The following is a 144179-nucleotide window of genomic DNA, read 5'->3' as shown; positions in this document are numbered from 1 at the left end:
GCGCTCGCCCAAAACAATGTTTAGGTTTTAATTTTGTAAATAACTTAAGAATCTTTGTTCAAACAGCTGCAAAACCCATTTCCCCAGCACGGGGTTGCTGAATTCTATACGGCAAAGCCATAATTACGTGTGTCTGAGTCTTCTATCAAAAGTTAGAGCTATCTTTATGAAGTTGTAGCAAAACGCTTTATTTCACCAAGTTATTGCGTTTCTCGCTATTACATGCATTTGAATGGAGTGCTCGCCCAAAACAATGTTTAGGTTTTAATTTTGTAAATAACTTAAGAATCTTTGTTCAAACAGCTGCAAAACCTATTTCCCCAGCACGGGGATGCTGAATTCGAGAAGGCAAAGCCATAATTACGTGTGTCTGAGTCTTCTATCAAAAGTTAGAGCTATCTTTATGAAGTTGTAGCAGAACGCTTTATTTCACCAAGTTATTGCGTTTCTCGCTATTACATGCATTTGAATGGAGCTCTCGCCCAAAACAAAGTATAGGTTTTCATTTTGTGAATAACTTGAAAATCATTGCTCAAACAGCTGCAAAACCTATTTCCCCAGCACGGGGTTGCTGAATTCTATAAGGCAAAGCCATAATTACGTGTGTCTGAGTCTTCTATCAAAAGTTAGAGCTATCTTTATGAAGTTGTAGCAAAACGCTTTATTTCACCAAGTTATTGCGTTTCTCGCTATTACATGCATTTGAATGGAGCGCTCGCCGAAAACAATGTTTAGGTTTTAATTTTGTAAATAACTTAAGAATCTTTGTTCAAACAGCTGCAAAACCTATTTCCCCAGCACGGGGATGCTGAATTCGAGAAGGCAAAGCCATAATTACGTGTGTCTGAGTCTTCTATCAAAAGTTAGAGCTATCTTTATGAAGTTGTAGCAGAACGCTTTATTTCACCAAGTTATTGCGTTTCTCGCTATTACATGCATTTGAATGGAGCTCTCGCCCAAAACAAAGTATAGGTTTTCATTTTGTGAATAACTTGAAAATCATTGCTCAAACAGCTGCAAAACCTATTTCCCCAGCACGGGGTTGCTGAATTCTATAAGGCAAAGCCATAATTACGTGTGTCTGAGTCTTCTATCAAAAGTTAGAGCTATCTTTATGAAGTTGTAGCAAAACGCTTTATTTCACCAAGTTATTGCGTTTCTCGCTATTACATGCATTTGAATGGAGCGCTCGCCGAAAACAATGTTTAGGTTTTAATTTTGTAAATAACTTAAGAATCTTTGTTCAAACAGCTGCAAAACCTATTTCCCCAGCACGGGGTTGCTGAATTCTATAAGGCAAAGACACAAATAAGTGTATCTGAGTCTTCTATCAAACGTTAGAGCTATCTTTATGAAGTTGTAGCAAAACGCTTTATTTCACCAAGTTATTGTGTTTCTCGCTATTACATGCATTTGAATGGAGCGCTCGCCCAATACTATGTTTAGGTTTTAATTTTGTAAATAACTTAAGAATCTTTGTTCAAACAGCTGCAAAACCTATTTCCCTAGCACGGGGATGCTGAATTCGAGAAGGCAAAGCCATAATTACGTGTGTCTGAGTCTTCTATCAAACGTTAGAGCTATCTTTATGAAGTTGTAGCAAAACGCTTTATTTCACCAAGTTATTGTGTTTCTCGCTATTACATGCATTTGAATGGAGCTCTCGCCCAAAACAATGTTTAGGTTTTCATTTTGTAAATAACTTGAAAATCATTGCTCAAACAGCTGCAAAACCTATTTCCCCAGCACGGGGTTGCTGAATTCTATAAGGGAAAGCCATAATTACGTGTGTCTGAGTCTTCTATCAAAAGTTAGAGCTATCTTTATGAAGTTGTAGCAAAACGCTTTATTTCACCAAGTTATTCTGTTTCTCGCTATTACATGCATTTGAATGGAGCGCTCGCCCAAAACAATGTTTAGGTTTTAATTTTGTAAATAACTTAAGAATCTTTGTTCAAACAGCTGCAAAACCTATTTCCCCAGCACGGGGATGCTGAATTCTATAAGGCAAAGCCATAATTACGTGTGTCTGAGTCTTCTATCAAAAGTTAGAGCTATCTTCATGAAGTTGTAGCAAAACGCTTTATTTCACCAAGTTATTGTGTTTCTCGCTATTACATGCATTTGAATGGAGCGCTCGCCCAAAACAATGTTTAGGTTTTAATTTTGTAAATAACTTAAGAATCTTTGTTCAAACAGCTGCAAAACCCATTTCCCCAGCACGGGGTTGCTGAATTCTATACGGCAAAGCCATAATTACGTGTGTCTGAGTCTTCTATCAAAAGTTAGAGCTATCTTTATGAAGTTGTAGCAAAACGCTTTATTTCACCAAGTTATTGCGTTTCTCGCTATTACATGCATTTGAATGGAGTGCTCGCCCAAAACAATGTTTAGGTTTTAATTTTGTAAATAACTTAAGAATCTTTGTTCAAACAGCTGCAAAACCTATTTCCCCAGCACGGGGATGCTGAATTCGAGAAGGCAAAGCCATAATTACGTGTGTCTGAGTCTTCTATCAAAAGTTAGAGCTATCTTTATGAAGTTGTAGCAAAACGCTTTATTTCACCAAGTTATTGCGTTTCTCGCTATTACATGCATTTGAATGGAGCGCTCGCCGAAAACAATGTTTAGGTTTTAATTTTGTAAATAACTTAAGAATCTTTGTTCAAACAGCTGCAAAACCTATTTCCCCAGCACGGGGATGCTGAATTCGAGAAGGCAAAGCCATAATTACGTGTGTCTGAGTCTTCTATCAAAAGTTAGAGCTATCTTTATGAAGTTGTAGCAGAACGCTTTATTTCACCAAGTTATTGCGTTTCTCGCTATTACATGCATTTGAATGGAGCTCTCGCCCAAAACAAAGTATAGGTTTTCATTTTGTGAATAACTTGAAAATCATTGCTCAAACAGCTGCAAAACCTATTTCCCCAGCACGGGGTTGCTGAATTCTATAAGGCAAAGCCATAATTACGTGTGTCTGAGTCTTCTATCAAAAGTTAGAGCTATCTTTATGAAGTTGTAGCAAAACGCTTTATTTCACCAAGTTATTGCGTTTCTCGCTATTACATGCATTTGAATGGAGCGCTCGCCGAAAACAATGTTTAGGTTTTAATTTTGTAAATAACTTAAGAATCTTTGTTCAAACAGCTGCAAAACCTATTTCCCCAGCACGGGGTTGCTGAATTCTATAAGGCAAAGACACAAATAAGTGTATCTGAGTCTTCTATCAAACGTTAGAGCTATCTTTATGAAGTTGTAGCAAAACGCTTTATTTCACCAAGTTATTGTGTTTCTCGCTATTACATGCATTTGAATGGAGCGCTCGCCCAATACTATGTTTAGGTTTTAATTTTGTAAATAACTTAAGAATCTTTGTTCAAACAGCTGCAAAACCTATTTCCCTAGCACGGGGATGCTGAATTCGAGAAGGCAAAGCCATAATTACGTGTGTCTGAGTCTTCTATCAAACGTTAGAGCTATCTTTATGAAGTTGTAGCAAAACGCTTTATTTCACCAAGTTATTGTGTTTCTCGCTATTACATGCATTTGAATGGAGCTCTCGCCCAAAACAATGTTTAGGTTTTAATTTTGTAAATAACTTAAGAATCTTTGTTCAAACAGCTGCAAAACCTATTTCCCCAGCACGGGGATGCTGAATTCTATAAGGCAAAGACAGAAATAAGTGTATCTGAGTCTTCTATCAAACGTTAGAGCTATCTTTATGAAGTTGTAGCAAAACGCTTTATTTCACCAAGTTATTGTGTTTCTCGCTATTACATGCATTTGAATGGAGCGCTCGCCCAAAACAATGTTTAGGTTTTAATTTTGTAAATAACTTAAGAATCTTTGTTCAAACAGCTGCAAAACCTATTTCCCCAGCACGGGGATGCTGAATTCGAGAAGGCAAAGCCATAATTACGTGTGTCTGAGTCTTCTATCAAAAGTTAGAGCTATCTTTATGAAGTTGTAGCAGAACGCTTTATTTCACCAAGTTATTGCATTTCTCGCTATTACATGCATTTGAATGGAGCTCTCGCCCAAAACAAAGTATAGGTTTTCATTTTGTGAATAACTTGAAAATCATTGCTCAAACAGCTGCAAAACCTATTTCCTCAGCACGGGGTTGCTGAATTCTATAAGGGAAAGCCATAATTACGTGTGTCTGAGTCTTCTATCAAAAGTTAGAGCTATCTTCATGAAGTTGTAGCAAAACGCTTTATTTCACCAAGTTATTCTGTTTCTCGCTATTACATGCATTTGAATGGAGCGCTCGCCCAAAACAATGTTTAGGTTTTAATTTTGTAAATAACTTAAGAATCTTTGTTCAAACAGCTGCAAAACCTATTTCCCCAGCACGGGGATGCTGAATTCTATAAGGCAAAGCCATAATTACGTGTGTCTGAGTCTTCTATCAAAAGTTAGAGCTATCTTTATGAAGTTGTAGCAAAACGCTTTATTTCACCAAGTTATTGTGTTTCTCGCTATTACATGCATTTGAATGGAGCTCTCGCCGAAAACAATGTTTAGGTTTTAATTTTGTAAATAACTTAAGAATCTTTGTTCAAACAGCTGCAAAACCTATTTCCCCAGCACGGGGATGCTGAATTCGAGAAGGCAAAGCCATAATTACGTGTGTCTGAGTCTTCTATCAAAAGTTAGAGCTATCTTTATGAAGTTGTAGCAAAACGCTTTATTTCACCAAGTTATTGTGTTTCTCGCTATTACATGCATTTGAATGGAGCGCTCGCCGAAAACAATGTTTAGGTTTTAATTTTGTAAATAACTTAAGAATCTTTGTTCAAACAGCTGCAAAACCTATTTCCCCAGCACGGGGTTGCTGAATTCTATACGGCAAAGCCATAATTACGTGTGTCTGAGTCTTCTATCAAAAGTTAGAGCTATCTTTATGAAGTTGTAGCAAAACGCTTTATTTCACCAAGTTATTGCGTTTTTTTCGCTATTACATGCATTTGAATGGAGCGCTCGCCCAAAACAATGTTTAGGTTTTAATTTTGTAAATAACTTAAGAATCTTTGTTCAAACAGCTGCAAAACCTATTTCCCCAGCACGGGGATGCTGAATTCTATAAGGCAAAGACACAAATAAGTGTATCTGAGTCTTCTATCAAACGTTAGAGCTATCTTTATGAAGTTGTAGCAAAACGCTTTATTTCACCAAGTTATTGTGTTTCTCGCTATTACATGCATTTGAATGGAGCGCTCGCCCAAAACAATGTTTAGGTTTTAATTTTGTAAATATCTTAAGAATCTTTGTTCAAACAGCTGCAAAACCTATTTCCCTAGCACGGGGATGCTGAATTCGAGAAGGCAAAGCCATAATTACGTGTGTCTGAGTCTTCTATCAAACGTTAGAGCTATCTTTATGAAGTTGTAGCAAAACGCTTTATTTCACCAAGTTATTGTGTTTCTCGCTATTACATGCATTTGAATGGAGCTCTCGCCCAAAACAATGTTTAGGTTTTAATTTTGTAAATAACTTAAGAATCTTTGTTCAAACAGCTGCAAAACCTATTTCCCCAGCACGGGGTTGCTGAATTCTATACGGCAAAGCCATAATTACGTGTGTCTGAGTCTTCTATCAAAAGTTAGAGCTATCTTTATGAAGTTGTAGCAAAACGCTTTATTTCACCAAGTTATTGCGTTTTTTTCGCTATTACATGCATTTGAATGGAGCGCTCGCCCAAAACAATGTTTAGGTTTTAATTTTGTAAATAACTTAAGAATCTTTGTTCAAACAGCTGCAAAACCTATTTCCCCAGCACGGGGATGCTGAATTCTATAAGGCAAAGACACAAATAAGTGTATCTGAGTCTTCTATCAAACGTTAGAGCTATCTTTATGAAGTTGTAGCAAAACGCTTTATTTCACCAAGTTATTGTGTTTCTCGCTATTACATGCATTTGAATGGAGCGCTCGCCCAAAACAATGTTTAGGTTTTAATTTTGTAAATATCTTAAGAATCTTTGTTCAAACAGCTGCAAAACCTATTTCCCTAGCACGGGGATGCTGAATTCGAGAAGGCAAAGCCATAATTACGTGTGTCTGAGTCTTCTATCAAACGTTAGAGCTATCTTTATGAAGTTGTAGCAAAACGCTTTATTTCACCAAGTTATTGTGTTTCTCGCTATTACATGCATTTGAATGGAGCTCTCGCCCAAAACAATGTTTAGGTTTTAATTTTGTAAATAACTTAAGAATCTTTGTTCAAACAGCTGCAAAACCTATTTCCCCAGCACGGGGATGCTGAATTCTATAAGGCAAAGACAGAAATAAGTGTATCTGAGTCTTCTATCAAACGTTAGAGCTATCTTTATGAAGTTGTAGCAAAACGCTTTATTTCACCAAGTTATTGTGTTTCTCGCTATTACATGCATTTGAATGGAGCGCTCGCCCAAAACAATGTTTAGGTTTTAATTTTGTAAATAACTTAAGAATCTTTGTTCAAACAGCTGCAAAACCTATTTCCCCAGCACGGGGATGCTGAATTCGAGAAGGCAAAGCCATAATTACGTGTGTCTGAGTCTTCTATCAAAAGTTAGAGCTATCTTTATGAAGTTGTAGCAGAACGCTTTATTTCACCAAGTTATTGCGTTTCTCGCTATTACATGCATTTGAATGGAGCTCTCGCCCAAAACAAAGTATAGGTTTTCATTTTGTGAATAACTTGAAAATCATTGCTCAAACAGCTGCAAAACCTATTTCCCCAGCACGGGGTTGCTGAATTCTATAAGGGAAAGCCATAATTACGTGTGTCTGAGTCTTCTATCAAAAGTTAGAGCTATCTTTATGAAGTTGTAGCAGAACGCTTTATTTCACCAAGTTATTGCGTTTCTCGCTATTACATGCATTTGAATGGAGCTCTCGCCCAAAACAAAGTATAGGTTTTCATTTTGTGAATAACTTGAAAATCATTGCTCAAACAGCTGCAAAACCTATTTCCCCAGCACGGGGTTGCTGAATTCTATAAGGGAAAGCCATAATTACGTGTGTCTGAGTCTTCTATCAAAAGTTAGAGCTATCTTCATGAAGTTGTAGCAAAACGCTTTATTTCACCAAGTTATTCTGTTTCTCGCTATTACATGCATTTGAATGGAGCGCTCGCCCAAAACAATGTTTAGGTTTTAATTTTGTAAATAACTTAAGAATCTTTGTTCAAACAGCTGCAAAACCTATTTCCCCAGCACGGGGATGCTGAATTCTATAAGGCAAAGCCATAATTACGTGTGTCTGAGTCTTCTATCAAAAGTTAGAGCTATCTTTATGAAGTTGTAGCAAAACGCTTTATTTCACCAAGTTATTGTGTTTCTCGCTATTACATGCATTTGAATGGAGCGCTCGCCCAAAACAATGTTTAGGTTTTCATTTTGTGAATAACTTAAGAATCTTTGTTCAAACAGCTGCAAAACCTATTTCCCCAGCACGGGGATGCTGAATTCGAGAAGGCAAAGCCATAATTACGTGTGTCTGAGTCTTCTATCAAAAGTTAGAGCTATCTTTATGAAGTTGTAGCAAAACGCTTTATTTCACCAAGTTATTGTGTTTCTCGCTATTACATGCATTTGAATGGAGCGCTCGCCCAAAACAATGTTTAGGTTTTAATTTTGTAAATAACTTAAGAATCTTTGTTCAAACAGCTGCAAAACCCATTTCCCCAGCACGGGGTTGCTGAATTCTATACGGCAAAGCCATAATTACGTGTGTCTGAGTCTTCTATCAAAAGTTAGAGCTATCTTTATGAAGTTGTAGCAAAACGCTTTATTTCACCAAGTTATTGCGTTTCTCGCTATTACATGCATTTGAATGGAGTGCTCGCCCAAAACAATGTTTAGGTTTTAATTTTGTAAATAACTTAAGAATCTTTGTTCAAACAGCTGCAAAACCTATTTCCCCAGCACGGGGATGCTGAATTCGAGAAGGCAAAGCCATAATTACGTGTGTCTGAGTCTTCTATCAAAAGTTAGAGCTATCTTTATGAAGTTGTAGCAGAACGCTTTATTTCACCAAGTTATTGCGTTTCTCGCTATTACATGCATTTGAATGGAGCTCTCGCCCAAAACAAAGTATAGGTTTTCATTTTGTGAATAACTTGAAAATCATTGCTCAAACAGCTGCAAAACCTATTTCCCCAGCACGGGGTTGCTGAATTCTATAAGGCAAAGCCATAATTACGTGTGTCTGAGTCTTCTATCAAAAGTTAGAGCTATCTTTATGAAGTTGTAGCAAAACGCTTTATTTCACCAAGTTATTGCGTTTCTCGCTATTACATGCATTTGAATGGAGCGCTCGCCGAAAACAATGTTTAGGTTTTAATTTTGTAAATAACTTAAGAATCTTTGTTCAAACAGCTGCAAAACCTATTTCCCCAGCACGGGGATGCTGAATTCGAGAAGGCAAAGCCATAATTACGTGTGTCTGAGTCTTCTATCAAAAGTTAGAGCTATCTTTATGAAGTTGTAGCAGAACGCTTTATTTCACCAAGTTATTGCGTTTCTCGCTATTACATGCATTTGAATGGAGCTCTCGCCCAAAACAAAGTATAGGTTTTCATTTTGTGAATAACTTGAAAATCATTGCTCAAACAGCTGCAAAACCTATTTCCCCAGCACGGGGTTGCTGAATTCTATAAGGCAAAGCCATAATTACGTGTGTCTGAGTCTTCTATCAAAAGTTAGAGCTATCTTTATGAAGTTGTAGCAAAACGCTTTATTTCACCAAGTTATTGCGTTTCTCGCTATTACATGCATTTGAATGGAGCGCTCGCCGAAAACAATGTTTAGGTTTTAATTTTGTAAATAACTTAAGAATCTTTGTTCAAACAGCTGCAAAACCTATTTCCCCAGCACGGGGTTGCTGAATTCTATAAGGCAAAGACACAAATAAGTGTATCTGAGTCTTCTATCAAACGTTAGAGCTATCTTTATGAAGTTGTAGCAAAACGCTTTATTTCACCAAGTTATTGTGTTTCTCGCTATTACATGCATTTGAATGGAGCGCTCGCCCAATACTATGTTTAGGTTTTAATTTTGTAAATAACTTAAGAATCTTTGTTCAAACAGCTGCAAAACCTATTTCCCTAGCACGGGGATGCTGAATTCGAGAAGGCAAAGCCATAATTACGTGTGTCTGAGTCTTCTATCAAACGTTAGAGCTATCTTTATGAAGTTGTAGCAAAACGCTTTATTTCACCAAGTTATTGTGTTTCTCGCTATTACATGCATTTGAATGGAGCTCTCGCCCAAAACAATGTTTAGGTTTTCATTTTGTAAATAACTTGAAAATCATTGCTCAAACAGCTGCAAAACCTATTTCCCCAGCACGGGGTTGCTGAATTCTATAAGGGAAAGCCATAATTACGTGTGTCTGAGTCTTCTATCAAAAGTTAGAGCTATCTTTATGAAGTTGTAGCAAAACGCTTTATTTCACCAAGTTATTCTGTTTCTCGCTATTACATGCATTTGAATGGAGCGCTCGCCCAAAACAATGTTTAGGTTTTAATTTTGTAAATAACTTAAGAATCTTTGTTCAAACAGCTGCAAAACCTATTTCCCCAGCACGGGGATGCTGAATTCTATAAGGCAAAGCCATAATTACGTGTGTCTGAGTCTTCTATCAAAAGTTAGAGCTATCTTCATGAAGTTGTAGCAAAACGCTTTATTTCACCAAGTTATTGTGTTTCTCGCTATTACATGCATTTGAATGGAGCGCTCGCCCAAAACAATGTTTAGGTTTTAATTTTGTAAATAACTTAAGAATCTTTGTTCAAACAGCTGCAAAACCCATTTCCCCAGCACGGGGTTGCTGAATTCTATACGGCAAAGCCATAATTACGTGTGTCTGAGTCTTCTATCAAAAGTTAGAGCTATCTTTATGAAGTTGTAGCAAAACGCTTTATTTCACCAAGTTATTGCGTTTCTCGCTATTACATGCATTTGAATGGAGTGCTCGCCCAAAACAATGTTTAGGTTTTAATTTTGTAAATAACTTAAGAATCTTTGTTCAAACAGCTGCAAAACCTATTTCCCCAGCACGGGGATGCTGAATTCGAGAAGGCAAAGCCATAATTACGTGTGTCTGAGTCTTCTATCAAAAGTTAGAGCTATCTTTATGAAGTTGTAGCAAAACGCTTTATTTCACCAAGTTATTGCGTTTCTCGCTATTACATGCATTTGAATGGAGCGCTCGCCGAAAACAATGTTTAGGTTTTAATTTTGTAAATAACTTAAGAATCTTTGTTCAAACAGCTGCAAAACCTATTTCCCCAGCACGGGGATGCTGAATTCGAGAAGGCAAAGCCATAATTACGTGTGTCTGAGTCTTCTATCAAAAGTTAGAGCTATCTTTATGAAGTTGTAGCAGAACGCTTTATTTCACCAAGTTATTGCGTTTCTCGCTATTACATGCATTTGAATGGAGCTCTCGCCCAAAACAAAGTATAGGTTTTCATTTTGTGAATAACTTGAAAATCATTGCTCAAACAGCTGCAAAACCTATTTCCCCAGCACGGGGTTGCTGAATTCTATAAGGCAAAGCCATAATTACGTGTGTCTGAGTCTTCTATCAAAAGTTAGAGCTATCTTTATGAAGTTGTAGCAAAACGCTTTATTTCACCAAGTTATTGCGTTTCTCGCTATTACATGCATTTGAATGGAGCGCTCGCCGAAAACAATGTTTAGGTTTTAATTTTGTAAATAACTTAAGAATCTTTGTTCAAACAGCTGCAAAACCTATTTCCCCAGCACGGGGTTGCTGAATTCTATAAGGCAAAGACACAAATAAGTGTATCTGAGTCTTCTATCAAACGTTAGAGCTATCTTTATGAAGTTGTAGCAAAACGCTTTATTTCACCAAGTTATTGTGTTTCTCGCTATTACATGCATTTGAATGGAGCGCTCGCCCAATACTATGTTTAGGTTTTAATTTTGTAAATAACTTAAGAATCTTTGTTCAAACAGCTGCAAAACCTATTTCCCTAGCACGGGGATGCTGAATTCGAGAAGGCAAAGCCATAATTACGTGTGTCTGAGTCTTCTATCAAACGTTAGAGCTATCTTTATGAAGTTGTAGCAAAACGCTTTATTTCACCAAGTTATTGTGTTTCTCGCTATTACATGCATTTGAATGGAGCTCTCGCCCAAAACAATGTTTAGGTTTTAATTTTGTAAATAACTTAAGAATCTTTGTTCAAACAGCTGCAAAACCTATTTCCCCAGCACGGGGATGCTGAATTCTATAAGGCAAAGACAGAAATAAGTGTATCTGAGTCTTCTATCAAACGTTAGAGCTATCTTTATGAAGTTGTAGCAAAACGCTTTATTTCACCAAGTTATTGTGTTTCTCGCTATTACATGCATTTGAATGGAGCGCTCGCCCAAAACAATGTTTAGGTTTTAATTTTGTAAATAACTTAAGAATCTTTGTTCAAACAGCTGCAAAACCTATTTCCCCAGCACGGGGATGCTGAATTCGAGAAGGCAAAGCCATAATTACGTGTGTCTGAGTCTTCTATCAAAAGTTAGAGCTATCTTTATGAAGTTGTAGCAGAACGCTTTATTTCACCAAGTTATTGCATTTCTCGCTATTACATGCATTTGAATGGAGCTCTCGCCCAAAACAAAGTATAGGTTTTCATTTTGTGAATAACTTGAAAATCATTGCTCAAACAGCTGCAAAACCTATTTCCTCAGCACGGGGTTGCTGAATTCTATAAGGGAAAGCCATAATTACGTGTGTCTGAGTCTTCTATCAAAAGTTAGAGCTATCTTCATGAAGTTGTAGCAAAACGCTTTATTTCACCAAGTTATTCTGTTTCTCGCTATTACATGCATTTGAATGGAGCGCTCGCCCAAAACAATGTTTAGGTTTTAATTTTGTAAATAACTTAAGAATCTTTGTTCAAACAGCTGCAAAACCTATTTCCCCAGCACGGGGATGCTGAATTCTATAAGGCAAAGCCATAATTACGTGTGTCTGAGTCTTCTATCAAAAGTTAGAGCTATCTTTATGAAGTTGTAGCAAAACGCTTTATTTCACCAAGTTATTGTGTTTCTCGCTATTACATGCATTTGAATGGAGCTCTCGCCGAAAACAATGTTTAGGTTTTAATTTTGTAAATAACTTAAGAATCTTTGTTCAAACAGCTGCAAAACCTATTTCCCCAGCACGGGGATGCTGAATTCGAGAAGGCAAAGCCATAATTACGTGTGTCTGAGTCTTCTATCAAAAGTTAGAGCTATCTTTATGAACTTGTAACAAAACGCTTTATTTCACCAAGTTATTGTGTTTCTCGCTATTACATGCATTTGAATGGAGCGCTCGCCCAAAACAATGTTTAGGTTTTAATTTTGTAAATAACTTAAGAATCTTTGTTCAAACAGCTGCAAAACCTATTTCCCCAGCACGGGGTTGCTGAATTCTATACGGCAAAGCCATAATTACGTGTGTCTGAGTCTTCTATCAAAAGTTAGAGCTATCTTTATGAAGTTGTAGCAAAACGCTTTATTTCACCAAGTTATTGCGTTTCTCGCTATTACATGCATTTGAATGGAGTGCTCGCCCAAAACAATGTATAGGTTTTAATTTTGTAAATAACTTAAGAATCTTTGTTCAAACAGCTGCAAAACCTATTTCCCCAGCACGGGGATGCTGAATTCGAGAAGGCAAAGCCATAATTACGTGTGTCTGAGTCTTCTATCAAAAGTTAGAGCTATCTTTATGAAGTTGTAGCAGAACGCTTTATTTCACCAAGTTATTGCATTTCTCGCTATTACATGCATTTGAATGGAGCTCTCGCCCAAAACAAAGTATAGGTTTTCATTTTGTGAATAACTTGAAAATCATTGCTCAAACAGCTGCAAAACCTATTTCCCCAGCACGGGGTTGCTGAATTCTATAAGGGAAAGCCATAATTACGTGTGTCTGAGTCTTCTATCAAAAGTTAGAGCTATCTTTATGAAGTTGTAGCAAAACGCTTTATTTCACCAAGTTATTCTGTTTCTCGCTATTACATGCATTTGAATGGAGCGCTCGCCCAAAACAATGTTTAGGTTTTAATTTTGTAAATAACTTAAGAATCTTTGTTCAAACAGCTGCAAAACCTATTTCCCCAGCACGGGGATGCTGAATTCTATAAGGCAAAGCCATAATTACGTGTGTCTGAGTCTTCTATCAAAAGTTAGAGCTATCTTCATGAAGTTGTAGCAAAACGCTTTATTTCACCAAGTTATTGTGTTTCTCGCTATTACATGCATTTGAATGGAGCGCTCGCCCAAAACAATGTTTAGGTTTTAATTTTGTAAATAACTTAAGAATCTTTGTTCAAACAGCTGCAAAACCCATTTCCCCAGCACGGGGTTGCTGAATTCTATACGGCAAAGCCATAATTACGTGTGTCTGAGTCTTCTATCAAAAGTTAGAGCTATCTTTATGAAGTTGTAGCAAAACGCTTTATTTCACCAAGTTATTGCGTTTCTCGCTATTACATGCATTTGAATGGAGTGCTCGCCCAAAACAATGTTTAGGTTTTAATTTTGTAAATAACTTAAGAATCTTTGTTCAAACAGCTGCAAAACCTATTTCCCCAGCACGGGGATGCTGAATTCGAGAAGGCAAAGCCATAATTACGTGTGTCTGAGTCTTCTATCAAAAGTTAGAGCTATCTTTATGAAGTTGTAGCAGAACGCTTTATTTCACCAAGTTATTGCGTTTCTCGCTATTACATGCATTTGAATGGAGCTCTCGCCCAAAACAAAGTATAGGTTTTCATTTTGTGAATAACTTGAAAATCATTGCTCAAACAGCTGCAAAACCTATTTCCCCAGCACGGGGTTGCTGAATTCTATAAGGCAAAGCCATAATTACGTGTGTCTGAGTCTTCTATCAAAAGTTAGAGCTATCTTTATGAAGTTGTAGCAAAACGCTTTATTTCACCAAGTTATTGCGTTTCTCGCTATTACATGCATTTGAATGGAGCGCTCGCCGAAAACAATGTTTAGGTTTTAATTTTGTAAATAACTTAAGAATCTTTGTTCAAACAGCTGCAAAACCTATTTCCCCAGCACGGGGTTGCTGAATTCTATAAGGCAAAGACACAAATAAGTGTATCTGAGTCTTCTATCAAACGTTAGAGCTATCTTTATGAAGTTGTAGCAAAACGCTTTATTTCACCAAGTTATTGTGTTTCTCGCTATTACATGCATTTGAATGGAGCGCTCGCCCAATACTATGTTTAGGTTTTAATTTTGTAAATAACTTAAGAATCTTTGTTCAAACAGCTGCAAAACCTATTTCCCTAGCACGGGGATGCTGAATTCGAGAAGGCAAAGCCATAATTACGTGTGTCTGAGTCTTCTATCAAACGTTAGAGCTATCTTTATGAAGTTGTAGCAAAACGCTTTATTTCACCAAGTTATTGTGTTTCTCGCTATTACATGCATTTGAATGGAGCTCTCGCCCAAAACAATGTTTAGGTTTTAATTTTGTAAATAACTTAAGAATCTTTGTTCAAACAGCTGCAAAACCTATTTCCCCAGCACGGGGATGCTGAATTCTATAAGGCAAAGACAGAAATAAGTGTATCTGAGTCTTCTATCAAACGTTAGAGCTATCTTTATGAAGTTGTAGCAAAACGCTTTATTTCACCAAGTTATTGTGTTTCTCGCTATTACATGCATTTGAATGGAGCGCTCGCCCAAAACAATGTTTAGGTTTTAATTTTGTAAATAACTTAAGAATCTTTGTTCAAACAGCTGCAAAACCTATTTCCCCAGCACGGGGATGCTGAATTCGAGAAGGCAAAGCCATAATTACGTGTGTCTGAGTCTTCTATCAAAAGTTAGAGCTATCTTTATGAAGTTGTAGCAGAACGCTTTATTTCACCAAGTTATTGCGTTTCTCGCTATTACATGCATTTGAATGGAGCTCTCGCCCAAAACAAAGTATAGGTTTTCATTTTGTGAATAACTTGAAAATCATTGCTCAAACAGCTGCAAAACCTATTTCCTCAGCACGGGGTTGCTGAATTCTATAAGGGAAAGCCATAATTACGTGTGTCTGAGTCTTCTATCAAAAGTTAGAGCTATCTTCATGAAGTTGTAGCAAAACGCTTTATTTCACCAAGTTATTGCGTTTCTCGCTATTACATGCATTTGAATGGAGCTCTCGCCCAAAACAAAGTATAGGTTTTCATTTTGTGAATAACTTGAAAATCTTTGCTCAAACAGCTGCAAAACCTATTTCCCCAGCACGGGGTTGCTGAATTCGAGAAGGCAAAGCCATAATTACGTGTGTCTGAGTCTTCTATCAAAAGTTAGAGCTATCTTTATGAAGTTGTAGCAAAACGCTTTATTTCACCAAGTTATTGCGTTTCTCGCTATTACATGCATTTGAATGGAGCGCTCGCCGAAAACAATGTTTAGGTTTTAATTTTGTAAATAACTTAAGAATCTTTGTTCAAACAGCTGCAAAACCTATTTCCCCAGCACGGGGATGCTGAATTCTATAAGGCAAAGACACAAATAAGTGTATCTGAGTCTTCTATCAAACGTTAGAGCTATCTTTATGAAGTTGTAGCAAAACGCTTTATTTCACCAAGTTATTGTGTTTCTCGCTATTACATGCATTTGAATGGAGCGCTCGCCCAAAACAATGTTTAGGTTTTAATTTTGTAAATAACTTAAGAATCTTTGTTCAAACAGCTGCAAAACCTATTTCCCCAGCACGGGGTTGCTGAATTCTATACGGCAAAGCCATAATTACGTGTGTCTGAGTCTTCTATCAAAAGTTAGAGCTATCTTTATGAAGTTGTAGCAAAACGCTTTATTTCACCAAGTTATTGCGTTTCTCGCTATTACATGCATTTGAATGGAGTGCTCGCCCAAAACAATGTATAGGTTTTAATTTTGTAAATAACTTAAGAATCTTTGTTCAAACAGCTGCAAAACCTATTTCCCCAGCACGGGGATGCTGAATTCGAGAAGGCAAAGCCATAATTACGTGTGTCTGAGTCTTCTATCAAAAGTTAGAGCTATCTTTATGAAGTTGTAGCAGAACGCTTTATTTCACCAAGTTATTGCATTTCTCGCTATTACATGCATTTGAATGGAGCTCTCGCCCAAAACAAAGTATAGGTTTTCATTTTGTGAATAACTTGAAAATCATTGCTCAAACAGCTGCAAAACCTATTTCCCCAGCACGGGGTTGCTGAATTCTATAAGGGAAAGCCATAATTACGTGTGTCTGAGTCTTCTATCAAAAGTTAGAGCTATCTTTATGAAGTTGTAGCAAAACGCTTTATTTCACCAAGTTATTGTGTTTCTCGCTATTACATGCATTTGAATGGAGCGCTCGCCCAAAACAATGTTTAGGTTTTAATTTTGTAAATAACTTAAGAATCTTTGTTCAAACAGCTGCAAAACCTATTTCCCCAGCACGGGGATGCTGAATTCGAGAAGGCAAAGCCATAATTACGTGTGTCTGAGTCTTCTATCAAAAGTTAGAGCTATCTTTATGAAGTTGTAGCAAAACGCTTTATTTCACCAAGTTATTGTGTTTCTCGCTATTACATGCATTTGAATGGAGCGCTCGCCCAAAACAATGTTTAGGTTTTAATTTTGTAAATAACTTAAGAATCTTTGTTCAAACAGCTGCAAAACCTATTTCCCCAGCACGGGGTTGCTGAATTCTATACGGCAAAGCCATAATTACGTGTGTCTGAGTCTTCTATCAAAAGTTAGAGCTATCTTTATGAAGTTGTAGCAAAACGCTTTATTTCACCAAGTTATTGCGTTTCTCGCTATTACATGCATTTGAATGGAGCGCTCGCCCAAAACAATGTTTAGGTTTTAATTTTGTAAATAACTTAAGAATCTTTGTTCAAACAGCTGCAAAACCTATTTCCCCAGCACGGGGATGCTGAATTCTATAAGGCAAAGCCATAATTACGTGTGTCTGAGTCTTCTATCAAAAGTTAGAGCTATCTTTATGAAGTTGTAGCAAAACGCTTTATTTCACCAAGTTATTGCGTTTCTCGCTATTACATGCATTTGAATGGAGCGCTCGCCCAAAACAATGTTTAGGTTTTAATTTTGTAAATAACTTAAGAATCTTTGTTCAAACAGCTGCAAAACCTATTTCCCCAGCACGGGGATGCTGAATTATATAAGGCAAAGACACAAATAAGTGTATCTGAGTCTTCTATCAAACGTTAGAGCTATCTTTATGAAGTTGTAGCAAAACGCTTTATTTCACCAAGTTATTGTGTTTCTCGCTATTACATGCATTTGAATGGAGCGCTCGCCCAAAACAATGTTTAGGTTTTAATTTTGTAAATAACTTAAGAATCTTTGTTCAAACAGCTGCAAAACCTATTTCCCCAGCACGGGGATGCTGAATTCTATAAGGCAAAGCCATAATTACGTGTGTCTGAGTCTTCTATCAAAAGTTAGAGCTATCTTTATGAAGTTGTAGCAAAACGCTTTATTTCACCAAGTTATTGTGTTTCTCGCTATTACATGCATTTGAATGGAGCTCTCGCCGAAAACAATGTTTAGGTTTTAATTTTGTAAATAACTTAAGAATCTTTGTTCAAACAGCTGCAAAACCTATTTCCCCAGCACGGGGATGCTGAATTCGAGAAGGCAAAGCCATAATTACGTGTGTCTGAGTCTTCTATCAAAAGTTAGAGCTATCTTTATGAACTTGTAACAAAACGCTTTATTTCACCAAGTTATTGCGTTTCTCGCTATTACATGCATTTGAATGGAGCTCTCGCCCAAAACAAAGTATAGGTTTTCATTTTGTGAATAACTTGAAAATCTTTGCTCAAACAGCTGCAAAACCTATTTCCCCAGCACGGGGTTGCTGAATTCGAGAAGGCAAAGCCATAATTACGTGTGTCTGAGTCTTCTATCAAAAGTTAGAGCTATCTTTATGAAGTTGTAGCAAAACGCTTTATTTCACCAAGTTATTGCGTTTCTCGCTATTACATGCATTTGAATGGAGCGCTCGCCGAAAACAATGTTTAGGTTTTAATTTTGTAAATAACTTAAGAATCTTTGTTCAAACAGCTGCAAAACCTATTTCCCCAGCACGGGGATGCTGAATTCGAGAAGGCAAAGCCATAATTACGTGTGTCTGAGTCTTCTATCAAAAGTTAGAGCTATCTTTATGAAGTTGTAGCAGAACGCTTTATTTCACCAAGTTATTGCATTTCTCGCTATTACATGCATTTGAATGGAGCTCTCGCCCAAAACAAAGTATAGGTTTTCATTTTGTGAATAACTTGAAAATCTTTGCTCAAACAGCTGCAAAACCTATTTCCCCAGCACGGGGTTGCTGAATTCTATAAGGCAAAGCCATAATTACGTGTGTCTGAGTCTTCTATCAAAAGTTAGAGCTATCTTTATGAAGTTGTAGCAAAACGCTTTATTTCACCAAGTTATTGCGTTTCTCGCTATTACATGCATTTGAATGGAGCGCTCGCCGAAAACAATGTTTAGGTTTTAATTTTGTAAATAACTTAAGAATCTTTGTTCAAACAGCTGCAAAACCTATTTCCCCAGCACGGGGATGCTGAATTCTATAAGGCAAAGACACAAATAAGTGTATCTGAGTCTTCTATCAAACGTTAGAGCTATCTTTATGAAGTTGTAGCAAAACGCTTTATTTCACCAAGTTATTGTGTTTCTCGCTATTACATGCATTTGAATGGAGCGCTCGCCCAAAACAATGTTTAGGTTTTAATTTTGTAAATAACTTAAGAATCTTTGTTCAAACAGCTGCAAAACCTATTTCCCCAGCACGGGGATGCTGAATTCGAGAAGGCAAAGCCATAATTACGTGTGTCTGAGTCTTCTATCAAAAGTTAGAGCTATCTTTATGAAGTTGTAGCAAAACGCTTTATTTCACCAAGTTATTGTGTTTCTCGCTATTACATGCATTTGAATGGAGCGCTCGCCGAAAACAATGTTTAGGTTTTAATTTTGTAAACAACTTAAGAATCTTTGTTCAAACAGCTGCAAAACCTATTTCCCCAGCACGGGGATGCTGAATTCGAGAAGGCAAAGCCATAATTACGTGTGTCTGAGTCTTCTATCAAAAGTTAGAGCTATCTTTATGAACTTGTAGCAAAACGCTTTATTTCACCAAGTTATTGTGTTTCTCGCTATTACATGCATTTGAATGGAGCGCTCGCCGAAAACAATGTTTAGGTTTTAATTTTGTAAATAACTTAAGAATCTTTGTTCAAACAGCTGCAAAACCTATTTCCCCAGCACGGGGATGCTGAATTCGAGAAGGCAAAGCCATAATTACGTGTGTCTGAGTCTTCTATCAAAAGTTAGAGCTATCTTTATGAACTTGTAACAAAACGCTTTATTTCACCAAGTTATTGCGTTTCTCGCTATTACATGCATTTGAATGGAGCTCTCGCCCAAAACAAAGTATAGGTTTTCATTTTGTGAATAACTTGAAAATCATTGCTCAAACAGCTGCAAAACCTATTTCCCCAGCACGGGGTTGCTGAATTCTATAAGGCAAAGCCATAATTACGTGTGTCTGAGTCTTCTATCAAAAGTTAGAGCTATCTTCATGAAGTTGTAGCAAAACGCTTTATTTCACCAAGTTATTGTGTTTCTCGCTATTACATGCATTTGAATGGAGCTCTCGCCCAAAACAAAGTATAGGTTTTCATTTTGTGAATAACTTGAAAATCATTGCTCAAACAGCTGCAAAACCTATTTCCCCAGCACGGGGTTGCTGAATTCTATAAGGCAAAGCCATAATTACGTGTGTCTGAGTCTTCTATCAAAAGTTAGAGCTATCTTTATGAAGTTGTAGCAAAACGCTTTATTTCACCAAGTTATTGTGTTTCTCGCTATTACATGCATTTGAATGGAGCGCTCGCCGAAAACAATGTTTAGGTTTTAATTTTGTAAATAACTAAGAATCTTTGTTCAAACAGCTGCAAAACCTATTTCCCCAGCACGGGGTTGCTGAATTCTATACGGCAAAGCCATAATTACGTGTGTCTGAGTCTTCTATCAAAAGTTAGAGCTATCTTTATGAAGTTGTAGCAAAACGCTTTATTTCACCAAGTTATTGCGTTTTTTTCGCTATTACATGCATTTGAATGGAGCGCTCGCCCAAAACAATGTTTAGGTTTTAATTTTGTAAATAACTTAAGAATCTTTGTTCAAACAGCTGCAAAACCTATTTCCCCAGCACGGGGATGCTGAATTCGAGAAGGCAAAGCCATAATTACGTGTGTCTGAGTCTTCTATCAAAAGTTAGAGCTATCTTTATGAAGTTGTAGCAAAACGCTTTATTTCACCAAGTTATTGCGTTTCTCGCTATTACATGCATTTGAATGGAGCGCTCGCCGAAAACAATGTTTAGGTTTTAATTTTGTAAATAACTTAAGAATCTTTGTTCAAACAGCTGCAAAACCTATTTCCCCAGCACGGGGATGCTGAATTCTATAAGGCAAAGACACAAATAAGTGTATCTGAGTCTTCTATCAAACGTTAGAGCTATCTTTATGAAGTTGTAGCAAAACGCTTTATTTCACCAAGTTATTGTGTTTCTCGCTATTACATGCATTTGAATGGAGCGCTCGCCCAAAACAATGTTTAGGTTTTAATTTTGTAAATAACTTAAGAATCTTTGTTCAAACAGCTGCAAAACCTATTTCCCCAGCACGGGGATGCTGAATTCGAGAAGGCAAAGCCATAATTACGTGTGTCTGAGTCTTCTATCAAAAGTTAGAGCTATCTTTATGAAGTTGTAGCAGAACGCTTTATTTCACCAAGTTATTGCATTTCTCGCTATTACATGCATTTGAATGGAGCTCTCGCCCAAAACAAAGTATAGGTTTTCATTTTGTGAATAACTTGAAAATCTTTGCTCAAACAGCTGCAAAACCTATTTCCCCAGCACGGGGTTGCTGAATTCTATAAGGCAAAGCCATAATTACGTGTGTCTGAGTCTTCTATCAAAAGTTAGAGCTATCTTTATGAAGTTGTAGCAAAACGCTTTATTTCACCAAGTTATTGCGTTTCTCGCTATTACATGCATTTGAATGGAGCGCTCGCCGAAAACAATGTTTAGGTTTTAATTTTGTAAATAACTTAAGAATCTTTGTTCAAACAGCTGCAAAACCTATTTCCCCAGCACGGGGATGCTGAATTCTATAAGGCAAAGACACAAATAAGTGTATCTGAGTCTTCTATCAAACGTTAGAGCTATCTTTATGAAGTTGTAGCAAAACGCTTTATTTCACCAAGTTATTGTGTTTCTCGCTATTACATGCATTTGAATGGAGCGCTCGCCCAAAACAATGTTTAGGTTTTAATTTTGTAAATAACTTAAGAATCTTTGTTCAAACAGCTGCAAAACCTATTTCCCCAGCACGGGGATGCTGAATTCGAGAAGGCAAAGCCATAATTACGTGTGTCTGAGTCTTCTATCAAAAGTTAGAGCTATCTTTATGAAGTTGTAGCAAAACGCTTTATTTCACCAAGTTATTGTGTTTCTCGCTATTACATGCATTTGAATGGAGCGCTCGCCGAAAACAATGTTTAGGTTTTAATTTTGTAAACAACTTAAGAATCTTTGTTCAAACAGCTGCAAAACCTATTTCCCCAGCACGGGGATGCTGAATTCGAGAAGGCAAAGCCATAATTACGTGTGTCTGAGTCTTCTATCAAAAGTTAGAGCTATCTTTATGAACTTGTAGCAAAACGCTTTATTTCACCAAGTTATTGTGTTTCTCGCTATTACATGCATTTGAATGGAGCGCTCGCCCAAAACAATGTTTAGGTTTTAATTTTGTAAATAACTTAAGAATCTTTGTTCAAACAGCTGCAAAACCTATTTCCCCAGCACGGGGATGCTGAATTCGAGAAGGCAAAGCCATAATTACGTGTGTCTGAGTCTTCTATCAAAAGTTAGAGCTATCTTTATGAACTTGTAACAAAACGCTTTATTTCACCAAGTTATTGCGTTTCTCGCTATTACATGCATTTGAATGGAGCTCTCGCCCAAAACAAAGTATAGGTTTTCATTTTGTGAATAACTTGAAAATCATTGCTCAAACAGCTGCAAAACCTATTTCCCCAGCACGGGGTTGCTGAATTCTATAAGGCAAAGCCATAATTACGTGTGTCTGAGTCTTCTATCAAAAGTTAGAGCTATCTTCATGAAGTTGTAGCAAAACGCTTTATTTCACCAAGTTATTGTGTTTCTCGCTATTACATGCATTTGAATGGAGCTCTCGCCCAAAACAAAGTATAGGTTTTCATTTTGTGAATAACTTGAAAATCATTGCTCAAACAGCTGCAAAACCTATTTCCCCAGCACGGGGTTGCTGAATTCTATAAGGCAAAGCCATAATTACGTGTGTCTGAGTCTTCTATCAAAAGTTAGAGCTATCTTTATGAAGTTGTAGCAAAACGCTTTATTTCACCAAGTTATTGTGTTTCTCGCTATTACATGCATTTGAATGGAGCGCTCGCCGAAAACAATGTTTAGGTTTTAATTTTGTAAATAACTAAGAATCTTTGTTCAAACAGCTGCAAAACCTATTTCCCCAGCACGGGGTTGCTGAATTCTATACGGCAAAGCCATAATTACGTGTGTCTGAGTCTTCTATCAAAAGTTAGAGCTATCTTTATGAAGTTGTAGCAAAACGCTTTATTTCACCAAGTTATTGCGTTTTTTTCGCTATTACATGCATTTGAATGGAGCGCTCGCCCAAAACAATGTTTAGGTTTTAATTTTGTAAATAACTTAAGAATCTTTGTTCAAACAGCTGCAAAACCTATTTCCCCAGCACGGGGATGCTGAATTCGAGAAGGCAAAGCCATAATTACGTGTGTCTGAGTCTTCTATCAAAAGTTAGAGCTATCTTTATGAAGTTGTAGCAAAACGCTTTATTTCACCAAGTTATTGCGTTTCTCGCTATTACATGCATTTGAATGGAGCGCTCGCCGAAAACAATGTTTAGGTTTTAATTTTGTAAATAACTTAAGAATCTTTGTTCAAACAGCTGCAAAACCTATTTCCCCAGCACGGGGATGCTGAATTCTATAAGGCAAAGACACAAATAAGTGTATCTGAGTCTTCTATCAAACGTTAGAGCTATCTTTATGAAGTTGTAGCAAAACGCTTTATTTCACCAAGTTATTGTGTTTCTCGCTATTACATGCATTTGAATGGAGCGCTCGCCCAAAACAATGTTTAGGTTTTAATTTTGTAAATAACTTAAGAATCTTTGTTCAAACAGCTGCAAAACCTATTTCCCCAGCACGGGGATGCTGAATTCTATAAGGCAAAGCCATAATTACGTGTGTCTGAGTCTTCTATCAAAAGTTAGAGCTATCTTTATGAAGTTGTAGCAAAACGCTTTATTTCACCAAGTTATTGTGTTTCTCGCTATTACATGCATTTGAATGGAGCGCTCGCCCAAAACAATGTTTAGGTTTTAATTTTGTAAATAACTTAAGAATCTTTGTTCAAACAGCTGCAAAACCTATTTCCCCAGCACGGGGATGCTGAATTCGAGAAGGCAAAGCCATAATTACGTGTGTCTGAGTCTTCTATCAAAAGTTAGAGCTATCTTTATGAACTTGTAGCAAAACGCTTTATTTCACCAAGTTATTGTGTTTCTCGCTATTACATGCATTTGAATGGAGCGCTCGCCCAAAACAATGTTTAGGTTTTAATTTTGTAAATTGTTAGCAGAGCTGCTCTGTGCAGTGTTATGGCATAATACATTTGAGGGAGAATAAAAAGTCAACACACATATCTTATTTCTGACGGAGGACTCTTCCACTACACTTCTCCAGTCCATTCACAAAGTCGTTGCATGGTGAGACATGGATAGGAAGTGGGCGGAGCCTTTTACCGTCATTTTATTGTGACGCAAAGTACAAACACCTGTGGACACACAATCCAACACCCCCACTTGTACACAGGTTGGGGAAAAACAGTCCTCCGAAAAAACATCTTACATTCCAAACACAAATACAGAGAATTTGTCTAACTTAGACTTTGAAACTGGTTTCGTCATCATATCTGCTACCATTGACTCAGTTGGACAGTAATCAATGAGCACTTTCCTTTCATGTACAGCTGACCTTATAAAATGATATTTCACATCAATGTGTTTACATCTTTGTCTGTTCACTGGATTTTTTGACAAAGCGATTGTTCCCTGATTGTCCTCCAATATCATAGGTATTTCATACTCAAACTCATCAAGATCTTGAATCAAATAAGTCAAATACATACATTCCTGAATTGTTGCTGCTAATGCCATGTATTCGGCTTCACAAGTTGATAGTGCTGTAGTTGTCTGCTTTTTGGTTTTCCATGATATCAAAGGACCATTTTCATTTAGGCTTACACAATAACCTGTCATACTGCGTCTATCAGAAACATCGGATGCCCAGTCTGCATCACTGTATGCTTGTAGACCTAGTTTTCCACTTGAACATTTCCTAAAACACAGTTCTTTTCCTTGACTACCTTTTAGATACCTCAGAACATGTTTCACTGCTGTCCAATCATCAACAGTTGGCGCATTGAAGTGTTGTGACAGTTTGCTGACAACATAGCTTAAATCAGGTCGCGTACAATAGCTCAGATAAATAAGACATCCTACCGCTTCACGATATCTCCTCACATCTGGTAATATCTCGAATTTATCAGAATGAGTCCATTTCTGTTCACAGGGTGTTAACCTTGGCTTACAGTTTTGCATGTTAAATCTTTTTAAAATGTTCTCAATATATATTTTCTGTGACATTTTGACACATTCTTTTTCTTGAAGAAAATCTATTCCTAGAAAATGGTTAAGTTTCCCCAGATCTTTCATTTGGAATTTAGAAGAGAGCATTTCTTTCACGCCTGAAAGCACATTTTCATTGTTAGCTGCAATGAGTAAATCATCCACCCACACTATGATGATTACTTTTTCACTTTCAGTTTCTTTTGAATACACACAATGATCAGCAATATTTTGTCTAAAGCCACAACTGCTTAAATAGTCATGTAAGGTTTGGTTCCAGTTACGACCCGATTGCTTCAGCCCATAAAGTGATTTCTTTAGTCTGTACACCAATTTATTAGTCTCACTTGATTCTTTCTCAAAACCTTCTGGTTGTTGTATATATATTTCTTCATTTATTGGTGCGTGTAGATAGGCGGTTTTCACATCCATCTGGTGAACCAACATATCATCCTGAACCACTTTCTGCATCAAAACTCTCACACTCGATAAATTAGCAGTCGGTGAAAAAGTCTCCTCATAATCAACTCCTTTTGTTTGACTAAAACCTTTAGCCACAAATCGAGCTTTATATCTGTCTGATCCGTCTGAGTTCTTTTTAACGGCATAAACCCATTTACCCCCCACTGCTTTCTTACCCTCTGGTAAGGTGGTTAAAGTAAATGTGTCATTCTCCTTAAGGGATTGAATTTCTTCATTCATCGCTTTTTCCCATTCTTTTGACTCACTTGACACAATAGCTTCGCTAAATGATGTGGGTATTTCACACAACAATCTATAGCAATAATCAACACTGGTTTGCATCTGTTCATTTTCACACTCTTTCACATCCGTGATATAATCACTCAAATAATCAGGTCTCTTTCTGATTCTGGATGGATAACGTGTAGCTCCAGCATCTACTTTATCCTCAGTTTTAACCTCGGACTCAGTTTGACTGCTTTCACTACCATCTGGAGTGTCCTCATCCTTCGTCTGTTTGGGTTCATCATCTTTTCTGGATTCATAAACCTCATCTTCATACATCTGATCACTCTGTGTTTGTTGATCCATTGTCGCGGGATTTAGTATTTTTATCAATCTGTGCTTTTCAACCTTCCCGGTTTTTGCGAAATAGATCAAATATGCTGGACTATTTTTGTCATATCCCAAGAAAACACCTTTGTCGCATCTTGGATCCAGCTTTCCCCTATTTTGTTTATAAGCATAGCACAATGATCCGAATTTTTTCATTCTAGAAAGATCAGGTCTTTTTCCAGTTAACATCTTATACGCTGTCTGACCTGTGCGTTTGTTAAAACATCGGTTCCTAATCACTCCCGCGGTTTGTACTGCATATGGCCATAAAGACTTTGGCAATTCGCTCTCAACTAACATGCATCTCGCCATGTCAAAAAGTGTACGCCAGTTCCTCTCTGCTGTTCCGTTTTGATGAGGCGAATATGGCGCCGAAGTTTCCTGCCTAATGCCGTGTCTACTTAATAAATCTCTGAACTGTCTGCTTGTAAATTCAGTTCCATTATCAGAACGAATGCACTTGATTTTCCCATATGACGCCACATCTGCAATAAATCTTTCAGTTGCTTGAGTTGTATCACTTTTGTGTTTCAGATTATATACAAATGTTGCACCTGAATAATCATCAACAAACGACAAAACAAACTTAAACCCTTCTTTAGAGTTTGGCGTAATCGGACCAGCTAAATCTGTATGTACCAACTCTAATGCTGCCCTGGCCTTTTCATCTGGTTCTCGGTTCCTAGTTTGAGTAAACTTCCCTTGTATACAGGCTTCACATTGCATATTTTTGTTGATTTTACCCTTAATTTCCATTCCATCAACGACATTTTGCAGATTTTGAACATCCTCATAATTACAGTGTCCTAGAATTTCATGCCACGTTTGCATATCAAAACATCCATTACATTTATCTTCAAACTCTTGCACAGTGTTTATAAAGAACAGTCTCTCGTGTTCATATATAGGGAATTTTGTTCCATCAACATGTTTAAGAAAACTGTCCCCGTGTTTGAAAACCACAGTGGCTCCGTTACTAGTAGCTGCTTTTACGGACAAAATGTCCTGTGGGAACGCTGGAATGTAGAGTGCTTGTTTCAATGTTACCTTGTGGCTGCGTCCTTTACTGTCGATCATACTTATCTCAGCATCTCCTCGCCGCTTTGCAGCTCCTCTGCTCCGCCTTCCGTCAGCCAACTCCACACAATGAGCCTCGGGTCGAAATGTGTCATCAAAAGTCTTAAAACTCTCGATCTTCGTGAAGATATGTGACGTCGCTCCCGTATCCACCAGTAGCTGGTTATTCAGCATCCCTTGGCCGCCGTCCAGGACCCTCTGGGGTTTGGAGCCCGTCTTGAACGCGTAGTCCTTCTCCACGACCCCTCTCGCTTCATCCCGTCTTAGCTTCCTTCTACAGGTCGCATCTTTGTGTGTACTACTCCGGCAAAAACTGCACCATACTCTGGATCGGCACGTTCTTGCAGTGTGTCCCTTTAGTCCACATTTAAAACACACAATCTCATTATTCTTTGATCTTCGGTCATCTGCTCGCCATGAAGTAGAATCCTGGTCTGATTGCACTTTTGTCCTCATTACGTTGTCATCAGTTACAGCCGCACGCATTCTCTCGGTTTCTTCATAACTTCTGAGTTTTACTTTAAACTCTGAAAATGTGATTTTTGCTTCACTCTGTGTAACGTGCACAATCAGGGGTTTAAACGTCTCTGGTAGACCTTTCATTATCATTAAGATCAGAAGTCCATCAGTTAGTGACTCACCCGCATTTTTTAACGCTGTGATAATTGCTTCTGCTCGGATAATATAGTCCGTCACACTTTCATTCTTTTCATTCGTGAGAGAAGTGAGTTCGGTGTACAGACTTATGATCCTTGGCTTGCCCACTCCTGCATAATGACCTCTCAAATTTTTTAGGGCTTTCCGTCCGTCATCAACTGCATCTCTCATAACTAACGATAAACTTTTGTCATCCAGAAATTGTATCAACTCTGCATATGCTTCTGCATTTTTGTCATCATCTTCACCATCGGCTTCTTCATCACCCTCAGCCTTTAAGATGACATCTTTCAAACCTTGTAGTCTGAGATGACCAAGGAACTTCGTTTCCCATATCTCATATTTCCTTTCATCTCCATCAAATTGCAAACGGGAATATCGACTGCCCGACTCTGCCGTGCGTCTGCTCATGATGCACAAAATCGCTTACTCACTCAATCGTGCCAAACTTTTAACACCTGCCGGTAACTTGCGGTTTCAGGAAACGCTGCCCTTCCTTTGGCAGTTACAGGATCTCTTTGCTGCTGCTCTGGGCCCATAACCTCTTAGCAGAGCTGCTCTGTGCAGTGTTATGGCATAATACATTTGAGGGAGAATAAAAAGTCAACACACATATCTTATTTCTGACGGAGGACTCCTCCACTACACTTCTCCAGTCCATTCACAAAGTCGTTGCATGGTGAGACATGGATAGGAAGTGGGCGGAGCCTTTTACCGTCATTTTATTGTGACGCAAAGTACAAACACCTGTGGACACACAATCCAACTTAAGAATCTTTGTTCAAACAGCTGCAAAACCTATTTCCCCAGCACGGGGATGCTGAATTCTATACGGCAAAGCCATAATTACGTGTGTCTGAGTCTTCTATCAAAAGTTAGAGCTATCTTTATGAAGTTGTAGCAAAACGCTTTATTTCACCAAGTTATTGTGTTTCTCGCTATTACATGCATTTGAATGGAGCGCTCGCCGAAAACAATGTTTAGGTTTTAATTTTGTAAATAACTTAAGAATCTTTGTTCAAACAGCTGCAAAACCTATTTCCCCAGCACGGGGATGCTGAATTCGAGAAGGCAAAGCCATAATTACGTGTGTCTGAGTCTTCTATCAAAAGTTAGAGCTATCTTTATGAACTTGTAGCAAAACGCTTTATTTCACCAAGTTATTGCGTTTCTCGCTATTACATGCATTTGAATGGAGCTCTCGCCCAAAACAAAGTATAGGTTTTCATTTTGTGAATAACTTGAAAATCTTTGCTCAAACAGCTGCAAAACCTATTTCCCCAGCACGGGGTTGCTGAATTCTATAAGGCAAAGCCATAATTACGTGTGTCTGAGTCTTCTATCAAAAGTTAGAGCTATCTTTATGAAGTTGTAGCAAAACGCTTTATTTCACCAAGTTATTGTGTTTCTCGCTATTACATGCATTTGAATGGAGCGCTCGCCCAAAACAATGTTTAGGTTTTAATTTTGTAAATAACTTAAGAATCTTTGTTCAAACAGCTGCAAAACCTATTTCCCCAGCACGGGGTTGCTGAATTCTATACGGCAAAGCCATAATTACGTGTGTCTGAGTCTTCTATCAAAAGTTAGAGCTATCTTTATGAAGTTGTAGCAAAACGCTTTATTTCACCAAGTTATTGCGTTTCTTGCTATTACATGCATTTGAATGGAGTTCTCGCTGAAGCCATCCACCTTACACCAGGGCCTGTGCTTCTGGCTGAAGCCATCCACATCACACTAGTGCCTGTGCATTTGGCGTAGGAAATCTTCACCACACCAGGGCCTGTGCTTCTTTCTGAGGCCATCTACATTACACCAGAGCCTGTGCTGCTCGCTGAGGCCATGCACATTTCAACAGGGCCTATGCTGCTGATTGAGGCCATCCACATTACACCAGAGCCCGTGTTTCCTGTGAGGCCGTCTTCACCACACCAGGGATTGTAGTGCTGGCTGATACCACATTCACCACACCAGGGCTTGTTGTGTTGGCCGATGCCATCCACATTACACCAGGACCTTTCCTTCAGACTGAGGCCATTCGATATTAAGCCAGGGCTAGTGCTTCCTTTGAGGCCATTTTCACCATACCAGGGCCTGTGCTTCTGGCTGAGGCCATCTTCATCACGCCAGGGACTCTGCTGCTGGCTGATATCATCCACTTTACACCATGGCCTCTGTTGCTGGTTGAGGCCATCAACATTATATCCGGGACAGTACTTCCTGTGAGGCAATCTACACCACACCATGCCCTGTGCTGCTGGCTGAGGCCTACTACATTTCACCAAGGCATGAGCTGCTGGCTGAGGCACACCACAATACACCAGGGCCTTTGGCGCTGGTTGAGGCCAAACACATTACACCAGGGCCTGTGTTGCTTGCTGAGGCCATCTTCACCACACCAGGGCCTGTGTAGCTGGCTGAGTTCAACTGTATTTCACCAGGGCCTGTGTTCCTAGCTGATGCCGTCTAAATTACACCAGGGCCTTTTCTTCCGGGTGAGGCCGTCTTCAACACACCACACCAGCCTGTGCAGCTGGCATAAGCCATCCACAATATACCAAGGCCAGTGATTCCTGTGAGGCAATCTTCACCACACCATGTCCTCTGCTGCTGGCTCAGGACAACTACATTTCACCAAGGACTGAACTGCTGGCTGAGGCACACCACATTACACCAGGACTGTGTAGCTGGCTGAAGCCATCCACAACACACCAGGGCCAGTTCTTTCTGTGAGGCCATCTTCACCACACCAGGGCCTGTGCTTCCGGGTGAGGCTATCTTCACCACACCAGGGCTTCTGCTTCTGGCTGAGGCCATCTTCACCACACCAGCGCCTGTGCTTCTGGCTGAGGCTATCTTCACCACACCAGGGCTTCTGCTTCTGGCTGAGGCCATCTTCACCACACCAGCGCCTGTGCTTCTGGCTGAGGCTATCTTCACCACACCAGGGCTTCTGCTTCTGGGTGAGGCCATCTTCAACACACCAGAGCCTGTGTTGCTGGCTGAGGCCATCCACATAACACTAGGTTCTGCTGTGCTGGCTGAGGCCAACTATATTAAAACAGGGCTTCTCGTGCTGGCTGATGCCATTAACATAACACCAGGCCCTGTGCTTCCTGTGAGGCCATGATTACCACACCAGTGCTTGTGCTTCTGGCTGAGGCCATCTTCACCACACCAGGGCCTGTGCTTCTGGGTGAGGCCATCTTCACCACACCAGGGCCTGTGTTGCTGGCTGATGCCATCCACATTTACCCATGGCATGTGTTTCTGGCTTAGGCCAACTACATGTCACCAGGGACTGTGCCAACTAGATTTCACCAGCTCCAGTGTTGCTGGCTAAGGCCATCTACATTACACGAGGGCCTGTGCTGCTAGCTGAGGCCATCCACATTTTACCAGGGCCTATGCTGCTGGCTGATGCCATCCACATTTCACACTGGCATGTGTTGCTGGCTGAGGCCAACCACATTACACCAAGGCCAGTGCTTCCTGTGAGGCAATCTTCAACGCACCATGGCCTGTGCTGCTGGATTAGGCCATCCACATTTCACCATGGCATGTGTTGCTGGCTGATGCCATCCACATTACACCAGGACCTTTCCTTCAGGCTGATGTCATCCGATATTAAGCCAGGGCCAGTGCTTCCTTTGAGGCCATTTTCACCTTACCAGGGCCTCTGCTTCTGGCTGAGGCCATCTTCACCACACCAGGGACTGTGCTTCTGGGTGAGGCCATCTTCACCACATCAGGGCCTGTGCTTCTGGGTGAGGCCAACTACATTTCACCAGGGCCTGTGTTGCTTGCTGAGGCCAACTACATTTCACCAGGGCCTGTGCTGCTGGCTGAAGCCATCTTCACCACATCAGGGCCTGTGCTTCTGGGTGAGGCCAACTACATTACACCAGGACTGTGTAGCTGGCCGAGGCCATCCACATTACACCAGTGCTTGTGGTGCCTGATGAGGCCATATTGACTAAGCGTGGTCTGTGGTGCAGCCTGATTCCATCCACATTTCACCAGGACCTAAGTTGCTTGCTGATTCCATCCACATTTCACCATGGCCTGTGTTGCTTTCTGATGCGAACCACATTACACCAGGGCCAGTGCTTCCTGTTAGGCCATCTACACGATAACAGGGTCAGTGGTTCTGGCTGTGGCCAACCACATTACACCAGGGCTTGTGGTGCTGGCTGAGGCCATATTCACCATACCAGGACCTGTGATGCTGACTGATGCCATCAACATAATTCCAGGGCCTGTGCTGCTGGCTGATATCATCCGCATTTCACCAGGGCCTCTGTTGCGGGCTGATGCCAACCACATTACACCAGGGCTTGTGGTTCTGGCTGAGGCCATATTCACCAAGCGAGGGCCTGTGCTGCTGAGCCAGGCCATCCACATTACGCCGGTGCCTGTGCTGCTGGCTGAAGCCATGCCCAATATACCAAGGGCAGTGATTCCTGTGAGGCAATCTTCACTATATTTCAACAGGGCCTTTGCTGCTGGCTGAGGCACACCACATTACACTAGGAATGTGCTGCTGACTTCAGACATCCACATTACACCAGCGCCTGTTCTTCTGGCTGAGGCTATCTTCACGACGCAGGGGCCTGTGTAGCTGCCTGAGATCAACTGCATTTCACCAGGGCCTGTGTTCTTAGCTGATGCCGTCTACATAACACCATGGCCATAGCTTCCTGTGAGGCCGTATTCACCACACCAGGGCCTGTGCTTCTGTTTTATGCCATCTTTACCACAACAGGGCCTGTGCTGCTGGCTGATTCCATCCACATTAGATTATGAAGTTGTAGGAAACGCTTTATTTCACCAAGTTATTGCGTTTCTCGCTATTACATGCATTTGGAGTTCTCGCCCAAAACAATGTTTAGGATTTAATTTTGTAAATAACTTAAGAATCTTTGTTCAAACAGCTGCAAAACCTATTTCCCCAGCACGGGGATGCTGAATTCTATGAGGCAAAGCCATAATTACGTGTGTCTGAGTCTTCTATCAACAGTTCGAGCTATCTTTATGTTGTAGCAAAACGCTTTATTTCACCAAGTTATTGCGTGTCTTGCTATTACATGCATTTGAATGGAGCTCTCGCCCAAAACAAAGTATAGGTTTTAATTTTGTAAATAACTTAAGAATCTTTGTTCAAACAGCTGCAAAACCTATTTCCCCAGCACGGGGATGCTGAATTCTATAAGGCAAAGCCATAATTACGTGTGTCTGAGTCTTCTATCAAAAGTTAGAGCTATCTTTATGAACTTGTAGCAAAACGCTTTATTTCACCAAGTTATTGCGTTTCTCGCTATTACATGCATTTGAATGGAGCTCTCGCCCAAAACAATGTTTAGGCTTTAATTTTGTAAATAACTTAAGAATCTTTGTTCAAACAGCTGCAAAACCTATTTCCCCAGCACGGGGATGCTGAATTCTATAAGGCAAAGCCATAATTAGGTGTGTCTGAGTCTTCTATCAAAAGTTAGAGCTATCTTTATGAAGTTGTAGCAAAACGCTTTATTTCACCAAGTTAATGCGTTTCTCGCTATTACATGCATTTGAATGGCGTTCTCGCAAAAAAAAAAGTATAGGTTTTCATTTTGTGAATAACTTGATAATCTTTGCTCAAACAGCTGCAAAACCTATTTCCTCAGAACGGGGATGCTGAATTCGAGAAGGCAAAGACAGAAATAAGTGTATCCGAGTCTTCTATCAAAAGTTAGAGCTATCTTTATGAAGTTGTAGCAAAACGCTTTATTTCACCAAGTTATTGCGTTTCTCGCTATTACATGCATTTGAATGGCGTTTTCGCCCAAAACAAAGTATAGGTTTTCATTTTGTGAAGAACTTGATAATCTTTGCTCAAACAGCTGCAAAACCTATTTCCCCAGCACGGGGATGCTGAATTCGAGAAGGCAAAGCCATAATTACGTGTGTCTGAGTCTTCTATCAAAAGTTAGAGCTATCTTTATGAAGTTGTAGCAAAACGCTTTATTTCACCAAGTTATTGCGTTTCTCGCTATTACATGCATTTGAATGGAGCTCTCGCCCAAAACAAAGTATAGGTTTTCATTTTGTGAATAACTTGAAAATCTTTGCTCAAACAGCTGCAAAACCTATTTCCCCAGAACGGGGGTGCTGAATTCGAGAAGGCAAAGACACAAATAAGTGTATCTGAGTCTTCTATCAAACGTTAGAGCGATCTTTATGAAGTTGTAGCAAAACGCTTTATTTCACCAAGTTATTGCGTTTCTCGCTATTACATGCATTTGAATGGAGCTCTCGCCGAAAACAAAGTATAGGTTTTCATTTTGTGAATAACTTGAAAATCTTTGCTCAAACAGCTGCAGAACCTATTTCCCCAGCACGGGGTTGCTGAATTCTATACGGCAAAGCCATAATTACGTGTGTCTGAGTCTTCTATCAAACGTTCGAGCTATCTTAATGAAGTTGTAGCAAAACGCTTTATTTCACCAAGTTATTGCGTTTCTCGCTATTACATGCATTTGAATGGAGCTCTCGCCCAAAACAATGTTTAGGTTTTAATTTTGTAAATAACTTGATAATCTTTGTTCAAACAGCTGCAAAACCTATTTCCCCAGCACGGGGATGCTGAATTCGAGAAGGCACAGCCATAATTACGTGTGTCTGAGTCTTCTATCAAAAGTTAGAGCTATCTTTATGAAGTTGTAGCAAAACGCTTTATTTCACCAAGTTATTGCGTTTCTCGCTATTACATGCATTTGAATGGCGTTCTCGCCCAAAACAAAGTATAGGTTGTCATTTTGTGAATAACTTGAAAATCTTTGCTCAAACAGCTGCAAAACCTATTTCCCCAGCACGGGGTTGCTGAATTCGAGAAGGCAAAGACAGAAATAAGTGTATCTGAGTCTTCTATCAAAAGTTCGAGCTATCTTTATGAAGTTGTAGCAAAACGCTTTATTTCACCAAGTTATTGCGTTTCTCGCTATCAGTGTTGGGAAGATTACTTTTAAAATGTATTCCATTACAGAATACTGAATACATGCCCCAAAATGTATTCTGTAACGTATTCCGTTACGTTACTCAATGAGAGTAACGTATTCTGAATACTTTGGATTACTTAATATATTATCATGCTGTTTACAACTACGTGAATGTACTATTGCTGTGATTTATTACTGTTACTGAAGGTCCGCGGCTCCGAACCGTAGTAAAGGGACCTCTGGCTAATACGGTGGGTTTCGTGTCGGGCTGGTAGCCGAAAAATAGCTTTACTTTGTTGTCTGGGTCAACTTTGCTTGCCAGAGACAGAGAGGCGTTGAAAGGCTGCTCCAACGGAACTTATTTTTTCCGGAGGAAAACACGAACACAGTGTACAGTCGAGTCTTAATAGCGTACTTACAACTGGGCTCGTCAGGCACTCTTCTTGGCTGCAATGGTTATTATTATATTTACATGCTTCCAGCTCCCGTTTTTGCTCCGTGACAGCTCGGACTTTTCCTTTCTCTCCCTCCCTCGCTCACAGACACATAACGTGTATGGCAGTCCATTCTCGCTGCAGCACGGACTACACTGCCCATGAGGCTACATTCTTTAGGGCCATGCCTGTAGCATTCTGCCTTTTAGCTTAGCACAACAACAACAACAAAAAAGCGCTCTCTCACCCAGGAAACACGCAGCGAGAGAGCGTCACCCTGTAACCATGGCAACCGTAACGCTGCCGCCTGGAACAACAGAACGTAGCTGTGAAACAAGCCCAAACAGTCCTGACCCGCGACAATATGAAACAGGAAAGTACCGCCGTGTAATCCATTTATTTCACCAAAGTAACTGTATTCTGAATACCACCTTTTTAAACGGTAACTGTAACGGAAAACAGTTACTCATATTTTGTATTCTAAATACGTAACGGCGGTACATGTATTCCGTTACTCCCCAACACTGCTCGCTATTACATGCATTTGAATGGCGTTCTCGCCCAAAACAAAGTATAGGTTGTCATTTTGTGAATAACTTGAAAATCTTTGCTCAAACAGCTGCAAAACCTATTTCCCCAGAACGGGGTTGCTGAATTCGAGAAGGCAAAGACAGAAATAAGTGTATCTGAGTCTTCTATCAAAAGTTAGAGCTATCTTTATGAAGTTGTAGCAAAACGCTTTATTTCACCAAGTTATTGCGTTTCTCGCTATTACATGCATTTGAATGGAGCGCTCGCCCAAAACAAAGTATAGGTTTTCATTTTGTGAATAACTTGAAAATCTTTGCTCAAACAGCTGCAAAACCTATTTCCCCAGCACGGGGTTGCTGAATTCGAGAAGGCAAAGACACAAATAAGTGTATCTGAGTCGTCTATCAAAAGTTAGAGCTATCTTTATGAAGTTGTAGCAGAACGCTTTATTTCACCAAGTTATTGCGTTTCTCGCTATTACATGCATTTGAATGGCGTTCTCGCCCAAAACAAAGTATAGGTTTTAATTTTGTGAATAACTTGATAATCTTTGCTCAAACAGCTGCAAAACCTATTTCCCCAGAACGGGGTTGCTGAATTCGAGAAGGCAAAGACAGAAATAAGTGTATCTGAGTCTTCTATCAAAAGTTAGAGCTATCTTTATGAAGTTGTAGCAAAACGCTTTATTTCACCAAGTTATTGCGTTTCTCGCTATTACATGCATTTGAATGGAGCTCTCGCCCAAAACAATGTTTAGGTTTTAATTTTGAAAATAACTTAAGAATCGTTGTTCAAACAGCTGCAAAACCTATTTCCCCAGTACGGGGATGCTGAATTCGAGAAGGCAAAGCCATAATTACGTGTGTCTGAGTCTTCTATCAAAAGTTCGAGCTATCTTTATGAAGTTGTAGCAAAACGCTTTATTTCACCAAGTTATTGTGTTTCTCGCTATTACATGCATTTGAATGGAGCGCTCGCCCAAAACAATGTTTAGGTTTTAATTTTGTAAATAACTTAAGAATCTTTGTTCAAACAGCTGCAAAACCTATTTCCCCAGCACGGGGATGCTGAATTCGAGAAGGCAAAGCCATAATTACGTGTGTCTGAGTCTTCTATCAAAAGTTAGAGCTATCTTTATGAACTTGTAGCAAAACGCTTTATTTCACCAAGTTATTGCGTTTCTCGCTATTACATGCATTTGAATGGAGCTCTCGCCCAAAACAAGGTATAGGTTTTCATTTTGTGAATAACTTGAAAATCTTTGCTCAAACAGCTGCAAAACCTATTTCCCCAGAACGGGGTTGCTGAATTCGAGAAGGCAAAGACAGAAATAAGTGTATCTGAGTCTTCTATCAAAAGTTAGAGCTATCTTTATGAAGTTGTAGCAAAACGCTTTATTTCACCAAGTTATTGCGTTTCTCGCTATTACATGCATTTGAATGGAGCTCTCGCCCAAAACAATGTTTAGGTTTTAATTTTGAAAATAACTTAAGAATCGTTGTTCAAACAGCTGCAAAACCTATTTCCCCAGTACGGGGATGCTGAATTCGAGAAGGCAAAGCCATAATTACGTGTGTCTGAGTCTTCTATCAAAAGTTCGAGCTATCTTTATGAAGTTGTAGCAAAACGCTTTATTTCACCAAGTTAATGCGTTTCTCGCTATTACATGCATTTGAATGGAGTTCTCGCTGAACCTATCCACCTTACACCAGGAGCAGTTCTTTCTGTGAGGCCATCTTCACCACACCAGGGCCTGTGCTTCCGGCTGAGGCCATCTTCACCACACCATTGCCTGTGCTGCTGGCTGAGGCCATCCACATTACACCAAGGTCTTTGCTTCTGGTTTAGGCCATCTTCACCACACCAGGGGCTGTGATGCTTCCTGATGCCATCCAAATTTACCCATGGCATGTGATGCTGGCTTAGGCCATCTACATGTCAACAGTGCCTGTGCTGCTGATTGAGGCCAAGTAGATATCACCAGGGTCTGTGTTACTGGCTGAGTCCATCCACATTTCACTAGGGCCTTTTCTTCTGGCTGAAGCCATCCACATCACACTCGTACCTGTGCATTTGGCGTAGGAAATCTTCACCACACCAGGGCCTGTGCTTCTTTCTGAGGCCATCTACATTACACCAGAACCTGTGCTGCTCGCTGAGGCCATGCACATTTCAACAGGGCCTATGCTGCTGATTGAGGCCATCCACATTACACCAGAGCCTGTGTTTCCTGTGAGGCCGTCTTCACCACACCAGGGATTGTAGTGCTGGCTGATACCACATTCACCACACCAGGGCTTGTTGTGCTTGGCTGATGCCATCCACATTACACCAGGACCTTTCCTTCCGACTGAGGCCATTCGATATTAAGCCAGGGCTAGTGCTTCCTTTGAGGCCATTTTCACCATACCAGGGGCTGTGCTTCTGGCTGAGGCCATCTTCATCACGCCAGGGACTCTGCTGCTGGCTGATATCATCCACTTTACACCATGGCCTCTGTTGCTGGTTGAGGCCATCAACATTATATCCGGGACAGTACTTCCTGTGAGGCAATCTACACCACACCATGTCCTCTGCTGCTGGCTGAGGCCTACTATATTTTACCAAGGCCTGAGCTGCTGGCTGAGGCACACCTCATTACACCAGGGCCTTTGGCGCTGGTTGAGGCCAAACACATTACACCAGGGCCTGTGTTGCTTGCTGAGGCCATCTTCACCACACCAGGGCCTGTGTAGCTGGCTGAGTTCAACTGCATTTCACCAGGGCCTTTTCTTCCGGGTGAGGCCGTCTTCAACACACCACACCAGCCTGTGCAGCTGGCCTAAGCCATCCACAATATACCAAGGCCAGTGATTCCTGTGAGGCAATCTTCACCACACCATGTCCTCTGCTGCTGGCTCAGGCCAACTACATTTCACCAGGACCTGTGTTGCTTGCTGAGGCACACCACATTACACCAGGACTGTGTAGCTGGCTGAAGCCATCCACATCACACCAGGGCCAGTTCTTTCTGTGAGGCCATCTTCACCACACCAGCGCCTGTGCTTCTGGGTGAGGCCATCTTCAACACACCAGAGCCTGTGTTGCTGGCTGAGGCCATCCACATAACACTAGGTTCTGCTGTGCTGGCTGAGGCCAACTATATTAAAACAGGGCTTGTCGTGCTGGCTGATGCCATCCACATAACACCAGACCCTGTGCTTCCTGTGAGGCCATCATTACCACACCAGTGCTTGTGCTTCTGGCTGAGGCCATCTTCACCACACCAGGGCCTGTGCTTCTGGGTGAGGCCATCTTCACCACACCAGGGCCTGTGTTGCTGGCTGATGCCATCCACATTTACCCATGGCATGTGTTTCTGGCTCAGGCCAACTACATGTCACCAGGGACTGTGCTGCTCACTGAGGCCAACTAGATTTCACCAGCTCCAGTGTTGCTGGTTGAGGCCAACTGCAAATCACCAGGGCCTATGCTGTTGGTTGAAGCCATCCACATTACACCAGAGCCAGTGATTCCTGTGAGGCCATCTTCACCACAACAGGGCTTGTGGTGCTGTTTGATGCCATATTCACCACAACAGGGCTTGTGGTGCTGGCTGATGCCATATTCACCACAGCAGGGCTTGTTGTGCTTGGCTGACGCCATCCACATTATACCAGGACGTTTCCTTCAGGCTGAGGCCATCCACATATTATGCCAGGGCCAGTGCTTCCTTTGAGGCCATCTTCACCACAACAGGGCTTGTGGTGCTGGTTGATGCCATATTCACCACAACAGGGCTTGTGGTGCTGGCTGATGCCATATTCACCACAGCAGGGCTTGTTGTGCTTGGCTGACGCCATCCACATTATACCAGGACGTTTCCTTCAGGCTGAGGCCATCCACATATTAAGCCAGGGCCAGTGCTTCCTTTGAGGCCATCTTCACCACACCAGGGCCTGTGCTTCTGGGCGAGGCCATCTTCACCACACCAGGGCCTGTGGTGCTGGCTGATGCCATGCACATTTCACCATGGCCTGTGTTGCTGGCTGATGCCAACCACATTACACCAGGGCCAGTGGTTCTTGTTAGGCCTTCTGCATGATACCAGGGCCAGTGCTTCCTTTGAGGCCATTTTCACCATACCTGGGCCTGTGCTTCTGGCTGAGGCCATCCACATTACACCAGTGCTTGTGGTGCCTGATGAGGCCATATTGACCAAGTGTGGTCTGTGGTGCTGGCTGATTCCATCCGCATTTCACCAGGGCCTGAGTTGCTTGTTGATACCATCCACATTACACCAAGGCCTGTGCTTCTTTCTGAGGCCATCCACATTACACCAGGGCCTGTGCTGCTAGCTGAGGCCATCCACATTTCACCAGGGCCTATGCTGCTGGCTGATGCCATCCACATTTCACACTGGCATGTGTTGCTGGCTGAGGCCAACTAGATTACACCAAAGCCTGTGTTGCTGGCTGAGGCCAACCACATTACACCAAGGCCAGTGCTTCCTGTGAGGCAATCTTCAACGCACCATGGCCTGTGCTGCTGGATTAGGCCATCCACATTTCACCATGGCATGTGTTGCTGGCTGATGCCATCCACATTACACCAGGACCTTTCCTTCAGGCTGATGTCATCCGATATTAATCCAGGGCCAGTGCTTCCTTTGAGGCCATTTTCACCTTACCAGGGCCTGTGCTTCTGGCTGAGGCCATCCACATTTCTCCAGGGCCTGAGTTGCTTGCTGAAGCCAAATAGATTACACCAGGGCCCTGTGTTGCTGGCTAAGGCCAACTTCATTTCACCAGGGCCTGTGCTACTGGAAGAAGCCATCCACATTACACCCAGCCAGTACTTCCTATGAGGCCATGTTCACCACACCAGGGACTGTGTTGCTGGCTGATGCCATCCACGTTTACCCATGGCATGTGTTTCTGGCTTAGGCCAACTACATGTCACCAGGGACTGTGCTGCTGACTGAGGCCAACTAGATTTCAACAGCTCCAGTGTTGCTGGCTGAGGCCAACTGCAAATCACCAGGGCCTGTGCTGCTGGCTGAAGCCATCCATATTACACCAAGGCCTGTGCTGCTGGCTAAGGCCATCCACATTTCACCAAGGCCAGTGCTTCCTGTTGGTTGAAGCCATCCACATTTCACCAGAGCCAGTGATTCCTGTGAGGCCATCTTCACCACAACAGGGCTTGTGGTGCTGGTTGATGCCATATTCACCACAACAGGGCTTGTGGTGCTGGCTGATGCTATATTCACCACAGCAGGGCTTGTTGTGCTTGGCTGACGCCATCCACATTATACCAGGACGGTTTCCTTCAGGCTGAGGCCATCCACATATTAAGCCAGGGCCAGTGCTTCCTTTGAGGCCATTTTCACCATACCTGGGCCTGTGCTTCTGGCTGAGGCCATCCACATTACACCAGTGCTTGTGGTGCCTGATGAGGCCATATTGACCAAGTGTGGTCTGTGGTGCTGGCTGATTCCATCCGCATTTCACCAGGGCCTGAGTTGCTTGTTGATACCATCCACATTACACCAAGGCCTGTGCTTCTTTCTGAGGCCATCCACATTACACCAGGGCCTGTGCTGCTAGCTGAGGCCATCCACATTTCACCAGGGCCTATGCTGCTGGCTGATGCCATCCACATTTCACACTGGCATGTGTTGCTGGCTGAGGCCAACTAGATTACACCAAAGCCTGTGTTGCTGGCTGAGGCCAACCACATTACACCAAGGCCAGTGCTTCCTGTGAGGCAATCTTCAACGCACCATGGCCTGTGCTGCTGGATTAGGCCATCCACATTTCACCATGGCATGTGTTGCTGGCTGATGCCATCCACATTACACCAGGACCTTTCCTTCAGGCTGATGTCATCCGATATTAATCCAGGGCCAGTGCTTCCTTTGAGGCCATTTTCACCTTACCAGGGCCTGTGCTTCTGGCTGAGACCATCCACATTTCTCCAGGGCCTGAGTTGCTTGCTGAAGCCAAATAGATTACACCAGGGCCCTGTGTTGCTGGCTAAGGCCAACTTCATTTCACCAGGGCCTGTGCTACTGGATGAAGCCATCCAGATTACACCCAGCCAGTACTTCCTATGAGGCCATGTTCACCACACCAGGGCCTCTGCTCCTGGCTGAAGCCATATTCACCACACCAGGGACTGTGTTGCTTGCTGAGCCCAACTACATTTCACCAGGGCCTGTGCTGCTGGCTGAAGCCATCTTCACCACACCAGGGCCTGTGCTGCTGGCTGAGGCCATCTTCACCACACCAGGGCCTGTGCTTCTGGGCGAGGCCATCTTCACCATACCAGGGCCTGTGGTGCTGGCTGATGCCATGCACATTTCACCATGGCCTGTGTTGCTGGCTGATGCCAACCACATTACACCAGGGACAGTGGTTCTTGTTAGGCCTTCTGCATGATACCAGGGTCAGTGCTTTTGGCTGAGGCCAACCACATTACACCAGGGCTTGTGGTTCCGACTGAGTCCATATTCACCAAGGAAGGGCCTGTGCTGCTTAATCAGGCCATCCACATTACGCCGGTGCCTGTGCTGCTGGCCGAAGCCACCAAGGCTAGTGATTCCTGTGAGGCAATCGTCATCACACCAGGGCTTGTGGTGCTGGTTGATGCCATATTCACCACAACAGTGCTTGTGGTGCCTGCTGATGCCATATTCACCACAGCAGGGATTGTTGTGATTGGCTGACGCCATCCACATTATACCAGGACGTTTCCTTCAGGCTGAGGCCATCCACATATTAAGCCAGGGCCAGTGCTTCCTTTGAGGCCATGTTCACCATACCTGGGCCTGTGCTTCTGGCTGAGGCCATCCACATTACACCAGTGCTTGTGGTGCCTGATGAGGCCATATTGACCAAGTGTGGTCTGTGGTGCTGGCTGATTCCATCCGCATTTCACCAGGGCCTGAGTTGCTTGCTGATACCATCCACATTTCACCAGGACCTATGCTGCTGGCTGATGCCATCCACATTTCACACTGGCATGTGTTGCTGGCTGAGGCCAACTAGATTACACCAGGGCCTGTTTTGCTGGCTGAGGCCAACCACATTACACCAAGGCCAGTGCTTCCTGTGAGGCAATCTTCAACGCACTATGGCCTGTGCTGCTGTATTAGGCCATCCACATTTCACCATGGCATGTGTTGCTGGCTGATGCCATCCACATTACACCAGGACCTTTCCTTCAGGCTGATGTCATCCGATATTAAGCCAGGGCCAGTGCTTCCTTTGAGGCCATTTTCACCTTACCAGGGCCTGTGCTTCTGGCTGAGGCCATCCACATTACACCAGGGCTTCTGGTTCCGACTGAGGACATATTCACAAAGCGAGGGCCTGTGCTGCTTAGTCAGGCCATCCACATTACGCCGGTGCCTGTGCTGCTGGCCGAAGCCACCAAGGCCAGTGATTCCTGTGAGGCAATCTTCACCACACCAGGGCCTTTGGCGCTGGTTGAGGCCAAACACATTACACCAGGGCCTGTGTTGCTTGCTGAGGCCATCTTCACCACACCAGGGCCTGTGTAGCTGGCTGAGTTCAATTGCATTTCACCAGGGCCTGTGTTCCTAGCTGATGCCGTCTACATTACACCAGGGCCTATTTTTCCGGGTGAGGCCGTCTTCAACACACCACACCAGCCTGTGCAGCTGGCCTAAGCCATCCACAATATACCAAGGCCAGTGATTCCTGTGAGGCAATCTTCACCACACCATGTCCTCTGCTGCTGGCTCAGGCCAACTACATTTCACCAAGGACTGAGCTGCTGGCTGAGGCACACCACATTACAACAGGACTGTGTAGCTGGCTGAAGCCATCCACATCACACCAGGGCCAGTTCTTTCTGTGAGGCCATCTTCACCACACCAGGGCCTGTGCTTGCGGGTGAGGCCATATTCACCACACCAGCGCCTGTGCTTCTGGCTGAGGCTATCTTAACCACACCAGGGCTTCTGCTTCTGGCTGAGGCCATTTTCACCACACCAGCGCCTGTGCTTCTGGCTGAGGCTATCTTCACCACACCAGGGCTTCTGCTTCTGGCTGAGGCCATCTTCACCACACCAGCGCCTGTGGTTCTTTCTGAGGCCATCTACACCCCACCAGATCCTGTGCTGCTGGCTGAGGCCAACTACACCACACCAGGGCCTGTGTCTGTGGCTGAGGCCATCTGCTCCCCACCAGAGCCTGTGAAGCTGGTTGAGTCCAACTACACCACACCAGGGCCTGTGGCTCTGGCTGAGGCCATCTACACCCCACCAGGGCCTGTGGCTATGTCTGAGGACATCTACACCACACCAGGCCTGTGTTGCTTGTTGAGGCCATCTACACTACATCAGGGCCAGTGTGCTTTTGACTGAGGCAACTTACACCACACCAGGGCCTGTGGATCTGGCTGAGGCCATCTACACCCCACCAGAGCCTGTGCTGCTGGCTGAGGCCAAATACACCACACCAGGGCCTTTGGCTTTGGCTGAGGCAATCTACACCACACCAGGGCCTGTGGCTCTGGCTGAGGCCATCTACACCACACCTGGGCCTGTGGCTCTGGCTCAGGCCATCTACACCAAATCAGAGCCTGTTATGCTGGCAAAGGCCAACAACACCACGACAGGGCCTGGGGCTCTTGCTGGGGCCATCTACACCCCACCAGTACCTGTGCTGCTGGCTGAGGCCAACTACACCACACCAGGGCCTGTGGCTCTGTCTGAGGCCATCTACATCACACCAGGGACTGTTCTGCTGGGTAAGGCCAGCTACACCACACCAGGGCCTGTGGCTCTGGCTGAGGCCATCTACGCCACACAAGGGCCTGTGGCTTTGGCTGAGGCAATCTACACCACACCAGGGCCTGGGGCTCTGGCTGAAGCAATCTACACCACACCAGGGCCAGTGGCTCTGGCTGAGGTTGACTGCAACACACCAGGGCTTGCGCTTCTGGCTGAGGCCACCTACACCAAACCCGGGCCTGTGCTGGTGGCTAAGGCCATATACACCACGCCAGGGCCTGTGGCTCTGGCTGAGGCCAACTACAGCACACCAGGGCCTGTGGCTCTGGATGAGGCCATCTACACCACACCAGGGCCTGTGTTGCTGGTTGAGGCCATGTTAATCACACCAGGGCCTGTGCTGCTGGCTGAGGCCATCTACACCACATCAGGGACTGTGCTGCTGGTTGAGGCCATGTTAATCACACCTGGGCATGTGCTGCTGGCTGAGTGCTTTTGGCTGAGGCCACCTACACCAAACCAGTGCCTGTAGCTCTGGCTGAGGCCATCTACACCCCACCAGGGCCTGTGTTGCTGGTTGAGGCCATGTTAATCACACCAGGGCCTGTGCTGCTGGCTGAGGCCATCTACACCACATCAGGGCCTGTGCTGCTGGCTGAGGCCATCTACACCACACCAGGGCCTGTGTTGCTGGTTGAGGCCATGTTAATCACACCAGGGCCTGTTCTGCTGGCTGAGGCCATCTACAACACAACACGGCCTGTTTTCCTAGCTTTGGCCACCTACAACACACATGGGCATGTGCTGCTGGCTGAGGCCATCTACACCACATCAGGGCCTGTGTGCTTTTGGATGAGGCCACCTCCACCAAACCAGTGCCTGAGGCTCTGGCTGAGGCCACCTAACCCACACCAGTTCCTTTACTGCTGGTTGAGGATGATTGCAACACACCAGGTCTTATGCTTCTGTCTGAGGCCACCTACACCAAACCAGAGCCTGTGCTGGTGGCTAAGGCCAACTACAGCACACCACACCACAGCCTGTGCTGCTGGCTGAGGCCAACAACACCACACAAGGGCCTGTGGCTCTGGGTGAGGCACTCTACAACATACCAGGGCCTGTGGCTCTGGTTGAGGCCATCTACAGCACACCAGGGCCTGAGTTGCAGGATGAGGCCACCTCCACCTCACCAAGTCCTGTGCTACTAGCTCAGGCCATCTACAACACCCCACCAGGGCCTGTGCTCATGACTTTGGCCAACTACACCACATCAGGGCCTGTGTGCTTTTGACTGAGGAAGCTTACACCACACAAGGGCCTGTGCTGCTGGCTGAGGCCAGGTTAATCACACCAGGGCCTGTGGCTCTGGTTGAGGCCATCTACACCACACCACACGAGGGCCTGTGGCTCTGGCTGAGGCCATTTACACTACACCAGGGCCTGTGGTTCTGGTTATGGCCATCTACACCCCTCCAGGGCCTGTGCTACTGCCTGAGGCCATCTACACCCCTCCAGGGCCCGTGCTGCTGGCTGAGGCCATCTACACCACACCAGTGCCTGTGTTGCTGGTTGAGGCCATGTTAATCACACCAGGGCCTGTGCTGCTGGATGAGGCCACCTACACCACACCAGGGCCTGTGGCTCTGGCTGAGGCCATCTACAACACACCACGGCCTGTTTTACTAGCTTTGGCCACCTACAACACACATGGGCATGTGCTTCTGGCTGAGGCCAGCTACACCACACCAGGTCCTGTGTGCTTTTGGCTGAGGCAACTTACACCACATCAGGGCCTGTGTGCTTTTGGCTGAGGCCACCTCCACCAAACCAGGGCCTGTGGCTCTTTCTGAGGCCATCTACACCACACCAGATCCTGTGCTGCTGGCTGAGGCCAACTGCACCACACCAGGGTCTGTGGCTCTGGCTGAGTCCATCTGCACCCCACCAGAGCCTGTGCTGCTGGTTGAGGCCAACTACACCACACCAGGGCCTGTGGGTATGGCTGAGGCCATCTACATCCCACCAGGGCCTGTGGCTATGTCTGAGGACATCTACACCACACCAGGCCTGTGTTGCTTGTTGAGGCCATCTACACTACATCAGGGCCTGTGTGCTTTTGACTGAGGCAACTTACACCACACCAGGGCCTGTGGCTCTGGCTGAGGCCATCTACACCCCTCTAGGGCCTGTGCTGCTGGCTGAGGCCATCTACACCACACCTGGGCCTGTGTTGCTGGTTGAGGCCATGTTAATCAGACCAGGGCCTGTGCAGGTGGCTAAGGCCATCCACACCACACCAGTTCCTTTACTGATTGCTGAGGGAAACTGCATCACGCCAGAGCTTCCGCTTCTGGGTGAGGCCATCTACACCACACCAGGGCCTGTGGCTCTGGCTGAGGCCATCTACACTACCCCAGGGCCTGTCACTCTGGCTGAGGCAACTTACACCACACCAGGGCCTGTGGCTCTGGCTGAGGCCATCTACACCCCACCAGAGCCTGTGCTGCTGGCTGAGGCCAAATACACCACACCAGGGCCTTTGGCTTTGGCTAAGGCAATCTACACCACACAAGGGCCTGTGGCTGTGGCTGAGGCAATTTACACCACACCAGGGCCTGGGGCTCTGGCTGATGCAATCTACACCACACCAGTGCCAGTGGCTCTGGCTGAGGTTGACTGCAACACACCAGGGCTTGCGCTTCTGGCTGAGGCCACCTACACCAAACCAGGGCCTGTGCTGGTGGCTAAGGCCATATACACCACACCAGTTCCTTTACTGATTGCTGAGGCTGACTGCAACACACCAGAGCTTCCGCTTCTGGCTGAGGCCATCTACACCCCACCAGAGCCTGTATTGCTGGCTGAGGCCACCTCCACCACACCAGGGCCTTTGGCTTTGGCTGAGGCAATCTACACCACACCAGGGCCTGGGGCTCTTGCTGGGGCCATCTACACTCCTCCAGGGCCTGTGCTGCTGGCTGAGGCCATCTACACCACACCAGGGCCTGTGTTGCTGGTTGAGGCCATGTTAATCACACCAGAGCTTCCGCTTCTGGCTGAGGCCATCTACACCACCCCAGGTCCTGTGGCTCTGCCTGAGGCCATCTACAGCAAACCAGGGCCTGTGTGCTTTTGGCTGAGGCCACCTCCACCAAACCAGAGCCTGTGGCTCTGGCTGAGGCCATCTACACCACACCAGGGCCTTTGTTGCTGGTTGAGGCCATGCTAATCACACCAGGGCCTGTGCTGCTGGCTGAGGCCACCTACACCACACCAGGGCCTGTGGCTCTGGCTGAGGCCATCTACAGCACACCAGGGCCTGAGATGCAGGATGAGGCCACCTCCACCTCACCAATTCCTGTGCTGCAATTTGAGGCCATCTACAACACACCACGGCCTGTTTTCCTAGCTTTGGCCACCGACAACACACATGGGCATGTGCTTCTGCCTGAGGCCATCTACAGCACACAAGGGCCTGAGATGCAGGATGAGGCAACCTCCACCTCACCAAGTCCTGTTCTGCAAGTTGAGGCCATCTACAACACACCACGGCCTGTTTTCTTAGCTTTGGCCAAACACCACACCAGGGCCTGTGGCTCTGGCTGAGGCCATCTACACCACACAAGGGCCTGTGGCTTTGGCTGAGGCAATATACACCACACCAGGGCCTGGGGCTCTGGCTGAAGCAATCTACACCACACCAGGGCCAGTGGCTCTGTCTGAGGTTGACTGCAACACACCAGGGCTTGCGCTTCTGGCTGAGGCCACCTACACCAAACCAGGGCCTGTGCTGGTGGCTAAGGCCATATACACCACACCAGTTCCTTTACTGATTGCTGAAGTTGACTGCAAAATGCCAGAGTTTCCGCTTCTGGCTGAGGCCATCTACACCACACCAGGGCCTGTGGCTCTGGCTGAGGCCATCTACACCACATCAGGGCCTGTGTTGCTGGTTGAGGCCATGTTAATCACAACAGGGCCTGTGCTGCTTGCTGAGTGCATTTGGCTGAGGCCACCTACACCAAACCAGTGCCTGTGGCTCTGGCTGAGGCCATCTACACCCCACCAGGGCCTGTGTTGCTGGTTGAGGCCATGTTAATCACACCAGGGTCTGTGCTGCTGGCTGAGGCCATCTACACCACATCAGGGCCTGTGTGCTTTTGGCTGAGGCCACCTCCACCAAACCAGTGCCTGTGGCTCTGGCTAAGGCCATCTACGCCAAATCAGAGCCTGTGGTGGTGGCTGAGGCCATCTACACCACACCACGGCCTGTGCTCCTTGCTTTGGCCACCTCCACCAAACCAGGGCCTGTTATGCTGGCTAAAGCCAACAACACCACGACAGGGCCTGGGGCTCTTGCTGGGGCCATCTACACCCCTCCAGAGCCTGTGCTGCTGGCTGAGGCCACCTCCACCACACCAGGGCCTGTGTGCTTTTGACTGAGGCAACTTACACTACACCAGGGCCTGTGGCTCTGGCTGAGGCCATCTACACCCCACCAGAGCCTGTGCTGCTGGCTGAGGCCACCTCCACCACACCAGGGCCTTTGGCTTTGGCTGAGGCAATCTACACCACACCAGGGCCAGTGGCTCTGGCTGAGGTTGACTGCAACACACCAGGGCTTGCGCTTCTGGCTGAGGCCACCTACACCAAACCAGGGCCTGTGCTGGAGGCTAAGGCCATATACACCACACCAGTTCCTTTACTGATTGCTGAGGTTGACTGCAAAATGCCAGAGTTTCCGCTTCTGGCTGAGGCCATCTACACCACCCCAGGTCCTGTGTCTCTGGCTGAGGCCATCTACATCACACCAGGGCCTGTGTGCTTTTGGCTGAGGCCACCTCCACCAAACCAGTGCCTGTGGCTCTGGCTGAGGCCATCTACACCACACCACGTCCTGTGTTGCTGGTTGAGGCCATGTTAATCACACCAGGGCCTGTGCTGCTGGCTGAGGCCACCTACACCACACCAGGGCCTGTGGCTCTGGCTGAGGCCATCTACAGCACAGCAGGGCCTGTGCTGCAATTTGAGGCCATCTACAACACACCACGGCCTGTTTTACTAGCTTTGGCCACCGACAACACACATGGGCATGTGCTTCTGGCTGAGGCCAGCTACACCACACCAGGTCCTGTGTGCTTTTGGCTGAGGCAACTTACACCACATCAGGGCCTGTGTGCTTTTGGCTGAGGCCACCTCCAGCAAACCAGGGCCTGTGGCTCTTTCTGAGGCCATCTACACCACATCAGGGCCTGTGCTGCTGGCTGAGGCCAACTACACCACACCAGGGCCTGTGGCTCTGGCTGAGGCGATCTGCACCCCACCAGAGCCTGTGCTGCTGGTTGAGCCCAACTACACCACACCAGGGCCTGTGGCTCTGGCTGAGGCCATCTACACCCCACCAGGGCCTGTGGCTATGTCTGAGGACATCTACACCACACCAGGCCTGTGTTGCTTGTTGAGGCCATCTACACTACATCAGGGCCTGTGTGCTTTTGACTGAGGCAACTTACACCACAACAGGGCCTGTGGCTCTGGCTTAGGCCATCTACACCCCACCAGAGCCTGTGCTGCTGGCTGAGGCCAAATACACCACACCAGGGCCTTTGGCTTTGGTTGAGGCAATCTACACCACACCAGGGCCTGTGGCTCTGGCTGAGGCCATCTACACCACACCAGGGCCTGTGGCTCTGGCTGAGGCCGTCTACACCAAATCAGAGCCTGTGCTGCTGGCTGAGGCCATCTACACCACACCACGGCCTGTTATGCTGGCTAAGGCCAACAACACCACGACAGGGCCTGGGGCTCTTGCTGGGGCCATCTACACCCCACCAGTGCCTGTGCTGCTGGCTGAGGCCAACTACACCACACCAGGGCCTGTGGCTCTGTCTGAGGCCATCTACATCACACCAGGGCCTGTTCTGCAGGGTAAGGCCAACTACACCACACCAGGGCCTGTGGCTCTGGCTGAGGCCATCTACAGCACACCAGGACCTGAGTTGCAGGATGAGGCCGCCTCCACCTCACCAACTCCTGTGCTGCAAGTTGAGGCCATCTTTACAACACACCACAGCCTGTTTTCCTAGCTTTGGCCACCTACAACACACATGGGCATGTGCTTCTGGCTGAGGCCAGCTACACCAAACCAGGTCCTGTGTGCTTTTGGCTGAGGCAACTTACACCACACCAGGGCCAGTGGCTCTGGCTGAGGTTGACTGCAACACACCAGGGCTTGCGCTTCTGGCTGAGGCCACCTACACCAAACCAGGGCCTGTGCTGGTGGCTAAGGCCATATACACCACACCAGTTCCTTTACTTATTGCTGAGGTTGACTGCAACACGCCAGAGCTTTCGCTTCTGGCTGAGGCCATCTACACCACCCCACTGCCTGTGGCTCAGGCTGAGGCCAACTACAGCACAACAGGGCCTGTGGCTCTGGATGAGGCCATCTACACCACACCAGGGCCTGTCTTGCTGGTTGAGGCCATCTACACCACACCAGGTCCTGTGTTGCTGGTTGAGGCCATGTTAATCACACCAGGGCCTGTGTTGCTGGATGAGGCCATGTTAATCACACCAGGGCCTGTGCTGCTGGCTGAGTGCTTTTGGCTGAGGCCACGTCCACCAAACCAGTGCCTGTGGCTCTGGCTGAGGCCATCTACACCACACCAGGTCCTGTGTTGCTGGTTGAGGCCATGTTAATCACACCAGGGCCTGTGCTGCTGGCTGAGGCCATCTACTCCACATCAGGGCCTGTGTGTTTTTGGCTGATGCCACCTACACCACACCAGGGCCTGTGGCTCTGGCTGAGGCCATCTACAGCACACCAGGGCCTGAGATGCAGGATGAGGCCACCTCCACCTCACCAAGTCCTGTGCTGCAATTTGATGCCATCTACAATACACCACGGCCTGTTTTACTAGCTTTTGCCATCTACAACACACATGGGCATGTGCTTCTGGCTGAGGCCAGCTACACCACACCAGGTCCTGTGTGCTTTTGGCTGAGGCAACTTACACCACATCAGGGCCTGTGGCTATGGCTGAGGCCACCTCCAGCAAACCAGGGCCTGTGGCTCTTTCTGAGGCCATCTACACCACATCAGGGCCTGTGCTGCTGGCTGAGGCCAACTACACCACACCAGGGCCTGTGGCTCTGGCTGAGGCGATCTGCACCCCACCAGAGCCTGTGCTGCTGGTTGAGGCCAACTACACCACACCAGGGCCTGTGGCTCTGGCTGAGGCCATCTACACCCCACCAGGGCCTGTGGCTATGTCTGAGGACATCTACACCACACCAGGCCTGTGTTGCTTGTTGAGGCCATCTACACTACATCAGGGCCTGTGTGCTTTTGACTGAGGCAACTTACACCACAACAGGGCCTGTGGCTCTGGCTGAGGCCATCTACACCCCACCAGAGCCTGTGCTGCTGGCTGAGACCAAATACACCACACCAGGGCCTTTGGCTTTGGCTGAGGCAATCTACACCACACCAGGGCCTGTGGCTCTGGCTGAGGCCATCTACACCACACCAGGGCCTGGGGCGCTGGCTTAGGCCATCTACACCAAATCAGAGCCTGTGCTGCTGGCTGAGGCCATCTACACCACACCACGGCCTGTTATGCTGGCTAAGGCCAACAACACCACGACAGGGCCTGGGGCTCTTGCTGGGGCCATCTACACCCCACCAGTGCCTGTGCTGCTGGCTGAGGCCAAATACACCACACCAGGGCCTGTGGCTCTGTCTGAGGCCATCTACATCACACCAGGGCCTGTTCTGCAGGGTAAGGCCAACTACACCAAACCAGGGCCTGTGGCTCTGGCTGAGGCCATCTACAGCACACCAGGACCTGAGTTGCAGGATGAGGCCGCCTCCACCTCACCAACTCCTGTGCTGCAAGTTGAGGCCATTTACAACACACCACAGCCTGTTTTCCTAGCATTGGCCACCTACAACACACATGGGCATGTGCTTCTGGCTGAGGCCAGCTACACCAAACCAGGTCCTGTGTTGCTGGCTAAGGCCAACAACACCACGACAGGGCCTGGGGCTCTTGCTGGGGCCATCTACACCCCACCAGTGCCTGTGCTGCTGGCTGAGGCCAACTACACCACACCAGGGGCTGTGGCTCTGTCTGAGGCCATCTACATCACACCAGGGCCTGTTCTGCAGGGTAAGGCCAACTACACCACACCAGGGCCTGTGGCTCTGGCTGAGGCCATCTACAGCACACCAGGACCTGAGTTGCAGGATGATCCCGCCTCCACCTCACCAACTCCTGTGCTGCAAGTTGAGGCCATTTACAACACACCACAGCCTGTTTTCCTAGCTTTGGCCACCTACAACACACATGGGCATGTGCTTCTGGCTGAGGCCAGCTACACCAAACCAGGTCCTGTGTGCTTTTGGCTGAGGCAACTTACACCACACCAGGGCCAGTGGCTCTGGCTGAGGTTGACTGCAACACACCAGGGCTTGCGCTTCTGGCTGAGGCCACCTACACCAAACCAGGGCCTGTGCTGGTGGCTAAGGCCATATACACCACACCAGTTCCTTTACTTATTGCTGAGGTTGACTGCAACACGCCAGAGCTTTCGCTTCTGGCTGAGGCCATCTACACCACCCCACTGCCTGTGGCTCAGGCTGAGGCCAACAACAGCACAACAGGGCCTGTGGCTCTGGATGAGGCCATCTACACCACACCAGGGCCTGTCTTGCTGGTTGAGGCCATCTACACCACACCAGGTCCTGTGTTGCTGGTTGAGGCCATGTTAATCACACCAGGGCCTGTGTTGCTGGCTGAGGCCATGTTAATCACACCAGGGCCTGTGCTGCTGGCTGAGTGCTTTTGGCTGAGGCCACGTCCACCAAACCAGTGCCTGTGGCTCTGGCTGAGGCCATCTACACCACACCAGGGCCTGTGTTGCTGGTTGAGGCCATGTTAATCACACCAGGGCCTGTGCTGCTGGCTGAGGCCATCTACTCCACATCAGGGCCTGTGTGTTTTTGGCTGATGCCACCTACACCACACCAGGGCCTGTGGCTCTGGCTGAGGCCATCTACACCACACCAGGGCCTGAGATGCAGGATGAGGCCACCTCCACCTCACCAGAGCCTGTGCTGCTGGCTGAGACCAAATACACCAAACCAGGGCCTGTGGCTCTTTCTGAGGCCATCTACACCACACCAGGGCCTGTTTTCCTAGCATTGGCCACCTACAACACACATGGGCATGTGCTTCTGGCTGCGGCCAGCTACACCACACCAGGTCCTGTGCTGCTGGCTGAGGTTTACTGCAACACACCAGGGCTTGCGCTTCTGGCTGAGGCCATGTCCACCAAACCAGTGCCTGTGGCTCTGGCTGAGGCCATCTACACCACATCAGGGCCTGTGTTGCTGGTTGAGGACATGTTAATCACACCAGGGCCTGTGCTGCTGGCTGAGGCCATCTACACCACACCAGGGCGTGTGTTGCTGGTTGAGGCCATGTTAATCACACCAGGGCCTGTTCTGCTGGCTGAGGCCATCTACAACACAACACGGCCTGTTTTCCTAGCTTTGGCCACCTACAACACACATGGGCATGTGCTGCTGGCTGAGGCCATCTACACCACATCAGGGCCTGTGTGCTTTTGGCTGAGGCCACCTCCACCAAACCAGTGCCTGTGGCTCTGACTGAGGCCACCTAACCCACACCAGTTCCTTTACTGCTGGTTGAGGATGATTGCAACACACCAGGTCTTATGCTTCTGTCTGAGGCCACCTACACCAAACCAGAGCTTGTGCTGGTGGCTAAGGCCAACTACAGCACACCACACCACAGCCTGTGCTGCTGGCTGAGGCCAACTACACCACACAAGGGCCTGTGGCTCTGGTTGAGGCAATCTACTCCATACCAGGGCCTGTGGCTCTGGTTGAGGCCATCTACAGCACACCAGGGCCTGAGTTGCAGGATGAGGCCACCTCCACCTCACCAAGTCCTGTGCTACTAGCTCAGGCCATCTACAACACCCCACCAGGGCCTGTGCTCATGACTTTGGCCAACTACACCACATCAGGGCCTGTGTGCTTTTGACTGAGGCAACTTACACCACACCAGGGCCTGTGGCTCTGGCTGAGGCCATCTACACCCCACCAGAGCCTGTGCTGCTGGCTGAGGCCAAATACACCACATCAGGGCCTTTGGCTTTGGCTGAGGCAATCTACACCACACCAGGGCCTGTGGCTCTGGCTGAGGCCATCTACACCACACAAGGGCCTGTGGCTTTGGCTGAGGTTGACTGCAACACACCAGGGCTTGCGCTTCTGGCTGAGGCCACCTACACCAAACCAGGGCCTGTGCTGGTGGCTAAGGCCATCTACACCACACCAGTTTCTTTAGTGATTGCTGAGGTTGATTGCAACACGCCAGAGTTTCCGCTTCTGGCTGAGGCAATCTACACCACATCAGGGCCTGTGTTGCTGGTTGAGGCCATGTTAATCACACCAGGGCCTGTGGCTCTGGCTGAGGCCATCTACACCACACCAGGTCCTGTGTTGCTGGTTGAGGCCATGTTAATCACACCAGGGCCTGTGTTGCTGGATGAGGCCATGTTAATCACACCAGGGCCTGTGCTGCTGGCTGAGTGCTGTTGGCTGAGGCCACGTCCACCAAACCAGTGCCTATGGCTCTGTCTGAGGCCATCTACACCACAGCAGGGCCTGTGTTGCTGGTTGAGGCCATCTACAACACACCACGGCCTGTTTTCCTAGCTTTGGCCACCTACAACACACATGGGCATGTGCTGCTGGCTGAGGCCATCTACACCACATCAGGGCCTGCGTGCTTTTGGCTGAGGCCACCTCCACCAAACCAGTGCCTGTGGCTCTAGCTGAGGCCATCTACACCACACCAGGGCCTGTGTTGCTGGTTGAGGCCATGTTAATCACACCAGGGCCTGTGCTGCTGGCTGAGGCCATCTACTCCACATCAGGGCCTGTGTGCTTTTGGCTGATGCCACCTACACCACACCAGGGCCTGTGGCTCTGGCTGAGGCCATCTACAGCACACCAGGACCTGAGTTGCAGGATGAGGCCGCCTCCACCTCACCAACTCCTGTGCTGCAAGTTGAGGCCATCTACAACACACCACAGCCTGTTTTCCTAGCTTTGGCCACCTACAACACACATGGGCATGTGCTTCTGGCTGAGGCCAGCTACACCACACCAGGTCCTGTGCTGCTGGCTGAGGTTTACTGCAACACACCAGGGCTTGCGCTTCTGGCTGAGGCTACCTCCACCAAACCAGGGCCTGTGCTGGTGGCTAAGGCCATCTACACCACACCAGTTCCTTTACTGATTGCTGAGGTTGACTGCAACACGCCAGAGCTTCCGCTTCTGGCTGAGGCCATCTACACCACCCCATGGCCTGTAGCTCTGGCTGAGGCCAACTACAGCACACCAGGGCCTGTGGCTCTGGATGAGGCCATCTACACCACACCAGGGCCTGTGGCTCTGGCTGAGGCCATCTACACCACACCAGGGCCTGTGTTGCTGGTTGAGGCCATGTTAATAACACCAGGGCTTGTGCTGCTGGCTGAGGCCATCTACACCACATCAGGGACTGTGTTGCTGGTTGAGGCCATGTTAATCACACCAGGGCATGTGCTGCTGGCTGAGTGCTTTTGGCTGATGCCACCTACACCAAACCAGTGCCTGTGGCTCTGGCTGAGGCCATCTACACCCCACCAGGGCCTGTGTTGCTGGTTGAGGCCATGTTAATCCTACCAGGGCCTGTGCTGCTGGCTGAGGCCATCTACACCACATCAGGGCCTGTGTTGCTGGTTGAGGACATGTTAATCACACCAGGGCCTGTGCTGCTGGCTGAGGCCATCTACACCACACCAGGGCGTGTGTTGCTGGTTGAGGCCATGTTAATCACACCAGGGCCTGTTCTGCTGGCTGAGGCCATCCACATCACAACACGGCCTGTTTTCCTAGCTTTGGCCACCTACAACACACATGGGCATGTGCTGCTGGTTGAGGCCATCTACACCACATCAGGGCCTGTGTGCTTTTGGCTGAGGCCACCTCCACCAAACCAGTGCCTGTGGCTCTGGCTGAGGCCACCTAACTCACACCAGTTCCTTTACTGCTGGTTGAGGATGATTGCAACACACCAGGTCTTATGCTTCTGTCTGAGGCCACCTACACCAAACCAGAGCCTGTGCTGGTGGCTAAGGCCAACTACAGCACACCACACCACAGCTTGTGCTGCTGGCTGAGGCAATCTACTCCATACCAGGGCCTGTGGCTCTGGTTGAGGCCATCTACAGCACACCAGGGCCTGAGTTGCAGGATGAGGCCACCTCCACCTCACCAAGTCCTGTGCTACTAGCTCAGGCCATCTACAACACCCCACCAGGGCCTGTGCTCATGACTTTGGCCAACTACACCACATCAGGGCCTGTGTGCTTTTGACTGAGGCAACTTACACCACACCAGGGCCTGAGGCTCTGGCTGAGGCCATCTACAAACCACCAGAGCCTGTGCTGCTGGCTGAGGCCAAATACACCACACCAGGGCCTTTGGCTTTGGCTGAGGCAATCTACACCACACCAGGGCCTGTGGCTCTGCCTGAGGCCATCTATACCACACCAGGGCCTGTGGCTCTGGCTTAGGCCATCTACAAAAAATCAGAGCCTGTGCTGCTGGCTGAGGCCAGCTACACCCCTCCAGGGCCTGTGCTGCTGGCTGAGGCCGTCTACACCCCTCCAGGGCCTGTGCTGCTGGCTGAGGCCATCTACACCACACCAGGGCCTGTGTTGCTGGTTGAGGCCATGTTAATCACACCAGGGCCTGTGCTGGTGGCTAAGGCCATCTACACCACACCAGTTCCTTTACTGATTGCTGAGGTTGACTGCATCACGCCAGAGCTTCCGCTTCTGGCTGAGGCCATCTACACCACCCCAGGTCCTGTGGCTCTGGCTAAAGCCATCTACACCACACCAGGCCTGTGTTGCTTGTTGAGGCCATCTACACTACATCAGGGCCTGTGTGCTTTTGACTGAGGCAACTTACACCACAACAGGGCCTGTGGCTCTGGCTGAGGCCATCTACACCCCACCAGAGCCTGTGCTGCTGGCTGAGGCCAAACACACCACACCAGGGCCTTTGGCTTTGGCTGAGGCAATCTACACCACACCAGGGCCTGTGGCTCTGGCTGAGGCCATCTACACCAAATCAGAGCCTGTGCTGGTGGATGAGGACATCTACACCCCTCCAGGGCCTGTGCTGCTGGGTGAGGCCATCTACACACCTCCAGGGCCTGTGTTGCTGGTTGAGGCCATGTTAATCACACCAGGGCCTGTGCTGGTGGCTAAGGCCATCTACACCACACCACGGCCTGTTTTCCTAGCTTTGGCCACCTACAACACACATGGGCATGTGCTTCTGGCTGAGGCCAGCTACACCACACCAGGGCCTGTGTGCTTTTGACTGAGGCAACTTACACCACACCAATGCCTGTGGCTCTGGCTGAGTCCATCTACACCCCACCAGAGCCTGTGCTGCTGGTTGAGGCCATCTACAGCACACCAGGGCCTGAGTTGCAGGATTAGGCCACCTCCACCTCACCAAGTCCTGTGCTGCTAGCTCAGGCCATCTACAACACCCCACCAGGGCCTGTGCTCATGACTTTGGCCAACTACACCACATCAGGGCCTGTGTGCTTTTGACTGAGGAAACTTACACCACACAAGGGCCTGTGCTGCTGGCTGAGGCCATCTACACTACACCAGGGCCTGTGTCGCTGGTTGAGGCCAACTACACCACACCAGGGCCTGTGGCTCTGGCTGAGGCCATCTACACCCCACCAGGGCCTGTGGCTATGTCTAAGGACATCTACACCACACCAGGCCTGTGTTGCTTGTTGAGGCCATCTACACTACATCAGGGCCTGTGTGCTCTTGACTGAGGCAACTTACACCACAACAGGGCCTGTGGCTCTGGCTGAGGCCATCTACACCCCACCAGAGCCTGTGCTGGTGGCTGAGGCCAAATACACCACACCAGGGCCTTTGGCTTTGGCTGAGGCAATCTACACCACACCAGGGCCTGTGGCTCTGGCTTAGGCCATCTACACCAAATCAGAGCCTGTGCTGGTGGATGAGGACATCTACACCCCTCCAGGGTCTGTGCTGCTGGCTGAGGCCATCTACAACACACCACAGCCTGTTTTCCTAGCTTTGGCCACCTACAACACACATGGGCATGTGCTTCTGGCTGAGGCCAGCTACACCACACCAGGGCCTGTGGCTCTGGCTGAGGCCATCTACACCCCACCAGAGCCTGTGCTGCTGGCTGAGGCCAAATACACCACACCAGGGCCTTTGGCTTTGGCTGAGGCAATCTACACCACACCAGGGCCTGTGGCTCTGGCTGAGGCCATCTACACCACACAAGGGCCTGTGGCTTTGGCTGAGGTTGACTGCAACACACCAGGGCTTGCGCTTCTGGCTGAGGCCACCTACACCAAACCAGGGCCTGTGCTGGTGGCTAAGGCCATCTACACCACACCAGTTTCTTTAGTGATTGCTGAGGTTGATTGCAACACGCCAGAGTTTCCGCTTCTGGCTGAGGCCATCTACACCACATCAGGGCCTGTGTTGCTGGTTGAGGCCATGTTAATCACACCAGGGCCTGTGGCTCTGGCTGAGGCCATTTACACCACACCAGGTCCTGTGTTGCTGGTTGAGGCCATGTTAATCACACCAGGGCCTGTGTTGCTGGATGAGGCCATGTTAATCACACCAGGGCCTGTGCTGCTGGCTGAGTGCTGTTGGCTGAGGCCACGTCCACCAAACCAGTGCCTATGGCTCTGTCTGAGGCCATCTACACCACAGCAGGGCCTGTGTTGCTGGTTGAGGCCATCTACAACACACCACGGCCTGTTTTCCTAGCTTTGGCCACCTACAACACACATGGGCATGTGCTGCTGGCTGAGGCCATCTACACCACATCAGGGCCTGTGTGCTTTTGGCTGAGGCCACCTCCACCAAACCAGTGCCTGTGGCTCTAGCTGAGGCCATCTACACCACACCAGGGCCTGTGTTGCTGGTTGAGGCCATGTTAATCACACCAGGGCCTGTGCTGCTGGCTGAGGCCATCTACTCCACATCAGGGCCTGTGTGCTTTTGGCTGATGCCACCTACACCACACCAGGGCCTGTGGCTCTGGCTGAGGCCATCTACAGCACTCCAGGACCTGAGTTGCAGGATGAGGCCGCCTCCACCTCACCAACTCCTGTGCTGCAAGTTGAGGCCATCTACAACACACCACAGCCTGTTTTCCTAGCTTTGGCCACCTACAACACACATGGGCATGTGCTTCTGGCTGAGGCCAGCTACACCACACCAGGTCCTGTGCTGCTGGCTGAGGTTTACTGCAACACACCAGGGCTTGCGCTTCTGGCTGAGGCTACCTCCACCAAACCAGGGCCTGTGCTGGTGGCTAAGGCCATCTACACCACACCAGTTCCTTTACTGATTGCTGAGGTTGACTGCAACACGCCAGAGCTTCCGCTTCTGGCTGAGGCCATCTACACCACCCCATGGCCTGTAGCTCTGGCTGAGGCCAACTACAGCACACCAGGGCCTGTGGCTCTGGATGAGGCCATCTACACCACACCAGGGCCTGTGGCTCTGGCTGAGGCCATCTACACCACACCAGGGCCTGTGTTGCTGGTTGAGGCCATGTTAATAACACCAGGGCTTGTGCTGCTGGCTGAGGCCATCTACACCACATCAGGGACTGTGTTGCTGGTTGAGGCCATGTTAATCACACCAGGGCATGTGCTGCTGGCTGAGTGCTTTTGGCTGATGCCACCTACACCAAACCAGTGCCTGTGGCTCTGGCTGAGGCCATCTACACCCCACCAGGGCCTGTGTTGCTGGTTGAGGCCATGTTAATCACACCAGGGCCTGTGCTGCTGGCTGAGGCCATCTACACCACATCAGGACCTGTGTGCTTTTGGCTGAGGCCATGTCCACCAAACCAGTGCCTGTGGCTCTGGCTGAGGCCATCTACACCACATCAGGGCCTGTGTTGCTGGTTGAGGACATGTTAATCACACCAGGGCCTGTGCTGCTGGCTGAGGCCATCTACACCACACCAGGGCGTGTGTTGCTGGTTGAGGCCATGTTAATCACACCAGGGCCTGTTCTGCTGGCTGAGGCCATCTAAAACACAACACGGCCTGTTTTCCTAGCTTTGGCCACCTACAACACACATGTTCATGTGCTACTGGCTGAGGCCATCTACACCACATCAGGGCCTGTGTGCCTTTGGCTGAGGCCACCTCCACCAAACCAGTGCCTGTGGCTCTGGCTGAGGCCACCTAACCCACACCAGTTCCTTTACTGCTGGTTGAGGATGATTGCAACACACCAGGTCTTATGCTTCTGTCTGAGGCCACCTACACCAAACCAGAGCCTGTGGTGGCTAAGGCCAACTACAGCACACCACACCACAGCCTGTGCTGCTGGCTGAGGCCAACTACACCACACAAGGGCCTGTGGCTCTGGTTTAGGCAATCTACTCCATACCAGGGCCTGTGGCTCTGGTTGAGGCCATCTACAGCACACCCGGGCCTGAGTTGCAGGATGAGGCCACCTCCACCTCACCAAGTCCTGTGCTACTAGCTCAGGCCATCTACAACACCCCACCAGGGCCTGTGTGCTTTTGACTGAGGCAACTTACACCACACCAGGGCCTGTGGCTCTGGCTAAAGCCATCTACACCACACCAGGCCTGTGTTGCTTGTTGAGGCCATCTACACTACATCAGGGCCTGTGTGCTTTTGACTGAGGCAACTTACACCACAACAGGGCCTGTGGCTCTGGCTGAGGCCATCTACACCCCACCAGAGCCTGTGCTGCTGGCTGAGGCCAAATACACCACACCAGGGCCTTTGGCTTTGGCTGAGGCAATCTACACCACACCAGGGCCTGTGGCTCTGGCTTAGGCCATCTACACCAAATCAGAGCCTGTGCTGGTGGATGAGGACATCTACACCCCTCCAGGGCCTGTGCTGCTTGGTTAGGCCGTCTACACACCTCCAGGGCCTGTGTTGCTGGTTGAGGCCATGTTAATCATACCAGGGCCTGTGCTGGTGGCTAAGGCCATCTACACCACACCACGGCCTGTTTTCCTAGCTTTGGCCACCTACAACACACATGGGCATGTGCTTCTGGCTGAGGCCAGCTACACCACACCAGGGCCTGTGTGCTTTTGACTGAGGCAACTTACACCACACCAGGGCCTGTGGCTCTGGCTGAGGCCATCTACACCCCACCAGAGCCTGTGCTGCTGGTTGAGGCCATCTACAGCACACCAGGGCCTGAGTTGCAGGATTAGGCCACCTCCACCTCACCAAGTCCTGTGCTGCTAGCTCAGGCCATCTACAACACCCCCCAGGGCCTGTGCTCATGACTTTGGCCAACTACACCACATCAGGGCCTGTGTGCTTTTGACTGAGGAAACTTACACCACACAAGGGCCTGTGCTGTTGGCTGAGGCCATCTACACTACACCAGGGCCTGTGTCGCTGGTTGAGGCCAACTACACCACACCAGGGCCTGTGGCTCTGGCTGAGGCCATCTACACCCCACCAGGGCCTGTGGCTATGTCTAAGGACATCTACACAATACCAGGCCTGTGTTGCTTGTTGAGGCCATCTACACTACATCAGGGCCTGTGTGCTCTTGACTGAGGCAATTTACACCACAACAGGGCCTGTGGCTCTGGCTGAGGCCATCTACACCCCACCAGAGCCTGTGCTGGTGGCTGAGGCCAAATACACCACACCAGGGCCTTTGGCTTTGGCTGAGGCAATCTACACCACACCAGGGCCTGTGGCTCTGGCTTAGGCCATCTACACCAAATCAGAGCCTGTGCTGGTGGATGAGGACATCTACACCCCTCCAGGGTCTGTGCTGCTGGCTGAGGCCATCTGCACCCCACCAGAGCCTGTGTTGCTGGTTGAGGCCAACTACACCACACCAGGGCCTGTGCTGCTGGCTGAGGCCATCTACACCCCACCAGGGCCTGTGGCTATGTCTGAGGACATCTACACCACACCAGGCCTGTGTTGCTTGTTGAGGCCATCTACACTACATCAGGGCCTGTGTGCTTTTGACTGAGGCAACTTACACTACACCAGGGCCTGTGGCTCTGGCTGAGGCCATCTACACAACACCAGGGCCTGTGGCTCTGGCTTAGGCCATCTACACCAAATCAGAGCCTGTGCTGGTGGATGAGGCCATCTACACCCCTCCAGGTCCTGTGCTGCTGGCTGAGGCCATCTACACCCCTCCAGGGCCTGTGTTGCTGGTTGAGGCCATGTTAATCACACCAGGGCCTGTGCTGGTGGCTAAGGCCATCTACACCACACCAGTTCCTTTACTGATTGCTGAGGTTGACTGCAACACGCCAGAGCATCCGCTTCTGGCTGAGGCCATCTACACCACCCCAGGGCCTGTGGCTCTGGCTGAGGCCATGAAAATCACACCAGGGCCTGTGGCTCTGGTTGAGGACATCTACACCACACCACACCAGGGCCTGTGGCTCTGGCTGAGGCCATCTACACAACACCAGGGCCTGTTGTTCTGGTGAAGGCCATCTACAGCACACCAGGCCCTGTGTGATTTTGGCTGACGCCACCTCCACCAAACCAGTGCCTGTGTCTCTGGCTGAGGCCATCTACACCACACCAGGGCCTGTGTTGCTGGTTGAGGCCATGTTAATCACACCAGGGCCTGTGCTGCTGGCTGAGGCCACCTACACCACACCAGGGCCTGTGGTTCTGGCTGAGGCCATCTACAGCACACCAGGGCCTGAGATGCAGGATGAGGCCACCTCCACCTCACCAAGTCCTGTGCTTCAAGTTGAGGCCATCTACAACACACCACGGCCTGTTTTCCTAGCTTTGGCCACCTACAACACACATGGGCATGTGCTTCTGGCTGAGGCCAGCTACACCACACCAGGGCCTGTGTGCTTTTGACTGAGGCAACTTACACCACATCAGGGCCTGTGTGCTTTTGGCTGAGGCCACCTCCACCAAACCAGGGCCTGTGGCTCTTTCTTAGGCCATCTACACCCCACCAGATCCTGTGCTGCTTGCTGAGGCCAACTACACCACACCAGGGCCTATGGCTCTGGCTGAGGCCATCTGCACCCCACCAGTTCCTGTGCTGCTGGTTGAGGCCAACTACACCACACCAGGGCCTGTGGCTCTGGCTGAGGCCATCTGCACCCCACCAGTTCCTGTGCTGCTGGTTGAGGCCAACTACACCACACCAGGGCCTGTGGCTCTGGCTGAGGCCATCTACACCCCACCAGGGCCTGTGGCTATGTCTGAGGACATCTACACCACACCAGGCCTGTGTTGCTTGTTGAGGCCATCTACGCTACATCAGGGCCTGTGTGCTTTTGACTGAGGCAACTTACACCACACCAGGGCCTGTGGCTCTGGCTGAGGCCATCTACAGCACACCAGGGCCTGAGTTGCAGGATGAGGCCACCTCCACCTCACCAAGTCCTGTGCTGCTAGCTCAGGCCATCTACAACACCCCACCAGGGACTGTGCTCATTACTTTGGCCAACTACACCACATCAGGGCCTGTGTGCTTTTGACTGAGGAAACTTACACCACACAAGGGCCTGTGCTGCTGGCTGAGGCCATCTACACTACACCAGGGCTTGTGTCGCTGGTTGAGGCCAGGTTAATCACACCAGGGCCTGTGGCTCTGGTTTAGGCCAGGTTAATCACACCAGGGCCTGTGGCTATGGCTGAGGCCATCTACACTACACCAGGGCCTGTGGTTCTGGTGAAGGCCATCTGCAGCACACCAGGGCCTGTGTGCTTTTGGCTGAGGCCACCTCCACCAAACCAGTGCCTGTGGCTCTGGCTGAGGCCATCTACACCACACCAGGGCCTGTGTTGCTGGTTGAGGCCATGTTAATCACACCAGGGCCTGTGCTGCTGGCTGAGGCCACCTACACCACACCAGGGCCTGTGGCTCTGGCTGAGGCCATCTACAGCACACCAGGGCCTGAGATGCAGGATGAGGCCACCTCCACCTCACCAAGTCCTGTGCTGCAAGTTGAGGCCATTAACAACACACCACGGCCTGTTTTCCTAGCTTTGGCCACCTACAACACACATGGGCATGTGCTTCTGGCTGAGGCCAGCTACACCACACCAGGGCCTGTGTGCTTTTGACTGAGGCAACTTACACCACATCAGGGCCTGTGTGCTTTTGGCTGAGGCCACCTCCACCAAACCAGGGCCTGTGGCTCTTTCTTAGGCCATCTACACCCCACCAGATCCTGTGCTGCTGGCTGAGGTCAACCACACCACACCAGGGCCTGTGGCTCTGGCTGAGGCCATCTGCACCCCACCAGTTCCTGTGCTGCTGGTTGAGGCCAACTACACCACACCAGGGCCTGTGGCTCTGGCTGAGGCCATCTGCACCCCACCAGTTCCTGTGCTGCTGGTTCAGGCCAACTACACCACACCAGGGCCTGTGGCTCTGGCTGAGGCCATCTACACCCCACCAGGGCCTGTCGCTATGTTTGAGGACATCTACACCACACCAGGCCTGTGTTGCTTGTTGAGGCCATCTACGCTACATCAGGGCCTGTGTGCTTTTGACTGAGGCAACTTACACCACACCAGGGCCTGTGGCTCTGGCTGAGGCCATCTACAGCACATCAGGGCCTGTGTTGCAGGATGAGGCCACCTCCACCTCACCAAGTCCTGTGCTGCTAGCTCAGGCCATCTACAACACCCCACCAGGGCCTGTGCTCATGACTTTGGCCAACTACACCACATCAGTGCCTGTGTGCTTTTGACTGAGGAAACTTACACCACACAAGGGCCTGTGCTGCTGGCTGAGGCCATCTACACTACACCAGGGCCTGTGTCGCTGGTTGAGGCCAGGTTAATCACACCAGGGCCTGTGGCTCTGGTTTAGGCCAGGTTAATCACACCTGGGCCTGTGGCTATGGCTGAGGCCATCTACACTACACCAGGGCCTGTGGTTCTGGTGAAGGCCATCTACAGCACACCAGGGCCTGTGTGCTTTTGGCTGAGGCCACCTCCACCAAACCAGTGCCTGTGGCTCTGGCTGAGGCCATCTACACCACACCAGGGCCTGTGTTGCTGGTTGAGGCCATGTTAATCACACCAGGGCCTGTGCTGCTGGCTGAGGCCACCTACACCACACCAGTGCCTGTGGCTCTGGCTGAGGCCATCTACAGCACACCAGGGCCTGAGATGCAGGATGAGGCCACCTCCACCTCACCAAGTCCTGTGCTGCAAGTTGAGGCCATCTACAACACACCACGGCCTGTTTTCCTTTCTTTGGCCACCTACAACACATGTGCTTCTGGCTGAGGCCAGCTACACCACACCAGGGCCTCTGTGCTTTTGACTGAGGCAACTTACACCACATCAGGGCCTGTGTGCTCTTGGCTGAGGCCACCTCCACCAAAGCAGGGCCTGTGGCTCTTTCTGAGGCCATCTACACCCCACCAGATCCTGTGCTGCTGGCTGAGGCCAACTACACCACACCAGGGCCTGTGGCTCTGGCTGAGGCCATCTACACCCCACCAGGGCCTGTGGCTATGTCTGAGGACATCTACACCACACCAGGCCTGTGTTGCTTGTTGAGGCCATCTACACTACATCAGGGCCTGTGTGCTTTTGACTGAGGCCATCTACACCACACCAGGGCCTGTGGCTCTGGCTGAGGCCATCTACACCCCACCTGAGCCTGTGCTGCTGGCTGAGGCCAAATACACCACACCAGGGCCTTTGGCTTTGGCTGAGGTAATCTACACCACACCAGGGCCTGTGGCTCTGGCTGAGGCCATCTACACCACAACAGGGCCTGTGGCTCTGGCTGAGGCCATCTACACCCCTCCAGGGCCTGTGTTGCTGGTTGAGGACATGTTAATCACACCAGGGCCTGTGCTGGTGGCTAAGGCCAGATACACCACACCAGTTCCTTTACTGATTGCTGAGGTTGACTGCAACACGCCAGAGCTTCCGCTTCTGGCTGAGGCAATCTACACCACACCAGGGACTGGGGCTCTGGCTGATGCAATCTACACCACACCAGGGCCAGTGGCTCTGGCTGAGGTTGACTGCAACACGCCAGAGCTTCCGCTTCTGGCTGAGGCCATCTACAACACACCACGGCCTGTTTTCCTAGCTTTGGCCACCTACAACACACATGGGCATGTGCTGCTGTCTGAGGCCACCTCCACCAAACCAGTGCCTGTGGCTATGGCTGAGGCCACCTAACCCACACCAGTTCCTTTACTGCTGGTTGAGGATGATTGCAACACACCAGGTCTTATGCTTCTGGCTGAGGCCACCTACACCACACCACAGCCTGTGCTGCTGGCTGAGGCCAACTACACCACACAAGGGCCTGTGGCTCTGGTTGAGGCCATCTACAGCACACCAGGGCCTGAGTTGCAGGATGAGGCCAACTCCACCTGACCAAGTCCTGTGCTGCTAGCTCAGGCCATCTACAACACCCCCACAGCGCCTGTGCTCATTAATGTTGCCAACTACACCACATCAGGGCCTGTGTGCTTTTGACTGAGGAAACTTACACCACACAAGGGCCTGTGCTGCTGGCTGAGGCCATCTACACTACACCAGGGCCTGTGTCGCTGGTTGAGGCCAGGTTAATCACACCAGGGCCTGTGGCTCTGGTTGAGGCCATCTACACCACACCACACCAGGGCCTGTGGCTCTGGCTGAGGCCATCTACACCCCTCCAGGGCCTGTGCTGCTGGCTGAGGCCATCTACACCCCTCCAGGGCCCGTGCTGCTGGCTGAGGCCATCTACACCCCTCCAGGGCCTGTGTTGCTGGTTGAGGCCATGTTAATCACACCAGGGCCTGTGCTGGTGGCTAAGGCCATCTACACCACACCAGTTCCTTTACTGATTGCTGAGGTTGACTGCAACACGCCAGAGCTTCCGCTTCTGGCTGAGGCCATCTACACCACCCCAGGGCCTGTGGCTCTGGCTGAGGCCATCTACAGCACACCAGGGCCTGTGTGCTTTTGGCTGAGACCACCTCCACCTAACCAGTGCCTGTGTCTCTGGCTGAGGCCATCTACACCACACCAGGACCATTGTTGCTGGTTGAGGCCATGTTAATCACACCAGGGCCTGTGCTGCTGGCTGAGGCCATCTACACCACATCAGGGCCTGTGTGCTTTTGGCTGAGGCAATGTCCACCCCACCAGTGCCTGTGGCTCTGGCTGATGCCATCTACACCACACCAGGATCATTGTTGCTGGTTGAGGCCATGTTAATCACACCAGGGCCTGTGCTGCTGGCTGAGGCCATCTACACCACACATGGACCTGTGTTGCCGGTTGAGACCATGTTAATCACACCAGGGCCTGTGCTGCTGGCTGAGGCCATCTACAACACACCACGGCCTGTTTTCCTAGCTTTGGCCACCTACAACACACATGGGCATGTGCTGCTGTCTGAGGCCATCTTCACCACATCAGGGCCTGTGTGCTTTTGGCTGAGGCCACCTCCACCAAACCAGTGCCTGTGGCTCTGGCTGAGGCCACCTAACCCACACCAGTTCCTTTACTGCTGGTTGAGGATGATTGCAACACACCAGGTCTTATGCTTCTGGCTGAGACCACCTACACCAAACCAGAGTCTGTGCTGGTGGCTAAGGCCAACTACACCACACCACACCACAGCCTGTGCTGCTGGCTGAGGCCAACTACACCACACAAGGGCCTGTGGCTCTGGGTGAGGCAATCTACACCCCATCAGGGCCTGTGGCTCTGGTTGAGGCCATCTACAGCACACCAGGGCCTGAGTTGCAGGATGAGGACACCTCCACCTCACCAAGTCCTGTGCTGCTAGCTCAGGCCATCTACAACACCCCACCAGGGCCTGTGCTCATGACTTTGGCCACCTCCACCAAACCAGGGCCTGTTATGCTGGCTAAGGCCAACAACACCACGACAGGGCCTGGGGCTCTTGCTGGGGCCATCTACACCCCACCAGTGCCTGTGCTGCTGGCTGAGGCCAACTACACCACACCAGGGCCTGTGGCTCTGTCTGAGGCCATCTACATCACACCAGGGCCTGTTCTGCTGGGTAAGGCCAACTACACCACACCAGGGCCTGTGGCTCTGGCTGAGGCCATCTACACCACACAAGGGGCTGTGGCTTTGGCTGAGGCAATCTACACCATACCAGGGCCTGGGGCTCTGGCTGATGCAATCTACACCACACCAGGGCCAGTGGCTCTGGCTGAGGTTGACTACAACACACCAGGGCTTGCGCTTCTGCCTGAGGCCACCTACACCAAACCAGGGCCTGTGCTAGTGGCTAAGGCCATATACACCACACCAGTTCCTTTACTGATTGCTGAGGTTGACTGCAACATGCCAGAGCTTCCGCTTCTGGCTGAGGCCATCTACACCACCCCAGGGCCTGTGGCTCTGGCTGAGTCTATCTCCACCACACCAGGGCCTGTGTGCTTTTGGCTGAGGCCACCTCCACCTAACCAGTGCCTTTGGCTCTGGCTGAGGCCATCTACACCACCCCAGGGCCTGTGGCTCTGGCTGAGTCCATCTACAGCACACCAGGGCCTGTGTGCTTTTGGCTGAGGCAACTTACACCACACCAGGGCCTGTGGCTCTGGCTGAGGCCACCTACACCCCACCAGGGCCTGTGGCTATGTCTGAGGCCATCTACACTACACTAGGGCCTGTGGTTCTGGTTAAGGCCATCTACACCACTCCAGGGCCTGTGCTGCTGGCTGAGGCCATCTACACCCCTCCAGGGCCTGTGGCTCTGGCTGAGTCCATCTACAGCACACCAGGGCCTGTGTGCTTTTGGCTGAGGCCACCTACACCTAACCTGTGCCTTTGGCTCTGGCTGAGGCCATCTACACCACACCAGGGCCTGTGTTGCTGGTTGAGGCCATGTTAATCACACCAGGGCCTGTGCTGCTGGCTGAGGCCACCTACACCACACCAGGGCCTGTGGCTCTGGCTGAGGCCATCTACAGCACACCAGGACCTGAGATGAAGGATGAGGCCACCTCCACCTCAGCAAGTCCTGTGCTGCAAGTTGAGGCCATCTACAACACACCACGGCCTGTTTTCCTAGCTTTGGCCACCTACAACACACATGGGCATGTGCTGCTGGCTGAGGCCATCTACACCCCACCAGGGCCTGTGGCTATGTCTGAGGACATCTACACCACACCAGGCCTGTGTTGCTTGTTGAGGCCATCTACACTACATCAGGGCCTGTGTGCTTTTGACTGAGGCAACTTACACCACACCAGGGCCTGTGGCTCTGGCTGAGGCCATCTACACCCCACCAGAGCCTGTGCTGCTGGCTGAGGCCAAATACACCACACCAGGGCCTTTGGCTTTGGCTGAGGCAATCTGCACCACACCAGGGCCTGTGGCTCGGGCTGAGGCCATCTACACCACACCTGGGCCTGTGGCTCTGGCTTAGGCCATCTACACCAAATCAGAGCCTGTGCTGGTGGCTGAGGCCATCTACACCACACCACGGCCTCTGCTCCTTGCTTTGGCCACCTCCACCAAACCAGGGCCTGTTATGCTGGCTAAGGCCAACAACACCACGACAGGGCCTGGGGCTCTTGCTGGGGCCATCTGCACCCCACCACTGCCTGTGCTGCTGGCTGAGGCCAACTACACCACACCAGGGCCTGTGGCTCTGTCTGAGGCCATCTACATCACACCAGGGCATGTTCTGCTGGGTAAGGCCAACTACACCACACCAGGGCCTGTGGCTCTGGCTGAGGCCATCTACACCACACAAGGGCCTGTGGCTTTGGCTGAGGCAATCTACACCACACCAGGGCCTGGGGCTCTGGCTGAAGCAATCTACACCACACCAGGGCCAGTGTCTCTGGCTGAGGTTGACTGCAACACACCAGGGCTTGCGCTTCTGGCTGAGGCCACCTACACCAAACCAGGGCCTGTGCTGGTGGCTAAGGCCATATACACCACACCAGTTCCTTTACTGATTGCTGAGGTTGACTGCAACACGCCAGAGCTTCCGCTTCTGGCTGAGGCCATCTACACCACACCAGGGCCTGTGGCTCTGGCTGAGGCCATCTACACCACATCAGGGCCTGTGTTGCTGGTTGAGGCCATGTTAATCACACCAGGGCCTGTGCTGCTGGCTGAGTGCTTTTGGCTGAGGCCACCTCCACCAAACCAGTGCCTGTGGCTCTGGCTGAGGCCATCTACACCCCACCAGGGCCTGTGTTGCTGGTTGAGGCCATGTTAATCACACCAGGGCCTGTGGCTCTGGTTTAGGACATCTACACCACACCACACCAGGGCCTGTGGCTCTGGCTGAGGCCATCTACAGCACACCAGGCCCTGAGATGCAGGATGAGGCCACCTCCACCTCACCAAGTCCTGTGCTGCAAGTTGAGGCCATCTACGCTACATCAGGGCCTGTGTGCTTTTGACTGAGGCAACTTACACCACACCAGGGCCTGTGGCTCTGGCTGAGGCCATCTACACCCCACCAGAGCCTGTGCTGCTGGTTGAGGCCATCTACAGCACACCAGGGCCTGAGTTGCAGGATGAGGCCACCTCCACCTCACCAAGTCCTGTGCTGCTAGCTCAGGCCATCTACAACACCCCAGCAGGGCCTGTGCTCATGACTTTGGCCAACTAGACCACATCAGGGCCTGCGTGCTTTTGACTGAGGAAACTTACACCACACAAGGGCCTGTGCTGCTGGCTGAGGCCATCTACACTACACCAGGGCCTGTGTCGCTGGTTGAGGCCAGGTTAATCACACCAGGGCCTGTGGCTCTGGTTGAGGACATCTACACCACACCACACCAGGGCCTGTGGCTCTGGCTGAGGCCATTTACACTACACCAGGGCCTGTGGTTCTGGTGAAGGCCATCTACAGCACACCAGGGCCTGTGTGCTTTTGGCTGAGGCCACCTCCACCAAACCAGTGCCTGTGGCTCTGGCTGAGGCCACCTACACCACACCAGGGCCTGTGGCTCTGGCTGAGGCCATCTACAGCACACCAGGCCCTGAGATGCAGGATGAGGCCACCTCCACCTCACCAAGTCCTGTGCTGCAAGTTGAGGCCATCTACAACACACCACGGCCTGTTTTCCTAGCTTTGGCCACCTACAACACATGTGCTTCTGGCTGAGGCCAGCTACACTACACCAGGGCCTGTGTTGCTGGTTGAGGCCATGTTAATCACACCAGGGTCTGTGCTGCTGGCTGAGGCCACCTACACCACACCAGGGCCTGTGGCTCTGGCTGAGGCCATCTACAGCACACCAGGCCCTGAGATGCAGGATGAGGCCACCTCCACCTCACCAAGTCCTGTGCTGCAAGTTTAGGCCATCTACAACACACCACGGCCTGTTTTCCTAGCTTTGGCAACCTACAACACACATGGGCATGTGCTTCTGGCTGAGGCCAGCTACACCACACCAGGGCCTGTGTGCTTTTGACTGAGGCAACTTACACCACACCAGTGCCTGTGTGCTTTTGGCTGAGGCCACCTCCACCAAACCAGGGCCTGTGGCTCTTTCTGAGGTCATCTACACCCCACCAGATCCTGTGCTGCTGGCTGAGGCCAACTACACCACACCAGGGCCTGTGGCTCTGGCTGAGGCCATCTGCACCCCACCAGTTCCTGTGCTGCTGGTTGAGGCCAACTACACCACACCAGGGCCTGTGGCTCTGACTGAGGCCATCTACACCCCAACAGGGCCTGTGGCTATGTCTGAGGACATCTACACCACACCAGGCCTGTGTTGCTCGTTGAGGCCATCTACGCTACATCAGAGACTGTGTGCTTTTGACTGAGGCAACTTACACCACACCAGGGCCTGTGGCTCTGGCTGAGGCCATCTACACCCCACCAGAGCCTGTGCTGCTGGTTGAGGCCATCTACAGCACACCAGGGCCTGAGTTGCAGGATGAGGCCACCTCCACCTCACCAAGTCCTGTGCTGCTAGCTCAGACCATCTACAACACCCCACCAGGGACTGTGCTCATGACTTTGGCCAACTACACCACATCAGGGCCTGCGTGCTTTTGACTGAGGACACTTAAAACACACAAGGGCCTGTGCTGCTGGCTGAGGCCATCTACACTACACCAGGGCCTGTGTCGCTGGTTGAGGCCAGGTTAATCACACCAGGGCCTGTGGCTCTGGTTGAGGACATCTACACCACACCACACCAGGGCCTGTGGCTCTGGCTGAGGCCATCTACACTACACTAGGGCCTGTGGTTCTGGTGAAGGCCATCTACAGCACACCAGGGCCTGTGTGATTTTGGCTGAGGCCACCTCCACCAAACCAGTGCCTGTGGCTCTGGCTGAGGCCATCTACACCACACCAGGGCCTGTGTTGCTGGTTGAGGCCATGTTAATCACACCAGGGCCTGTGCTGCTGGCTAAGTCCACCTACACCACACCAGGGCCTGTGGCTCTGGCTGAGGCCATCTACAGCACACCACGGCCTGTTTTCCTAGCTTTGGCCACCTACAACACATGTGCTTCTGGATGAGGCCAGCTACACCACACCAGGGCCTGTGTGCTTTTGACTGAGGCAACTTACACTACACCAGGGCCTGTGTGCTTTTGGCTGAGGCCACCTCCACCAAACCAGGGCCTGTGGCTCTTTCTGAGGCCATCTACACCCCACCAGATCCTGTGCTGCTGGCTGAGGCCAACTACATCACACCAGGGCCTGTGGCTCTGGCTGAGGCCATCTGCACCCCACCAGTTCTTGTGCTGCTGGTTGAGGCCAACTACACCACACCAGGGCCTGTGGCTCTGGCTGAGGCCATCTACACCCCACCAGGGCCTGTGGCTATGTCTGAGGCCATCTACACCCCACCACAGCCTGTGCTGCTGGTTGAGGCCATCTACAGCACACCAGGGCCTGAGTTGCAGGATGAGGCCACCTCCACCTCACCAAGTCCTGTGCTGCTAGCCCCGGCCATCTACAACACCCCACCAGGGGATGTGCTCATGACTTTGGCCAACTACACCACATCAGGGCCTGTGTGCTTTTGACTGAGGAAACGTACACCACATAAGGGCCTGTGCTGCTGGCTGAGGCCATCTACACTACACCAGGGCCTGTGTCGCTGGTTGAGGCCAGGTTAATCACACCAGGGCCTGTGGCTCTGGTTGAGCACATCTACACCACACCACACCAGGGCCTGTGGCTCTGGCTGAGGCCATCTACACTACACCAGGGCCTGTGGTTCTGGTGAAGGCCATCTACAGCACACCAGGGCCTGTGTGCTTTTGGCTGAGGCCACCTCCACCAAACCAGTGCAGGTGGCTCTGGCTGAGGCCATCTACACCACACCAGGGCCTGTGTTGCTGGTTGAGGCCATGTTAATCACACCAGGGCCTGTGCTGCTGGCTGAGGCCACCTACACCACACCAGGGCCTGTGGCTCTGGCTGAGGCCATCTACAGCACACCAGGCCCTGAGATGCAGGATGAGGCCACCTCCACCTCACCAAGTCCTGTGCTGCAAGTTGAGGCCATCTACAACACACCACGGCCTGTTTTCCTAGCTTTGGCCACCTACAACACGCATGTGCTTCTGGATGAGGCCAGCTACACCACACCAGGGCCTGTGTGCTTTTGACTGAGGCAACTTACACCACATCAGGGCCTGTGTGCTTTTGGCTGAGGCCACCTCCACCAAACCAGGGCCTGTGGCTCTTTCTGAGGCCATCTACACCACACCAGATCCTGTGCTGCTGGCTGAGGCCAACTACACCACACCAGGGCCTGTGGCTCTGGCTGAGGCCATCTGCACGCCACCAGAGCCTGTGTTGCTGGTTGAGGCCAACTACACCACACCAGGGCCTGTGTGCTTTTGGCTGAGGCCATCTACACCCCACCAGGGCCTGTGGCTATGTCTGAGGAAATCTACACCACACCAGGCCTGTGTTGCTTGTTGAGGCCGTCTACACTACATCAGGGCCTGTGTGCTTTTGACTGAGGCAACTTACACCACACCAGGGCCTGTGGCTCTGGCTGAGGCCATCTACACCACACCAGGGCCTGTGGCTCTGGCTTAGGCCATCTACACCAAATCAGAGCCTGTGCTGGTGGATGACGCCATCTACACCCCTCCAGGGCCTGTGTTGCTGGTTGAGGCCATGTTAATCACACCAGGGCCTGTGCTGGTGGCTAAGGCCATCTACACCACACCAGTTCCTTTACTGATTGCTGAGGTTGACTGCAACACGCCAGAGCCTCCGCTTCTGGCTGAGGCCATCTACACCACCCCAGGGCCTGTGTGCTTTTGGCTGAGGCCATCTACAGCACACCAGGGCCTGTGTGCTTTTGGCTGAGGCCACCTCCACCAAACCAGTGCCTGTGGCTCTGGCTGAGGCCATCTACACCACACCAGGGCCTGTGTTGCTGGCTGAGGCCATGTAAATCACACCAGGGTCTGTGCTGCTGGCTGAGGCCACCTACACCACACCAGGGCCTGTGGCTCTGGCTGAGGCCATCTACAGCACACCAGGCCCTGAGATGCATAATGAGGCCACCTCCACCTCACCAAGTCCTGTGCTGCAAGTTGAGGCCATCTACAACACACCACGGCCTGTTTTCCTAGCTTTGGCCACCTACAACACACATGGGCATGTGCTTCTGGCTGAGGCCAGCTACACCACACCAGTGCCTGTGTGCTTTTGACTGAGGCAGCTTACACCACACCAGTGCCTGTGTGCTTTTGGCTGAGGCCACCTCCACCAAACCAGGGCCTGTGGCTCTTTCTGAGGCCATCTACACCCCACCAGATCCTGTGCTGCTGGCTGAGGCCAACTACACCACACCAGGGCCTGTGGCTCTGGCTGAGGCCATCTGCACCCCACCAGTTCCTGTGCTGCTGGTTGAGGCCAACTACACCACACCAGGGCCTGTGGCTCTGGCTGAGGCCATCTACACCACAACAGGGCCTGTGGCTATGTCTGAGGACATCTACACCACACCAGGCCTGTGTTGCTTGTTGAGGCCATCTACGCAACATCAGAGACTGTGCTTTTGACTGAGGCAACTTACACCACACCAGGGCCTGTGGCTCTGGCTGACGCCATCTACACCCCACCAGAGCCTGTGCTGCTGGTTGAGGCCATCTACAGCACACCAGGGCCTGAGTTGCAGGATGAGGCCACCTCCACCTCACCAAGTCCTGTGCTGCTAGCTCAGACCATCTACAACACCCCACCAGGGCCTGTGCTCATGACTTTTGCCAACTACACCACATCAGGGCCTGTGTGCTTTTGACTGAGGACACTTACACCACACCAGGGCCTGTGGCTCTGGCTGACGCCATCTACACCCCACCAGAGCCTGTGCTGCTGGTTGAGGCCATCTACAGCACACCAGGCCCTGAGATGCAGGATGAGGCCACCTCCACCTCACCAAGTCCTGTGCTGCAAGTTGAGGCCATCTACAACACACCACGGCCTGTTTTCCTAGCTTTGGCCACCTACAACACGCATGTGCATGTGCTTCTGGCTGAGGCCAGCTACACCACACCAGGGCCTGTGTGCTTTTGACTGAGGCAACTTACACCACATCAGGGCCTGTGTGCTTTTGGCTGAGGCCACCTCCACCAAACCAGGGCCTGTGGCTCTTTCTGAGGCCATCTACACCACACCAGGGCCTGTGTTGCTGGTTGAGGCCATGTTAATCATACCAGGGCCTGTCCTGCTGGCTGAGGCCACCTACACCACACCAGGGCCTGTGGCTCTGGCTGAGGCCATCTACAGCACACCAGGGCCTGAGATGCAGGATGAGGCCACCTCCACCTCACCAAGTCCTGTGCTGCAAGTTGAGGCCATCTACAACACACCACGGCCTGTTTTCCTAGCTTTGGCCACCTACAACACACATGGGCATGTGTTTCTGGCTGAGGCCAGCTACACCACACCAGGGCCTGTGTGCTTTTGATTGAGGCAACTTACACTACACCAGGGCCTGTGTGCTTTTGGCTGAGGCCACCTCCACCAAAGCAGGGCCTGTGGCTATTTCTGAGGCGAACTACACCCCACCAGATCCTGTGCTGCTGGCTGAGGCCAACTACATCACACCAGGGCCTGTGGCTCTGGCTGAGGCCATCTGCACCCCACCAGTTCTTGTGCTGCTGGTTGAGGCCAACTACACCACACCAGGGCCTGTGGCTCTGGCTGAGGCCATCTACACCCCACCAGGGCCTGTGGCTATGTCTGAGGCCATCTACACCCCACCACAGCCTGTGCTGCTGGTTGAGGCCATCTACAGCACACCAGGGCCTGAGTTGCAGGATGAGGCCACCTCCACCTCACCAAGTCCTGTGCTGCTAGCTCAGGCCATCTACAACACCCCACCAGGGCCTGTGCTCATGACTTTTGCCAACTACACCACATCAGGGCCTGTGTGCTTTTGACTGAGGAAACGTACACCACACCAGGGCCTGTGCTGCTGGCTGAGGCCATCTACACTACACCAGGGCCTGTGTCGCTGGTTGAGGCCAGGTTAATCACACCAGGGCCTGTGGCTCTGGTTGAGGACATCTACACCACACCACACCAGGGCCTGTGGCTCTGGCTGAGGCCATCTACACTACACCACGGCCTGTGGTTCTGGTGAAGGCCATCTACAGCACACCAGGGCCTGTGTGCTTTTGACTGAGACAACTTACACCACATCAGGGCCTGTGTGCTTTTGGCTGAGGCCACCTCCACCAAACCAGGGCCATTGGCTCTTTCTGAGGCCATCTACACCACACCAGATCCTGTGCTGCTGGCTGAGGCCAACTACACCACACCAGGGCCTGTGGCTCTGGCTGAGGCCATCTGCACCCCACCAGAGTCTGTGTTGCTGGTTGAGGCCAACTACACCACACCAGGGCCTGTGTGCTTTTGACTGAGGAAACGTACACCACATAAGGGCCTGTGCTGCTGGCTGAGGCCATCTACACTACACCAGGGCCTGTGTCACTGGTTGAGGCCAGGTTAATCACACCAGGGCCTGTGGCTCTGGTTGAGGACATCTACACCACACCACACGAGGGCCTGTGGCTCTGGCTGAGGCCATCTACACTACAACAGGGCCTGTGGTTCTGGTGAAGGCCATCTACAGCACACCAGGGCCTGTGTGCTTTTGACTGAGGCAACTTACACCACATCAGGGCCTGTGTGCTTTTGGCTGAGGCCACCTCCACCAAACCAGGGCCTGTGGCTCTTTCTGAGGCCATCTACACCACACCAGATCCTGTGCTGCTGGCTGAGGCCAACTACACCACACCAGGGCCTGTGGCTCTGGCTGAGGCCATCTGCACCCCACCAGAGCCTGTGTTGCTGGTTGAGGCCAACTACACCACACCAGGGCCTGTGGCCCTCGCTGAGGCCATCTACACCCCACCAGGGCCTGTGGCTATGTCTGAGGACATCTACACCACACCAGGCCTGTGTTGCTTGTTGAGGCCTTCTACACTACATCAGGGCCTGTGTGCTTTTGACTGAGGCAACTTACACCACACCAGGGCCTGTGGCTCTGCTGTGGCCATCTACACCCCACCAGAGCCTGTGCTGCTGGCTGAGGCCAAATACACCACACCAGGGCCTTTGGCTTTGGCTGAGGCAATCTACACCACACAAGGGCCTGTGGCTCTGGCTGAGGCCATCTACACCACACCAGGGCCTGTGGCTCTGGCTTAGGCCATCTACACCAAATCAGAGCCTGTGCTGGTGGATGAGGCCATCTACACCCCTCCAGGGCCTGTGCTGCTGGCTGAGGCCATCTACACCCCTCCAGGGCCTGTGTTGCTGGTGGAGGCCATGTTAATCACACCAGGGCCTGTGCTGGTGTCTAAGGCCATCTACACCACACCAGTTCCTTTACTGATTGCTGAGGTTGACTGCAACACTCCAGAGCTTCCGCTTCTGGCTGAGGCCAGCTACACCACCCCAGGGCCTGTGGCTCTGGCTGAGGCCATCTACAGCACACCAGGGCCTGTGTGCTTTTGGCTGAGGCCACCTCCACCAAACCAGTGCCTGTGGCTCTGGCTGAGGCCATCTACACCACACCAGGGCCTGTGTTGCTGGTTGAGGCCATGTTAATCACACCAGGGCCTGTGCTGCTGGCTGAGGCCACTTACACCACACCAGGGCCTGTGGCTCTGGCTGAGGCCATCTACAGCACACCAGGCCCTGAGATGCAGGATGAGGCCACCTCCACCTCACCAAGTCCTGTGTTGCTGGTTGAGGCCAACTACACCACACCAGGGCCTCTGTGCTTTTGGCTGAGGCCATCTACACCCCACCAGGGCCTGTGGCTATGTCTGAGGACATCTACACCACACCAGGCCTGTGTTGCTTGTTGAGGCCATCTACACTACATCAGGGCCTGTGTGCTTTTGACTGAGGCAACTTACACCACACCAGGGCCTGTGGCTCTGGCTGAGGCCATCTACACCACACCAGGGCCTGTGGCTCTGGCTTAGGCCATCTACACCAAATCAGAGCCTGTGCTGGTGGATGACGCCATCTACACCCCTCCAGAGCTTGTGCTGCTGGCTGAGGCCATCAACACCCCTCCAGGGCCTGTGTTGCTGGTTGAGGCCATGTTAATCACACCAGGGCCTGTGCTGGTGGCTAAGGCCATCTACACCACACCAGTTGCTTTACTGATTGCTGAGGTTGACTGCAACACGCCAGAGCTTCCGCTTCTGGCTGAGGCCATCTACACCACCCCAGGGCCTGTGGCTCTGGCTGAGGCCATCTACAGCACACCAGGGCCTGTGTGCTTTTGGCTGAGGCCACCTCCACCAAACCAGTGCCTGTGGCTCTGGCTGAGGCCATCTACACCACACCAGGGCCTGTGTTGCTGGTTGAGGCCATGTAAATCACACCAGGGTCTGTGCTGCTGGCTGAAGCCACCTACACCACACCAGGGCCTGTGGCTCTGGCTGAGGCCATCTACAGCACACCAGGCCCTGAGATGCAGGATGAGGCCACCTCCACCTCACCAAGTCCTGTGCTGCAAGTTGAGGCCATCTACAACACACCACGGCCTGTTTTCCTAGCTTTGGCCACCTACAACACACATGGGCATGTGCTTTTGGCTGAGGCCAGCTACACCACACCAGGGCCTGTGTGCTTTTGACTGAGGCAACTTACACCACACCAGTGCCTGTGTGCTTTTGGCTGAGGCCACCTCCACCAAACCAGGGCCTGTGGCTCTTTCTGAGGCCATCTACACCCCACCAGATCCTGTGCTGCTGGCTGAGGCCAACTACATCACACCAGGGCCTGTGGCTCTGGCTGAGGCCATCTGCACCCCACGAGTTCTTGTGCTGCTGGTTGAGGCCAACTACACCACACCAGGGCCTGTGGCTCTGGCTGAGGCCATCTACACCCCACCAGGGCCTGTGGCTATGTCTGAGGCCATCTACACCCCACCACAGCCTGTGCTGCTGGTTGAGGCCATCTACAGCACACCAGGGCCTGAGTTGCAGGATGAGGCCACCTCCACCTCACCAAGTCCTGTGCTGCTAGCTCAGGCTATCTACAACACCCCACCAGGGCCTGTGCTCATGACTTTGGCCAACTACACCACATCAGGGCCTGTGTGCTTTTGACTGAGGAAAGGTACACCACATAAGGGCCTGTGCTGCTGGCTGAGGCCATCTACACTACACCAGGGCCTGTGTCGCTGGTTGAGGCCAGGTTAATCACACCAGAGCCTTTGGCTCTGGTTGAGGACATCTACACCACACCACACCAGGGCCTGTGGCTCTGGCTGAGGCCATCTACACTACACCAGGGCCTGTGGTTCTGGTGAAGGCCATCTACAGCACACCAGGGCCTGTGTGCTTTTGACTGAGGCAACTTACACCACATCAGGGCCTGTGTGCTTTTTGCTGAGGCCACCTCCACCAAACCAGGGCCTGTGGCTCTTTCTTAGGCCATCTACACCACACCAGATCCTGTGCTGCTGGCTGAGGCCAACTACACCACACCAGGGCCTGTGGCTCTGGCTGAGGCCATCTGCACCCCACCAGAGCCTGTGTTGCTGGTTGAGGCCAACTACACCACACCAGGGCCTGTGGCCCTCGCTGAGGCCATCTACACCCCACCAGGGCCTGTGGCTATGTCTGAGGACATCTACACCACACCAGGCCTGTGTTGCTTGTTGAGGCCTTCTACACTACATCAGGGCCTGTGTGCTTTTGACTGAGGCAACTTACACCACACCAGGGCCTGTGGCTCTGCTGTGGCCATTTACACCCCACCAGAGCCTGTGCTGCTGGCTGAGGCCAAATACACCACACCAGGGCCTTTGGCTTTGGCTGAGGCAATCTACACCACACAAGGGCCTGTGGCTCTGGCTGAGGCCATCTACACCACACCAGGGCCTGTGGCTCTGGCTTAGGCCATCTACACCAAATCAGAGCCTGTGCTGGTGGATGAGGCCATCTACACCCCTCCAGGGCCTGTGCTGCTGGCTGAGGCCATCTACACCCCTCCAGGGCCTGTGTTGCTGGTTGAGGCCATGTTATTCACACCAGGGCCTGTGCTGGTGGCTAAGGCCATCTACACCACACCAGTTCCTTTACTGATTGCTGAGGTTGACTGCAACACTCCAGAGCTTCCGCTTCTGGCTGAGGCCATCTACACCACCCCAGGGCCTGTGGCTCTGGCTGAGGCCATCTACACCACACCAGGGCCTGTGTTGCTGGTTGAGGCCATGTTAATCACACCAGGGCCTGTGCTGCTGGCTGAGGCCACTTACACCACACCAGGGCCTGTGGCTCTGGCTGAGGCCATCTACAGCACACCAGGCCCTGAGATGCAGGATGAGGCCACCTCCACCTCACCAAGTCCTGTGCTGCAAGTTGAGGCCATCTACAACACACCACGGCCTGTGTGCTTTTGGCTGAGGCCACCTCCACCAAACCAGTGCAGGTGGCTCTGGCTGAGGCCATCTACACCACACCAGGCCCTGTGGCTCTGGCTGAGGCCATCTGCACCCCACCAGTTCCTGTGCTGCTGGTTGAGGCCAACTACACCACACCAGATCCTGTGCTGCTGGCTGAGGCCATCTACACCCCACCAGGGCCTGTGGCTATGTCTGAGGACATCTACGCCACACCAGCCTGTGTTGCTTGTTGAGGCCATCTACACTACATCAGGGCCTGTGTGCTTTTGACTGAGGCAACTTACACCACACCAGGGCCTGTGGCTCTGGCTGAGGCCATCTACACCCCACCAGAGCCTGTGCTGCTGGTTGAGGACATCTACAGCACACCAGGGCCTGAGTTGCAGGATGAGGCCACCTCCACCTCACCAAGTCCTGTGCTGCTAGCTCAGGCCATCTACAACACCCCACCAGGGCTTGTGCTCATGACTTTGGCCAACTACACCACATCAGGGCCTGTGTGCTTTTGAATGAGGAAACTTACACCACACAAGGGCCTGTGCTGCTGGCTGAGGCCATCTACACTACACCAGGGCCTGTGTCGCTGGTTGAGGCCAGGTTAATCACACCAGGGCCTGTGGCTCTGGTTGAGGACATCTACACCACACCACACCAGGGCCTGTGGCTCTGGCTGAGGCCATCTACACTACACCAGGGCCTGTGGTTCTGGTGAAGGTCATCTACAGCACACCAGGGCCTGTGTGCTTTTGGCTTAGGCCACCTCCACCAAACCAGTGCAGGTGGCTCTGGCTGAGGCCATCTACACCACACCAGGGCCTGTGTGGCTGGTTGAGGCCATGTTAATCACACCAGGGCCTGTGCTGCTGGCTGAGGCCACCTACACCACACCAGGCCCTGTGGCTCTGGCTGAGGCCATCTACAGCACACCAGGGTCTGTGGCTCTGGCTGAGGCCATTTACAGCACACCAGGGCCTGTGTGCTTTTGGCTGAGGCCACCTCCACCAAACCAGTGAATGTGGCTCTGGCTGAGGCCACCAACACCACACCAGGGCCTGTGGCTCTGGCTGAGGCCATCTACAGCACACCAGGCCCTGAGATGCAGGATGAGGCCACCTCCACCTCACCAAGTCCTGTGCTGCAAGTTGAGGCCATCTACAACACACCACGGCCTGTTTTCCTAGCTTTGGCCACCTACAACACACATGGGCATGTGCTTCTGGCTGAGGCCAGCTACACCACACCAGGGCCTGTGTGCTTTTGACTGAGGCAACTTACACCACATCAGGGCCTGTGTGCTTTTGGCTGAGGCCACCTCCACCAAACCAGGGCCTGTGGCTCTCTCTGAGGCCATCTACACCCCACCAGATCCTGTGCTGCTGGCTGAGGCCAACTACACCACACCAGATACTGTGCTGCTGGCTGAGGCCATCTACACCCCACCAGGGCCTGTGTCGCTGGTTGAGGCCAGGTTAATCACACCAGGGCCTGTGGCTCTGGTTGAGGACATCTAGAACACACCAGGGCCTGTGGCCCTGGCTGAGGCCATCTACACTACACCAGGGCCTGTGGTTCTGGTGAAGGCCATCTACAGCACACCAGGGCCTGTGTGCTTTTGGCTGAGGTCACCTCCACCAAACCAGTGCAGGTGGCTCTGGCTGAGGCCATCTACACCACACCAGGGCCTGTGTTGCTGGTTGAGGCCATGTTAATCACACCAGGGCCTGTGCTGCTGGCTGAGGCCACCTACACCAAACCAGGGCCTGTAGCTCTTTCTGAGGCCATCTACACCACACCAGATCCTGTGCTGCTGGCTGAGGCCAACTACACCACACCAGGGCCTGTGGCTCTGGCTGAGGCCATCTGCACCCCACCAGTTCCTGTGCTGCTGGTTGAGGCCAACTACACCACACCAGATCCTGTGTTGCTGGTTGAGGCCATGTTAATCACACCAGGGCCTGTGCTGCTGGCTGAGGCCACCTACACCACACCAGGGCCTGTGGCTATGTCTGAGGACATCTACACCACACCAGGCCTGTGTTGCTTGTTGAGGACATCTACACTACATCAGGGCCTGTGTGCTTTTGACTGAGGCAACTTACACCACACCAGGGCCTGTGGCTCTGGCTGAGGCCATCTACACCCCACCAGAGCCTGTGCTGTTGGTTGAGGACATCTACAGCACACCAGGGCCTGAGTTGCAGGATGAGGCCACCTCCACCTCACCAAGTCCTGTGCTGCTAGCTCAGGCCATCTACAACACCCCACCAGGGCTTGTGCTCATGACTTTGGCCAACTACACCACATCAGGGCCTGTGTGCTTTTGACTGAGGAAACTTACACCACACAAGGGCCTGTGCTGCTGGCTGAGGCCATCTACACTACACCAGGGCCTGTGTCGCTGGTTGAGGCCAGGTTAATCACACCAGGGCCTGTGGCTCTGGTTGAGGCCATCTACACCACACCACACCAGGGCCTGTGGCTCTGGCTGAGGCCATCTACACTACACCAGGGCCTGTGGTTCTGGTGAAGGCCATCTACAGCACACCAGGGCCTGTGTGCTTTTGGCTTAGGCCACCTCCACCAAACCAGTGCAGGTGGCTCTGGCTGAGGCCATCTACACCACACCAGGGCCTGTGTTGCTGGTTGAGGCCATTTTAATCACACCAGGGCCTGTGCTGCTATCTGAGGCCACCTACACCACACCAGGGCCTGTGGCTATGGCTGAGGCCATCTACAGCACACCAGGCCCTGAGATGCAGGATGAGGCCACCTCCACCTCACCAAGTCCTGTGCTGCAAGTTGAGGCCATCTACAACACACCACGGCGTGTTGTCCTAGCTTTTGCCACCTACAACACATGTGCTTCTGGCTGAGGCCAGCTACACCACACCAGGGCCTGTGTGCTTTTGACTGAGGCAACTTACACCACATCAGGGCCTGTGTGCTTTTGGCTGAGGCCACCTCCACCAAACCAGGGCCTGTGGCTCTTTCTGAGGCCATCTACACCACACCAGATCCTGTGCTGCTGGCTGAGGCCAACTACACCACACCAGGGCCTGTGGCTCTGGCTGAGGCCATCTGCACGCCACCAGAGCCTGTGTTGCTGGTTGAGGCCAACTACACCACACCAGGGCCTGTGTGCTTTTGGCTGAGGCCATCTACACCCCACCAGGGCCTGTGGCTATGTCTGAGGACATCTACACCACACCAGGCCTGTGTTGCTTGTTGAGGCCATCTACACTACATCAGGGCCTGTGTGCTTTTGACTGAGGCAACTTACACCACACCAGGGCCTGTGGCTCTGGCTGAGGCCATCTACACCCCACCAGAGCCTGTGCTGCTGGCTGAGGCCAAATACACCACACCAGGGCCTTTGGCTTTGGCTGAGGCCAAATACACCACACCAGGGCCTGTGGCTCTGGCTGAGGCCGACTACACCACACCAGGGCCTGTGGCTCTGGCTTAGGCCATCTACACCAAATCTGAGCCTGTGCTGGTGGATGAGGCCATCTACACCCCTCCAGGGCCTGTGCTGCTGGCTGAGGCCATCTACACACCTCCAGGGCCTGTGTTGCTGGTTGAGGCCATGTTAATCACACCAGGGCCTGTGCTGGTGGCTAAGGCCATCTACACCACACCAGTTCCTTTACTGATTGCTGAGGTTGACTGCATCACGCCAGAGCTTCCTCTTCTGGCTGAGGCCATCTACACCACCCCAGGGTCTGTGGCTCTGGCTGAGGCCATCTACACCACACCAGGGCCTGTGTGCTTTTGGCTGAGGCCACCTCCACCAAACCAGTGAATGTGGCTCTGGCTGAGGCCACTTACACCACACCAGGGCCTGTGGCTCTGGCTGAGGCCATCTATAGCACACCAGGGCCTGAGATGCAGGATGAGGCCACCTCCACCTCACCAGGTCCTGTGCTGCAAGTTGAGGCCATCTACAACACACCAGGGCCTGTTTTCCTAGCTTTGGCCACCTACAACACACATGGGCATGTGCTTCTGGCTGAGGCCAGCTACACCACACCAGGGCCTGTGTGCTTTTGACTGAGGCAACTTACACCACATCAGGGCCTGTGTGCTTTTGGCTGAGGCCACCTCCACCAAACCAGGGCCTGTGGCTCTCTCTGAGGCCATCTACACCCCACCAGATCCTGTGATGCTGGCTGAGGCCAACTACACCACACCAGATCCTGTGCTGTTGGCTGAGGCCATCTACACCCCACCAGGGCCTGTGTCGCTGGTTGAGGCCAGGTTAATCACACCAGGGCCTGTGGCTCTGGTTGAGGACATCTACACCACACCAGGGCCTGTGGCCCTGACTGAGGCCATCTACACCACACCAGGGCCTGTGGTTCTGGTGAAGGCCATCTACAGCACACCAGGGCCTGTGTGCTTTTGGCTGAGGTCACCTCCACCAAACCAGTGCCTGTGGCTCTGGCTGAGGCCATCTACACCACACCAGGGCCTGTGTTGCTGGTTGAGGCCATGTTAATCACACCAGGGCCTGTGCTGCTGGCTGAGGCCACCTACACCACACCAGGGCCTGTGGCTCTGGCTGAGGCCATCTATAGCACACCAGGGCCTGAGATGCAGGATGAGGCCACCTCCACCTCACCAGGTCCTGTGCTGCAAGTTGAGGCCATCTACAACACACCACGGCCTGTTTTCCTAGCTTTGGCCACCTACAACACACATGGGCATGTGCTTCTGGCTGAGGCCAGCTACACCACACCAGGGCCTGTGTGCTTTTGACTGAGGCAACTTACACCACATCAGGTCCTGTGTGCATTTGGCTGAGGCCACCTCCACCAAACCAGGGCCTGTGGCTCTTTCTGAGGCCATCTACGCCCCACCAGATCCTGTGCTGCTGGCTGAGGCCAACTACACCACACCAGTTCCTGTGCTGCTGGTTGAGGCCAACTACACCACACCAGGGCCTGTGGCTCTGGCTGAGGCCATCTACACCCCACCAGGGCCTGTGGCAATGTCTGAGGACATCTACACCACACCAGGCCTGTGTTGCTTGTTGAGGCCATCTACGCTACATCAGGGCCTGTGTGCTTTTGACTGAGGCAACTTACACCACACCAGGGCCTGTGGCTCTGGCTGAGGCCATCTACACCCCAACAGAGCCAGGGCCTGAGTTGCAGGTTGAGGCCACCTCCACCCCTCCAGGGCCTGTGCTGCTGGCTGAGGCCATCTACACCCCTCCAGGGCCTGTGTTGCTGGTTGAGGCCATGTTAATCACACCAGGGCCTGTGCTGGTGGCTAAGGCCATCTACACCACACCAGTTCCTTTACTGATTGCTGAGGTTGACTGCAACACTCCAGAGCTTCCGCTTCTGGCTGAGGCCAGCTACACCACACCAGGGCCTGTGGCTCTGGCTGAGGCCATCTACAGCACACCAGGGCCTGTGTGCTTTTGGCTGAGGCCACCTCCACCAAACCAGTGCCTGTGGCTCTGGCTGAGGCCATCTACACCACACCAGGGCCTGTGTTGCTGGTTGAGGCCATGTTAATCACACCAGGGCCTGTGCTGCTGGCTGAGGCCACTTACACCACACCAGGGCCTGTGGCTCTGGCTGAGGCCATCTACAGCACACCAGGCCCTGAGATGCAGGATGAGGCCACTTCCACCTCACCAAGTCCTGTGTTGCTGGTTGAGGCCAACTACACCACACCAGGGCCTTTGTGCTTTTGGCTGAGGCCATCTACACCCCACCAGGGCCTGTGGCTATGTCTGAGGACATCTACACCACACCAGGCCTGTGTTGCTTGTTGAGGCCATCTACACTACATCAGGGCCTGTGTGCTTTTGACTGAGGCAACTTACACCACACCAGGGCCTGTGGCTCTGGCTGAGGCCATCTACACCACACCAGGGCCTGTGGCTCTGGCTTAGGCCATCTACACCAAATCAGAGCCTGTGCTGGTGGATGACGCCATCTACACCCCTCCAGGGCTTGTGCTGCTGGCTGAGGCCATCTACACCCCTCCAGGGCCTGTGTTGCTGGTTGAGGCCATGTTAATTACACCAGGGCCTGTGCTGGGGGCTAAGGCCATCTACACCACACCAGTTCCTTTACTGATTGCTGAGGTTGACTGCAACACGCCAGAGCTTCCGCTTCTGGCTGAGGCCATCTACACCACCCCAGGGCCTGTGGCTCTGGCTGAGGCCATCTACAGCACACCAGGGCCTGTGTGCTTTTGGCTGAGGCCACCTCCACCAAACCAGTGCCTGTGGCTCTTTCTGAGGCCATCTACACCACACCAGATCCTGTGCTGCTGGCTGAGGCCAACTACACCACACCAGGGCCTGTGGCTCTGGCTGAGGCCATCTGCACCCCACCAGAGCCTGTGTTGCTGGTTGAGGCCAACTACACCACACCAGGGCCTGTGGCCCTCGCTGAGGCCATCTACACCCCACCAGGGCCTGTGGCTATGTCTGAGGACATCTACACCACACCAGGCCTGTGTTGCTTGTTGAGGCCTTCTAGACTACATCAGGGCCTGTGTGCTTTTGACTGAGGCAACTTACATCACACCAGGGCCTGTGGCTCTGCTGTGGCCATCTACACCCCACCAGAGCCTGTGCTGCTGGCTGAGGCCAAATACACCACACCAGGGCCTTTGGCTTTGGCTGAGGCAATCTACACCACACAAGGGCCTGTGGCTCTGGCTGAGGCCATCTACACCACACCAGGGCCTGTGGCTCTGGCTTAGGCCATCTACACCAAATCAGAGCCTGTGCTGGTGGATGAGGCCATCTACACCCCTCCAGGGCCTGTGCTGCTGGCTGAGGCCATCTACACCCCTCCAGGGCCTGTGTTGCTGCTTGAGGCCATGTTAATCACACCAGGGCCTGTGCTGGTGGCTAAGGCCATCTACACCACACCAGTTCCTTTACTGATTGCTGAGGTTGACTGCAACACTCCAGAGCTTCCGCTTCTGGCTGAGGCCAGCTACACCACCCCAGGGCTTGTGGCTCTGGCTGAGGCCATCTACAGCACACCAGGGCCTGTGTGCTTTTGGCTGAGGCCACCTCCACCAAACCAGTGCCTGTGGCTCTGGCTGAGGCCATCTACACCACACCAGGGCCTGTGTTGCTGGTTGAGGCCATGTTAATCACACCAGGGCCTGTGCTGCTCGCTGAGGCCACTTACACCACACCAGGGCCTGTGGCTCTGGCTGAGGCCATCTACAGCACACCAGGCCCTGAGATGCAGGATGAGGCCACCTCCACCTCACCAAGTCCTGTGCTGCAAGTTGAGGCCATCTACAACACACCACGGCCTGTTTTCCGAGCTTCGGCCACCTACAACACACATGGGCATGTGCTTCTGGTTGAGGCCAGCTACACCACACCAGGGCCTGTGTGCTTTTGGCTGAGGCAACTTACACCACACCAGGGCCTGTGTGCTTTGGCAGAGGCCACCTCCACCAAACCAGGGCCTGTGGCTCTTTCTGAGGCCATCTACACCCCACCAGATCATGTGCTGCTGGCTGAGGCCAACTACACCACACCAGGGCCTGTGGCTCTGGCTGAGGCCATCTGCACCCCACCAGTTCCTGTGCTGCTGGTTGAGGCCAACTACACCACACCAGGGCCTGTGGCTCTGGCTGAGGCCATCTACACCCCACCAGGGCCTGTGGCTATGTCTGAGGACATCTACACCACACCAGGCCTGTGTTGCTTGTTGAGGCCATCTACGCTACATCAGAGCCTGTGTGCTTTTGACTGAGGCAACTTACACCACACCAGGGCCTGTGGCTCTGGCTGAGGCCATCTACACCACACCAGGGCCTGTGGCTCTGGCTGAGGCCATCTACACTACACCAGGGCCTGTGGTTCTGGTGAAGGCCATCTACAGCACACCAGGGCCTGTGTGCTTTTGGCTGAGGCCACCTCCACCAAACCAGTGCCTGTGGCTCTGGCTGAGGCAATCTACACCACACCAGGGCCTGTGTTGCTGGTTGAGGCCATGTTAATCACACCAGGGCCTGTGCTGCTGGCTGAGGCCTCCTACACCACACCAGGGTCTGTGGATCTGGCTGAGGCCATCTACAGCACACCAGGGCCTCAGATGCAGGATGAGGCCACCTCCACCTTACCAAGTCCTGTGCTGCAAGTTGAGGCCATCTACAACACACCACGGCCTGTTTTCCTAGCTTTGGCCACCTACGACACACATGGGCATGTGCTTCTGGCTGAGGCCAGCTACAGCACACCAGGGCCTGTGTGCTTTTGACTGAGGCAACTTACACCAAATCAGGGCCTGTGTGCTTTTGGCTGAGGCCACCTCCACCACACCAGGGCCTGTGGCTCTTTCTGAGGCCATCTACACCCCACCAGATCCTGTGCTGCTGGCTGAGGCCAACTACACCACACCAGGGCCTGTGGCTCTGGCTGAGGCCATCTGCAGCCCACCAGTTCCTGTGCTGCTGGTTGAGGCCAACTACACAACACCAGGGCCTGTGGCTCTGGCCGAGGACATCTACACCACACCAGGCCTGTGTTGCTTGTTGAGGCCATCTGCGCTACATCAGGGCCAGTGTGCTTTTGACTGAGGCAACTTACACCACACCAGGGCCTGTGGCTCTGGCTGAGGCCAACTACACCCCACCAGAGCCTGTGCTGCTGGTTGAGGCCATCTACAGCACACCAGGGCCTGATTTGCAGGATGAGGCCACCTCCACCTCACCAAGTCCTGTGCTGCTAGCTCAGGCCATCTACAACACCCCACCAGGGCCTGTGCTCATGAGTTTGGCCAACTACACCACATCAGGGCCTGTGTGCTTTTGACTGAGGAAACTTACACCACACAAGGGCCTGTGCTGCTGGCTGAGGCCATCTACACTACACCAGGGCCTGTGTCGCTGGTTGAGGCCAGGTTAATCACACCAGGGCCTGTGGCTCAGGTTGAGGACATCTACACCACACCACACCAGGGCCTGTGGCTCTGGCTGAGGCCATCTACACTACACCAGGGCCTGTGGTTCTGGTGAAGGCCATCTACAGCACACCAGGGCCTGTGTGCTTTTGGCTGAGGCCACCTCCACCAAACCAGTGCAGGTGGCTCTGGCTGAGGCCATCTACACCACACCAGGGCCTGTGGCTCTGGCTGAGGCCATCTGCACCCCACCAGTTCCTGTGCTGCTGGTGAAGGCCATCTACAGCACACCAGGGCCTGTGTGCTTTTGGTGAGGTCACCTCCACCAAACCAGTGCCTGTGGCTCTGGCTGAGGCCATCTACACCACACCAGGGCCTGTGTTGCTGGTTGAGGCCATGTTAATCACACCAGGGCCTGTGCTGCTGGCTGAGGCCACCTACACCACACCAGGGCCTGTGGCTCTGGCTGAGGCCATCTATAGCACACCAGGGCCTGAGATGCAGGATGAGGCCACCTCCACCTCACCAGGTCCTGTGCTGCAAGTTGAGGCCATCTACAACACACCACGGCCTGTTTTCCTAGCTTTGGCCACCTACAACACACATGGGCATGTGCTTCTGGCTGAGGCCAGCTACACCACACCAGGGCCTGTGTGCTTTTGACTGAGGCAACTTACACCACATCAGGTCCTGTGTGCATTTGGCTGAGGCCACCTCCACCAAACCAGGGCCTGTGGCTCTTTCTGAGGCCATCTACACCCCACCAGATCCTGTGCTGCTGGCTGAGGCCAACTACACCACACCAGTTCCTGTGCTGCTGGTTGAGGCCAACTACACCACACCAGGGCCTGTGGCTCTGGCTGAGGCCATCTACACCCCACCAGGGCCTGTGGCAATGTCTGAGGACATCTACACCACACCAGGCCTGTGTTGCTTGTTGGGGCCATCTACGCTACATCAGGGCCTGTGTGCTTTTGACTGAGGCAACTTACACCACACCAGGGCCTGTGGCTCTGGCTGAGGCCATCTACACCCCAACAGAGCCAGGGCCTGAGTTGCAGGTTGAGGCCACCTCCACCTCACCAAGTCCTGTGCTGCTAGCTCAGGCCATCTACAACACCCCACCAGGGCCTGTGCTCATGACTTTGGCCAACTACACCACATCAGGGCCTGTGTGCTATTGACTGAGGAAACTTACACCACACAAGGGCCTGTGCTGCTGGCTGAGGCCATCTACACTACACCAGGGCCTGTGTCGCTGGTTGAGGCCAGGTTAATCACACCAGGGCCTGTGGCTCTGGTTGAGGACATCTACACCACACCACACCAGGGCCTGTGGCTCTGGCTGAGGCCATCTACACTACACCAGGGCCTGTGGTTCTGGTGAAGGCCATCTACAGCACACCAGGGCCTGTGTGCTTTTGGCTGAGGCCACCTCCACCAAACCAGTGCAGGTGGCTCTGGCTGAGGCCATCTACACCACACCAGGGCCTGTGTTGCTGGTTGAGGCCATGTTAATCACACCAGGGCCTGTGCTGCTGGCTGAGGCCACCTACACCACACCAGGGCCTGTGTCTCTGGCTGAGGCCATCTACACCCCACCAGGGCCTGAGATGCAGGATGAGGCCACCTCCACCTCACCAAGTCCTGTGCTGCAAGTTGAGGCCATCTACAACACACCACGGCCTGTTTTCCTAGCTTTGTCCACCTACAACACACATGGGCATGTGCTTCTGGCTGAGGCCAGCTACACCACACCAGGGCCTGTGTGCTTTTGACTGAGGCAACTTACACCACATCAGGGCCTGTGTGCTTTTGGCTGACGCCACCTCCACCGAACCAGGGCCTGTGGCTCTTTCTGAGGCCATCTACACCCCACCAGATCCTGTGCTGCTGGCTGAGGCCAACTACACCACACCAGGGCCTGTGGCTCTGGCTGAGGCCATCTGCACCCCACCAGTTCCTGTGCTGCTGGTTGAGGCCAACTACACCACACCAGATCCTGTGCTGCTAGCTGAGGCCATCTACACCCCACCAGGGCATGTGGCTATGTCTGAGGACATCTACATCACACCAGTGCCTGTGTTGCTTGTTGAGGCCATCTACACTACATCAGGGCCTGTGTGCTTTTGACTGAGGCAACTTACACCACACCAGGGCCTGTGGCTCTGGCTGAGGCCATCTACACCCCACCAGAGCCTGTGCTGCTGGCTGAGGCCAAATACACCACACCAGGGCCTTTGGCTTTGGCTGAGGCAATCTACACCACACCAGGGCCTGTGGCTCTGGCTGAGGCCATCTACACCACACCACGGCCTGTGGCTCTGGCTTAGGCCATCTACACCACACCAGGGCCTGTGTTGCTGGTTGAGGCCATGTAAATCACACCAGGGTCTGTGCTGCTGGCTGAAGCCACCTACACCACACCAGGGCCTGTGGCTCTGGCTGAGGCCATCTACAGCACACCAGGCCCTGAGATGCAGGATGAGGCCACCTCCACCTCACCAAGTCCTGTGCTGCAAGTTGAGGCCATCTACAACACACCACGGCCTGTTTTCCTAGCTTTGGCCACCTACAACACACATGGGCATGTGCTTTTGGCTGAGGCCAGCTACACCACACCAGGGCCTGTGTGCTTTTGACTGAGGCAACTTACACCACACCAGTGCCTGTGTGCTTTTGGCTGAGGCCACCTCCACCAAACCAGGGCCTGTGGCTCTTTCTGAGGCCATCTACACCCCACCAGATCCTGTGCTGCTGGCTGAGGCCAACTACATCACACCAGGGCCTGTGGCTCTGGCTGAGGCCATCTGCACCCCACGAGTTCTTGTGCTGCTGGTTGAGGCCAACTACACCACACCAGGGCCTGTGGCTCTGGCTGAGGCCATCTACACCCCACCAGGGCCTGTGGCTATGTCTGAGGCCATCTACACCCCACCACAGCCTGTGCTGCTGGTTGAGGCCATCTACAGCACACCAGGGCCTGAGTTGCAGGATGAGGCCACCTCCACCTCACCAAGTCCTGTGCTGCTAGCTCAGGCTATCTACAACACCCCACCAGGGCCTGTGCTCATGACTTTGGCCAACTACACCACATCAGGGCCTGTGTGCTTTTGACTGAGGAAAGGTACACCACATAAGGGCCTGTGCTGCTGGCTGAGGCCATCTACACTACACCAGGGCCTGTGTCGCTGGTTGAGGCCAGGTTAATCACACCAGAGCCTTTGGCTCTGGTTGAGGACATCTACACCACACCACACCAGGGCCTGTGGCTCTGGCTGAGGCCATCTACACTACACCAGGGCCTGTGGTTCTGGTGAAGGCCATCTACAGCACACCAGGGCCTGTGTGCTTTTGACTGAGGCAACTTACACCACATCAGGGCCTGTGTGCTTTTTGCTGAGGCCACCTCCACCAAACCAGGGCCTGTGGCTCTTTCTTAGGCCATCTACACCACACCAGATCCTGTGCTGCTGGCTGAGGCCAACTACACCACACCAGGGCCTGTGGCTCTGGCTGAGGCCATCTGCACCCCACCAGAGCCTGTGTTGCTGGTTGAGGCCAACTACACCACACCAGGGCCTGTGGCCCTCGCTGAGGCCATCTACACCCCACCAGGGCCTGTGGCTATGTCTGAGGACATCTACACCACACCAGGCCTGTGTTGCTTGTTGAGGCCTTCTACACTACATCAGGGCCTGTGTGCTTTTGACTGAGGCAACTTACACCACACCAGGGCCTGTGGCTCTGCTGTGGCCATTTACACCCCACCAGAGCCTGTGCTGCTGGCTGAGGCCAAATACACCACACCAGGGCCTTTGGCTTTGGCTGAGGCAATCTACACCACACAAGGGCCTGTGGCTCTGGCTGAGGCCATCTACACCACACCAGGGCCTGTGGCTCTGGCTTAGGCCATCTACACCAAATCAGAGCCTGTGCTGGTGGATGAGGCCATCTACACCCCTCCAGGGCCTGTGCTGCTGGCTGAGGCCATCTACACCCCTCCAGGGCCTGTGTTGCTGGTTGAGGCCATGTTATTCACACCAGGGCCTGTGCTGGTGGCTAAGGCCATCTACACCACACCAGTTCCTTTACTGATTGCTGAGGTTGACTGCAACACTCCAGAGCTTCCGCTTCTGGCTGAGGCCATCTACACCACCCCAGGGCCTGTGGCTCTGGCTGAGGCCATCTACACCACACCAGGGCCTGTGTTGCTGGTTGAGGCCATGTTAATCACACCAGGGCCTGTGCTGCTGGCTGAGGCCACTTACACCACACCAGGGCCTGTGGCTCTGGCTGAGGCCATCTACAGCACACCAGGCCCTGAGATGCAGGATGAGGCCACCTCCACCTCACCAAGTCCTGTGCTGCAAGTTGAGGCCATCTACAACACACCACGGCCTGTGTGCTTTTGGCTGAGGCCACCTCCACCAAACCAGTGCAGGTGGCTCTGGCTGAGGCCATCTACACCACACCAGGCCCTGTGGCTCTGGCTGAGGCCATCTGCACCCCACCAGTTCCTGTGCTGCTGGTTGAGGCCAACTACACCACACCAGATCCTGTGCTGCTGGCTGAGGCCATCTACACCCCACCAGGGCCTGTGGCTATGTCTGAGGACATCTACGCCACACCAGCCTGTGTTGCTTGTTGAGGCCATCTACACTACATCAGGGCCTGTGTGCTTTTGACTGAGGCAACTTACACCACACCAGGGCCTGTGGCTCTGGCTGAGGCCATCTACACCCCACCAGAGCCTGTGCTGCTGGTTGAGGACATCTACAGCACACCAGGGCCTGAGTTGCAGGATGAGGCCACCTCCACCTCACCAAGTCCTGTGCTGCTAGCTCAGGCCATCTACAACACCCCACCAGGGCTTGTGCTCATGACTTTGGCCAACTACACCACATCAGGGCCTGTGTGCTTTTGAATGAGGAAACTTACACCACACAAGGGCCTGTGCTGCTGGCTGAGGCCATCTACACTACACCAGGGCCTGTGTCGCTGGTTGAGGCCAGGTTAATCACACCAGGGCCTGTGGCTCTGGTTGAGGACATCTACACCACACCACACCAGGGCCTGTGGCTCTGGCTGAGGCCATCTACACTACACCAGGGCCTGTGGTTCTGGTGAAGGTCATCTACAGCACACCAGGGCCTGTGTGCTTTTGGCTTAGGCCACCTCCACCAAACCAGTGCAGGTGGCTCTGGCTGAGGCCATCTACACCACACCAGGGCCTGTGTGGCTGGTTGAGGCCATGTTAATCACACCAGGGCCTGTGCTGCTGGCTGAGGCCACCTACACCACACCAGGCCCTGTGGCTCTGGCTGAGGCCATCTACAGCACACCAGGGTCTGTGGCTCTGGCTGAGGCCATTTACAGCACACCAGGGCCTGTGTGCTTTTGGCTGAGGCCACCTCCACCAAACCAGTGAATGTGGCTCTGGCTGAGGCCACCAACACCACACCAGGGCCTGTGGCTCTGGCTGAGGCCATCTACAGCACACCAGGCCCTGAGATGCAGGATGAGGCCACCTCCACCTCACCAAGTCCTGTGCTGCAAGTTGAGGCCATCTACAACACACCACGGCCTGTTTTCCTAGCTTTGGCCACCTACAACACACATGGGCATGTGCTTCTGGCTGAGGCCAGCTACACCACACCAGGGCCTGTGTGCTTTTGACTGAGGCAACTTACACCACATCAGGGCCTGTGTGCTTTTGGCTGAGGCCACCTCCACCAAACCAGGGCCTGTGGCTCTCTCTGAGGCCATCTACACCCCACCAGATCCTGTGCTGCTGGCTGAGGCCAACTACACCACACCAGATACTGTGCTGCTGGCTGAGGCCATCTACACCCCACCAGGGCCTGTGTCGCTGGTTGAGGCCAGGTTAATCACACCAGGGCCTGTGGCTCTGGTTGAGGACATCTAGAACACACCAGGGCCTGTGGCCCTGGCTGAGGCCATCTACACTACACCAGGGCCTGTGGTTCTGGTGAAGGCCATCTACAGCACACCAGGGCCTGTGTGCTTTTGGCTGAGGTCACCTCCACCAAACCAGTGCAGGTGGCTCTGGCTGAGGCCATCTACACCACACCAGGGCCTGTGTTGCTGGTTGAGGCCATGTTAATCACACCAGGGCCTGTGCTGCTGGCTGAGGCCACCTACACCAAACCAGGGCCTGTAGCTCTTTCTGAGGCCATCTACACCACACCAGATCCTGTGCTGCTGGCTGAGGCCAACTACACCACACCAGGGCCTGTGGCTCTGGCTGAGGCCATCTGCACCCCACCAGTTCCTGTGCTGCTGGTTGAGGCCAACTACACCACACCAGATCCTGTGTTGCTGGTTGAGGCCATGTTAATCACACCAGGGCCTGTGCTGCTGGCTGAGGCCACCTACACCACACCAGGGCCTGTGGCTATGTCTGAGGACATCTACACCACACCAGGCCTGTGTTGCTTGTTGAGGCCATCTACACTACATCAGGGCCTGTGTGCTTTTGACTGAGGCAACTTACACCACACCAGGGCCTGTGGCTCTGGCTGAGGCCATCTACACCCCACCAGAGCCTGTGCTGTTGGTTGAGGACATCTACAGCACACCAGGGCCTGAGTTGCAGGATGAGGCCACCTCCACCTCACCAAGTCCTGTGCTGCTAGCTCAGGCCATCTACAACACCCCACCAGGGCTTGTGCTCATGACTTTGGCCAACTACACCACATCAGGGCCTGTGTGCTTTTGACTGAGGAAACTTACACCACACAAGGGCCTGTGCTGCTGGCTGAGGCCATCTACACTACACCAGGGCCTGTGTCGCTGGTTGAGGCCAGGTTAATCACACCAGGGCCTGTGGCTCTGGTTGAGGCCATCTACACCACACCACACCAGGGCCTGTGGCTCTGGCTGAGGCCATCTACACTACACCAGGGCCTGTGGTTCTGGTGAAGGCCATCTACAGCACACCAGGGCCTGTGTGCTTTTGGCTTAGGCCACCTCCACCAAACCAGTGCAGGTGGCTCTGGCTGAGGCCATCTACACCACACCAGGGCCTGTGTTGCTGGTTGAGGCCATTTTAATCACACCAGGGCCTGTGCTGCTATCTGAGGCCACCTACACCACACCAGGGCCTGTGGCTATGGCTGAGGCCATCTACAGCACACCAGGCCCTGAGATGCAGGATGAGGCCACCTCCACCTCACCAAGTCCTGTGCTGCAAGTTGAGGCCATCTACAACACACCACGGCGTGTTGTCCTAGCTTTTGCCACCTACAACACATGTGCTTCTGGCTGAGGCCAGCTACACCACACCAGGGCCTGTGTGCTTTTGACTGAGGCAACTTACACCACATCAGGGCCTGTGTGCTTTTGGCTGAGGCCACCTCCACCAAACCAGGGCCTGTGGCTCTTTCTGAGGCCATCTACACCACACCAGATCCTGTGCTGCTGGCTGAGGCCAACTACACCACACCAGGGCCTGTGGCTCTGGCTGAGGCCATCTGCACGCCACCAGAGCCTGTGTTGCTGGTTGAGGCCAACTACACCACACCAGGGCCTGTGTGCTTTTGGCTGAGGCCATCTACACCCCACCAGGGCCTGTGGCTATGTCTGAGGACATCTACACCACACCAGGCCTGTGTTGCTTGTTGAGGCCATCTACACTACATCAGGGCCTGTGTGCTTTTGACTGAGGCAACTTACACCACACCAGGGCCTGTGGCTCTGGCTGAGGCCATCTACACCCCACCAGAGCCTGTGCTGCTGGCTGAGGCCAAATACACCACACCAGGGCCTTTGGCTTTGGCTGAGGCCAAATACACCACACCAGGGCCTGTGGCTCTGGCTGAGGCCGACTACACCACACCAGGGCCTGTGGCTCTGGCTTAGGCCATCTACACCAAATCTGAGCCTGTGCTGGTGGATGAGGCCATCTACACCCCTCCAGGGCCTGTGCTGCTGGCTGAGGCCATCTACACACCTCCAGGGCCTGTGTTGCTGGTTGAGGCCATGTTAATCACACCAGGGCCTGTGCTGGTGGCTAAGGCCATCTACACCACACCAGTTCCTTTACTGATTGCTGAGGTTGACTGCATCACGCCAGAGCTTCCTCTTCTGGCTGAGGCCATCTACACCACCCCAGGGTCTGTGGCTCTGGCTGAGGCCATTTACACCACACCAGGGCCTGTGTGCTTTTGGCTGAGGCCACCTCCACCAAACCAGTGAATGTGGCTCTGGCTGAGGCCACTTACACCACACCAGGGCCTGTGGCTCTGGCTGAGGCCATCTATAGCACACCAGGGCCTGAGATGCAGGATGAGGCCACCTCCACCTCACCAGGTCCTGTGCTGCAAGTTGAGGCCATCTACAACACACCAGGGCCTGTTTTCCTAGCTTTGGCCACCTACAACACACATGGGCATGTGCTTCTGGCTGAGGCCAGCTACACCACACCAGGGCCTGTGTGCTTTTGACTGAGGCAACTTACACCACATCAGGGCCTGTGTGCTTTTGGCTGAGGCCACCTCCACCAAACCAGGGCCTGTGGCTCTCTCTGAGGCCATCTACACCCCACCAGATCCTGTGATGCTGGCTGAGGCCAACTACACCACACCAGATCCTGTGCTGTTGGCTGAGGCCATCTACACCCCACCAGGGCCTGTGTCGCTGGTTGAGGCCAGGTTAATCACACCAGGGCCTGTGGCTCTGGTTGAGGACATCTACACCACACCAGGGCCTGTGGCCCTGACTGAGGCCATCTACACCACACCAGGGCCTGTGGTTCTGGTGAAGGCCATCTACAGCACACCAGGGCCTGTGTGCTTTTGGCTGAGGTCACCTCCACCAAACCAGTGCCTGTGGCTCTGGCTGAGGCCATCTACACCACACCAGGGCCTGTGTTGCTGGTTGAGGCCATGTTAATCACACCAGGGCCTGTGCTGCTGGCTGAGGCCACCTACACCACACCAGGGCCTGTGGCTCTGGCTGAGGCCATCTATAGCACACCAGGGCCTGAGATGCAGGATGAGGCCACCTCCACCTCACCAGGTCCTGTGCTGCAAGTTGAGGCCATCTACAACACACCACGGCCTGTTTTCCTAGCTTTGGCCACCTACAACACACATGGGCATGTGCTTCTGGCTGAGGCCAGCTACACCACACCAGGGCCTGTGTGCTTTTGACTGAGGCAACTTACACCACATCAGGTCCTGTGTGCATTTGGCTGAGGCCACCTCCACCAAACCAGGGCCTGTGGCTCTTTCTGAGGCCATCTACGCCCCACCAGATCCTGTGCTGCTGGCTGAGGCCAACTACACCACACCAGTTCCTGTGCTGCTGGTTGAGGCCAACTACACCACACCAGGGCCTGTGGCTCTGGCTGAGGCCATCTACACCCCACCAGGGCCTGTGGCAATGTCTGAGGACATCTACACCACACCAGGCCTGTGTTGCTTGTTGAGGCCATCTACGCTACATCAGGGCCTGTGTGCTTTTGACTGAGGCAACTTACACCACACCAGGGCCTGTGGCTCTGGCTGAGGCCATCTACACCCCAACAGAGCCAGGGCCTGAGTTGCAGGTTGAGGCCACCTCCACCCCTCCAGGGCCTGTGCTGCTGGCTGAGGCCATCTACACCCCTCCAGGGCCTGTGTTGCTGGTTGAGGCCATGTTAATCACACCAGGGCCTGTGCTGGTGGCTAAGGCCATCTACACCACACCAGTTCCTTTACTGATTGCTGAGGTTGACTGCAACACTCCAGAGCTTCCGCTTCTGGCTGAGGCCAGCTACACCACACCAGGGCCTGTGGCTCTGGCTGAGGCCATCTACAGCACACCAGGGCCTGTGTGCTTTTGGCTGAGGCCACCTCCACCAAACCAGTGCCTGTGGCTCTGGCTGAGGCCATCTACACCACACCAGGGCCTGTGTTGCTGGTTGAGGCCATGTTAATCACACCAGGGCCTGTGCTGCTGGCTGAGGCCACTTACACCACACCAGGGCCTGTGGCTCTGGCTGAGGCCATCTACAGCACACCAGGCCCTGAGATGCAGGATGAGGCCACTTCCACCTCACCAAGTCCTGTGTTGCTGGTTGAGGCCAACTACACCACACCAGGGCCTTTGTGCTTTTGGCTGAGGCCATCTACACCCCACCAGGGCCTGTGGCTATGTCTGAGGACATCTACACCACACCAGGCCTGTGTTGCTTGTTGAGGCCATCTACACTACATCAGGGCCTGTGTGCTTTTGACTGAGGCAACTTACACCACACCAGGGCCTGTGGCTCTGGCTGAGGCCATCTACACCACACCAGGGCCTGTGGCTCTGGCTTAGGCCATCTACACCAAATCAGAGCCTGTGCTGGTGGATGACGCCATCTACACCCCTCCAGGGCTTGTGCTGCTGGCTGAGGCCATCTACACCCCTCCAGGGCCTGTGTTGCTGGTTGAGGCCATGTTAATCACACCAGGGCCTGTGCTGGGGGCTAAGGCCATCTACACCACACCAGTTCCTTTACTGATTGCTGAGGTTGACTGCAACACGCCAGAGCTTCCGCTTCTGGCTGAGGCCATCTACACCACCCCAGGGCCTGTGGCTCTGGCTGAGGCCATCTACAGCACACCAGGGCCTGTGTGCTTTTGGCTGAGGCCACCTCCACCAAACCAGTGCCTGTGGCTCTTTCTGAGGCCATCTACACCACACCAGATCCTGTGCTGCTGGCTGAGGCCAACTACACCACACCAGGGCCTGTGGCTCTGGCTGAGGCCATCTGCACCCCACCAGAGCCTGTGTTGCTGGTTGAGGCCAACTACACCACACCAGGGCCTGTGGCCCTCGCTGAGGCCATCTACACCCCACCAGGGCCTGTGGCTATGTCTGAGGACATCTACACCACACCAGGCCTGTGTTGCTTGTTGAGGCCTTCTAGACTACATCAGGGCCTGTGTGCTTTTGACTGAGGCAACTTACACCACACCAGGGCCTGTGGCTCTGCTGTGGCCATCTACACCCCACCAGAGCCTGTGCTGCTGGCTGAGGCCAAATACACCACACCAGGGCCTTTGGCTTTGGCTGAGGCAATCTACACCACACAAGGGCCTGTGGCTCTGGCTGAGGCCATCTACACCACACCAGGGCCTGTGGCTCTGGCTTAGGCCATCTACACCAAATCAGAGCCTGTGCTGGTGGATGAGGCCATCTACACCCCTCCAGGGCCTGTGCTGCTGGCTGAGGCCATCTACACCCCTCCAGGGCCTGTGTTGCTGCTTGAGGCCATGTTAATCACACCAGGGCCTGTGCTGGTGGCTAAGGCCATCTACACCACACCAGTTCCTTTACTGATTGCTGAGGTTGACTGCAACACTCCAGAGCTTCCGCTTCTGGCTGAGGCCAGCTACACCACCCCAGGGCTTGTGGCTCTGGCTGAGGCCATCTACAGCACACCAGGGCCTGTGTGCTTTTGGCTGAGGCCACCTCCACCAAACCAGTGCCTGTGGCTCTGGCTGAGGCCATCTACACCACACCAGGGCCTGTGTTGCTGGTTGAGGCCATGTTAATCACACCAGGGCCTGTGCTGCTCGCTGAGGCCACTTACACCACACCAGGGCCTGTGGCTCTGGCTGAGGCCATCTACAGCACACCAGGCCCTGAGATGCAGGATGAGGCCACCTCCACCTCACCAAGTCCTGTGCTGCAAGTTGAGGCCATCTACAACACACCACGGCCTGTTTTCCGAGCTTCGGCCACCTACAACACACATGGGCATGTGCTTCTGGTTGAGGCCAGCTACACCACACCAGGGCCTGTGTGCTTTTGGCTGAGGCAACTTACACCACACCAGGGCCTGTGTGCTTTGGCAGAGGCCACCTCCACCAAACCAGGGCCTGTGGCTCTTTCTGAGGCCATCTACACCCCACCAGATCATGTGCTGCTGGCTGAGGCCAACTACACCACACCAGGGCCTGTGGCTCTGGCTGAGGCCATCTGCACCCCACCAGTTCCTGTGCTGCTGGTTGAGGCCAACTACACCACACCAGGGCCTGTGGCTCTGGCTGAGGCCATCTACACCCCACCAGGGCCTGTGGCTATGTCTGAGGACATCTACACCACACCAGGCCTGTGTTGCTTGTTGAGGCCATCTACGCTACATCAGAGCCTGTGTGCTTTTGACTGAGGCAACTTACACCACACCAGGGCCTGTGGCTCTGGCTGAGGCCATCTACACCACACCAGGGCCTGTGGCTCTGGCTGAGGCCATCTACACTACACCAGGGCCTGTGGTTCTGGTGAAGGCCATCTACAGCACACCAGGGCCTGTGTGCTTTTGGCTGAGGCCACCTCCACCAAACCAGTGCCTGTGGCTCTGGCTGAGGCAATCTACACCACACCAGGGCCTGTGTTGCTGGTTGAGGCCATGTTAATCACACCAGGGCCTGTGCTGCTGGCTGAGGCCTCCTACACCACACCAGGGTCTGTGGATCTGGCTGAGGCCATCTACAGCACACCAGGGCCTCAGATGCAGGATGAGGCCACCTCCACCTTACCAAGTCCTGTGCTGCAAGTTGAGGCCATCTACAACACACCACGGCCTGTTTTCCTAGCTTTGGCCACCTACGACACACATGGGCATGTGCTTCTGGCTGAGGCCAGCTACAGCACACCAGGGCCTGTGTGCTTTTGACTGAGGCAACTTACACCAAATCAGGGCCTGTGTGCTTTTGGCTGAGGCCACCTCCACCACACCAGGGCCTGTGGCTCTTTCTGAGGCCATCTACACCCCACCAGATCCTGTGCTGCTGGCTGAGGCCAACTACACCACACCAGGGCCTGTGGCTCTGGCTGAGGCCATCTGCAGCCCACCAGTTCCTGTGCTGCTGGTTGAGGCCAACTACACAACACCAGGGCCTGTGGCTCTGGCCGAGGACATCTACACCACACCAGGCCTGTGTTGCTTGTTGAGGCCATCTGCGCTACATCAGGGCCAGTGTGCTTTTGACTGAGGCAACTTACACCACACCAGGGCCTGTGGCTCTGGCTGAGGCCAACTACACCCCACCAGAGCCTGTGCTGCTGGTTGAGGCCATCTACAGCACACCAGGGCCTGAGTTGCAGGATGAGGCCACCTCCACCTCACCAAGTCCTGTGCTGCTAGCTCAGGCCATCTACAACACCCCACCAGGGCCTGTGCTCATGAGTTTGGCCAACTACACCACATCAGGGCCTGTGTGCTTTTGACTGAGGAAACTTACACCACACAAGGGCCTGTGCTGCTGGCTGAGGCCATCTACACTACACCAGGGCCTGTGTCGCTGGTTGAGGCCAGGTTAATCACACCAGGGCCTGTGGCTCAGGTTGAGGACATCTACACCACACCACACCAGGGCCTGTGGCTCTGGCTGAGGCCATCTACACTACACCAGGGCCTGTGGTTCTGGTGAAGGCCATCTACAGCACACCAGGGCCTGTGTGCTTTTGGCTGAGGCCACCTCCACCAAACCAGTGCAGGTGGCTCTGGCTGAGGCCATCTACACCACACCAGGGCCTGTGGCTCTGGCTGAGGCCATCTGCACCCCACCAGTTCCTGTGCTGCTGGTGAAGGCCATCTACAGCACACCAGGGCCTGTGTGCTTTTGGTGAGGTCACCTCCACCAAACCAGTGCCTGTGGCTCTGGCTGAGGCCATCTACACCACACCAGGGCCTGTGTTGCTGGTTGAGGCCATGTTAATCACACCAGGGCCTGTGCTGCTGGCTGAGGCCACCTACACCACACCAGGGCCTGTGGCTCTGGCTGAGGCCATCTATAGCACACCAGGGCCTGAGATGCAGGATGAGGCCACCTCCACCTCACCAGGTCCTGTGCTGCAAGTTGAGGCCATCTACAACACACCACGGCCTGTTTTCCTAGCTTTGGCCACCTACAACACACATGGGCATGTGCTTCTGGCTGAGGCCAGCTACACCACACCAGGGCCTGTGTGCTTTTGACTGAGGCAACTTACACCACATCAGGTCCTGTGTGCATTTGGCTGAGGCCACCTCCACCAAACCAGGGCCTGTGGCTCTTTCTGAGGCCATCTACACCCCACCAGATCCTGTGCTGCTGGCTGAGGCCAACTACACCACACCAGTTCCTGTGCTGCTGGTTGAGGCCAACTACACCACACCAGGGCCTGTGGCTCTGGCTGAGGCCATCTACACCCCACCAGGGCCTGTGGCAATGTCTGAGGACATCTACACCACACCAGGCCTGTGTTGCTTGTTGGGGCCATCTACGCTACATCAGGGCCTGTGTGCTTTTGACTGAGGCAACTTACACCACACCAGGGCCTGTGGCTCTGGCTGAGGCCATCTACACCCCAACAGAGCCAGGGCCTGAGTTGCAGGTTGAGGCCACCTCCACCTCACCAAGTCCTGTGCTGCTAGCTCAGGCCATCTACAACACCCCACCAGGGCCTGTGCTCATGACTTTGGCCAACTACACCACATCAGGGCCTGTGTGCTATTGACTGAGGAAACTTACACCACACAAGGGCCTGTGCTGCTGGCTGAGGCCATCTACACTACACCAGGGCCTGTGTCGCTGGTTGAGGCCAGGTTAATCACACCAGGGCCTGTGGCTCTGGTTGAGGACATCTACACCACACCACACCAGGGCCTGTGGCTCTGGCTGAGGCCATCTACACTACACCAGGGCCTGTGGTTCTGGTGAAGGCCATCTACAGCACACCAGGGCCTGTGTGCTTTTGGCTGAGGCCACCTCCACCAAACCAGTGCAGGTGGCTCTGGCTGAGGCCATCTACACCACACCAGGGCCTGTGTTGCTGGTTGAGGCCATGTTAATCACACCAGGGCCTGTGCTGCTGGCTGAGGCCACCTACACCACACCAGGGCCTGTGTCTCTGGCTGAGGCCATCTACACCCCACCAGGGCCTGAGATGCAGGATGAGGCCACCTCCACCTCACCAAGTCCTGTGCTGCAAGTTGAGGCCATCTACAACACACCACGGCCTGTTTTCCTAGCTTTGTCCACCTACAACACACATGGGCATGTGCTTCTGGCTGAGGCCAGCTACACCACACCAGGGCCTGTGTGCTTTTGACTGAGGCAACTTACACCACATCAGGGCCTGTGTGCTTTTGGCTGACGCCACCTCCACCGAACCAGGGCCTGTGGCTCTTTCTGAGGCCATCTACACCCCACCAGATCCTGTGCTGCTGGCTGAGGCCAACTACACCACACCAGGGCCTGTGGCTCTGGCTGAGGCCATCTGCACCCCACCAGTTCCTGTGCTGCTGGTTGAGGCCAACTACACCACACCAGATCCTGTGCTGCTAGCTGAGGCCATCTACACCCCACCAGGGCATGTGGCTATGTCTGAGGACATCTACATCACACCAGTGCCTGTGTTGCTTGTTGAGGCCATCTACACTACATCAGGGCCTGTGTGCTTTTGACTGAGGCAACTTACACCACACCAGGGCCTGTGGCTCTGGCTGAGGCCATCTACACCCCACCAGAGCCTGTGCTGCTGGCTGAGGCCAAATACACCACACCAGGGCCTTTGGCTTTGGCTGAGGCAATCTACACCACACCAGGGCCTGTGGCTCTGGCTGAGGCCATCTACACCACACCACGGCCTGTGGCTCTGGCTTAGGCCATCTACACCAAATCTGAGCCTGTGCTGGTGGATGAGGCCATCTACACCCCTCCAGGGCCTGTGCTGCTGGCTGAGGCCATCTACACCTCTCCAGGGCCTGTGTTGCTGGTTGAGGCCATGTTAATCACACCAGGGCCTGTGCTGGGGGCTAAGGCCATCTACACCACACCAGTTCCTTTACTGATTGCTGAGGTTGACTGCAACACGCCAGAGGTTCCTCTTCTGGCTGAGGCCATCTACACCACCCCAGAGCCTGTGGCTCTGGCTGAGGCCATCTACAGCACACCAGGGCCTGTGTGCTTTTGGCTGAGGCCACCTCCACCAAACCAGTGTTTGTGGCTCTGGCTGAGGCCACCTACACCACACCAGGGCCTGTGGCTCTGGCTGAGGCCATCTACAGCACACCAGGCCCTGAGATGCAGGATGAAGCCACCTCCACCTCTCCAAGTCCTGTGCTGCAAGTTGAGGCCATCTACAACACACCACGGCCTGTTTTCCTAGCTTTGGCCACCTACAACACACATGGGCATGTGCTTCTGGCTGAGGCCAGCTACACCACACCAGGGCCTGTGTGCTTTTGACTGAGGCAACTTACACCACATCAGGGCCTGTGTGCTTTTGGCTGAGGCCACCTCCACCAAACCAGGGCCTGTGGCTCTTTCTGAGGCCATCTACACCCCACCAGATCCTGTGCTGCTGGCTGAGGCCAACTACACCACACCAGGCCCTGTGGCTCTGGCTGAGGCCATCTGCACCACACCAGTTCCTGTGCTGCTGGTTGAGGCCAACTACACCACACCAGATCCTGTGGCTCTGGCTGAGGCCATCTACACCCCACCAGGGCCTGTGGCTATGTCTGAGGACATCTACACCACACCAGGCCTGTGTTGCTTGTTGAGGCAATCTACGCTACATCAGGGCCTGTGTGCTTTTGACTGAGGCAACTTACACCACACCAGGGCCTGTGGCTCTGGCTGAGGCCATCTACACCCCACCAGAGCCTGTGCTGCTGGTTGAGGCCATCTACAGCACACCAGGGCCTGAGTTGCAGGATGAGGCCACCTCCACCTCACCAAGTCCTGTGCTGCTAGCTCAGGCCATCTACAACACCCCACCAGGGCCTGTGCTCATGACTTTGGCCAACTACACCACATCAGCGCCTGTGTGCTTTTGACTGAGGAAACTTACACCACACAAGGGCCTGTGCTGCTGGCTGAGGCCATCTACACTACACCAGGGCCTGTGTCGCTGGTTGAGGCCAGGTTAATCACACCAGGGCCTGTGGCTCTGGTTGAGGACATCTACACCACACCACACCAGGGCCTGTGGCCCTGGCTGAGGCCATCTACACCACACCAGGGCCTGTGGTTCTGGTGAAGGCCATCTACAGCACACCAGGGCCTGTGTGCTTTTGGCTGAGGTCACCTCCACCAAACCAGTGCCTGTGGCTCTGGCTGAGGCCATCTACACCACACCAGGGCCTGTGTTGCTGGTTGAGGCCATGTTAATCACACCAGGACCTGTGCTGCTGGCTGAGGCCACCTACACCACACCAGGGCCTGTGGCTCTGGCTGAGGCCATCTATAGCACACCAGGGCCTGAGATGCAGTATGAGGCCACCTCCACCTCACCAAGTCCTGTGCTGCAAGTTGAGGCCATCTACAACACACCACGGCCTGTTTTCCGAGCTTTGGCCACCTACAACACACATGGGCATGTGCTTCTGGCTGAGGCCAGCTACACCACAACAGGGCCTGTGTGCTTTTGACTGAGGCAACTTACACCACATCAGGGCCTGTGTGCTTTTGGCTGAGGCCACCTCCACCAAACCAGGGCCTGTGGCTCTTTCTGAGGCCATCTACACCCCACCAGATCCTGTGCTGCTGGCTGAGGCCAACTACACCACACCAGTTCCTGTGCTGCTGGTTGAGGCCAACTACACCACACCAGGGCCTGTGGCTCTGGCTGAGGCCATCTACACCCCACCAGGGCGTGTGGCTATGTCTGAGGACATCTACACCACACCAGACCTGTGTTGCTTGTTGAGGCCATCTACGCTACATCAGGGCCTGTGTGCTTTTGACTGAGGCAACTTACACCACACCAGGGCCTGTGGCTCTGGCTGAGGCCATCTACACCCCACCAGAGCCTGTGCTGCTGGTTGAGGCCATCTACAGCACACCAGGGCCTGAGTTGCAGGATGAGGCCACCTCCACCTCACCAAGTCCTGTGCTGCTAGCTCAGGCCATCTACAACACCCCACTAGGGCCTGTGCTCATGACTTTGGCCAATTACACCACATCAGGGCCTGTGTGCTTTTGACTGAGGAAACTTACACCACACAAGGGCCTGTGCTTCTGGCTGAGGCCATCTACACTACACCAGGGCCTGTGTCGTTGGTTGAGGCCAGGTTAATCACACCAGGGCCTGTGGCTCTGGTTGAGGACATCTACACCACACCACACCACGGCCTGTGGCTCTGGCTGAGGCCATCTACACTACACCAGGGCCTGTGGTTCTGGTGAAGGCCATCTACAGCACACCAGGGCCTGTGTGCTTTTGGCTGAGGCCACCTCCACCAAACCAGTGCAGGTGGCTCTGGCTGAGGCCATCTACACCACACCAGATCCTGTGCTGCTGGCTGAGGCCAACTACACCACACCAGGGCCTGTGGCTCTGGCTGAGGCCATCTGCACGCCACCAGAGCCTGTGTTGCTGGTTGAGGCCAACTACACCACACCAGGGCCTGTGTGCTTTTGGCTGAGGCGATCTACACCCCACCAGGGCATGTGGCTATGTCTGAGGACATCTACACCACACCAGGCCTGTGTTGCTTGTTGAGGCCATCTACACTACATCAGGGCCTGTGTGCTTTTGACTGAGGCAACTTACACCACACCAGGGCCTGTGGCTCTGGCTGAGGCCATCTACACCCCACCAGAGCCTGTGCTGCTGGCTGAGGCCAAATACACCACACCAGGGCCTTTGGCTTTGGCTGAGGCAATCTACACCACACCAGGGCCTGTGGCTCTTGCTGAGGCCATCTACACCACACCACGGCCTGTGGCTCTGGCTTAGGCCATCTACACCAAATCTGAGCCTGTGCTGGTGGATGAGGCCATCTACACCCCTCCAGGGCCTGTGCTGCTGGCTGAGGCCATCTACAGCACACCAGGGCCTGTGTGCTTTTGGCTGAGGCCACCTCCACCAAACCAGTGTTTGTGGCTCTGGCTGAGGCCACCTACACCACACCAGGGCCTGTGGCTCTGGCTGAGGCCATCTACAGCACACCAGGCCCTGAGATGCAGGAAGAGGCCACCTCCACCTCTCCAAGTCCTGTGCTGCAAGTTGAGGCCATCTACAACACACCACGGCCTGTTTTCCTAGCTTTTGCCACCTACAACACATGTGCTTCTGGCTGAGGCCAGCTACACCACACCAGGGCCTGTGTGCTTTTGACTGAGGCAACTTACACCACATCAGGGCCTGTGTGCTTTTGGCTGAGGCCACCTCCACCAAACCAGGGCCTGTGGCTCTTTCTGAGGCCATCTACACCCCACCAGATCCTGTGCTGCTGGCTGAGGCCAACTACACCACACCAGGCCCTGTGGCTCAGGCTGAGGCCATCTGCACCACACCAGTTCCTGTGCTGCTGGTTGAGGCCAACTACACCACACCAGATCCTGTGGCTCTGGCTGAGGCCAGGTTAATCACACCAGGGCCTGTGGCTCTGGTTGAGGACATCTACACCACACCACACCAGGGCCTGTGTTGCTGGTTGAGGCCATGTTAATCACACCAGGGCCTGTGCTGGGGGCTAAGGCCATCTACACCACACCAGTTCCTTTACTGATTGCTGAGGTTGACTGCAACACGCCAGAGCTTCCTCTTCTGGCTGAGGCCATCTACACCACCCCAGAGCCTGTGGCTCTGGCTGAGGCCATCTACAGCACACCAGGGCCTGTGTGCTTTTGGCTGAGGCCACCTCCACCAAACCAGTGTTTGTGGCTCTGGCTGAGGCCACCTACACCACACCAGGGCCTGTGGCTCTGGCTGAGGCCATCTACAGCACACCAGGCCCTGAGATGCAGGATGAGGCCACCTCCACCTCTCCAAGTCCTGTGCTGCAAGTTGAGGCCATCTACAACACACCACGGCCTGTTTTCCTAGCTTTTGCCACCTACAACACATGTGCTTCTGGCTGAGGCCAGCTACACCACACCAGGGCCTGTGTGCTTTTGACTGAGGCAACTTACACCACATCAGGGCCTGTGTGCTTTTGGCTGAGGCCACCTCCACCAAACCAGGGCCTGTGGCTCTTTCTGAGGCCATCTACACCCCACCAGATCCTGTGCTGCTGGCTGAGGCCAACTACACCACACCAGGCCCTGTGGCTCAGGCTGAGGCCATCTGCACCACACCAGTTCCTGTGCTGCTGGTTGAGGCCAACTACACCACACCAGATCCTGTGGCTCTGGCTGAGGCCAGGTTAATCACACCAGGGCCTGTGGCTCTGGTTGAGGACATCTACACCACACCACACCAGGGCCTGTGGCTCTGGCTGAGGCCATCTACACTACACCAGGGCCTGTGGCTATGTCTGAGGACATCTACACCACACCAGGCCTGTGTTGCTTGTTGAGGCAATCTACGCTACATCAGGGCCTGTGTGCTTTTGACTGAGGCAACTTACACCAGGGCCTGTGGCTCTGGCTTAGGCCATCTACACCCCACCAGAGCCTGTGCTGCTGGTTGAGGCCATCTACAGCACACCAGGGCCTGAGTTGCAGGATGAGGCCACCTCCACCTCACCAAGTCCTGTGCTGCTAGCTCAGGCCATCTACAACACCCCACCAGGGCCTGTGCTCATGACTTTGGCCAACTACACCACATCAGCGCCTGTGTGCTTTTGACTGAGGAAACTTACACCACACAAGGGCCTGTGCTGCTGGCTGAGGCCATCTACACTACACCAGGGCCTGTGTCGCTGGTTGAGGCCAGGTTAATCACACCAGGGCCTGTGGCTCTGGTTGAGGACATCTACACCACACCACACCAGGGCCTGTGGTTCTGGTGAAGGCCATCTAGAGCAAACACCAGGGCCTGTGTGCTTTTGGCTGAGGTCACCTCCACCAAACCAGTGCCTGTGGCTCTGGCTGAGGCCATCTACACCACACCAGGGCCTGTGTTGCTGGTTGAGGCCATGTTAATCACACCAGGACCTGTGCTGCTGGCTGAGGCCACCTACACCACACCAGGGCCTGTGGCTCTGGCTGAGGCCATCTATAGCACACCAGGGCCTGAGATGCAGGATGAGGCCACCTCCACCTCACCAAGTCCTGTGCTGCAAGTTGAGGCCATCTACAACACACCACGGCCTGTTTTCCTAGCTTTGGCCACCTACAACACACATGGGCATGTGCTTCTGGCTGAGGCCAGCTACACCACAACAGGGCCTGTGTGCTTTTGACTGAGGCAACTTACACCACATCAGGGCCTGTGTGCTTTTGGCTGAGGCCACCTCCACCAAACCAGGGCCTGTGGCTCTTTCTGAGGCCATCTACACCCCACCAGATCCTGTGCTGCTGGCTGAGGCCAACTACACCACACCAGTTCCTGTGCTGCTGGTTGAGGCCAACTACACCACACCAGGGCCTGTGGCTCTGGCTGAGGCCATCTGCACCCCACCAGTTCTTGTGCTGCTGGTTGAGGCCAACTACACCACACCAGGGCCTGTGGCTCTGGCTGAGGCCATCTCTACCCCACCAGGGCCTGTGGCTATGTCTGAGGCCATCTACACCCCACCAGTTCCTGTGCTGCTGGTTGAGGCCATCTACAGCACACCAGGGCCTGAGATGCAGGATGAGGCCACCTCCACCTCACCAAGTCCTGTGCTGCTAGCTCAGGCCATCTACAACACCCCACCAGGGGATGTGCTCATGACTTTTGCCAACTACACCACATCAGGGCCTGTGTGCTTTTGACTGAGGAAACGTACACCACATAAGGGCCTGTGCTGCTGGCTGAGGCCATCTACACTACACCAGGGCCTGTGTCGCTGGTTGAGGCCAGGTTAATCACACCAGGGCCTGTGGCTCTGGTTGAGGACATCTACACCACACCACACCAGGGCCTGTGGCTATGGCTGAGGCCATCTACACTACACCAGGGCCTGTGGTTCTGGTGAAGGCCATCTACAGCACACCAGGGCCTGTGTGCTTTTGGCTGAGGCCACCTCCACCAAACCAGTGCTGGTGGCTCTGGCTGAGGCCATCTACACCACACCAGGGCCTGTGTTGCTGGTTGAGGCCATGTTAATCACACCAGGGCCTGTGCTGCTGGCTGAGGCCACCTACACCACACCAGGGCCTGTGGCTCTGCCTGAGGCCATCTACAGCACACCAGGCCCTGAGATGCAGGATGAGGCCACCTCCACCTCACCAAGTCCTGTGCTGCAAGTTGAGGCCATCTACAACACACCACGGCCTGTTTTCCTAGCTTTGGCCACCTACAACACATGTGCTTCTGGCTGAGGCCAGCTACACCACACCAGGGCCTGTGTGCTTTTGACTGAGGCAACTTACACCACATCAGGGCCTGTGTGCTTTTGGCTGAGGCCACCTCCACCAAACCAGGGCCTGTGGCTCTTTCTGAGGCCATCTACACCACACCAGATCCTGTGCTGCTGGCTGAGGCCAACTACACCACACCAGGGCCTGTGGCTCTGGCTGAGGCCATCTGCACGCCACCAGAGCCTGTGTTGCTGGTTGAGGCCAACTACACCACACCAGGGCCAGTGTGCTTTTGGCTGAGGCCATCTACACCCCACCAGGGCCTGTGGCTATGTCTGAGGACATCTACACCACACCAGGCCTGTGTTGCTTGTTGAGGCCATCTACACTACATCAGGGCCTGTGTGCTTTTGACTGAGGCAACTTACACCACACCAGGGCCTGTGGCTCTGGCTGAGGCCATCTACACCACACCAGGGCCTGTGGCTCTGGCTTAGGCCATCTACACCAAATCAGAGACTGTGCTGGTGGATGACGCCATCTACACCCCTCCAGGGCCTGTGCTGCTGGCTGAGGCCATCTACACCCCTCCAGGGCCTGTGTTGCTGGTTGAGGCCATGTTAATCACACCAGGGCCTGTGCTGGTGGCTAAGGCCATCTACACCACACCAGTTCCTTTACTGATTGCTGAGGTTGACTGCAACACGCCAGAGCTTCCGCTTCTGGCTGAGGCCATCTACACCACCCCAGGGCCTGTGTGCTTTTGGCTGAGGCCATCTACAGCACACCAGGGCCTGTGTGCTTTTGGCTGAGGCCACCTCCAGCAAACCAGTGCCTGTGGCTCTGGCTGAGGCCATCTACACCACACCAGGGCCTGTGTTGCTGGTTGATTCCATGTAAATCACACCAGGGTCTGTGCTGCTGGCTGAGGCCACCTACACCACACCAGGGCCTGTGGCTCTGGCTGAGGCCATCTACAGCACACCAGGCCCTGAGATGCAGGATGAGGCCACCTCCACCTCACCAAGTCCTGTGCTGCAAGTTGAGGCCATCTACAACACACCACGGCCTGTTTTCCTAGCTTTGGCCACCTACAACACACATGGGCATGTGCTTCTGGCTGAGGCCAGCTACACCACACCAGGGCCTGTGTGCTTTTGACTGAGGCAACTTACACCACACCAGTGCCTGTGTGCTTTTGGCTGAGGCCACCTCCACCAAACCAGGGCCTGTGGCTCTTTCTGAGGCCATCTACACCCCACCAGATCCTGTGCTGCTGGCTGAGGCCAACTACACCTCACCAGGGCCTGTGGCTCTGGCTGAGGCCATCTGCACCCCACCAGTTCCTGTGCTGCTGGTTGAGGCCAACTACACCACACCAGGGCCTGTGGCTCTGGCTGAGGCCATCTACACCACAACAGGGCCTGTGGCTATGTCTGAGGACATCTACACCACACCAGGCCTGTGTTGCTTGTTGAGGCCGTCTACGCAACATCAGAGACTGTGCTTTTGACTGAGGCAACTTACACCACACCAGGGCCTGTGGCTCTGGCTGAGGCCATCTACACCCCACCAGAGCCTGTGCTGCTGGTTGAGGCCATCTACAGCACACCAGGGCCTGAGTTGCAGGATGAGGCCACCTCCACCTCACCAAGTCCTGTGCTGCTAGCTCAGACCATCTACAACACCCCACCAGGGCCTGTGCTCATGACTTTTGCCAACTACACCACATCAGGGCCTGTGTGCTTTTGACTGAGGACACTTACACCACACAAGGGCCTGTGCTGCTGGCTGAGGCCATCTACACTACACCAGGGCCTGTGTCGCTGATTGAGGCCAGGTTAATCACACCAGGGCCTGTGGCTCTGGTTGAGGACATCTACACCACACGACACCAGGGCCTGTGGCTCTGGCTGAGGCCATCTACACTACACCAGGGCCTGTGGTTCTGGTGAAGGCCATCTACAGCACACCAGGGCCTGTGTGCTTTAGGCTGAGGCCACCTCCACCAAACCAGTGCCTGTGGCTCTGGCTGAGGCCATCTACACCACACCAGAGCCTGTGTTGCTGGTTGAGGCCATGTTAATCACACCAGGGCCTGTGCTGCTGGCTGAGGCCACCTACACCACACCAGGGCCTGTGGCTCTGGCTGAGGCCATCTACAGCACACCAGGGCCTGAGATGCAGGATGAGGCCACCTCCACCTCACCAAGTCCTGTGCTGCAAGTTGAGGCCATCTACAACACACCACGGCCTGTTTTCCTAGCTTTGGCCACCTACAACACACATGGGCATGTGCTTCAGGCTGAGGCCAGCTACACCACACCAGGGCCTGTGTGCTTTTGACTGAGGCAACTTACACCACATCAGGGCCTGTGTGCTTTTGGCTGAGGCCACTTCCACCAAACCAGGGCCTGTGGCTCTTTCTGAGGCCATCTACACCACACCAGGGCCTGTGTTGCTGGTTGAGGCCATGTTAATCATACCAGGGCCTGTCCTGCTGGCTGAGGCCACCTACACCACACCAGGGCCTGTGGCTCTGGCTGAGGCCATCTACAGCACACCAGGGCCTGAGATGCAGGATGAGGCCACCTCCACCTCACCAAGTCCTGTGCTGCAAGTTGAGGCCATCTACAACACACCACGGCCTGTTTTCCTAGCTTTGGCCACCTACAACACACATGGGCATGTGCTTCTGGCTGAGGCCAGCTACACCACACCAGGGCCTGTGTGCTTTTGACTGAGGCAACTTACACCACATCAGGGCCTGTGTGCTTTTGGCTGAGGCCACCTCCACCAAACCAGGGCCTGTGGCTCTTTCTGAGGCCATCTACACCCCACCAGATCCTGTGCTGCTGGCTGAGGCCAACTACACCACACCAGGGCCTGTGGCTCTGGCTGAGGCCATCTGCACCCCACCAGTTCCTGTGCTGCTGGTTGAGGCCAACTACACAACACCAGGGCCTGTGGCTCTGGCTGAGGACATCTACACCACACCAGGCCTGTGTTGCTTGTTGAGGCAATCTGCGCTACATCAGGGCCAGTGTGCTTTTGACTGAGGCAACTTACACCACACCAGGGCCTGTGGCTCTGGCTGAGGCCATCTACACCCCACCAGAGCCTGTGCTGCTGGTTGAGGCCATCTACAGCACACCAGGGCCTGAGTTGCAGGATGAGGCCACCTCCACCTCACCAAGTCCTGTGCTGCTAGCTCAGGCCATCTACAACACCCCACCAGGGCCTGTGCTCATGACTTTGGCCAACTACACCACATCAGGGCCTGTGTGCTTTTGACTGAGGAAACTTACACCACACAAGGGCCTGTGCTGCTGGCTGAGGACATCTACACTACACCAGGGCCTGTGTCGCTGGTTGAGGCCAGGTTAATCACACCAGGACCTGTGGCTCTGGTTGAGGACATCTACACCACACCACACCAGGGCCTGTGGCTCTGGCTGAGGCCATCTACACTACACCAGGGCCTGTGGTTCTGGTGAAGGCCATCTACAGCACACCACGGCCTGTGTGCTTTTGGCTGAGGCCACCTCCACCAAACCAGTGCAGGTGGCTCTGGCTGAGGCCATCTACACCACACCAGGGCCTGTGTTGCTGGTTGAGGCCATGTTAATCACACGAGGGCCTGTGGCTCTGGCTGAGGCCATCTACAGCACACCAGGGCCTGAGATGCAGGATGAGGCCACCTCCACCTCACCAAGTCCTGTGCTGCAAGTTGAGGCCATCTACAACACACCACGGCCTGTTTTCCTAGCTTTGGCCACCTATAACACATGTGCTTCTGGCTGAGGCCAGCTACACCACACCAGGGCCTGTGTGCTTTTGACTGAGGCAACTTACACCACATCAGGGCCTGTGTGCTTTTGGCTGAGGCCACCTCCACCAAACCAGGGCCTGTGGCTCTTTCTGAGGCCATCTACACCACACCAGATCCTGTGCTGCTGGCTGAGGCCAACTACACCACACCAGGGCCTGTCGCTCTGGCTGAGGCCATCTGCACCCCACCAGAGCCTGTGTTGCTGGTTGAGGCCAACTACACCACACCAGGGCCTGTGGCTCTGGCTGAGGCCATCTACACCCCACCAGGGCCTGTGGCTATGTCTGAGGACATCTACACCACACCAGGCCTGTGTTGCTTGTTGAGGCCTTCTACAGCACACCAGGGCCTGTGTGCTTTTGGCTGAGGCCACCTCCACCAAACCAGTGCCTGTGGCTCTGGCTGAGGCCATCTACACCACACCAGGGCCTGTGTTGCTGGTTGAGGCCATGTTAATCACACCAGGGCCTGTGCTGCTGGCTGAGGCCACCTACACCACACCAGGGCCTGTGGCTCTGGCTGAGGCCATCTACAGCACACCAGGCCCTGAGATGCAGGATGAGGCCACCTCCACCTCACCAAGTCCTGTGCTGCAAGTTGAGGCCATCTACAACACACCACGGCCTGTTTTCCGAGCTTTGGCCACCTACAACACACATGGGCATGTGCTTCTGGTTGAGGCCAGCTACACCACACCAGGGCCTGTGTGCTTTTGGCTGAGGCAACTTACACCACACCAGGACCTAAGTGCTTGTGGCTGAGGCCACCTCCACCAAACCAGGGCCTGTGGCTCTTTCTGAGGCCAACTACACCACACCAGTTCCTGTGCTGCTGGTTGAGGCCAACTACACCACACCAGGGCCTGTGGCTCTGGCTGAGGCCATCTACACCCCACCAGTGCCTGTGGCTATGTCTGAGGACATCTACACCACACCAGGCCTGTGTTGCTTGTTGAGGCCATCTACGCTACATCAGAGCCTGTGTGCTTTTGACTGAGGCAACTTACACCACACCAGGGCCTGTGGCTCTGGCTGAGGCCATCTACAACCCACCAGAGCCTGTGTTGCTGGTTGAGGCCATCTACAGCACACCAGGGCCTGAGTTGCAGGATGAGGCCACCTCCACCTCACCATGTCCTGTGCTGCTAGCTCAGGCCATCTACAACACCCCACCAGGGCCTGTGCTCATGACTTTGGCCAACTACACCACATCAGGGCCTGTGTGCTTTTGACTGAAGACACTTACACCACACAAGGGCCTGTGCTGCTGGCTGTGGCAATCTACACTCCACCAGGGCCTGTATCGCTGGTTGAGGCCAGGTTAATCACACCAGGGCCTGTGGCTCTGGTTGAGGACATCTACACCACACCACACCAGGGCCTGTGGCTCTGGCTGAGGCCATCTATACTACACCAGGGCCTGTGGTTCTGGTGAAGGCCATCTACAGCACACCAGGGCCTATGTGCTTTTGGCTGAGGCCACCTCCACCAAACCAGTGCCTGTGGCTCTGGCTGAGGCCATCTACACCACACCAGTACCTGTGTTGCTGGTTGAGGCCATGTTAATCACACCAGGGCCTGTGCTGCTGGCTGAGGCCATCTACACCACACCAGGCCCTGAGATGCAGGATGAGGCCACCTCCACCTCACCAAGTCCTGTGCTGCAAGTTGACGGCATCTACAACACACCACGGCCTGTTTTCCGAGCTTTGGCCACCTATAACACATGTGCTTCTGGCTGAGGCCAGCTACACCACACCAGGGCCTCTGTGCTTTTGACTGAGTCAACTTACACCACATCAGGGCCTGTGTGCTTTTGGCTGAGGCCACCTCCACCAAACCAGGGCCTGTGGCTCTTTCTGAGGCCATCTACACCACACCAGATCCTGTGCTGCTGGCTGAGGCCAACTACACCACACCAGGGCCTGTGGCTCTGGCTGAGGCCATCTGCACGCCACCAGAGCCTGTGTTGCTGGTTGAGGCCAACTACACCACACCAGGGCCTGTGTGCTTTTGGATGAGGCCATCTACACCCCACCAGGGCCTGTGGCTATGTCTGAGGACATCTACACCACACCAGGGCCTGTGGCTCTGGCTGAGGCCATCTACAGCACACCAGGCCCTGAGATGCAGGATGAGGCCACCTCCACCTCACCAAGTCCTGTGCTGCAAGTTGAGGCCATCTACAACACACCACGGCCTGTTTTCCGAGCTTTGGCCACCTACAACACACATGGGCATGTGCTTCTGGTTGAGGCCAGCTACACCACACCAGGGCCTGTGTGCTTTTGGCTGAGGCAACTTACACCACACCAGGACCTAAGTGCTTGTGGCTGAGGCCACCTCCACCAAACCAGGGCCTGTGGCTCTTTCTGAGGCCATCTACACCCCACCAGTTCCTGTGCTGCTGGTTGAGGCCAACTACACCACACCAGGGCCTGTGGCTCTGGCTGAGGCCATCTACACCCCACCAGTGCCTGTGGCTATGTCTGAGGACATCTACACCACACCAGGCCTGTGTTGCTTGTTGAGGCCATCTACGCTACATCAGAGCCTGTGTGCTTTTGACTGAGGCAACTTACACCACACCAGGGCCTGTGGCTCTGGCTGAGGCCATCTACAACCCACCAGAGCCTGTGTTGCTGGTTGAGGCCATCTACAGCACACCAGGGCCTGAGTTGCAGGATGAGGCCACCTCCACCTCACCATGTCCTGTGCTGCTAGCTCAGGCCATCTACAACACCCCACCAGGGCCTGTGCTCATGACTTTGGCCAACTACACCACATCAGGGCCTGTGTGCTTTTGACTGAAGACACTTACACCACACAAGGGCCTGTGCTGCTGGCTGTGGCAATCTACACTCCACCAGGGCCTGTGTCGCTGGTTGAGGCCAGGTTAATCACACCAGGGCCTGTGGCTCTGGTTGAGGACATCTACACCACACCACACCAGGGCCTGTGGCTCTGGCTGAGGCCATCTATACTACACCAGGGCCTGTGGTTCTGGTGAAGGCCATCTACAGCACACCAGGGCCTATGTGCTTTTGGCTGAGGCCACCTCCACCAAACCAGTGCCTGTGGCTCTGGCTGAGGCCATCTACACCACACCAGGGCCTGTGTTGCTGGTTGAGGCCATGTTAATCACACCAGGGCCTGTGCTGCTGGCTGAGGCCATCTACACCACACCAGGGCCTGAGATGCAGGATGAGGCCACCTACACCTCACCAAGTCCTGTGCTGCAAGTTGACGGCATCTACAACACACCACGGCCTGTTTTCCGAGCTTTGGCCACCTATAACACATGTGCTTCTGGCTGAGGCCACCTCCACCAAACCAGGGCCTGTGGCTCTTTCTGAGGCCATCTACACCACACCAGATCCTGTGCTGCTGGCTGAGGCCAACTACACCACACCAGGGCCTGTGGCTCTGGCTGAGGCCATCTGCACGCCACCAGAGCCTGTGTTGCTGGTTGAGGCCAACTACACCACACCAGGGCCTGTGTGCTTTTGGATGAGGCCATCTACACCCCACCAGGGCCTGTGGCTATGTCTGAGGACATCTACACCACACCAGGCCTGTGTTGCTTGTTGAGGCCATCTACACCACACCAGGGCCTGTGGCTCTGGCTGAGGCCATCTGCACGCCACCAGAGCCTGTGTTGCTGGTTGAGGCCAACTACACCACACCAGGGCCTGTGGCTCTGGCTGAGGCCATCTGCACCCCACCAGAGCCTGTGTTGCTGGTTGAGGTTTGGCCACCTACAACACACATGGGCATGTGCTTCTGGTTGAGGCCAGCTACACCACACCAGGGCCTGTGTGCTTTTGGCTGAGGCAACTTACACCACACCAGGACCTAAGTGCTTGTGGCTGAGGCCACCTCCACCAAACCAGGGCCTGTGGCTCTTTCTGAGACCATCTACACCCCACCAGATCCTGTGCTGCTGGCTGAGGCCAACTACACCACACCAGGGCCTGTGGCTCTGGCTGAGGCCATCTGCACCCCACCAGGGCCTGTGGCTATGTCTGAGGACATCTACACCACACCAGGCCTGTGTTGCTTGTTGAGGCAATCTACGCTACATCAGGGACTGTGTGCTTTTGACTGAGGCAACTTACACCACACCAGGGCCTGTGGCTCTGGCTGAGGCCATCTACACCCCACCAGAGCCTGTGCTGCTGGTTGAGGTCATCTACAGCACACCAGGGCCTGAGTTGCAGGATGAGGCCACCTCCACCTCACCAAGTCCTGTGCTGCTAGCTCAGGCCATCTACAACACCCCACCAGGGAGTGTGCTCATGACTTTGGCCAACTACACCACATCAGGGCCTGTGTGCTTTTGACTGAGGAAACTTACACCACACAAGGGCCTGTACTGCTGGCTGAGGCCATCTACACTACACCAGGGCCTGTGTCGCTGGTTGAGGCCAGGTTAATCACACCAGGGCCTGTGGCTCTGTTTGAGGACATCTACACCACACCAGGGCCTGTGGCTCTGGCTGAGGCCATCTACACTACACCAGGGCCTGTGGTTCTGGTGAAGGCCATCTACAATACACCAGGGCCTGTGTGCTTTTGGCTGAGGTCACCTCCACCAAACCAGTGCCTGTGGCTCTGGCTGAGGCCATCTACACCACACCAGGGCCTGTGTTGCTGGTTGAGGCCATGTTAATCACACCAGGGCCTGTGCTGCTGGCTGAGGCCACCTACACCACACCAGGGCCTGTGGCTCTGGCTGAGGCCATCTATAGCACACCAGGGCCTGAGATGCAGGATGAGGCCACCTCCACCTCACCAAGTCCTGTGCTGCAAGTTGAGGCCATCTACAACACACCACGGCCTGTTTTCCTAGCTTTGGCCACCTACAACACACATGGGCATGTGCTTCTGGCTGAGGCCAGCTACACCACACCAGGGCCTGTGTGCTTTTGACTGAGGCAACTTACACCACACCAGGGCCTGTGGCTGTGGCTGAGGCCATCTACACCCCACCAGAGCCTGTGCTGCTGGCTGAGGCCAAATACACCACACCAGGGCCTTTGGCTTTGGCTGAGGCAATCTACACCACACCAGGGCCTGTGGCTCTGGCTGAGGCCATCTACACCACACCAGGGCCTGTGGCTCTGGCTTAGGCCATGTACACCAAATCTGAGCCTGTGCTGGTGGATGAGGCCATCTACACCCTTCCAGGGCCTGTGGCTCTGGCTGAGGCCATCTACACCCCTCCAGGGCCTGTGTTGCTGGTTGAGGCCATGTTAATCACACCAGGGCCTGTGCTGGTGGCTAAGGCCATCTACACCACACCAGTTCCTTTACTGATTGCTGAGGTTGACTGCAACACGCCAGAGCTTCCTCTTCTGGCTGAGGCCATCTACACCACCCCAGGGCCTGTGGCTCTGGCTGAGGCCATCTACAGCACAATAGGGCCTGTGTGCTTTTGGCTGAGGCCACCTCCACCAAACCAGTGCCTGTGGCTCTGGCTGAGGCCACCTACACCACACCAGGGCCTGTGGCTCTGGCTGAGGCCATCTATAGCACACCAGGGCCTGAGATGCAGGATGAGGCCACCTTCACCTCACAAAGTCCTGTGCTGCAAGTTGAGGCCATCTACAACACACCACGGCCTGTTTTCCTAGCTTTGGCCACCTACAACACACATGGGCATGTGCTTCTGGCTGAGGCCAGCTACACCACACCAGGGCCTGTGTGCTTTTGACTGAGGCAACTTACACCACATCAGGGCCTGTGTGCATTTGGCTGAGGCCACCTCCACCAAACCAGGGCCTGTGGCTCTTTCTGAGGCCATCTACACCCCACCAGATCCTGTGCTGCTGGCTGAGGCCAACTACACCACACCAGTTCCTGTGCTGCTGGTTGAGGCCAACTACACCACACCAGGGCCTGTGGCTCTGGCTGAGGCCACCTCCACCAAACCAGTGCAGGTGGCTCTGGCTGAGGCCATCTACACCACACGAGGGCCTGTGTTGCTGGTTGGGGCCATGTTAATCACACCAGGGCCTGTGCTGCTGGCTGAGGCCACCTACACCACACCAGGGCCTGTGGCTCTGGCTGAGGCCATCTACACCCCACCAGGGCCTGAGATGCAGGATGAGGCCACCTCCACCTCACCAAGTCCTGTGCTGCAAGTTGAGGCCATCTACAACCCACCACGGCCTGTTTTCCTAGCTTTGGCCACCTACAACACATGTGCTTCTGGCTGAGGCCAGCTACACCACACCAGGGCCTGTGTGCTTTTGACTGAGGCAACTTACACCACATCAGGGCCTGTGTGCTTTTGGCTGAGGCCACCTCCACCAAACCAGGGCCTGTGGCTCTTTCTGAGGCCATCTACACCACACCAGATCCTGTGCTGCTGGCTGAGGCCAACTACACCACACCAGGGCCTGTGTCTCTGGCTGAGGCCATCTGCACGCCACCAGAGCCTGTGTTACTGGTTGAGGCCAACTACACCACACCAGGGCCTGTGTGCTTTTGGCTGAGGACATCTACACCCCACCAGGGCCTGTGGCTATGTCTGAGGACATCTACACCACACCAGGCCTGTGTTGCTTGTTGAGGCCATCTACACTACATCAGGGCCTGTGTGCTTTTGACTGAGGCAACTTACACCACACCAGGGCCTGTGCTGCTGGCTGAGGCCATCTACACCCCACCAGAGCCTGTGCTGCTGGCTGAGGCCATCTACACCACACCAGGGCCTTTGGCTTTGGCTGAGGCAATCTACACCACACCAGGGCCTGTGGCTCTGGCTGAGGCCATCTACACCACACCAGGGCCTGAGATGCAGGATGAGGACACCTCCACCTCACCAAGTCCTGTGCTGCAAGTTGAGGCCATCTACAACACACCACGGCTTGTTTTCCTAGCTTTGGCCACCTACAACACACATGGGCATGTGCTTCTGGTTGAGGCCAGCTACACCACACCAGGGCCTGTGTGCTTTTGAATGAGGCAACTTACACCACATCAGGGCCTGTGTGCTTTTGGCTTAGGCCACCTCCACCAAACCAGTGCCTGTGGCTCTTTCTGAGGCCATCTACACCCCACCAGATCCTGTGCTGCTGGCTGAGGCCAACTACACCACACCAGGGCCTGTGGCTCTGGCTGAGGCCATCTGCACCCCACCAGTTCCTGTGCTGCTGGTTGAGGCCAACTACACCCCACCAGATCCTGTGCTGCTGGCTGAGGCTATCTACACCCCACCAGGGCCTGTGGCTATGTCTGAGGACATCTACACCACACCAGCCTGTGTTGCTTGTTGAGGCCATCTACACTACATCAGGGCCTGTGTGCTTTTGACTGAGGCAACTTACACCACACCAGGGCCTGTGGCTCTGGCTGAGGCCATCTACACCCCACCAGAGCCTGTGCTGCTGGTTGAGGACATCTACAGCACACCAGGGCCTGAGTTGCAGGATGAGGCCACCTCCACCTCACCAAGTCCTGTGCTGCTAGCTCAGGCCATCTACAACACCCCACCAGGGCTTGTGCTCATGACTTTGGCCAACTACACCACATCAGGGCCTGTGTGCTTTTGAATGAGGAAACTTACACCACACAAGGGCCTGTGCTGCTGGCTGAGGCCATCTACACTACACCAGGGCCTGTGTCGCTGGTTGAGGCCAGGTTAATCACACCAGGACCTGTGGCTCTGGTTGAGGACATCTACACCACACCACACCAGGGCCTGTGGCTCTGGCTGAGGCCATCTACACTACACCAGGGCCTGTGGTTCTGGTGAAGGCCAACTACAGCACACCAGGGCCTGTGTGCTTTTGGCTTAGGCCACCTCCACCAAACCAGTGCAGGTGGCTCTGGCTGAGGCCATCTACACCACACCAGGGCCTGTGTTGCTGGTTGAGGCCATGTTAATCACACCAGGGCCTGTGCTGCTGGCTGAGGCCACCTACACCACACCAGGGCCTGTGGCTCTGGCTGAGGCCATCTACAGCACACCAGGCCCTGAGATGCAGGATGAGGCCACCTCCACCTCACCAAGTCCTGTGCTGCAAGTTGAGGCCATCTACAACACACCACGGCCTGTTTTCCTAGCTTTTGCCACCTACAACACATGTGCTTCTGGCTGAGGCCAGCTACACCACACCAGGGCCTGTGTGCTTTTGACTGAGGTAACTTACACCACATCAGGGCCTGTGTGCTTTTGGCTGAGGCCACCTCCACCAAACCAGGGCCTGTGGCTCTTTTTGAGGCCATCTACACCACACCAGATCCTGTGCTGCTGGCTGAGGCCAACTACACCACACCAGGGCCTGTGGCTCTGGCTGAGGCCATCTGCACGCCACCAGAGCCTGTGTTGCTGGTTGAGGCCAACTACACCACACCAGGGCCTGTGTGCTTTTGGCTGAGGCCATCTACACCCCACCAGGGCCTGTGGCTATGTCTGAGGACATCTACACCACACCAGGCCTGTGTTGCTTGTTGAGGCCATCTACACTACATCAGGGCCTGTGTGCTTTTGACTGAGGCAACTTACACCACACCAGGGCCTGTGGCTCTGGCTGAGGCCATCTACACCCCACCAGAGCCTGTGCTGCTGGCTGAGGCCAAATACACCACACCAGGGCCTTTGGCTTTGGCTGAGGCAATCTACACCACACCAGGGCCTGTGGCTCTGGCTGAGGCCACCTACACCACACCAGGGCCTGTGGCTCTGGCTTAGGCCATCTACACCAAATCTGAGCCTGTGCTGGTGGATGAGGCCATCTACACCCCTCCAGGGCCTGTGCTGCTGGCTGAGGCCATCTACACACCTCCAGGGCCTGTGTTGCTGGTTGAGGCCATGTTAATCACACAAGGGCCTGTGCTGGTGGCTAAGGCCATCTACACCACACCAGTTCCTTTACTGATTGCTGAGGTTGACTGCAACACGCCAGAGCTTCCTCTTCTGGCTGAGGCCATCTACACCACCCCAGGGTCTGTGGCTCTGGCTGAGGCCATTTACAGCACACCAGGGCCTGTGTGCTTTTGGCTGAGGCCACCTCCACCAAACCAGTGAATGTGGCTCTGGCTGAGGCCACCAACACCACACCAGGGCCTGTGGCTCTGGCTGAGGCCATCTACAGCACACCAGGCCCTGAGATGCAGGATGAGGCCACCTCCACCTCACCAAGTCCTGTGCTGCAAGTTGAGGCCATCTACAACACACCACGGCCTGTTTTCCTAGCTTTGGCCACCTACAACACACATGGGCATGTGCTTCTGGCTGAGGCCATATACACCACACCAGGGCCTGTGTGCTTTTGGCTGAGGCCACCTCCACCAAACCAGGGCCTGTGGCTCTCTCTGAGGCCATCTACACCCCACAAGATCCTATGCTGCTGGCTGAGGCCAACTACACCACACCAGATGCTGTGCTGCTGGCTGAGGCCATCTACACCCCACCAGGGCCTGTGTCGCTGGTTGAGGCCAGGTTAATCACACCAGGGCCTGTGGCTCTGGTTGAGGACATCTAGACCACATCAGGGCCTGTGGCCCTGGCTGAGGCCATCTACACTACACCAGGGCCTGTGGTTCTGGTGAAGGCCATCTACAGCACACCAGGGCCTGTGTGCTTTTGGCTGAGGTCACCTCCACCAAACCAGTGCAGGTGGCTCTGGCTGAGGCCATCTACACCACACCAGGGCATGTGTTGCTGGTTGAGGCCACCTACACCACACCAGGGCCTGTGGCTCTGGCTGAGGCCATCTATAGCACACCAGGGCCTGAGATGCAGGATGAGGCCACCTCCACCTCACCAGGTCCTGTGCTGCAAGTTGAGGCCATCTACAACACACCACGGCCTGTTTTCCTAGCTTTGGCCACCTACAACACACATGGGCATGTGCTTCTGGCTGAGTCCAGCTACAACACATCAGGGCCTGTGTGCTTTTGACTGAGGCAACTTACACCACATCAGGGCCTGTGTGCTTTTGGTGAGGCCACCTCCACCAAACCAGGGCCTGTAGCTCTTTCTGAGGCCATCTACACCCCACCAGATCCTGTGCTGCTGGCTGAGGCCAACTACACCACACCAGGGCCTGTGGCTCTGGCTGAGGCCATCTGCACCCCACCAGTTCCTGTGCTGCTGGTTGAGGCCAACTACACCACACCAGATCCTGTGCTGCTGGCTGAGGCCATCTACACCCCACCAGGGCCTGTGGCTATGTCTGAGGACATCTACACCACACCAGGCCTGTGTTGCTTGTTGAGGCCATCTACACTACATCAGGGCCTGTGTGCTTTTGACTGAGGCAACTTACACCACACCAGGGCCTGTGGCTCTGGCTGAGGCCATCTACACCCCACCAGAGCCTGTGCTGTTGGTTGAGGACATCTACAGCACACCAGGGCCTGAGTTGCAGGATGAGGCCACCTCCACCTCACCAAGTCCTGTGCTGCTAGCTCAGGCCATCTACAACACCCCACCAGGGCTTGTGCTCATGACTTTGGCCAACTACACCACATCAGGGCCTGTGTGCTTTTGACTGAGGAAACTTACACCACACAAGGGCCTGTGCTGCTGGCTGAGGCCATCTACACTACACCAGGGCCTGTGTCGCTGGTTGAGGCCAGGTTAATCACACCAGGGCCTGTGGCTCTGGTTGAGGACATCTACACCACACCACACCAGGGCCTGTGGCTCTGGCTGAGGCCATCTACAACCCTTCCGGGCCTGTGGTTCTGGTGAAGGCCATCTACAGCACACCAGGGCCTGTGTGCTTTTGGCTTAGGCCACCTCCACCAAACCAGTGCAGGTGGCTCTGGCTGAGGCCATCTACACCACATCAGGGCCTGTGTTTCTGGTTGAGGCCATGTTAATCACACCAGGGCCTGTGCTGCTGGCTGAGGCCACCTACACCACACCAGGGCCTGTGGCTATGGCTGAGGCCATCTACAGCACACCAGGCCCAGAGAAGCAGGATGAGGCCACCTCCACCTCACCAAGTCCTGTGCTGCAAGTTGAGGCCATCTACAACACACCACGGCCTGTTGTCCTAGCTGTTGCCACCTACAACACATGTGCTTCTGGCTGAGGCCAGCTACACCACACCAGGGCCTGTGTGCTTTTGACTGAGGCAACTTACACCACATCAGGGCCTGTGTGCTTTTGGCTGAGGCCACCTCCACCAAACCAGGGCCTGTGGCTCTTTCTGAGGCCATCTACACCACACCAGATCCTGTGCTGCTGGCTGAGGCCAACTACACCACACCAGGGCCTGTGGCTCTGGCTGAGGCCATCTGCACGCCACCAGAGCCTGTGTTGCTGGTTGAGGCCAACTACACCACACCAGGGCCTGTGTGCTTTTGGCTGAGGCCATCTACACCCCACCAGGGCCTGTGGCTATGTCTGAGGAAATCTACACCACACCAGGCCTGTGTTGCTTGTTGAGGCCATCTACACTACATCAGGGCCTGTGTGCTTTTGACTGAGGCAACTTACACCACACCAGGGCCTGTGGCTCTGGCTGAGGCCATCTACACCACACCAGGGCCTGTGGCTCTGGCTTAGGCCATCTACACCAAATCTGAGCCTGTGCTGGTGGATGAGGCCATCTACACCCCTCCAGGGCCTGTGCTGCTGGCTGAGGCCATCTACACACCTCCAGGGCCTGTGTTGCTGGTTGAGGCCATGTTAATCACACCAGGGCCTGTGCTGGTGGCTAAGGCCATCTACACCACACCAGTTCCTTTACTGATTGCTGAGGTTGACTGCAACACGCCAGAGCTTCCTCTTCTGGCTGAGGCCATCTACACCACCCCAGGGTCTGTGGCTCTGGCTGAGGCCATTTACAGCACACCAGGGCCTGTGTGCTTTTGGCTGAGGCCACCTCCACCAAACCAGTGAATGTGGCTCTGGCTGAGGCCACCAACACCACACCAGGGCCTGTGGCTCTGGCTGAGGCCATCTATAGCACACCAGGGCCTGAGATGCAGGATGAGGCCACCTCCACCTCATCAGGTCCTGTGCTGCAAGTTGAGGCCATCTACAACACACCACCGCCTGTTTTCCTAGCTTTGGCCACCTACAACACACATGGGCATGTGCTTCTGGCTGAGGCCATCTACACCACACCAGGGCCTGTGTGCTTTTGACTGAGGCAAATTACACCACATCAGGGCCTTTGTGCTTTTGGCTGAGGCCACCTCCACCAAACCAGGGCCTGTGGCTCTCTCTGAGGCCATCTACACCCCACCAGATCCTGTGCTGCTGGCTGAGGCCAACTACACCACACCAGATCCTGTGCTGCTGGATGAGGCCATCTACACCCCACCAGGGCCTGTGTCGCTGGTTGAGGCCAGGTTAATCACACCAGGGCCTGTGGTTCTGGTGAAGGCCATCTACAGCACACCAGGGCCTGTGTGCTTTTGGCTGAGGTCACCTCCACCAAGCCAGTGCCTGTGGCTCTGGCTGAGGCCATCTACACCACACCAGGGCCTGTGTTGCTGGTTGAGGCCATGTTAATCACACCAGGGCCTGTGCTGCTGGCTGAGGCCACCTACACCACACCAGGGCCTGTGGCTCTGGCTGAGGCCATCTATAGCACACCAGGGCCTGAGATGCAGGATGAGGCCACCTCCACCTCACCAGGTCCTGTGCTGCAAGTTGAGGCCATCTACAACACACCACGGCCTGTTTTCCTAGCTTTGGCCACCTACAACACACATGGGCATGTGCTTCTGGCTGAGGCCAGCTACACCACACCAGGGCCTGTGTGCTTTTGACTGAGGCAACTTACACCACATCAGGTCCTGTGTGCATTTGGCTGAGGCCACCTCCACCAAACCAGGGCCTGTGGCTCTTTCTGAGGCCATCTACACCCCACCAGATCCTGTGCTGCTGGCTGAGGCCAACTACACCACACCAGTTCCTGTGCTGCTGGTTGAGGCCAACTACAACACACCAGGGCCTGTGGCTCTGGCTGAGGCCATCTACACCCCACCAGGGGATGTGGCAATGTCTGAGGACATCTACACCACACCAGGCCTGTGTTGCTTGTTGAGGCCATCTACGCTACATCAGGGCCTGTGTGCTTTTGACTGAGGCAACTTACACCACACCAGGGCCTGTGGCTCTGGCTGAGGCCATCTACACCCTAACAGAGCCTGTGCTGCTGGTTGAGGCCATCTACAGCACACCAGGGCCTGAGTTGCAGGATGAGGCCACCTCCACCTCACCAAGTCCTGTGCTGCTAGCTCAGGCCATCTACAACACCCCACCAGGGCCTGTGCTCATGACTTTGGCCAACTACACCACATCAGGGCCTGTGTGCTTTTGACTGAGGAAACTTACACCACACAAGGGCCTGTGCTGCTGGCTGAGGCCATCTACACTACACCAGGGCCTGTGTCGCTGGTTGAGGCCAGGTTAATCACACCAGGGCCTGTGGCTCTGGTTGAGGACATCTACACCACACCACACCAGGGCCTGTGGCTCTGGCTGAGGCCATCTACACTACACCAGGGCCTGTGGTTCTGGTGAAGGCCATCTACAGCACACCAGGGCCTGTGTGCTTTTGGTTGAGGCCACCTCCACCAAACCAGTGCAGGTGGCTCTGGCTGAGGCCACCTACACCACACCAGGGCCTGTGTTGCTGGTTGAGGCCATGTTAATCACACCAGGGCCTGTGCTGCTGTCTGAGGCCACCTACACCACACCAGGGCCTGTGGCTCTGGCTGAGGCCATCTACACCCCACCAGGGCCTGAGATGCAGGATGAGGCCACCTCCACCTCACCAAGTCCTGTGCTGCAAGTTGAGGCCATCTACAACACACCACGGCCTGTTTTCCTAGCTTTTGCCACCTACAACACATGTGCTTCTGGCTGAGGCCAGCTACACCACACCAGGGCCTGTGTGCTTTTGACTGAGGCAACTTACACCACATCAGGGCCTGTGTGCTTTTGGCTGAGGCCACCTCCACCAAACCAGGCCATCTATAGCACACCAGGCCCTGAGATGCAGGATGAGGCCACCTCCACCTCACCAAGTCCTGTGCTGCAAGTTGAGGCCATCTACAACACACCACGGCCTGTTTTCCTAGCTTTGGTTACCTACAACACACATGGGAATGTGCTTCTGGCTGAGGCCAGCTACACCACCCCAGGGCCTGTGTGCTTTTGACTGAGGCAACTTAACCCACATCAGGGCCTGTGTGCTTTTGGCTGAAGCCACCTCCACCAAACCAGGGCCTGTGGCTCTTTCTGAGGCCATCTACACCCCACCAGATTCTGTGCTGCTGGCTGAGGCCAACTACACCACACCAGGGCCTGTGGCTCTGGCTGAGGCCATCTGCACCCCACCAGGTCCTGTGCTGCTGGTTGAGGCCAACTACACCACACCAGATCCTGTGCTGCTGGCTGAGACCATCTACACCCCACCAGGGCCTGTGGCTATGTCTGAGGACATCTACACCACACCAGGCCTGTGTTGCTTGTTGAGGCCATCTACACTACATCAGGGCCTGTGTGCTTTTGACTGAGGCAACTTACACCACACCAGGGCCTGTGGCTCTGGCTGAGGCCATCTACACCCCACCAGAGCCTGTGTTGCTGGTTGAGGCCATCTACAGCACACCAGGGCCTGAGTTGCAGGATGAGGCCATCTACAGCACACCAGGGCCTGAGTTGCAGGATGAGGCCACCTCCACCTCACCAAGTCCTGTGCTGCTAGCTCAGGCCATCTACAACACCCCACCAGGGCTTGTGCTCATGACTTTGGCCAACTACACCACATCAGGGCCTGTGTGCTTTTGACTGAGGAAACTTACACCACACAAGGGCCTGTGCTGCTGGCTGAGGCCATCTACACCCCACCAGGGCCTGTGTCGCTGGTTGAGGACATCTACACCACACCAGGGCCTGTGGCTCTGGCTGAGGCCATCTATAGCACACCAGGGCCTGAGATGCAGGATGAGGCCACCTCCACCTCACCAGGTCCTGTGCTGCAAGTTGAGGCCATCTACAACACACCACGGCCTGTTTTCCTATCTTTGGCCACCTACAACACACATGGGCATGTGCTTCTGGCTGAGGCCAGCTACACCACACCAGGGCCTGTGTGCTTTTGACTGAGGCAACTAACACCACATCAGGGCCTGTGTGCTTTTGGCTGAGGCCACCTCCACCAAACCAGGGCCTGTGGCTCTCTCTGAGGCCATCTACACCCCACCAGATCCTGTGATGCTGGCTGAGGCCAACTACACCACACCAGATCCTGTGCTGCTGGCTGAGGCCATCTACACCCCACCAGGGCCTGTGTCGCTGGTTGAGGCCAGGTTAATCACACCAGGGCCTGTGGCTCTGGTTGAGGACATCTACACCACACCAGGGCCTGTGGCCCTGGCTGAGGCCATCTACACTACACCAGGGCCTGTGGTTCTGGTGAAGGCCATCAACAGCACACCAGGGCCTGTGTGCTTTTGGCTGAGGTCACCTCCACCAAACCAGTGCCTGTGGCTCTGGCTGAGGCCATCTACACCACACCAGGGCCTGTGTTGCTGGTTGAGGCCATGTTAATCACACCAGGGCCTGTGCTGCTGGCTGAGGCCACCTACACCACACCAGGGCCTGTGGCTCTGGCTGAGGCCATCTATAGCACACCAGGGCCTGAGATGCAGGATGAGGCCACCTCCACCTCACCAGGTCCTGTGCTGCAAGTTGAGGCCATCTACAACACACCACGGCCTGTTTTCCTAGCTTTGGCCACCTACAACACACATGGGCATGTGCTTCTGGCTGAGGCCAGCTACACCACACCAGGGCCTGTGTGCTTTTGACTGAGGCAACTTACACCACATCAGGTCCTGTGTGCATTTGGCTGAGGCCACCTCCACCAAACCAGGGCCTGTGGCTCTTTCTGAGGCCATCTACACCCCACCAGATCCTGTGCTGCTGGCTGAGGCCAACTACACCACACCAGTTCCTGTGCTGCTGGTTGAGGCCAACTACACCACACCAGGGCCTGTGGCTCTGGCTGAGGCCATCTACACCCCACCAGGGGATGTGGCAATGTCTGAGGACATCTACACCACACCAGGCCTGTGTTGCTTGTTGAGGCCATCTACGCTACATCAGGGCCTGTGTGCTTTTGACTGAGGCAACTTACACCACACCAGGGCCTGTGGCTCTGGCTGAGGCCATCTACACCCCAACAGAGCCTGTGCTGCTGGTTGAGGCCATCTACAGCACACCAGGGCCTGAGTTGCAGGATGAGGCCACCTCCACCTCACCAAGTCATGTGCTGCTAGCTCAGGCCATCTACAACACCCCACCAGGGCCTGTGCTCATGACTTTGGCCAACTACACCACATCAGGGCCTGTGTGCTATTCACTGAGGAAACTTACACCACACAAGGGCCTGTGCTGCTGGCTGAGGCCATCTACACTACACCAGGGCCTGTGTCGCTGGTTGAGGCCAGGTTAATCACACCAGGGCCTGTGGCTCTGGTTGAGGACATCTACAACACACCACACCAGGGCCTGTGGCTCTGGCTGAGGCCATCTACACTACACCAGGGCCTGTGGTTCTGGTGAAGGCCATCTACAGCACACCAGGGCCTGTGTGCTTTTGGCTGAGGCCACCTCCACCAAACCAGTGCAGGTGGCTCTGGCTGAGGCCATCTACACCACACCAGGGCCTGTGTTGCTGGTTGAGGCCATGTTAATCACACCAGGGCCTGTGATGCTGGCTGAGGCCACCTACACCACACCAGGGCCTGTGTCTCTGGCTGAGGCCATCTACACCCCACCAGGGCCTGAGATGCAGGATGAGGCCACCTCCACCTCACCAAGTCCTGTGCTGCAAGTTGAGGCCATCTACAACACACCACGGCCTGTTTTCCTAGCTTTGTCCACCTACAACACACATGGGCATGTGCTTCTGGCTGAGTCCAGCTACAACACACCAGGGCCTGTGTGCTTTTGACTGAGGCAACTTACACCACATCAGGGCCTGTGTGCTTTTGGCTGAGGCCACCTCCACCAAACCAGGGCCTGTGGCTCTTTCTGAGGCCATCTACACCCCACCAGATCCTGTGCTGCTGGCTGAGGCCAACTACACCACACCAGGGCCTGTGGCTCTGGCTGAGGCCATCTGCACCCCACCAGTTCCTGTGCTGCTGGTTGAGGCAACTACACCACACCAGATCCTGTGCTGCTGGCTGAGGCCATCTACACCCCACCAGGGCCAGTGGCTATGTCTGAGGACATCTACATCACACCAGGCCTGTGTTGCTTGTTGAGGCCATCTACACTACATCAGGGCCTGTGTGCTTTTGACTGAGGCAACTTACACCACACCAGGGCCTGTGGCTCTGGCTGAGGCCATCTACACCCCACCAGAGCCTGTGCTGCTGGCTGAGGCCAAATACACCACACCAGGGCCTTTGGCTTTGGCTGAGGCAATCTACACCACAACAGGGCCTGTGGCTCTGGCTGAGGCCATCTACACCACACCAGGGCCTGTGGCTCTGGCTTAGGCCATCTACACCAAATCTGAGCCTGTGCTGCTGGCTGAGGCCAAATACACCACACCAGGGCCTTTGGCTTTGGCTGAGGCAATCTACACCACAACAGGGCCTGTGGCTCTGGCTGAGGCCATCTACACCACACCAGGGCCTGTGGCTCTGGCTTAGGCCATCTACACTACACCAGGGCCTGTGGTTCTGGTGAAGGCCATCTACAGCACACCAGGGCCTGTGTGCTTTTGGCTGAGGTCACCTCCACCAAACCAGTGCAGGTGGCTCTGGCTGAGGCCATCTACACCACACCAGGGCCTGTGTTGCTGGTTGAGGCCATGTTAATCACACCAGGGCCTGTGCTGGTGGCTGAGGCCACCTACACCACACCAGGGCCTGTGGCTCTGACTGAGGCCATCTATAGCACACCAGGGCCTGAGATGCAGGATGAGGCCACCTCCACCTCACCAGGTCCTGTGCTGCAAGTTGAGGCCATCTACAACACACCACGGCCTGTTTTCCTAGCTTTGGCCACCTACAACACACATGGGCATGTGCTTCTGGCTGAGTCCAGCTACAACACATCAGGGCCTGTGTGCTTTTGACTGAGGCAACTTACACCACATCAGGCCCTGTGTGCTTTTGGTGAGGCCACCTCCACCAAACCAGGGCCTGTAGCTCTTTCTGAGGCCATCTACACCCCACCAGATCCTGTGCTGGTGGCTGAGGCCAACTACACCACACCAGGGCCTGTGGCTCTGGCTGAGGCCATCTGCACCCCACCAGTTCCTGTGCTGCTGGTTGAGGCCAACTACACCACACCAGATCCTGTGCTGCTGGCTGAGGCCATCTACACCCCACCAGGGCCTGTGGCTATGTCTGAGGACATCTACACCACACCAGGCCTGTGTTGCTTGTTGAGGCCATCTACACTACATCAGGGCCTGTGTGCTTTTGACTGAGGCAACTTACACCACACCAGGGCCTGTGGCTCTGGCTGAGGCCATCTACACCCCACCAGAGCCTGTGCTGTTGGTTGAGGACATCTACAGCACACCAGGGCCTGAGTTGCAGGATGAGGCCACCTCCACCTCACCAAGTCCTGTGCTGCTAGCTCAGGCCATCTACAACACCCCACCAGGGCTTGTGCTCATGACTTTGGCCAACTACACCACATCAGGGCCTGTGTGCTTTTGACTGAGGAAACTTACACCACACAAGGGCCTGTGCTGCTGGCTGAGGCCATCTACACTACACCAGGGCCTGTGTCGCTGGTTGAGGCCAGGTTAATCACACCAGGGCCTGTGGCTCTGGTTGAGGACATCTACACCACACCACACCAGGGCCTGTGGCTCTGGCTGAGGCCATCTACACTACACCAGGGCCTGTGGTTCTGGTGAAGGCCATCTACAGCACACCAGGGCCTGTGTGCTTTTGGCTTAGGCCACCTCCACCAAACCAGTGCAGGTGGCTCTGGCTGAGGCCATCTACACCACATCAGGGCCTGTGTTGCTGGTTGAGGCCATGTTAATCACACCAGGGCCTGTGCTGCTGGCTGAGGCCACCTACACCACACCAGGGCCTGTGGCTATGGCTGAGGCCATCTACAGCACACCAGGCCCTGAGATGCAGGATGAGGCCACCTCCACCTCACCAAGTCCTGTGCTGCAAGTTGAGGCCATCTACAACACACCACGGCCTGTTGTCCTAGCTTTTGCCACCTACAACACATGTGCTTTTGGCTGAGGCCAGCTACACCACACCAGGGCCTGTGTGCTTTTGGCTGAGGCCACCTCCACCAAACCAGGGCCTGTGGCTCTTTCTGAGGCCATCTACACCACACCAGATCCTGTGCTGCTGGCTGAGGCCAACTACACCACACCAGGGCCTGTGGCTCTGGCTGAGGCCATCTGCACGCCACCAGAGCCTGTGTTGCTGGTTGAGGCCAACTACACCACACCAGGGCCTGTGTGCTTTTGGCTGAGGCCATCTACACCCCACCAGGGCCTGTGGCTATGTCTGAGGACATCTACACCACACCAGGCCTGTGTTGCTTGTTGAGGCCATCTACACTACATCAGGGCCTGTGTGCTTTTGACTGAGGCAACTTACACCACACCAGGGCCTGTGGCTCTGGCTGAGGCCATCTACACCACACCAGTTCCTGTGGCTCTGGCTTAGGCCATCTACACCAAATCTGAGCCTGTGCTGGTGGATGAGGCCATCTACACCCCTCCAGGGCCTGTGCTGCTGGCTGAGGCCATCTACACACCTCCAGGGCCTGTGTTGCTGGTTGAGGCCATGTTAATCACACCAGGGCCTGTGCTGGTGGCTAAGGCCATCTACACCACACCAGTTCCTTTACTGATTGCTGAGGTTGACTGCAACACGCCAGAGCTTCCTCTTCTGGCTGAGGCCATCTACACCACCCCAGGGTCTGTGGCTCTGGCTGAGGCCATTTACAGCACACCAGGGCCTGTGTGCTTTTGGCTGAGGCCACCTCCACCAAACCAGTGAATGTGGCTCTGGCTGAGGCCACCAACACCACACCAGGGCCTGTGGCTCTGGCTGAGGCCATCTATAGCACACCAGGGCCTGAGATGCAGGATGAGGCCACCTCCACCTCATCAGGTCCTGTGCTGCAAGTTGAGGCCATCTACAACACACCACGGCCTGTTTTCCTAGCTTTGGCCACCTACAACACACATGGGCATGTGCTTCTGGCTGAGGCCAGCTACACCACACCAGGGCCTGTGTGCTTTTGACTGAGGCAAATTACACCACATCAGGGACTTTGTGCTTTTGGCTGAGGCCACCTCCACCAAACCAGGGCCTGTGGCTCTCTCTGAGGCCATCTACACCCCACCAGATCCTGTGATGCTGGCTGAGGCCAACTACACCACACCAGATCCTGTGCTGCTGGCTGAGGCCATCTACACCCCACCAGGGTCTGTGTCGTTGGTTGAGGCCAGGTTAATCACACCAGGGCCTGTGGCTCTGGTTGAGGACATCTACACCACACCAGGGCCTGTGGCCCTGGCTGAGGCCATCTACACTACACCAGGGCCTGTGGTTCTGGTGAAGGCCATCTACAGCACACCAGGGCCTGTGTGCTTTTGGCTGAGGTCACCTCCACCAAACCAGTGCAGGTGGCTCTGGCTGAGGCCATCTACACCACACCAGGGCCTGTGTTGCTGGTTGAGGCCATGTTAATCACACCAGGGCCTGTGCTGCTGGCTGAGGCCACCTACACCACACCAGGGCCTGTGGCTCTGACTGAGGCCATCTATAGCACACCAGGGCCTGAGATGCAGGATGAGGCCACCTCCACCTCACCAGGTCCTGTGCTGCAAGTTGAGGCCATCTACAACACACCACGGCCTGTTTTCCTAGCTTTGGCCACCTACAACACACATGGGCATGTGCTTCTGGCTGAGTCCAGCTACAACACATCAGGGCCTGTGTGCTTTTGACTGAGGCAACTTACACCACATCAGGCCCTGTGTGCTTTTGGTGAGGCCACCTCCACCAAACCAGGGCCTGTGGCTCTGGCTGAGGCCATCTACACCCTAACAGAGCCTGTGCTGCTGGTTGAGGCCATCTACAGCACACCAGGGCCTGAGTTGCAGGATGAGGCCACCTCCACCTCACCAAGTCCTGTGCTGCTAGCTCAGGCCATCTACAACACCCCACCAGGGCCTGTGCTCATGACTTTGGCCAACTACACCACATCAGGGCCTGTGTGCTTTTGACTGAGGAAACTTACACCACACAAGGGCCTGTGCTGCTGGCTGAGGCCATCTACACTACACCAGGGCCTGTGTCGCTGGTTGAGGACAGGTTAATCACACCAGGGCCTGTGGCTCTGGTTGAGGACATCTACACCACACCACACCAGGGCCTGTGGCTCTGGCTGAGGCCATCTACACTACACCAGGGCCTGTGGTTCTGGTGAAGGCCATCTACAGCACACCAGGGCCTGTGTGCTTTTGGTTGAGGCCACCTTCACCAAACCAGTGCAGGTGGCTCTGGCTGAGGCCATCTACACCACACCAGGGCCTGTGTTGCTGGTTGAGGCCATGTTAATCACACCAGGGCCTGTGCTGCTGGCTGAGGCCACCTACACCACACCAGGGCCTGTGGCTATGGCTGAGGCCATCTACAGCACACCAGGCCCTGAGATGCAGGATGAGGCCACCTCCACCTCACCAAGTCCTGTGCTGCAAGTTGAGGCCATCTACAACACACCACGGCCTGTTGTCCTAGCTTTTGCCACCTACAACACATGTGCTTCTGGCTGAGGCCAGCTACACCACACCAGGGCCTGTGTGCTTTTGACTGAGGCAACTTACACCACATCAGGGCCTGTGTGCTTTTGGCTGAGGCCACCTCCACCAAACCAGGGCCTGTGGCTCTTTCTGAGGCCATCTACACCACACCAGATCCTGTGCTGCTGGCTGAGGCCAACTACACCACACCAGGGCCTGTGGCTCTGGCTGAGGCCATCTGCACGCCACCAGAGCCTGTGTTGCTGGTTGAGGCCAACTACACCACACCAGGGCCTGTGTGCTTTTGGCTGAGGCCATCTACACCCCACCAGGGCCTGTGGCTATGTCTGAGGACATCTACACCACACCAGGCCTGTGTTGCTTGTTGAGGCCATCTACACTACATCAGGGCCTGTGTGCTTTTGACTGAGGCAACTTACACCACACCAGGGCCTGTGGCTCTGGCTGAGGCCATCTACACCACACCAGGGCCTGTGGCTCTGGCTTAGGCCATCTACACCAAATCTGAGCCTGTGCTGGTGGATGAGGCCATCTACACCCCTCCAGGGCCTGTGCTGCTGGCTGAGGCCATCTACACACCTCCAGGGCCTGTGTTGCTGGTTGAGGCCATGTTAATCACACCAGGGCCTGTGCTGGTGGCTAAGGCCATCTACACCACACCAGTTCCTTTACTGATTGCTGAGGTTGACTGCAACACGCCAGAGCTTCCTCTTCTGGCTGAGGCCATCTACACCACCCCAGGGTCTGTGGCTCTGGCTGAGGCCATTTACAGCACACCAGGGCCTGTGTGCTTTTGGCTGAGGCCACCTCCACCAAACCAGTGAATGTGGCTCTGGCTGAGGCCACCAACACCACACCAGGGCCTGTGGCTCTGGCTGAGGCCATCTATAGCACACCAGGGCCTGAGATGCAGGATGAGGCCACCTCCACCTCATCAGTTCCTGTGCTGCAAGTTGAGGCCATCTACAACACACCACGGCCTGTTTTCCTAGCTTTGGCCACCTACAACACACATGGGCATGTGCTTCTGGCTGAGGCCAGCTACACCACACCAGGGCCTGTGTGCTTTTGACTGAGGCAAATTACACCACATCAGGGACTTTGTGCTTTTGGCTGAGGCCACCTCCACCAAACCAGGGCCTGTGGCTCTCTCTGAGGCCATCTACACCCCACCAGATCCTGTGATGCTGGCTGAGGCCAACTACACCACACCAGATCCTGTGCTGCTGGCTGAGGCCATCTACACGCCACCAGGGTCTGTGTCGTTGGTTGAGGCCAGGTTAATCACACCAGGGCCTGTGGCTCTGGTTGAGGACATCTACACCACACCAGGGCCTGTGGCCCTGGCTGAGGCCATCTACACTACACCAGGGCCTGTGGTTCTGGTGAAGGCCATCTACAGCACACCAGGGCCTGTGTGCTTTTGGCTGAGGTCACCTCCACCAAACCAGTGCCTGTGGCTCTGGCTGAGGCCATCTACACCACACCAGGGCCTGTGGCTCTGGCTGAGGCCATAGACACCCTAACAGAGCCTGTGCTGCTGGTTGAGGCCATCTACAGCACACCAGGGCCTGAGTTGCAGGATGAGGCCACCTCCACCTCACCAAGTCCTGTGCTGCTAGCTCAGGCCATCTACAACACCCCACCAGGGCCTGTGCTCATGACTTTGGCCAACTACACCACATCAGGGCCTGTGTGCTTTTGACTGAGGAAACTTACACCACACAAGGGCCTGTGCTGCTGGCTGAGGCCATCTACACTACACCAGGGCCTGTGTCGCTGGTTGAGGCCAGGTTAATCACACCAGGGCCTGTGGCTCTGGTTGAGGACATCTACACCACACCACACCAGGGCCTGTGGCTCTGGCTGAGGCCATCTACACTACACCAGGGCCTGTGGTTCTGGTGAAGGCCATCTACAGCACAAAAGGGCCTGTGTGCTTTTGGTTGAGGCCACCTTCACCAAACCAGTGCAGGTGGCTCTGGCTGAGGCCATCTACACCACACCAGGGCCTGTGTTGCTGGTTGAGGCCATGTTAATCACACCAGGGCCTGTGCTGCTGGCTGAGGCCACCTACACCACACCAGGGCCTGTGGCTATGGCTGAGGCCATCTACAGCACACCAGGCCCTGAGATGCAGGATGAGGCCACCTCCACCTCACCAAGTCCTGTGCTGCAAGTTGAGGCCATCTACAACACACCACGGCCTGTTGTCCTAGCTTTTGCCACCTACAACACATGTGCTTCTGGCTGAGGCCAGCTACACCACACCAGGGCCTGTGTGCTTTTGACTGAGGCAACTTACACCACATCAGGGCCTGTGTGCTTTTGGCTGAGGCCACCTCCACCAAACCAGGGCCTGTGGCTCTTTCTGAGGCCATCTACACCACACCAGATCCTGTGCTGCTGGCTGAGGCCAACTACACCACACCAGGGCCTGTGGCTCTGGCTGAGGCCATCTGCACGCCACCAGAGCCTGTGTTGCTGGTTGAGGCCAACTACAGCACACCAGGGCCTGTGTGCTTTTGGCTGAGGCCATCTACACCCCACCAGGGCCTGTGGCTATGTCTGAGGACATCTACACCACACCAGGCCTGTGTTGCTTGTTGAGGCCATCTACACTACATCAGGGCCTGTGTGCTTTTGACTGAGGCAACTTACACCACACCAGGGCCTGTGGCTCTGGCTGAGGCCATCTACACCACACCAGGGCCTGTGGCTCTGGCTTAGGCCATCTACACCAAATCTGAGCCTGTGCTGGTGGATGAGGCCATCTACACCCCTCCAGGGCCTGTGCTGCTGGCTGAGGCCATCTACACACCTCCAGGGCCTGTGTTGCTGGTTGAGGCCATGTTAATCACACCAGGGCCTGTGCTGGTGGCTAAGGCCATCTACACCACACCAGTTCCTTTACTGATTGCTGAGGTTGACTGCAACACGCCAGAGCTTCCTCTTCTGGCTGAGGCCATCTACACCACCCCAGGGTCTGTGGCTCTGGCTGAGGCCATTTACAGCACACCAGGGCCTGTGTGCTTTTGGCTGAGGCCACCTCCACCAAACCAGTGAATGTGGCTCTGGCTGAGGCCACCAACACCACACCAGGGCCTGTGGCTCTGGCTGAGGCCATCTATAGCACACCAGGGCCTGAGATGCAGGATGAGGCCACCTCCACCTCATCAGGTCCTGTGCTGCAAGTTGAGGCCATCTACAACACACCACCGCCTGTTTTCCTAGCTGTGGCCACCTACAACACACATGGGCATGTGCTTCTGGCTGAGGCCAGCTACACCACACCAGGGCCTGTGTGCTTTTGACTGAGGCAAATTACACCACATCAGGGCCTTTGTGCTTTTGGCTGAGGCCACCTCCACCAAACCAGGGCCTGTGGCTCTCTCTGAGGCCATCTACACCCCACCAGATCCTGTGCTGCTGGCTGAGGCCAACTACACCACACCAGATCCTGTGCTGCTGGATGAGGCCATCTACACCCCACCAGGGCCTGTGTCGCTGGTTGAGGCCAGGTTAATCACACCAGGGCCTGTGGTTCTGGTGAAGGCCATCTACAGCACACCAGGGCCTGTGTGCTTGTGGCTGAGGTCACCTCAACCAAGCCAGTGCCTGTGGCTCTGGCTGAGGCCATCTACACCACACCAGGGCCTGTGTTGCTGGTTGAGGCCATGTTAATCACACCAGGGCCTGTGCTGCTGGCTGAGGCCACCTACACCACACCAGGGCCTGTGGCTCTGGCTGAGGCCATCTATAGCACACCAGGGCCTGAGATGCAGGATGAGGCCACCTCCACCTCACCAGGTCCTGTGCTGCAAGTTGAGGCCATCTACAACACACCACGGCCTGTTTTCCTAGCTTTTGCCACCTACAACACATGTGCTTCTGGCTGAGGCCAGCTACACCACCCCAGGGCCTGTGTGCTTTTGACTGAGGCAACTTACACCACATCAGGGCCTGTGTGCTTTTGGCTGAGGCCACCTCCACCAAACCAGGCCATCTACAGCACACCAGGCCCTGAGATGCAGGATGAGGCCACCTCCACCTCACCAAGTCCTGTGCTGCAAGTTGAGGCCATCTACAACACACCACGGCCTGTTTTCCTAGCTTTGGTTACCTACAACACACATGGGAATGTGCTTCTGGCTGAGGCCAGCTACACCACCCCAGGGCCTGTGTGCTTTTGACTGAGGCAACTTACACCACATCAGGGCCTGTGTGCTTTTGGCTGAGGCCACCTCCACCAAACCAGGGCCTGTGGCTCTTTCTGAGGCCATCTACACCCCACCAGATCTTGTGCTGCTGGCTGAGGCCAACTACACCCCACCAGGGCCTGTGGCTCTGGCTGAGGCCATCTGCACCCCACCAGGTCCTGTGCTGCTGGTTGAGGCCAACTACACCACACCAGATCCTGTGCTGCTGGCTGAGGCCATCTACACCCCACCAGGGCCTGTGGTTATGTCTGAGGACATCTACACCACACCAGGCCTGTGTTGCTTGTTGAGGCCATCTACACTACATCAGGGCCTGTGTGCTTTTGACTGAGGCAACTTACACCACACCAGGGCCTGTGGCTCTGGCTGAGGCCATCTACACCCCACCAGAGCCTGTGCTGCTGGTTGAGGCCATCTACAGCACACCAGGGCCTGAGTTGCAGGATGAGGCCATCTACAGCACACCAGGGCCTGAGTTGCAGGATGAGGCCACCTCCACCTCACCAAGTCCTGTGCTGCTAGCTCAGGCCATCTACAACACCCCACCAGGGCTTGTGCTCATGACTTTGGCCAACTACACCACATCAGGGCCTGTGTGCTTTTGACTGAGGAAACTTACACCACACAAGGGCCTGTGCTGCTGGCTGAGGCCATCTACACCCCACCAGGGCCTGTGTCGCTGGTTGAGGCCAGGTTAATCACACCAGGGCCTGTGGCTCTGGTTGAGGACATCTACACCACACCAGGGCCTGTGGCTCTGGCTGAGGCCATCTATAGCACACCAGGGCCTGAGATGCAGGATGAGGCCACCTCCACCTCACCAGGTCCTGTGCTGCAAGTTGAGGCCATCTACAACACACCACGGCCTGTTTTCCTAGCTTTGGCCACCTACAATACACATGGGCATGTGCTTCTGGCTGAGGCCAGCTACACCACACCAGGGCCTGTGTGCATTTGACTGAGGCAACTTACACCACATCAGGGCCTGTGTGCTTTTGGCTGAGGCCACCTCCACCAAACCAGGGCCTGTGGCTCTCTCTGAGGCCATCTACACCCCACCGGATCCTGTGATGCTGGCTGAGGCCAACTACACAACACCAGATCCTGTGCTGCTGGCTGAGGCCATCTACACCCCACCAGGGCCTGTGGCTCTGGTTGAGGACATCTACACCACACCAGGGCCTGTGGCCCTGGCTGAGGCCATCTACACTACACCAGTGCCTGTGGCTCTGGCTGAGGCCATCTACACCACACCAGGGCCTGTGTTGCTGGTTGAGGCCATGTTAATCACACCAGGGCCTGTGCTGCTGGCTGAGGCCACCTACACCACACCAGGGCCTGTGGCTCTGGCTGAGGCCATCTATAGCACACCAGGGCCTGAGATGCAGGATGAGGCCACCTCCACCTCACCAGGTCCTGTGCTGCAAGTTGAGGCCATCTACAACACACCATGGCCTGTTTTCCTAGCTTTGGCCACCTACAACACACATGGGCATGTGCTTCTGGCTGAGGCCAGCTACACCACACCAGGGCCTGTGTGCTTTTGACTGAGGCAACTTACACCACATCAGGTCCTGTGTGCATTTGGCTGAGGCCACCTCCACCAAACCAGGGCCTGTGGCTCTTTCTGAGGCCATCTACACCCCACCAGATCCTGTGCTGCTGGCTGAGGCCAACTACACCACACCAGTTCCTGTGCTGCTGGTTGAGGCCAACTACACCACACCAGGGCCTGTGGCTCTGGCTGAGGCCATCTACACCCCACCAGGGCCTGTGGCTATGTCTGAGGACATCTACACCACACCATGCCTGTGTTGCTTGTTGAGGCCATCTACGCTACATCAGGGCCTGTGTGCTTTTGACTGAGGCAACTTACACCACACCAGGGCCTGTGCTGCTGGTTGAGGCCACCTACACCACACCAGGGCCTGTGGCTCTGGCTGAGGCCATCTACACCCCACCAGG

Source organism: Pelmatolapia mariae, linkage group LG23 (assembly GCF_036321145.2).
Source record: "Pelmatolapia mariae isolate MD_Pm_ZW linkage group LG23, Pm_UMD_F_2, whole genome shotgun sequence".
Taxonomy (NCBI): Eukaryota; Metazoa; Chordata; class Actinopteri; order Cichliformes; family Cichlidae; genus Pelmatolapia; species Pelmatolapia mariae.
Note: the sequence above shows the minus strand (reverse complement) of the source record.